Source organism: Rhinoderma darwinii, chromosome 4 (genome assembly GCF_050947455.1).
Source record: "Rhinoderma darwinii isolate aRhiDar2 chromosome 4, aRhiDar2.hap1, whole genome shotgun sequence".
Lineage (NCBI taxonomy): Eukaryota > Metazoa > Chordata > Amphibia > Anura > Rhinodermatidae > Rhinoderma > Rhinoderma darwinii.
The window spans coordinates 210,946,153-211,050,096 of NC_134690.1; the positions used below are offsets into that span (position 1 = coordinate 210,946,153).

Consider the following 103,944-nt stretch of genomic DNA (forward strand, 5'->3'; position numbering starts at 1 on the left):
ATGGGCTTCAAGGCGAGTGACATCTTGGCCTTGATACATCCTTATGGTACGGCCGAGTTCGACATAAGCTTTGTTCACCCGGGCGGCCTTGAGGTCTTCTGGGGGAATTATGAGCTGGTGAAGAGCGAGCCCGGCTGGCGGGATTTTGCTGTACAAGCGATATCCCGCCAGAATGGTCTCAAGAAAGTGACCGTTCTCACCCGTAACGAGTCACTTTCTTGCGTTGATATCATGACCTGGTTGAGCAGATATGGCGAGGTGGCGGAGATGCCAAGGAAGAACTTGGACGAGTTTGGCATCTGGTCAGGGGCCTGAACGTTTATGGTCAAACTTAAACGTCTGGGGCAAACTGTGTCCCACATTCCATCCTCCGCTTTTCTCGGGAGGGATCGAATCCTGGTCTTCTACCAGGGGCAACCGAAGCTGTGTCACCGGTGTGGCGACCCTTCGCACCTGAGCGCCAGCTGCACTGTGCAGAAGTGCGCTCATTGCGGAGGGGTAGGCCATCTAGCCGCAACGTGTGGCCAGATTAGGTGCCACCTGTGTGGTGACTTAGGTCACCCTTTCAGTCATTATCCACGCTCCGTGGTCAACACTGTCTCTAAACCTGTGGAAGAGGAAAGTGGGGTGGCTTCTGCAGGTGAGGAGGCATGTGGCGATGGCGGAGCCCAAGGGCAGGTGAAGAACGCTAATCAACGAAGGCAGGAGAAAAGGCGAAAGGAAAGGGAGCAGAGAGAAGCCCAGGCAACTGGGGTGATCTCTGGCCCTGACCTGGACCCTGGCCCAGAAACAGATGCCCTTGAGGAGGCCGATTTGAATGAGGAGATCAGGAGGATCCAGAGAGAGCAGGTGGCTGAAGACTCTCAGTCCTCCCATTATGAAAGTGTTGGTGAGGAGGAGAGGGTTCAGCCTAAAGAAAAAGGGACACAGGGAAAGAACTTCAAAGCGCCAAGAACATCTGGCTCTACCCTGACCAAGGAAGGCAGGACCTGCACCCCCCTGGGTCTCTCCCCCAACCGCTACCAAGGCCTCATGGATATTCCAACTTCTCAAGGCGAGGAGGAGGGCGAGGTAGGGGTCTCCAGGGATGCTGAACCTCCTCCCTTGCGAGGTGCACTGGCTTCGGGGGCGGAGGTTGCCCTGGAGTCGGAGGATAAAGAAGGGAAAGGAAAAAATTTGGAAGAAATGGATTCTTCTATTTCTAAAAAAAGAGCTAAGGGGAGGAATTCCTCAGATAAGGAAGCACAGAGTGGAAAGAGGAAAGCCGTCTAACTCAATCATCTTAGATGGCGGCACCCGCACCGTTGACGCTGGCATCGATTAACGTTGCCAGCATTAAGTCTGATACGGCTAGATTTGCAGCCTTTGATTTTCTTGGCCGAGTTGAAGCCGACATTTTGTTTTTGCAGGAGACCAGGCTGGCGCTTTTGGCAGACGTCGTTAAAGCTAGGAGGGAGTGGCGACGCGGGCCCTCCTACTGGTCTCTTGCTGCTGAGCCGTATAGCGGTGTGGCGGTCCTTTTCACCGCACCGGTAACATGCCGACGGATGATTGAGTTAGAAATGGGGAGGTGCTTGATCTTAGATGTTCTCATTAGGAGGCAAGAACTACGACTAATTAACATCTATGGTCCCCAGACTGAGTGGGACAGAAAAAGCCTCTTCATGAGAATTAAACCTTTCCTTTTTACGAGCCGACAAGTCATCTTTGGAGGAGATTTTAATACTGTCGTTAGACTCCAAGACAGAGGAAGTTCCAGAGATAGGTTGGCTTATGATAGTGTGACATTAAATAGCATAGTTAGCGATGCTCGCCTGGTGGATATCCACATCAGGCATACCCCAGGTCACTCAGGGTTCACCTATCATAGAGGTAATTGTAGGTCTAGGATAGACAGGTTTTTTTTGAAGGAGGAAGCCATCTCTTCAGCAGTGTCCGTTGTTGAGGTGGAGTTCTCCGACCACTGTCTAATTATTTTCTCTTTGAATATTGCAGAGTCCCTCCAGATGGGAAGAGGTATATGGAGAATGAATTCAACTCTCTTGGAAGAAACGGAGATAAGACAGGCCTTTGAGGATTTTCTTCAGAGCCAGGTACCTTTGTTGGATCTTAGTGGTACTAAGTCAGAGTGGTGGAAGATGTTCAAAAAACGGGTAGCAGAGTTTTTCCGCCAGCTTTCGTGCCTCAGGTCCCTGAATAGGTACCGCCTATATCAGGAACTGAGGAGGAAACTCGAGCATCTAGTCTCCACCGGAGGTAGCCGTGAGGAAATCTCCGGGGTGAAAGCTTTGCTTAAGAGGTGTCCGTATGATAGGCACGCATCTTTGGTTCTTGAGAGGGATTTCGGGAGGTACCGCTCGCCCGACCCCTACAGGAACTGTAAAATGTCAGTGAATCGTAAGATCATTACAGGACTGGCTGATAGTACAGGCTCCCTGAAGAGATCCAAGTCAGGGATCCTGGAGGTTGTCAGATCCTTCTACTCACACCTCTTGAGAAAGCAGGATCTAAACAGAGATGAGATGTCGGCTTTCCTGGCCAAAACCATTCACGAACCAGGGGTAGACCCCGCTCTTGGTGTTTTGATAGAATCGATCAAGGAAGAGGAAGTGGGACTGGCGATTGTCGGGCTTGCCGTCAAAAAATCGCCAGGTCCGGATGGCTTAACATCCGAGTTTTATAAGACCTTTAAAGGAACCCTTGTTCCCCTCTTCACCGCGGTTTTTAATGAGTGCCTTTCCTCGGGTACTTTGCCAAATTCAATGAGGAGGTCGACCTTGATCATTTTATCGAAGGGTAAAGACTCGACCCGTATTGAGAATTGGCGTCCCATACTGCTTCTCAATACGGACAGAAAGGTTCTCGCAAAGGTGCTGTTTAATCGGCTGGTGAAGTTCGCAGCCCCGCTCCTTTCGCCGGTCCAGCACTGCTCTGTTCCAGGCCGCAGCACGTTTAGTGCTGTTCTCAGTGTCAGAGAGGCAGTGGAGCAGGAAAATGCTGGTCGATGGAAGGGGTACATCCTGTCCTTGGACCAGGCCAAGGCTTTTGACCGGGTGGACCACGAGTACCTCTGGTCGGTCCTTCTGAGGTACGGCCTACCGGGGAGGTTTGTCAATTGGCTTCAGACCTTATATACTGGGGCTGAGACTTTTGCGCTGGTGAACGGTTGGGTTGGAACCCCCTTTGAGGTTGGGTCTGGTGTCCGCCAGGGTTGTCCCTTGAGCCCTTTGCTATATGTGTTTGCAATTGATCCTTTTCTTAAAAGGATTGATTGTGGGCCATTGGCGGGGGTCGGGCCGGCCTGGAGGGGCCGGAAGCCACTCAGAGGGTGGTTGCGTACGCAGACGACGTCTCTATTTTCGTCTCCTCGAGAGGGGAGGCGGAGTGGGTGATGTCGGAAGTGGAACGTTACTCGTTGGCATCTGGGTCCAAGATCAACCGGGATAAGTGCGAGAGTCTCTGGCTGGGAGGGGGAGATCCTGGTTTTGATCTCCCGGAGCCTCAGGGGTCTGCTAAGATCTTAGGAGTCGAATTCGGCCCGGGTGATTATCCCATGAAAAACTGAGAGGGTAGGCTGAATCTAGTTGCCCAGAAGGTCGGCCAATGGAAGGGTTGGTCCTTAACCCTGAGGGAAAGAGTTCACCTGGCCAAGGCCTACCTGTTGCCCATGTTGCTCTACCTAGGCAGTGTATGCATTTTGCCAGAACCTCTCTGGACTCGGGTCTATTGCCTGTTCTTCCAGCTGTTATGGGGGAACAGGCTTAACCTAATCAAGAGGGAGGTTACTTACCTACCAAGGAGACTAGGCGGGTTAGATATGGTTAACCCGGTGGTGTTTCTAGTAAACACCTTTGTTAAGATCAACCTGGCAAACCTCTGGCAAGAGAGGGCTCCTTGGTGGATATCCTCCTGCAGGGGGTGGTTTCTGCCTTTCTTCCAGGAATGGGAGAGAGGAGGGCAAGTGAAAGACCTGCGTACGCCTCACGGACATCTTCCGGCTTATGCCACCCTGGTGCTGAAGATTGTTCGCCGGTGGGGTCTGGAAGTGCGGGAGATCAGGACCATGTCGAGAAAATTTCTTGACAGCAGGGTTCTGTTGACCCACTTTCAGAAGCCCCTGGCGCTCAAAGACTGCCCAAGTAGTGACCTCGGGGTGGGATTAAAACTTTTAAATTCAGCGAGGATTCCCCAGAAGTTTTGGCATCTGGCTTGGCGTTGCTTCCATGGGAGACTGTATGTAAGAGGCAACTTGAAGTACAGAAACTCTGATGATAGGGGTTGTCCCCGGGAGGAGTGTGGCGGCGTGCTGTAAAGCATGGAGCATTTCCTGCTTCATTGCCCCTTCAATACAGAGGTATACAAAAGGGTGGGAGCCTCCATTGGTTGGCCAGGTCTAGCCAACCTCTCCTATGCTTGGTGGGCCTATGGAGTGTTCGGAGACCTTGGTGGTAGGGACCATTGCACCTTGTTTCTAGTCAGTATAGTGGTTAGGCACTTTACATGGAATACACGAAGCCTAGTTTCTACTCATAAGAAAATCCTCCTAGTCGATGAGGTTGTTAGCAATATCATGGGTGACCTGGTGAAGGTGCATTCTTTGGAGGTTGACAGATTGGGGGCATCCAAAGCCTCTCGCCTTTGGAGGGGCTTTTCCTTTCGGGTACCTTAATGTGTCAGCCTCCATGAGGGAGAGGGGAGGGTTTTCGCCGGTGCTCCACTGGAGGTGGGGGTCTGCGTTCCACTGAGGCACCAAAAGAATATTAGCGATAGGGCTAGGAATAGGGAAAGGTGAGGGTCAGCATAGGGTCAGTTTTTAGTAGGGTCAGGAGAAGGGCTAGTAATAGGGTAAGGAGATAAGGCAAGCGATAGGAATGGGTGAGGCGGTGGACGTGGAGTTTGGCCTCTGGGGGGGTGCTGGGGGCCTTTCCCTTCTCTCTCTCTCTGGTGATGGGCTGGGTAAGCACAAGAAGTGTTTTGTTTTGTTTTTGGTAAAGGCAGAAAAAGGGTTTACAAGCGACCGAACTTGGTGCTTTCGGGAATGTTTTGGTTTTGTATTTGTATGGTTTTTGTAAGATTAGTTGTGTATATATTGTATATCATTTTGTATATTGTTAGACTAGGGTCATTTTTTAGGGGGGTAATAGTTAGGTTGGGAGGAGGGTTGGGGTTGTGGTGGGGGTGTGCCTAGCCCAGCCCTGGACTATGCGGACATGGGAGGACATGGGGCGGGGGGCTGGGCTGGGGTGTTGGGTGTGGTAGTAGGGGCCAGCATCTGGACTACGCGGACATGAGAGGACATGAGGCGAGATGCCGGCTGGGGGTGGTGAAGGTTAGGATAGGGAAGGATAGGATATGTGTGTGTGACATTTATTATGGTGAAGGGAAAAAAAAAAAAAATAATGTAAAAAAAATATGAAGAATTGTAAAAAAAAAAAAAAAAAGCCTGTTTTGTTGTTTGGGGTGTTAGTTGTTTATTTGTTTTATTGTTATTGTTTCTGTGCACTTTGGTTGGCATGGTGGGGGTAGGTTCTTTTTTGCTATTGTTTTGTTCTGTAGTTTGTCTGTTTTTTTTGGAGAATTTACTTGTTGTTCTGGATAAGGTGTGAATGTGGCTGTATGAGTGGAGTATGTGGGGCCAGGTCAGGTGTTATATATACAGCAATGTATTTTTAGTTAAGATTTTGTTTTTAGTTTCTGTTATGAATTTTGTGGTAATGTTTTGTATTTTTCTATAAAATAAAAAAGAGTTCCAGCCCCTAGCCATGCAGTCGCCTTTACTAACATTTGTGAGAGAGTGGATTCCAGCGTGGTACTGTAATAGGATGCCACCATAGCAACAAGTCAGTGTGTTCCCTCCTAGATATTCCACAATCAACTGTGAGTGGTATTATTGTAAAGTGGAAGCGTTTAGAAACCACAGCAATGAAGTGGCAGACCACGTAAAGTCACAGAGCGGGGTCGCCGGGAGTTCCAAACCTCCTCTGGCATTAACATCCGCACAATAACTGTGCACTGGGAGCTTCATGGCATGGGTTTCCATAGCCGAGCAGCTGCAATTCAAGCCTTACATTACGAAGCACGATGCCAAGCATCAGATCGAGTGGTGTAAGGCACACCGCCACTGGGCTCGAGCAGTGAAACCACGTTCCGTGGAGTGACGAAGCACGCTGCTTTATCTGGAAGTCTGATGGATGAGTCTGGGTTTGCCGAATGCCAGGAAAACGTTACCTACCTACACTACCGTTCAAAAGTTTAGGGTCACTTAGAAATTTCCTTATTTTTGAAAGAAAAGCACAGTTTTTTTCAATGAAGATAACATTAAATTAATCAGAAATACACTATGCATTGTTAATGTGCTAAATGACTATTCTAGCTGCAAACATCTGGTTTTTAATGCAATATCTACATGGGTGTATAGAGGCCCATTTCTAGCAACCATCACTCCAGTGTTCTAATGGTACATTGTGTTTGCTAACTGTGTTAGAAGGCTAATGAATGATTAGAAAACACTTGAAAACCCTTGTGCAATTATGTTAGCACCGCTGTAAACAGTTTTGCTGTTTAGAAGAGCTATAAAACTGACCTTCTTTTGAGCTAGTTGAGAATCTGGAGCATTACATTTGTGGGTTCGATTAAACTCTCAAAATGGCTAGAAAAAGAGAGCTTTCATGTGAAACTCGACAGTCTATTCTTGTTCTTAGAAATGAAGGCTATTGCATGCGAGAAATTGCCAAGAAACTGAAGATTTCCTACAACGGTGTGTACTGCTCCCTTCAGAGGACAGCACAAACAGGATCTAACCAGAGTAGAAAGAGAAGTGGGAGGCCCCGCTGCACAACTGAGCAACAAGACAAGTACATTTGAGTCTCTAGTTTGAGAAATAGACGCCTCACAGGTCCTCAACTGGCAGCTTCATTAAATAGTACCCGCAAAACGCCAGTGTCAACGTCTACAGTGAAGAGGCGACTCCGGGATGCTGGCCTTCAGGGCAGAGTGGCAAAGAAAAAGCCATATCTGAGACTGGCTAATAAAAGGAAAAGATTAATATGGGCAAAAGCACACAGACTTTGGACAGAGGAAGATTGGAAAAAAGTGTTATGGACAGACGAATCTAAGTTTGAGGTGTTTGGATCACACAGAAGAACATTTGTGAGACGCAGAACAACTGAAAAGATGCTGGAAGAGTGCCTGACGCCATCTGTCAAGCATGGTGGATGTAATGTGATGGTCTGGGGTTGCTTTGGTGCTGGTAAAGTTGGAGATTTGTACAAGGTAAAAGGGATTTTGAATAATGAAGGCTATCACTCCATTTTGCAATGCCATGCCGTACCCTGTGGACCGCGCTTGATTGGAGCCAATTTCATCCTACAACAGGACAATGACCAAAATCACACCTTCAAATTATGCAAGAACTATTTAGGGAAGAAGCAGGCAGCTGGTATTCTATCTGTAATGGAGTGGCCAGCGCAGTTACCAGATCTCAACCCCATAGAGCTGTTGTGGGAGCAGCTTGACCGTATGGTACGCAAGAAGTGCCCATCAAGCCAATCCAACTTGTGGGAGGGGCTTCTGGAAGCATGGGGTGAAATTTCTCCCGATTACCTAAGCAAATGAACAGCTAGAATGCCAAAGGTCTGCAATGCTGTAATTGCTGCAAATGGAGCATTCTTTGACGAAAGCAAAGTTTGAAGGAGAAAATTATTATTTCAAATAAAAATCATTATTTCTAACCTTGTCAATGTCTTGACTATATTTTCTAGTCATTTTGCAACTCATTTGATAAATATAAGTGTGAGTTTTCATGGAAAACACAAATTGTCTGGGTGACCCCAAACTTTTGAACGCTAGTGTAACTGTATTGTGCCAACTGTAAAGTTTGGTGGAGGATGGATAATGCTATGGGATTGATTTTTAGGTGTTGGCCTAGGCCCCTTAGTGGAAGATGTTTTAGCTGAAAAGGGGGAACAACTCCATATTAATGCCTATGGATTTAGAATGGGATTTGCGCCCCAAATAAGTGTCTGCTATTATCCCCTTGAGTGCCAGTCATGGTTCCCCCGCAGTGCCTATATAAAAGCCAGCAACAGTGTCTGACACTTTATTGCCAGGCAACATGTCCCTGTTACATGGACATCCCCAGTGCCTCCCATAAAAGTAAAAAAAAGAGAAAGCAAGGATACATGGAATGAGTGAGCGACCCTAAATCATATATCACAAAACTTTAATAGAAAATTCATAGACCAAACTTAAAAACAATTACAAACGTATACAAGATCAGGGACCATTACATTATCCCATAAAAGTGACAGCATCAGTCCCCTTAACAGCAGGAACACATTTTCTTATTAAATTATTCTATACTTCCTACTGTGTGAGGTTCTGATGCCTGAAGTTCAGATGATGGGATCAATTGATGAAAGCGGTAAAAGAGGAACCACTTGATTTGAGAGGTACAGACCCGTCATAAAAGTTATTGTACCACCTACATAACTAGAAGGGTCTGCAAATACCTGTCCTAATCCTAACCAACTCCTGCTCATGCAGTGCACGGCTTGTTGCGAAAGAGAACTAGAGTTCTCCGACGGGCACATCTCTATTCACTTATATTTGCCCCCACAGGAGATTATGTTATATCATGCAGCAAAAACGCCATCAGGACCTGAAGGGTATGTGCACATGAGAACTGGCTTTTACGTATGAAAACACAGACTGTTTTCAGGAGAAAACAGCTGCGTCGTTTCAGACGTAAAAGCTCCTCCTTGCATTTTGCGAGGCGTCTTTGACGCCCGTAATCTTGAGCTGCTCTTCATTGACTTCAATGAAGAACGGCTCAAATTACGTTGCAAAGAAGTGTCCTGCACTTCTTTGCCGAGGCAGTCAATTTACGCGTCGTCGTTTGACAGCTGTCAAACGACGATGCGTAAATGACAGGTTTTCGGCAAACCGATTCAAATGAATGGGCAGATGTTTGCCGACGTATTGTAGCCCTATTTTCAGACGTAAAACGAGGCATAATACGCCTCGTTTACGTCTGAAAATAGGTCGTGTGAACCCAGCTGAAGGAATAAGACAACGGCAGCCAGAGGATCTTGGGTTTAGGATGGTACAGTATGTGCTGCGGTCTTAGGAGAATCCAAAATGCTGTCTGTGATGAAACCTCTGATTCCTGCGGTCTGGGTCACCTTTGGAGTAGTACTCGCAAAATAATTGAATGAGTTTATAACAAGTTAGGCTTATTTGCAATATCGTTCACTACTTTTCTTGATTAAGGCCTTATTCACACGAACGCGTTTTACGGCCGTGCTACGTGCGTTATTTTCACGCGCGTCGCACGGACCTATGTTAATGAATGGGGCCGTTCAGACTGTCAGTGAATTTCACACAGCGTATGTGCGCTGCGTGAAACTCACGACGTCCTATATTTGCCTGTGTTTCGCGCTGCACGCACCCATTGAAGTCAATGGGTGCGAGCAAATCGCGCTCGGCACACGGAAGCACTTCCGGGTGCCGCGTGTGATTCGCGCAACAGTAGTACAAACAATGAATGAAAACAGAAAAGCACCACGTGCTTTTCTGTTTGTAAACATAAAACCAGAGTGTCATCATGATGCCGGCTGCTTGAAAATGACGCAGCCGCGCACCATATGCTGATGCCACACGGACCTTTTGCGCGCGCAAAACGCAGCGTTTTTTGTGCACGCAAAATGGACATGTCCATGTGAATAAGGCCTTACTGCACTTCTATCAGGATAAATATGCATTTTGTTGCGCAATTTTTCTAGACTTCGGAATGGCAAGTCCGTCTTGGTTGTGCATCATTGAGATTTTTGCATTCAATAGTTCAGTAAAGCTGGGTGACTGGGAGATGTGATAACCATTAGGGCTTTGCTGGGCGTTGCTGAGCTTTCTTAATAACAAAAAAAAAAAACAATAACTGAGAACTGTACAGCTATTGAGTTTCCTCTGTATCGATATTTGCACTGATCTGTATTATCAGTGCAGGGTAGGAAGGTGAAGCTGAATTGGATGAGCATCGCTGGAGCATGAGAAAGTGAGTAAACCACAGGGCACCAGGTATTCGCCCCTTTAATACACTAAACCACAATATAAGCTGAATTAACCCCAAGACCACCAGGTATTAACCTGTCCACCACCCTTGACAACCAGGGAAGCATGAATTAACCGTTCTACTACCCTAGACCACCAGGGAAGCAAACATTAATGACCTAGAATACCAGGGAATTTGGCAATAACTACTTCACTACCCTAGATTACCAGGGATCTTGGTATTATCCTCTTTACTGCCCTTTACTACTAGGGATGATGGTATTAACCACTTCACTAACCTAGACCTCTAGCGATGTTGGTATTAACCCCTTCACTACCAAAGACCACCAGTGTTGTTACCATCAACTACTTAACTGTATGGCCATTTTATCCAGTCACTGTATGGTAGTACAGGGCTGGTTTCACCCAATGTTTAGGAGATCTGCTCTCCCATACACCTTTTTTAACCCCTTCCCGACCACGCCACGTAGATTCACGGGCTGCAGCACTGGTCCTTGTGCCTTTAGCCCGTTAATCTACGTGTGCTCCTAACAGAGCACACAGGCATTCCCTGCAGCCTGGCATCTCACAGTAGAGGCTGCTACTGACAGCCTTAGTACTGGGGGAAAACATCGGGTCGGATCACAGAGGTGATCCCCGCCGATTATCCCCTTAAATGCGGCGGTCAATAGCGACCGCCGCATTTAAGTTGTTATAACAACATCGGCACCACGCAGCGCGATTGCGGGGGCCGATGGTTGCTATGGCAACCAAAGGCCTCCGGTCTGCCATCTATGGAAGGCAATTAGTCCTGCCAGAGGCAGAACCTAATATGCCCCTGTCAGTGTGAAACTGACAGGTATAATACCCTGCAATACATAAGTATTGCAGGGTATTATAACAACGATTCAACAATTGGATCTTCAATTCACTAAAAAAAAAGTTACAAAAAAATGAACAAAAATAAAAAAGTAAAAGTTTAAAATAATAAAATGAAAAATCGCCCTTCTTCCCTTATAACGTCCTTTATTATTAGAAAAAAATGAAAAATAGAAATAATCTATGCATAATTGGTATCGCCGTTTTCGTAACGGCCTGCTCTATAAAAATATAATGTAATTTATCCCGCACGGTGACCGCGATAAAAAAAATGGGGTCACTTCTGGGGGGTATCCACTGTTTTGGTCCCTTAGGGGCTTTGCAAATAGCGCTCCTTCGCTTCTGAGCCCTGCCGTGTGTCCAAACAGACGTTTATTACCACATATGGGGTATTGCCATAATCAGGAGAAATTGCTTTACAAATCTTGGGTGCTTTTTCTTCTTTATTTCTTGTAAAAATTTAAAATGTCCAAGTTTTATCAGAAAAAATTTAGCTTTTCAATTTCATGGCCTAATTTTTACAGACTAATTCCACTAAATTCAGCAAAAAAACTGTGGTGTTAAAATGTTCACTATGGCCCTTGATAAATTCCTTGAGGGGTGTAGTTTGCCAAATGGTGTCTTTTTGGGGGTGTTTCCACTGTTTTGGCCCTACAAGACCTCTTCAAACCTGACATGGTGCCTAAAATATATTCTAATAAGGTCTTATTCACACAAACGTGTCAGTTTTGCGCGCGTAAAAAACGCAGCATTTTTCTTGCGTTGCAGTTCCGTGTGACATCCGTGTACAGTGCGTATCTGCGTTTTTTACGCGTGCATGTCATCCATGTGTCACGCGCTTTTTTTATTACCACATAAAGTGACACGTCAGATTTGAAGAAATCGGCTGCGTCCACAAGGCCAAAACAGGCTCAGTCCTGAAAGGGTTAATGAAAGCAGGAATGGATCACAGAACATGGTAACAAGAAAACATTCCCTTACCTATCAAGTTACTGTAAGGTGTAATTGTTCAATTAGGGCATGTTCACATGGCACTCAAAAAAAACAACGTGTCAAATACACTAGCGTTTCTTGTGAAGCGCTTTTTAAAATATAGAAATTTTTTACATTTGGCACATTTTCGGCGCGTTTTACGCATCATAGAATTGACCTGACGCTTTTTTACACTACACGTTTTTAAATACGCTTGCATAAAAAAAAGGATGTACTTACTGCGCACTTTCCCATTGATTTGAATGGGAATCTTAATCGTTTTTTGATGCGTATTTCAATGCGTAAAACGTGCCAAAATACACGCCGTGTGAACAGGGCCTTACTGTGTGGTGGTACAAGGCTGGCTTTACACAATGTTTGGGAAATTCACTCTCCATACATCTTTTTAAATTCAAAAGTAGGAACGGATTCCTAGGGAGTGTTTCCTTTCACCTTGTGCTTGGGTCTTTTCCTACTTTGGATTTAAAAAAAAGAGAATAGATCTCCCTAATGTGGTGTGAAACCTACCTTATTCAGTCACTGTATGGCAGTGTTATTTGTCACCATATTATTCACTTATTGTATAGTGGTGTCATTCAGTCAGTGTGGCGGCATTGTATGGTAAATGTTAAAAAATAAAATAATGGAGGTTGGGGGAGGGTCGCTGTTTGGATTTCTGCCTAAATTCTTTTGAAACGGCTCTCAATTCTACTTATGTTTATATTCCAAAGTTACTTTAACAGAGGTGACAGGGAGCACCACTGTTCAAATGAAACTATGAAGGGGCCACGTGTTTAAGCCAGAGCTAAACTACAATTTTGGGATCACCGATCAGATCAGTATACAATTACTTTATGTAATGGGATTAAGGCCTCAGGCCACATGCTTTTGTGGCCACAATTACCCCGAAAATCCACGGGAGAATTGCGGCCCCATTCATTCCTATGGGGCCATGCACAAGACCGTGGTTTTCACGATCCGTGCATGGCCCAGGAGCCCGCACCGCAGAAAGAATGGACATGTCTTATTACGGCCGTGTTCTGCGGTCCGGGCTTGTTGAAAATAACGGCTGCGGCCATGTGCATGGCTCGCGATTTTCGGGCGGCTCGCGGCTGTCACTCCGTGGCCGGCCGACCCGGAAATCACGGCCGTGCAAATGGCTAAGGTCGTGTGCATGAGGCCTAACTCTTTAATAATAAAATTTATGTATTGAGCTTTTTCTTCTGGACAGTGAATTTCTTTCATCTTCTAAAAACACATTTATTTGTGCATAAATAAAACCTTTATTTTTACTGTTATGCACTTTTTTTTTAATATTCAATCAGACAGTATTAACCCCTTACTGACATTTGGAGTAAATGTTCGCCAGAGTCATTAGGGGGGTAGTATGGAGCGGGTTGCTACTTTTATAATAGAACATTTGTACACAGTTTTTTTTTTAATGTAAAGGAAAGTTAACTCAATTGATACATGTGCCCATTGTATTACATTATGCACACTTTATTTCAAGATTCAATATATATTCTCAGTCTATTGGAACAGGCAATGCATTTATATATATATATATATGTATATATATATATATATATGTACATTTTAAAGGGGTTGTCTGGTTTCAGCAAGTTAAAGTTATTTTTTGTATAGAATTAAAAGTTATACCATTTTCCAATATACTTTCTCTATTAATTCTTCACGGTTTTCAAGATCTCTGCTTGTTCTTATTCAGTAGGCATATTCATTGTTTACTTCCAGTGGATACAATTCTATCCATGGTCATGTGATGTACACACAGGTGTTGGGATCGTTAGAGTATGTGTATCAGAGCTGTGTCTTCTGATAATCCCAGCACCAGTGTGTCCATCACATGACCATGGACAGACTTTTATCCACTGGAAGTAAACAATGAATGAATAAACACAAGCAGAAATTTTAAAAACCATGATAAATTAATACAGAAGTTATACTAAAACGTTTCATAACTTTTAATTATACAAAAATTATATTAATTTGCTGAAGAAAATATGGACTGCGACTTCTATTTTACTGACAGATCATGCAGGGTAAGTATAATCATGGAGACATTCCCAATTTAATGTGGCTCCAAACTAACTTTTTTTATATATATAATGTTTCACCTACTAATGCACCATACTTCCTAGGCAGTATGATGAACACAACTTTACCCTGTAAATCCGACTTTCTCTAATTTAAAGGCTATGTACACTTTTGCAGGCATTTTTTCTTTTAAATAAATCAATGTTTTATTACATTTTGGACAACTTGTGAATTGTTTTTTATTTAAAACATTTTTGAGATATAGCTTCTATGTATCCTTTATACATAGAAGCTGTATCTTGCGGTCAAAGTCGAATCCGTCTGGCCAGCAAGACTGACGGCTTCGGTGAACACTGGTCCTGCATGTCTCTAATATGCAGGATCCAGCTATTATCGATCACATCTAAGTTTATGTCAGATACAGGCAGAACCAGCATTCACCGAAGCTGTCAGTCCTGCTGACCAGACGAATTCGACTTTGACTGCAAGATACAGCTTCTATGTATACAGGATACATAGAAGCTGTAGCTCTAAAAGTAGGAAATCTTTTTTTTTAAAATTAATTGAAAAGTGGTTAAAAATTTGATAAAATATTGGTTTTATTTAAAAAAAATTCACTTCAAAAGTGTACATACACTTTACGTAGTATTTTCAGGCGAGAAATGAAAATTAAAAATATAAAGTGTAAATTAATAAAGTGGTTTTCCCACTACAGACATTTATTGCATAGTGCCCTTGCCGACCCTGAGAACTTGTGTGTACTTATGGTCCCCCATTTCCAGCTCTTTTCAGTTCTTTCTTTTGCTGTTAAAATGTATTATGGTCCAAAGCTAGATACCTTATACAGTAATCTATATGCAGTGTTTGTATTCCTGGGAACTGCTATTTTTTAATCTCCCTTAGGCTACATTCAGACGAGCATGTCCGATTTGCACGCGTAAAAACCACACTTTTTTTCCTACATTTCTTGTCCATGTGCGTTGCGTATTGGCATCAGTGTGCTCTGCGCGTGGCATGCGTTTTTCATGTCTGTGCAAGCACTTATTTTTTTTTACATTTCTTTCTCTGCTTTTGAATGTATTTGATGCGAGAAACACAGACAGCACACGGATATCGTCCGTGTGCTGCCCATGGTTTTCACGCACCCATAGAGTTCAATAGGCGTGAAAATGCACCAATATAGGACATGCAGTGAGTTTCACGCAACGGACACACACTGCGTGAAAAACATTTTACGCAGTGAATGGCCCCATTGAATTGCATGGGTCCGTGTGCTGTGAGTGATTTCAACGCACAGCACACAGACGGGTATTACGCTCGTCTGAATGAGCCCTCAGACTTCACTGGAAAGTAAACACGGAGATACTGGTTCCCTTGTTCCCAGGATTATTGAGTGTACAAAGGGTTAGGACCGCCACTGATCAAACGTTTATGCAATATCTTGTCAATATGCCATTCATGTCCCCAATGGGAAAACCTTTTACTAATTATTAATTTAGCAACAAAAGAAAATCCCTTTTAATATGTAAGTAAATATTTAGTGAAATGTACATTTTATCTGAGATTTTTATAAAGCAATTTAAGGCCCGGTTCATACAGTTTTTTTCACACAGGTGCTGATTTTGATGCGGAAACTTAGTCGGAATCAGCACCAAAAATCGCCCCCTATTGATTTCAATAGGAGGCAGAGGCTTTCTTTTTTTTTTTTTTTCAATGGGAGGCAGAAAAAACCTGCAGCGCTCATTTCTGAGTGTTTTTCTCAGGGTTTTTTGCCTGCGGTCCTTGCATTAGTTGCAATGGCCGCAGGCGAAAAAGTTACGAAAAACGCAGCAAAAAAGCGCAGGCAGGTCAAAATCTGCCTCAAAATTTCTGGAGGAATTTTGAGGCTGCTAAACTTTAAATAGTAACTGCACGTTCAAAAAAAACTGTAGAGGATCTGCCAGACACAGCTTCTGTGTCGACGCCCGTGGTTAATCAGTCTGCACCTGCTCCTAAGTCTGATAGAGTGACTCGATCATCTACCACTCGGGCTGGGAGGCTGAGAAGTGGGAGAGCCTATCACAGCCTGGCCAGACGGAACTAGCTCCCGCCTTCTGTCTATTTATACCTTCATTTCCTGCTCCTCCTTTGCCTGTGATTCTGCCTGTTTCCTGGCTCTGCTGCTGCTGCTTGTACTATTGTCCTCTGCTTCATATTGAACCTGGCTTTACTGACTACTCTCCTGCTCTGCGTTTGGTACCTCGTACACTCCTGGTTTGACTCGGCTTGTTCACTACTCTTGTTGCTCACGGTGTTGCTGTGGGCAACTGCCCCATTTCCCTTAGCTTCTGTGTACCCTTGTCTGTTTGTCTGTCGTGCACATATTGAGCGTATGGACCGTCGCCCAGTTGTACGCCGTCGCCTAGGACGGGCCGTGCAAGTAGGCAGGGACTGAGTGGCGGGTAGATTAGAGCTCACCTGTCTGTCTCCCTACCCCGTCATTACAAAAACGTTGATATGTCATAGAGACATATGATAAATTTTGGCGGTGGGGGTCCGGGTGCTGAGACGCTCACCATCGTTAAAACGAAGGTGCAATAAGGCTCAGCTGAGAGTTTTCTGAAAGTACAAGCAAGCCCCATGCTCAAGACCGTAATTACAGTCCGCAATTATGGACCCATACACTTTTATTGAACACGGACACCGTCTCGTATATTTGCGGGAAGGTGTCCGGGCCATAGAAATGTACCGCAAATTATGGAACATGTCCATTCTTTTGCTTTTTACAGGCCTTGCTCCCATACTTTATATGGGAGCAGGGGCCGAAAATGCCCGTAATCGCTGGCCGTGATTACGGACACGACCGTGTTCATATGGGGCCTTACTTTTTAGGTTGAAAGCTTATAAATGTAACGTTTATAGAAAGAGCTGATGTTCACATATATTTATATAATTCCGGAGGATCTCAGAACCAGTGATATGTGAGATAAAGTAGTGATCACTGGGGCAGACATTTTTCTGGACTTCTAATCAGTAGTCCTATTGATGAACGCTACAGTCAGTCTCTTTTCTGATGCTACACAGAAGATATACAGTATATAAAGTAGGCCATAGGTTTAGTTCATCATTAAAATATCCCAATCTTGTCAGATTGATTTTAGCATAATTCAGATAATTCATAATTCGTAACATACAATCTATCATTTTCATTAGCTGTATAAAATGTGCATTATAATGCTCACTGTGCAAAAATATCTTTTAACATTTTTATAAAAATCAGAAAACCTAAAAAAATATTTATTATACTATCTTATTATGTTTTATAGTCATACCATGTACAGTACATTGTGCAAGTGTTTAGAAGTTTGTTTCAACACAGGAAAATACTATATTGGATTAGACCTGTTAAAACTATGACAGACATTACTGCATGCACCATAAATAATATGGTATGTGTAGATGATTTTAGTGTTTAATGTTTCCTTTATTCTACATGACAGCATAGTGCAGTCTCCCTGGTGTGCTGATCAGGTGATATACTATTAGTACACCACTTGTGTGATGTATTCATGATCGGACAGAAGACCACGATTGACTATAAAGTAAAGTGTTTTATGATGAATCTCCAGGTTTCCAATAATCCTTTACTCTGGCAAGCACGATCTGTAAAGGAAAATAGTCAAATTCCAATAGATGTTGCAGCCTTTTCAAACTCTTCATCTCTAGATTGGAACTCTTGGGGTGCCATTGGGGGCGGCTCTTCTGCTCTTTCGGATTTGACTTAGGTGTTTGCGAGATCTGAGCACTTTTACCCTTACCTCAAACACTTCCTGAATCGCCTTACGAAAGCAATAAAAATTGTAATCTATCAAACCTGTAAACAAAAGAAAAACACAATTTTCAAAAAACGATGTCAAATTATATGGTTAAACCCCCATTTAACCATTTCCCTGCCAAGGACGTAATCCTGGCAGGAATGCACTTCGGTTTGCCGCTGTAGAGTCTGTGTAATCCTGTACATAGTTGGCTGTGCTTTTGTTTCTAACATAGATCTGACAGAACTCTGCTCCTGGCTGTGTGGGCTATCTCTGGTCTTGTCTCTCAGTTATACACATCAGATGAGATTGTGGAGAGAGGGGAAAGCATTTCATGTGTTCAGGAAATGCATATCACACAGGCTAAACTGTATCAGAGTATAGATACATGCTGTGTATTTGTATAAAAAAAAGACAACAGCACCCAGGGCAGACTTTGCAGGGGAAAGGGGGACTCCACACACTCCTCGGCCTTAGTGCTTGTCAGCACAAGGAAGAACGGGTTTCTTATGTGCTGTAAAAGGAGAAAGCAGTACAGAAATGAAGCTGTGCTAATACATGAGAGCTAGTGAAGGCAGCAACAAAGGTGTCCACTTTTATCTTTGGACTCATTTGCATTCCCCACAGTAAGCCCACAAATGGTCTGTATGTTGTATGCTTAAAGAGGTTCTGTCACCAGATTCTCCAATCCATATCTCCTATTGCATGTGATCGGCGCTGCAATGTAGATAACGGCAACGTTTTTTTTTTTTTTAAAAACGTTCATTTTTGGCCAAGTTATGAGCTATTTTATATTTATGCAAATGAGCTTTGAAATGGACAACTGGGCGTTTTTTTTTCGTTATGTCCAACTGGGCGTGTATTGTGTTTTTAACTGGACGTGTTTATGTGTATGACGCTGACCAATCAGTGACCAGTCAGCGTCATACACTCCTCAACATCTGCACGCTCCTCTCCTGAAATATTCTGTGCTGCTGTGAACTCTGCTCTTACCATTACGTAGCTCTCAGTCTGTTACCTCTCCTCCACTGCAGGGTAATGAACATACAGACAAGCAGTAGAAGACTGACTAAGGGCTGAGCATTTCATTGAATTCAGTCTTCTACTGCTTGTCTGTATGTTCATTACCCTGCACATAAACCAATCACGTTCTCTGAATATTCACAGCGCAACAAATCTGAAAGTTTACAGTGCTTGGGAATAAGTGACTGGGGCAGAAGAGGATGGAGGCGCAGCCTTATATAGTGGATCGAGCGGGTTCCCCAGCAGCATTGAAAAAAAACAGGATCCTGACCTGTCCACAGAGTTTAAGGCAGCACAGAGTATTTCAGGAGCCGCGTTCTGCTCCCGTAGGTAAACGGGGTAGCAGCACTGCGAAGACCGTACGGAGAATTCACCGGCGGTCAGGATAGAACGTAGCAGCTAGATGAGGGGAACACACCCAGCTGCTAAGTGAGACACAGCAGGGCGCGCTTCCAACACAACCGTGCTGTTAGCTATACAGCTGACGGCTGTCAGCCGTGCAGTAGGATCTTGTGCGGGGTGGTGACTTGCCAATCATGTGAAGGTGTCATTGAGGACAGGAGTGGAGGAGAGGTAACAGACTGAGAGCCACGTAATGGTAAGAGCAGAGTTCACAGCAGCACAGAATATTTCAGGAGAGGAGCGTGCAGATGTAGAGGAGTGTATGATGCTGACGGGTCACTGATTGGTCAGCGTCATACACATAAACACGCCCAGTTAAAAACACAATACACGCCCGGTTGGACATAACGAAAAAAAAACGCCCAGTTGTCCATTTCAAAGCTCATTTGCATATATATATATATAAAATTGCTCATAACTTGGCCAAAAATGAACGTTTAAAAAAAAAAAAAAAAACACGTTGCTGTTATCTACATTGCAGCGCCGATCACATGCAATAGGAGATAGGGGTTTGAGAATCTGGTGACAGAGCATCTTTAAGTATACCCTGGCTGGTACAGGGGACTCCTAGATGCTTCATTGGCATGCAGTATGGGCCATTTGCGGGCTTACTTCTGTGTGAATGCAAATGAGTACTGTAACAACTTCGCCTGTTTCTGCTTCAGAAGCCAGCCGCAAATAGGCAGGAGGGGGCGTGGTCTGAGAACTGTGGCAAATTCACCTGCTCCAACTCTAAGATTTGACAGAAAGGCTGGAGGGGGTTTGGCGTGAGAGCCAATGAGTTAGAGCTATGCTCTACTTAATTCCTGCCGAGCTGCTGCCTAACGGCAGTTATTTCTTTCACCCTTGTTGTCTGCATTTAGTGAATATTCTTGTGGGTTTTTTTTTTTACCAAGCTTGTTTACCCGACTACTGATTGTTTTCAAACAATGTATCAGTGTGTTTTGTGCGAATTTCTAAATACAGAGCAGCTGTATCTAGCGCTGAAACTTGTATCCATCAGGTCAGCGGGACTGACGAGTTCAGTGACAGCTGTTACCGATCACATCTAAGTTCATAACTTAGATGTGATCGATAACAGGTGGATCCCGCGTGTCTCTCTTTCACTGAACCCGTCATTGCCGCTGACCTGACGGATTCCGGTCTCAGCGCACAATACAGCTGCTCTGTATACAGGATGCAAAGCAGCTGTATCTCAAAAAGTTAAAATACGTTTTATTAAAAAGAATTTACAAAGTTGCACAAAACACACTGATAGACATTTTTATAAAAAATAAAAATAAACTATTTCAAAGGTGTACATAGCCTTTAGTCAATAAAATTATATGTACCCCAAAATGGTACTTTTAAAAAATACAACTTGTCCCTCAAAAAAGAAGTCTTCACATGGCTATGTCTATGGAAAAATAAAAAACTTATGGCTATTGAAATGCGACTATTAAAAAACGGAATAAATTGCTCCGTCATTAAGTCACAAGATAGGCTGGTCACTGGAGGGTCGCATGATTTTGGAGGTAAACAGTAGTTTTACCTGCAGCACCGAGCGGCTATTAAGAAATTTAACAACCATGCCAAACAGCATGCCAGGGATGTTCTTACCCACAACCGCGTCAATGCTTGCCTGTGTGGCCTCACCCTAAGGGTTTAAACAGCCAATATCAGTGTTTTCTTCAATCTCAGCCATTGTTGTAGGAGCGCAGCTGTCAATGATAGAAGTGATCTGCAGGTGTTGTGCCTGCTTTAACAAACTGCTTGCTTTGACAGACGTGTTTGGTTCAGGGCTGAAAGGGGTTACTATGCAGTGCTTGTAGACACTTAGCCACCTTCTCCAGATTTTCACTATAATATTTCATTAAATGTTTCTTAAAAATTATTTTTATTTTACATGTGAAAAGCTATAGAGTAAAAAAATAAAAAAGATATGCTGACGCATACCGCCCGGCTGGTTAAAAAGGACACTCTTTCGGCCTGTGTTAGGTGGATGGGGTCTATGGCTATATTCGGCGTATACGCTGGGAAATATGCTACACATGTTTACTTAACGAGATGTGCATAGTTCCTAGAATTTGTCAATCATTTTACAAATAATATTACTAAACTTGAATATTAAACTCTAGAAAATGCTGATACATTAGATAGAGATGTATTGTACTAATAGAAGAAAACAGAAACATCTTCATGTATTTTAGGAATTAGAAAAAAAAAACACTTTAGTTCTAAGTTTTATCCCAGAGCTTCTAACAGCTCACATAATGCTTTGATCTGGATTAGCTCACACAATGTGCTAACATGAAATACAGATTATGTATTTCCTCAAATGGACTCCTCTGGCTTTTAGTATCATTTTTGTATAGTGTATTTCCAGATTTTTTTTACGAAAACACTAAACTTCAGGAATGCCAAGTTTAAGTGGCTAAGAAATTACCTTAATGGCATAAACTGGGACAATTTACTCAAAAGTAAAAGTGTACAATCTAAATGGGACATTTTTAAAAGCATCTTAAATCCTGTGAAAGTTATATACTAGTTGTCAAGATCTGTGGGTGTGTGGACCCACTAGGCCGCACCGCCATAGCGGGATGGCAGCTGGCCAAACCACAGTGTACCCAATAATACAAAGTCCAGCACAAGAGTACCTGAATAGTCCAGACAGTCACAGTGGCTAGGCACAGATGATGCAAAGCGTGGCATATGACACCAGGCACTGTGTAACACAGCAGGCGTGACTGGAGGCACAACATGACTCCAACTTCTAGGCACAAGAACAACGGTAGCAGAGAATACAGGTAGCAGGGAACAGGTAACAACGGGAACAGGATAACCCTAAGGGACCATTTGCAAGACTAACATGGGAATACTAACAAAGCTCAGACAATAAGCAAGGGGGCAGGGCCCTTCTTATGGTCCAGGGTGATCATGGGCTAATTACTAAGTCTAAACATGTGTGCACCCTGGCCCACATGTTGGCACCCAAGGCGGGAATGAGCTCGTGCGCACACCCTAGTGGTCAATGCAGGACAGGACGTCCGCATATGCTGGATTCTTCGGGGGAGAAGACGTTGGCAGGATGGAAGGGGTCTGCGGTCTGCTAAAGCGGCCGTTACAGCGAGAGAAGAATTTCTTAATGACGGTAGGGTCACTGAGGATCTCCTCTGGCTCCCAGGACCTTTCCTCTGGACCAAACCCCTTCCAATCCTCCAAATAAAAAGTCCTTCCTACCCTCTTGAGGTCCAGGATCTCCTTTACCTCGAACACATCAAAATAACCGCTGGGAGCAACTGCAGGGCTAGGAGTTTTAGTGTAGCGGTTCAGGACCACAGGCTTCAGGAGGGACACATGAAAGGAGTTGGGGATTTTGAGGGTAGGAGGCAGCCGAAGTTTATAGGAGACAGGGTTAATCTGTTGCAGGATATTAAAAACAGAATTACACTACGACTTTAAAGGAATCCACAAGCCTACAGGAAGAAATAGGACAACTCGCTGTGTTGCCCACCTCCGGACGAGGGCTGTTAGAGCCAAAATGCATGTTGGGGTGGACGCTCCCTGTTTTTATGTTCCTGTATTCATGATGGTTATGTAATGCCTCTCTTTATTTGCACAATATTTCATTTGCTGCTACATTTATCTATGTACTCAGGGCCAATTCTAGCTTTTCTGCTGCCTGAGGCAAAAATTGAAATCGCGCCCCCCTAGATCTTGATTGACATTCCTATGGCTGTTCTACATAACTAGCAGCCTCCTCTAACTCTTGTAGATGTGCCGGTGCCTTGTGCTCACCGGGCACGCGCGGTGCAGCAATGATGCCGGGCAGGGTACACCTCACTGCACGGTGCAGGCCCATGAAGTACAAGGCAATGGCGCATCCGAGAAAGGAGGTGGAGACTGGTAATGATATAGAACAGCCAGGGGGATGTCAATCAAGTATGGAAAGGTGGGTTTGGAGGCAGGACTATGTGACATTTTAGGATAGCGGCATGGCCCGGTGACCCTTTAAAGAGTAATTAGCATATAGTGTGCGTTATGTTAAAAGTTGATTTTATAGATTTTGCTGCATCTGAAAAAAACATACAGGGGAATGTTTGGAAATATTGTCAAGGTCATGTATTACTGCATGGTGGTGGTTCAAGGGGTTAAAATTATCTGACAGGTTCTCATTAAATAGATAATGAATTGCAACAATTCCATCTGCCCTGCAATTTTGTTTTTTAAAAGTATCCTATATAATTACAGCACCAAAACCAAGCTCTGATGTATATATGGCACCAGAACCAAGATCAGTACATAAGTACTGTACCAGAACCAAGCTCAGTACATAAATACAACACTGGAACCAAGCTCAGTACCTATATAAGGCAACAGAACCAAGCTTAGTACATATATACAGCCCCAGAACCAAGCTCAGTACATATATACAGCACCAGAACCAAGCTCAGTACATTAATACAACACCAGAACAAAGCTCGGTACATAAATACAGTACCAGCACAAATACAGCTTAGTACGGAGATCATTTGCAAATTTAGTGCAACCCCTGCCGTACAGGTTTGTACAGCGTAAAAATACAGCTTCCAGCATGGCCGAATAATGGTAAGGTTATGTCTTCTCAGATGCTAGTCGTTCTTTTTCTCTTGTCTTCTTCATCCGGTCCAGACCTCTATGATGACTTCTCTCGGCCACGGCCCATTTCTGCAGTTTGCCGCTAAGATGCCTCCAGCTTCTCACTTTTCAAACATTTCCGCACCTATAAACGAAGATAAAATTCTCATGGTGCCACACACTACGCCCCTAAACATAATTGCGCCATACACTGCACCGCTAAATATAATAGCGCCATACACTGTGTCCCTTATTACATAGAGCACCATACGCTGTGTCCCTGATTATGATAGCACTATACACTGTGTCACACACACACTGTGCCCCCTGTAATTCGTGCCCCTGTAGATAGTGCCCCCATAGAGCACCCTGTAGATAGTGCCCATCACAGAACCGCCTGTAAATAGAACCCCTCATAGAGCCCCCTGTAGCTAGTGCCCCACGTAGAGCCCCCTGTAGACAGTCCCCCACATAGAGCCCCCTGTAGACAGTGCCCCATACATAGTTCCTCCTATAGAGCCTCCTGTAGATATTGCTCCCCATAGAGTCCCCTGTAGATATTGCCCCCAATAGAGCCCACTGTAAATAGTGCCCCCGGAGATAGTGCCCTACATAAATCCTCCTGCAGATAGTGGCCCCCATAGATCCCACTGTAGATAGGGGCCCCTATAGATCCCACTGTAGATAGTGGGCCCCATAGATTTCCTTGTAGATAGTGGCCACCATAGACCCCCATGTAGTTAGTGGTACACATAGATCCCCCTGTAGATAGTGCCCCACATACAGTCCCCTGTAGATAGTGCCCTACATATAGCCCCCTATATATAGAGCACCCCTAAATATAGAGCCCCCTGTAGATAAAGTCACTCACACTGTTGACTGAAAAAAAAACTTTATATACTCACCTGATCCTGTTCCTGCGGCATCCTCTAGCAGGCCTTGTCTCTTCTGACAATGTCTGCTGGAGCTTAACGACGCAAGCAGCGAGAAGACCTCATCGTGCCGCTTACATCATTGAACGGCGCTGAATGGCAGGGCAAGACACATCTTTTCCCTGCCAATTAGCACCTTTCAATGGCGCAAGCTGAGCAATGACGTCATTGCGACGCTTGCATCATTGAAAGGCACTGAATGGCAGGGCAAGGAGCTACTCTTTGCCCTGCCAGCACTAGTTATCCATGTAACGGATATGTATGCACTGAATATCCTTGTACTGTATATTCTTTTACTCATGCCATTTGGCATGTATAGGCCCTGTTCACACAGTGTTTTTTGCAAGCAGAAAAAAATCTGCCTCAGAATTCCTTCAGGGACCGCGCATGCACATTACTGGCTGTATAACAGAACAGCTCATACACGGTACATCACTAGTGACGTGTCGTATACCAGGAAGAAAATTTGAATTACTAGACCACGTAACAGGTATACGGATGATAAAAACAGCAGGCAGAGAGTGACGTCACCAGTCATAAGCCCCACGGCAGCATCGGGAAACGGAGCCAATTTTGAAACTCTAAGTACATTACAAATGTATTGACATTCCCAAGTTAAAAGCATTAACACATACAAGTTTTAACTCCGAAAAAAAACCTTTAACCCTGGGATCATCCCCTGCAGGAACCTCATTATTGGCTTATTTTTGAGCTTGCAGTCAGGGCATTTGATCTTTGCTGTTTTGGGTATTTTTTAAATAACACAATGTGCACGGGTCCCATAAACCGTTTTTATATTTTTTTAAATAAGTTATATTTATTTTTCGGACGGTAAGACGCAGTTTTTAGCAAGAATAAATCTTGATAAAAAGTCCCTGCGTCTTATAGTCCACAGTCAATGGACCCGGCATCGCCGGGCCCCATGACCGCTTCATTACTTAACCCCTTCCCACCCATGGCGGGCCGGCACATCATGGAGCTTGGGGGGGGGGGGGGGCGATGATGTATGGAGCGGGCTCACGAGCTGAGCCCGCTCCATACACTGCAGATGTCAGCTTCTGACACGCTGCTCTAACGGCCAGGAACAGCAATTTTGCTGTTCCTCACAGTTTAAAGGCTTGTGCCATAAAACACATGTATCCCCTATCCGCAGGGTAGGGGATACATGTGTGATCGATAAGGAGAACGGGGACCGAAAGTTACCAAGAGCGCTGCATGAGAAGCTGTGACTTCCGCTTTCTGTGTCCGGCAGCTTCATAGAGATCAATGGGATTCTTCTGCGCATGCACGAGCGGCTCTCCATTGATCTCTATGAAGCTGCAGAACAGAACCCGGAAGTCCAGGCTTCTCATTAAGTGCTTTTGGTGACTTTTGGTCTCCTGTTTTCCTTATCTTACATGTAGCCCCTATCCTGTGGATAGGGGATACATGTGTTTTATGGCAAACCCCTTTAACTAGTTAAATGCCACGGTCAATAGCGACAGCGGCATTTATAGGGGTTTTTCTATGAAGGACATTTATGACATATCAACAGGATATGTCATAAATGTCCAGTAGATGCAGGTCCCACCTCTAGAACGGGGCCCCCTAATCTGTGTTCTAGCTTTCTGCACTCTCCCAGCCACTTGATTGTATGTGGAGTTACTGAAACAGCGTAACTCGCTGAGCTACGCTGTTTCCGCAACTCCCATAGAACTAAACAGTACTTATGGAAACAGCGTAGCTCGCATGCTACACTGCTTCCGTAACTGCCATTCACTACTATGGGAGTTAGGGAGACAGCGTAGCTCAGCGAGTTACACTGTTTCAGTGACTCCACATGTAACCAAGTGGCTGCTAGTTCAAGTCCCCTAAGGGAACTAATAAAATGTGTAAAAAAAAAAAAAATGTTAGATACATTTTCAGGAGTGTAAAAAAAATATTAAAAGTAAAAAAAAACAAAACCTTTTCCCAATTTTCCCCGAGCACAATGTAAAAAATAAAATAATTTGGTATCGCTGCGTCCGTAAAAGTCTGATCTATTACAATATACCATTATTTAACCCGCACGGTGTGTTTAAAAATGTAAAGCATCAAAATAGTTTTTTGGCCACCTTAGCGCTTAAAAAATGAAATAAAAAAAAAAGTGATCCAAAAAATCGTATGTACCAAAAAATGGTGCTAATAAAACTACAGCTCGTCCCATAAAAAATAAGCCCTCACACCGCTCAATCGATGTTAAAAATTTATAAAAAATGTTGACTCAGAATGTGGTGAAACGGAATAAATTATTTTTTAACTAATTATTTTTGTCCTATTTTCTGTTGTCTAAAACCTGGGTGCGTCTTATGGTCAGGTGCGTGTTATAGTCCGAAAAATACGGTAGTTATTTATTTTTATGGGGCTAACAATTTATCTATTAAAACACATAACCTTATCCAGGTGATAGGTCCTCTTTAACCTCTCTTAAAGGGTAAATAAACTTTAAAAAAAACTCAGAGCACTGAGACCCCCACAAATCGCTAAAACAAAGCGGCAGAAGCCCTGTGCTGCTTCGTTTCTGATCGGCTTTTCTCAGAAAGCCAAGAAAGGGGCACGTCTATGAGCTCGTTCACCGCTCATTTGGCTTTCCAAGGAAAGACGTTCAGAAACGAATCGGCACAGTGCTCACCTGAGATTCTGCCACATTGTTTTAGCAATCTGTGGGTGTTCTAGCACTGTTTCACTATGACACGTCAAAAGTTTTTAGAAAGTTTAGCTACCCTTTAACCACTTAAGGACCAGGTCTAGTTCGGCCTTAAGGACCAAGCATTCTTTTTCGTTTTATCCTCCCCGCCTTCCAAGAATGGTAACTTTTTTATTTTTATGTCGATATATTTAAAAAAATATGTTATTAGTCCCACTAGGGGACTTTACCATGCGATCTTCTGATCGCTTATATAATGCTTTGGTATACTTGCCTGTCAGTGTAAATAGGCAACCTATTAGCCTAATAGGCATACTGCCAGGGCAGGCCTGGGGGCACCTGTTGGGCCCCCGGTTGCCATGGCAAAACGTCGGCGATTGCATTCGCGGGCCGCTGATCGGTGACAGAGAGAGCTCCCTCTGTCAAACAACTTAAATGTCGCTGTCGCTATTGTTTGCGGCATTTAAGGTTTTAAACCGCCGATATTGGAAGTTTCTCCAATCCTTGCCTTTGCAGTGGGAGCCCGGCTGTCAGTCACAGCCGGGCTCCCGCGGCAATCATGTGGGTACAGCTTCTGCGCCCGCACGATCTCCTTCACGTACATGCACGGTGGAATGCGCTAATGGCTGCATTCTGTGCCGTGCATGTACATGATTCTGCGCCAATGGGTTAAGTACCAGCCTATTTTAAGCTTTCAAGACCAAGCTATTTTTATTTTCGCTCTTGCATATTCGCATTCCTAAAGCCATATTTTTGCTTCAATGATACTGTATGATGGCTCGTTTTTTTGGAACCAGTGGTAGTTTTTATTGGAGCCATTTTGAAAAAATATAATTTATTGATTAACATTTATTCATTTATTTGAGGGGATAATGTAGAAAAACAGCAATTCCATCATTGTTTTTTGCAAATTATTATATGTTATATATAAAACGTTAACTTTATTTTTTTATGTTTTAGTACTTTTACACAATGAAAGCAAGTTTTATGGGAATGTTTTTTTTTTTTTTTTAGAAAACTTGCTTATATTGTGCTAAAGTACTAAAACATAAAGAACTATATAAATTTTGTATTGTCCTATTCGTATGGACCCCTAAAATAAAGTTAGCATGTGATTTATACCACATGGTAAACATAAAATCAAATACCACCCCTTCCCCAACAAGTTTTGTCATAACCCCGCAAAGATGCAATTTTTTTGGGGAAAAATGTTCGGGGGCTTTGATTTCATGTTTTAATCCCAACGAGTGGTCCTTCTTATTTAGTAAAATAATTTTGATGTGGACTGCAGCTGCATCTCTTCTGACAATATTGTATTAGAGGAGTGCACATGGAATCAGTATTTCTACTGCCATATAGCAGAGCATTACCCATTTATATATGGATAACATAGTTGTAGAACCATTGTTTGGTTTTTAACTCATTTATTATGGTTCTTTATTATAATATTAATATTACGTTTTACTCAATACAATCATTTCTCACAAACTTTTGTTATAGTAGTGACGGAATTGGTTATTGCTTGCCTTAGTGGCAATAATAATGTTCTACAGGACTGGCGAATACTCACAAAGGAGTCAAAAAGTGAGCCACGAAAACTATAGGCCTGTAAATTTACCCTCTTGGTAAGATATTTGAAAGTTTTCTAAGGAATACTATTCTGGAGTATCATAATGAAAATAACCTTATAACACAATATCAGCATGGGTTTATAAGGCATTGGTCCTGTTAAACTAATCTAATCAGCTTTTATGAGGAGGTAAGTTCTAGACTGGACCAGGGTGAGGTTGTGGATATTCTGTATTAAGGACTTATGCACACGACCATAGCTGTCACGGACCTTGCACACACAAGATGTGCATTGACGCCAATGAGTCCTGGTTTTTTTTGCGGTCGGGTTTGGGCAATGCACGGACCGTGGACACCACGGTCGTGTGCTTTGGCCCATAGGATAGCATGTGTTCTATACTATCCGCAATTGCGGATAGTAAGCGGCCGCAAATGCACGCTCGTGTGCATGAGGCCTTAGACTTTTCAATTGCATTTGATACTGTGACACATAAAAGGTTGGTACATAAAATGAAAGTGCTGGAACTGGGGGAAAATTTGTGTAATTGGGTTAACAACTGGCTCAGTGATAGAAAACAGAGGGTGATTATTGATAGAACATTCCTTGCATCAAAGTTACCAGTGGGGTGCCCCAAATGGTCAATATTGAGCCATCTTTTTCAAAATTGTTTACTAATGACTATGTAGAGGGATTACACAGTATAATTTCAATATTTACTCTAAAAAGCTTATTGTAATCATCACAGAGGAGGATAATAAATTATAACGGAAGGATTTGGGAAGCTGGAGGCGTGGGTGGACAAATGGCAAATTAAGTTTAATGTGGATAAATGTAAGATTATATACTTGGGCCGGGGTAACAAATTATACATTACTGCCACTTAAAAGGGCTTAAGGATATTGGTGAACAGTGAACTTACCTTTAGCAACCAGTGCCAGGCAGCTGCTGCCAAGGCAAATAAAATCATGGGATACTTCAAAAAAGGCATAGATGCACATGACAAGGATATAGTTTTGCCTATCTACAAATCACTTGTCAAACCACACATAAAATATATTTATTGTGTGCAATTTTGGACACCTGTCTATAAGAAGGACATAGGTGAATTTAAGTTGGTGCAGAGGAGGGCAAGCAAGGTAATTAAGGGATAGGGTGGATTGCTGTACCAACATAGATTATCAGACTTGCCCCAGAGGAAGCCAGAAGGGCGAAACCCAGGGTTGGGTTGCAATATTTGGCGTGTTACAAGAGCTTAGTTTATGCTTTTATCTATATCTGTTTTTGTAAGTATGGAGTAAACTCGTGGAATTTGTAGTTTCCAAAAGGTAGTGCACTATCTCCTTTTTCTCCCTTGTTGGAGATTTAGAACATCAAGTACGAGGATATACACAGCAAGCAGTTGCATTTCTGCAGTTTCATTTCTGTGTGGAACCACAAGTACCAGCGAGATACACACACCAGTGGAAATTTGGATCGTCCTTTCTGCATGCTAGCTGGGGGAAGGTCAAACCCTTGATGGACACTTCACACTTTATATCCACAACCGTCTGAGCGGTAAAAAACTATAAATTTGTCTCTGTTTTTCGTGGTGTTCAGGATTTCACCTCTTTTTTACCTGCTCCGGTTGTTCATCTCATTGTTGAGATATTTCAGTGAGTAGAGAGCTGAGTTGTATATTTGGAGATTATCAGACTTGGGGTTTATTTAGTTTGTAAAAAAGACGCCTTAAAGAGGCTCTGTCACCACATTATAAGTGCCCTATCTCTTACATAATGAGATCGGCGCTGTAATGTAGGTAACAGCAGTTTTTTTATTTAGAAAAACGATTTTCACCAAGTTATGAGCGATTTTAGCTTTATGCTATTGACTTTCTTAATGCCCAGCTGGGCGTGTTTTTAATTTTGACCAAGTGGGCGTTGTGGAGAGACGTGTATGACGCTGACCAATCAGCGTCATACACTTCTCTCCATTCATGTAATCAGCACATAGTGATCCTGCGTTGTTCACTATGTGCTGTCACATACTCAGACATTAATGTTACTGAAGTGTCTTGACATAGACATCACCTCCAGCCAGGACGCGATGTTTATTCACAAATCCGACACTTCACGAGATCACGCTTGCTGTGCTGTAAGTCCCACACAAACGTTACCGAAGTGCCGGGATTGTGAATAGACATCCCGTCCTGGCTGGAGCTGATGTCTATTCACTGTCAAGACACTTCAGTAACATTGATGTGTGAGTATTTGACAGCACATAGTGAACAATGCAGGATCACTATGTGCTGATTGCATGAATGGAGAGAAGTGTATGATGCTGATTGGTCAACGTCATACACTTCTCTCCACAACGCCCACTTGGTCAAAAGTAAAAACACGCCCAGTTTGGCATTAAAAAAGTCATTAGCATAAAGCTAAAATCGCTCATAACTTGGTGAAAATAGATCGTTTTTCTAAATAAAAAAAATACAGCTGTTACCTACATTGCAGCGCCAATCTCATTATGTAAGAGATAGGGCACTTATAATGTGGTGACAGAGCCTCTTTAAGGGCGATCTAATTATATTGTAACAATAAATGAATGGACAGTATAAAGATCTGTCTAATGATCTTTTATATATCTAGGCCTGTAACCATGACAAGGGGCATCCTCTACGTCCAGAAGAAGGAAGGTATCACCATTATCATAAACACGGCTTTAATAGGTCCTAATAATAATATTACTTTATATATTGGTATTAGCATTATGTATTGAACTGTTTTAAAAAATGTCATCCACTGTTACTCTTTTACATCTTTTCTTGATTCTTTACTATAACATTTTAACATTAACAGTCAACATTATTTCTGATGCAACAAGTCCTAGTTACTAGATGGGAAAATTGTTAATGTCATAAGGAGGAGAAATTATACAGTCCCTTTTACACTGTGTTTTAGCAACATGTTTGACGTATGCGTCAGAAAAACTCCCTGCGCATGTGCCAAACGTACACATAGGCTCCCATTGAACCAACGGGAACCAAAAGATTGCAATTTTGGCTTTCGCCAGGCGGTATACTTCAGGGTTACAATTTTTTTAGCTGCATAGAATAACGTAGTTGTCTGAAGAGTGTCCTTTTTTACTTCGTCCTGCTGGTATAGGTCAGTATATCTTTTTTTTGAAGTGTGAAATAGCATAGTAGACTACACTAGTCCATCCTGTGGAATCCAGCAAAAGAAAAACGTATTCCACGCAGTATACTTTTTGTTAACATGGGAGCCTATGGGTGACGGATGCCACTGTATAGCATTTGTCATAGATATATGTTAAACGTATACGTTGGGAACCTACCTACATCACTGTCTATTTTTGGACAGTTTAGTCAAGAGCTTTCCAATGCCGGAGTTCCTATGCAAAGCATCGGACACGCTCTGCCTGTGGACTTTTTGCCTTGGGGAAGCTCCATATATGGACAGTGATGTAAGGAACTTCACAAGGGCCGGAGTACCTTACCAGAGCACTTCCGATGCTCTGGCCAGGGACTCCACTAGTGTAGCTCCTGTTGTGTAGCACTATATACAAGGGGGGGTGCTATGTGGCACTATATACAAGGGAGGGGGAGTTGTGTGGCACCATATAAAAGGGAGGGGGCTGTGTGGCACTATATACAAGGGGGAGCTGTGTGGCACTGTATACAAGGGAGGGGGCTGTGTGGCACTATATACAAGGGAGGGGGAGCTGTGTGGCACTATATAAGAGGGGGCTGTATGGCACTACATACAAGGGGAAGTTGTGTGGCACTGTATACAAGAAAGGGGGGCTGTGTGGCACTGTATACAATGGTGGGGATCTGCCTTGCACTATATAAAGTGGAGGGGGCTCAATGCCACTATACAAGGGGGAGCTGTGTGGCACTGTATACCAGGGAGGGGGGCTGTGTGGCACTATATACAAGGGGGGAGCTGTGTGGCACTATATAAAAGGGAGGGGGCTGTATGACACTATATACAAGGGGGGAGCTGTGTGGCACTATATAAAAGGCAGGGGGATGTATGGCACTATATACAAGGGGGAGCTGTGTGGCACTGTATAGAAGGGAGGGGGCTGTGTGGCACTATATACAAGGGGGCTGTGTGGTACTATATAAAAGGGAGGGGGGCTGCATGGCACTATATACAAGGGGGGCTGTGTGGCACTATCTACAAGGGGTTTGTGTGGCACTATATAAATGGGAGGGGGCTGTATGGCACTATATACAAGAGGGGGCTGTGTGGCACTATATGCAAGGGGGGCTGTGTGGCACTATATACAATGGAGAGGGCTGTGTGACACTATACAAGGGGGGCTGTGTAGCACTATTATAACGGTTCTCACCGGTTTGTTCATGGATCCTCGGTGTCGTCTGGGACATGGTGCTTGGAACCCAGGCAACACTTGGCACAGCAGGTAGAGGCAGCCGGATGGAGAGGCAGAAGTCAGAACAGGCGGCAGACGTCGTAACGGGTATGGCAGCAATAGGTCAAGGCAGGCGGCAGACGTCGTAACGGGTATGGCAGCAATAGGTCAAGGCAGGCGGCAGACGTCGTAACGGGTATGGCAGCAATAGGTCAAGGCAGGCGGCAGACAAGGATAGTCAAGTTCAAACAGAGGTCAGTAACGGGAAATCCAGACAAAGGCAGAAGGAACGGAAAACAGGGAACCAGGGCACAGGGAACTCACGGGGAACTTGGTTGAACAAGCAGAGATGCAAGGGAGGAGGAACCTTAAATAGGAAGTTCTTAGGAACTAAGGCGCACGCGCGCCCTCTAGTGACTGCAGCCGCACATCGAGGATGACGACCGCGGAGGGAGGTAAGGGATGCACTCACCTGACGCTGTCCAGGGTCAGCAGAGCGTCCGGACCGGGTAAGTGGAGCTCGGGATGAGCAGCTGGAGATGGAGGACGCTGGAACCGGAGCAGAGGCCGTGGGGACGGCGGGGAACGGCGCGGCAGCCTTTACAGTATCCACCCTCCCCTTTACGCCCCCTCTTTTTAGGCTTGCTTGGAAACCTTCACTCAAAGTCCTTGATGAGAGCTGGGGCGTTGATATTCTCCACGGGCTCCCATGATCTCTCCTCAGGACCATAATCTTTCCAGTCCACCAGGTACCATAATCACCCCCGTGATCGTTTGTCATCCAGGATCTCTTGAATTTCAAATTCGGCATCAGCCGCTGGCGCAGGATGGACAGGAATTTTCTTAGAAAACCGGTTGATTATAGTGGGTTTCAGCAGAGAAATGTGGAATGAATTAGAGATTTTTATAGACTAAGGAAGGCGAAGTTTGAAAGTTACAAGATTAATTTGTTTAGTTATTTCATAGGGGCCCAGAAACCGAGGAGCGAGCTTGTAACAAGGGGTCTTCAGACGTATGTACCGGGTGGATAGCCAGACTTTATCCCCAGGAAGGAGCTGTGGCGGTATCCTGCGTCTTTTATCCACGTCTCTTTTAAACCTGGCTATGGCTCTGTGGATGGAGTCCTTGGCCGTTTGCCAAATCTGTACAATGTCGCGGTGGACCGTGTTAGCAGCTGGAACCTCAGAAGGCACAGAGACTGGTAGGGGAATTCCTGGGTGCTGGCCATACACCAAGAAGAAGGGAGAAGAGCGGGTAGTTTCCCCCGTATGGTTGTTGTAGGCAAATTCGGCCCATGGAAGCAGACCTGCCCAGTTGTCTTGTCGCAGAGACACGAAATTCCTGAGGAAAGCTTCAAGTATTTGGTTTATCCGCTCCACTTGACCATTGGATTGGGGATTGTACGTGGAAGAGAAGTCTAGTTTGACCTCCAGCATTTTGCACAAGGCTCTCCAGAACTTGGATGTGAACTGAACTCCTCTGTCAGAAACAATATGCTTAGGGAGACCATGCAGGCGATAGATGTGCTCGACAAACAGCGTTGCCAGTCGGGAAGATGACGGAAGGCCTGGGAGAGGTACAAAGTGTGCCATCTTGGAAAAGCGATCCACCACAACCCAGATCACGGTACACCCAGCAGAACTAGGCAGATCGGTGATGAAGTCCATGTTAATGTGTGACCAGGGAGAGTCAGGCACGGGCAGGGGGTGCAAAAGGCCAGCAGGTCTTGAATGGGAGACTTTATTTTGAGAGCAAGTGGAGCAGACAGAAACAAAGTCTTTAGTGTCTTGGGACATGGACGGCCACCAGTACTGACGACCAATCAAATTGAGAGTTTTTTTGATGCCTGGGTGCCCAGAAACCCTGGATGCATTACCCCAACGAAGAACACAATCCCTCTGTTTCGGGGATACGTAGGTCTTTCTTCAGGGAATGTGTACCACTTCAGCAGGAGCAGCGATCACAATACGTTTCGGATCTATAATAAACTGTGGGCTGGGCTCTTGGTCTGTGGGATCAAAACAGTGAGATAAGGCGTCAGCCTTGGTATTCTTTCCAGCAGGTCTGTAATGAAGCTGAAAATCGAATCTGGAGAAGAATAATGCCCACCGAGCTTGGCGAGAGTTTAGGCGTTGAGCAGTTTGTAAGTGTAGGAGCTCTTTATGATCTGTGTAAATGATGATGGAGTGCCGTGCACCCTCAAGCAAATGTCTCCATTCCTCCAGGGCCAATTTAATTGCTAAAAGTTCTTTATCTCCAATTCCATAATTTTTTTCAGCAGATGTGAACGATTTGGAGTAAAAAAACGCAGGCCAGCAGTCTCCCTCTACAAGTCTTTTGTGACAGAATAGCTCCAACTCCCACAGAAGAAGCATCGACCTCCAGAACAAAGGGTTTGGTGGAATCCGGTCTACGTAGGACTGAGGCAGAAGAGAAGGCAGCTTTTAGAGCTTGGAATGCGGCTCCGGCCTCCTTGGTCCAGTCTTTAGCATTAACCCCTTTTTTGGTCAGAGCAGAAATAGGAGCTGTCATAGAGGAGAAATGAGGAATAAACTGGCGGTAATAATTTGCGAATCCTAGCAGGCGTTGGACCGCTTTGAGTCCTTGCGGACGAGGCCAGTTGAGAATTGAGGACAGCTTGGCTGGATCCATTTGAAGACCCTGGTCAGAAATGACATACCCCAAGAAAGGCAGGCTGGTTCTCTCGGAGAGGCATTTCTCTAGCTTGGCAAACAGAGAGTTCTCTCGCAGACGTTGTAACACTTGGCGCACATGCACACGATGAGTTTGAATATTGGGAGAAAAGATTAAAATGTCATCTAGGTATATCACCACACAGCTGTACAACAGATCTCAAAAAATGTCATTAACAAAGGCCTGGAAAACCGCAGGAGCATTACAAAGTCCAAAGGGCATGACAAGGTATTCAAAATGCCCATCACGAGTATTGAAGGCGGTTTTCCATTCGTCTCCCTCGCGGATACGGATGAGATTAAAAGCTCCATGAAGGTCTAGTTTGGTGAAGATTGTTACCCCCTGTAGACGGTCAAAGAGTTCTGAGATCAATGGTAACGGGTGCTTGTTCTTTAACGTGATATTATTTAATCCTCTGTAATCAATACAAGGACGCAGGGAGCCGTCTTTTTTTCCCACAAAGAAAAACCCTGCGCCAGCAGGAGAGGAGGACTTACGGATGAATCCTCTTTCCAGATTCTCCTGGACATACCGAGACATGGTCTCAGTCTCGGGCAAAGACAAAGAGTAGACTCTACCTCTGGGAGGCGTGGCGTTGGGGACCAGGTCTATGGCACAGTTGTATGGCCTGTGAGGAGGCAGCGATTCAGCTTGTTGTTTGCAGAAGACATCCGAGAAGCTTTTGTATGGAGTAGGAAGTCCTGCTGAGTTAGGTTCTGTAGACTGAGGCATAGGTGGGCGAATAGATTGTAGACAATGTTGGTGACAGAAGTCACTCCAGCAAGTAATTTGGCGTCCAGTCAATAACAGGAGAGTGCTTCTGCAACCACGGTAGACCTAGAAGCAAAGAGTTCAGAGAGTTCTTTAACACATAGAAGGAGATACATTCCTGGTGCAGCGCCCCAGTTAACAGGAGAATGGGCTCGGTGACGAGATAGATAGTTTCCTGTAGGAGCCTCCCATCTACAGAAGCAATGGACAATGGTTTGGTTAGTCTTTGCACTGGGATTTGGTAGCGATTTACCAAGGACCGGCACAGAAAATTCCCAGCAGATCCGGAATCTAGGAAGGCTTGAATGCCGAAAGTGGTTCCTGCAAAGGACCGCTTCGCTGGTATGGTCATCTTCTGAGAGGAAGGTATTCCACCTAGGGTAGCCTCTCCTACTTGCCCTAGGCGTTGGAGTTTTCCGGCCTCACTGGACAGTCTCTGAGGAAGTGCGTTTTTCCACCACAATACAGACATAAATACAACTTGCGTCTATTCTGGTGCTCCTCAGGCGTGAGTCTTGTTCTCTTAACCTGCATGGGTTCGTCCGACCGGGAGGAAGATGAGGCCAGAAGAGGTCTTTGTAAGGTTGGTGCCAATTGTGAGGTCCGATTGCCTCGAGCAGATTCTCTCACGGATGTCTCTCACGGAAACGTATATCTATACGGTTAGCTAGAGTGATCAAGTCATCCAAGGACGGTGGAAGGTCTCGGCCAGCAAGTTCATCCTTGATTCGGCCCACCAGACCCTCCCAGAAGGTCGATACCAAAGCCTCATTATTCCACTGGAGTTTAGTAGCCAGGGTGCGGAATTGAATGGCGTATTGGCCTACAGTGGAGGTTCCTTGTCGGAGCTTGAGTAGAGAGGAAGCTGCAGAAGAGGCTCGGCCCGGTTCTTCAAACACCCTTTTAAATGTGGAGAGAAAGTTCTGAATGTTGTACATGATCGGGTCGTTTCTCTCCCAAAAGGGTGATGCCCAAGCCAGCGCTTCACCAGACAGCAGGGACAGGATATAGGCCACCTTAGCCCGGTCTGATGAAAACTGATGTGCCATGACTTCAAAGTGGATGGTGCATTGGTTAACAAATCCCCTGCAGGTCTTGGGGTCTCCCTCATAGCGGGCAGGCGTAGGTAGGTGTAGTCCAGGACTGTAGACAGGAGCTTGCTGTGGTGGTGGTGGTAACGGAGGCACCGGAGGTGCTAGTTCGTTCAAACGAGTGGACACATTCTGCAGTAGCTGAAACAGGTGATCTTGGCGGACTCGTTGTCTAGAGAGCTCCTGAGCCATATCAGCCGTGTCAGGCAGGGCTGTGTCAAGGGGATCCATGGCTTGTTCAAGCTATAACGGTTCTCACCGGTTTGTTCGTGGATCCTCTGTGTCGTCTGGGAGATGGTGCTTGGAACCCAGGCAACGCTTGTCACAGCGGGTAGAGGCAGTCCGATGGATAGGCAGAAGTCAGAACAGGCGGCAGACGTCGTAACGGGTATGGCAGCAATAGGTCAAGGCAGGCGGCAGACAAGGATAGTCAAGTTCAAGCAGAGGTCAGTAACGGGAAATCCAGACAAAGGCAGAAGGAACGGAAAACAGGGAACCAGGGCACAGGGAACTCACGGGGAACTTGGTTGAACAAGCAGGGATGCAAGGGAGGAGGGACCTTAAATAGGAAGTTCTTAGGAATTAAGGCGCGCTGGCCCTTTCAGACAGGACAAGTCAGCGCGCGCCCTCTAGTGACTGCAGCCGCACATCGAGAATGACGACCGCAGAGGGAGGTAAGGGATGCACTCACCTGACGCCGCCGTCCAGGGCCAGCAGAGAGTCTGGACCGGGTAAGTGGAGCTCGGGATGAGCAGCTGGAGATGGAGGACGCTGGAACCGGAGCAGAGGCCGTGGGGACGGTGGGGAACGGAGCGGCAGCCGTTACAACTATATATAAGGGGGGTAATGTGGCACTATATATAGGGGGCTGTGCGGCACTATTTACAAGAGGGAGAGGACTGTGTGGCGCTATCTACAGGGGGCTGTGTGTGGTGCTGTCTACAGGGAGCTGTCTCTGATGCTATCTACAGGGGGTCTGTGTGGCGCTTTCTACAGCGGGGTGTGATGCTATTTACAGGGGCAGTTTGTGTTGCTATCTACAGGGGCTGTGTGTGGCACTACGTACAGTGAGCACTGTGTATGTGGTGTTTTACAGTGTTTGACCCCATTTTATTCAGGGGCGCAGTGTATGGGGCTATTATATTTAGGGGCACAGTGTGCGGCACCAGGATAATTCTTCGTTTATAGGTGTGGAAATGTTGGAAAAGTGAGGAGCTGAAGACATCTGAGTGGTAAATTCTGCATAAATGGATCTTGGCCGGGAAAAGAAAAGAGGAAAAAAACTACTAGAATCTGAGAAGTCGTCACCTAAAAGTCACTGGATTTATAGAGAATCTGTCACCTCTCCTGACATGTTTATTATAGGAAATCCTTGTATTTCACAAAAAGTCTTTGTGCAGTCCAGGACTGATAGAAAAATTGGTGTTACCATTTCCCGGGTCAGGAGGATGTGTCCCTGCACAGTGTGATACGGTCATTATGTAGGGCCCACAGCCCTTTGACAAGGGGAATCGTAACACACATTTATTAATGCTTGCACAAAAAGGTAGTGTTAACAATAGTTACGGCACGGTAGGGCGGCAGTGGAGAAGGCGGGCCCAAGTTTGGATAACAGCCCAGGGCCTATGGTCTACTTAATCCGCCACTGTCTCCATGGATCCTGTATCCAGAATGGCCTCCATCGTTGAAGAATGTAATGTGATCCTACAGCAATGGCAGCCGTTCTGGATCTATAATTGTTTTTCTATATAATGTCAGTATAAGTAGAGTTACTCCTTAAATATTTGCCTTCAGTTTGTCTTGTTCAGTAAAGCTTTTACCTTTTCTTTCAAAACTCTCTTCTCTCACAAAACATACAAGAGCTAGGAATTTTGTCACTTCCTTTAAATACAAGACTGTGGTATTGTTTAATTTTATAATTGCCAGCGATTCTTTGTCATAAGGTGTGCCTGCTTCTTTCAACCTGGTAATAGAAAAGGGAATAGAGTAAAGCAAGTAAGCATAAAAATAATCCAGGAAAAATATAAGCAATTCCAGAAGTTACAGGTGTACTGGAGTAAAAACAACTGGTACAAAAGGAAATTGTTAGCAACTGTACCCAATCAGATTGTTGCTTTATTTTTCTAACCTGTACTAGAAAAATGGCAGCTAGTATCTGATTGGTTGCTATGAGCAAAACCACTGCTTTTCTCTGCAATAATTTTTTTATATTCGATTCACTGATGCATTACCTCAGAACATTTGTGATACACATGATACACTTCACAAAAGGATAGCAGAATATCCATATATGCTTAACTTTATATAGCTGGTTTTGAGCAGAACTCAATTAAAGGGTACCGAACTTTTCAGGTGACTTTTCAGAATAAGCTATCATTTGTGTGTACATGAGGAATTAACACTATTTCTGGCCATTATATGACTTGTATATGTCATTTTTTAAGCCGTTTTTTTAACCCTCTGTAGGCTCTCTTATTCTCAGTTTTCGCTGAGCTAGTGGATGGAGTCTAACTACTATCATATCTGCTCCTATATCTCTCTGTAGAACATCCTTAGAAGCAGAAGCAACATGGATGACATCATACAGCAGTACTAATCAGTGTAGCTGAGAATCTAGCTACACTGTCTGGGGTGACATATAATTCTTACCAGCAGTCTGTCTCCTCTCTGCTCCTGCTGCCCCCTCCCGTCTCTATTGACTTCTGTGGGCAGTAGCACCTGTGGCTGTCTCTCACTGCTCTTTCTTGTTACTATTTAATACGTACTCACAAAAGAATAATGAATGCATGTTGTTGTGGTCCCGTACATACATGGTGATTAAAAGGTCTCCATACATAGGGAATAATAGCCTTCCAAATTTTTGGGCTCCTGGATTGGTCCCTGTGGTCCTGGGAAATTGCTTCTGAGGTCGGTCCCCAAACCTCTACTATTCGATTTTTGCATGTGGGAAGGTCATAATGTACCAAGAAAAGATATGAAAAGGAGAAATGCATCCATATGTGCCTTCAAAGGATTGGCACACATGTAGAGCATGTTTATGAATAAAGGACAGAGTAAAACATGGACATTTTAAACTATACGTTGTATTAACCCATTAGGGAAGCTGCCAGTTTTTTTTTTGTATATGTTTCAATGCATTCTGGCAACCACAACTTTTAAATAAATTTTTTATTTATCCTGACAACGCAGTTAAGGGCTTTGGTTTTTTTTTCTTACATGACGAGTTGAATTTTTCCATTGTATTTCAAAGTACATATACTGTACGTTATGATTTATTATTATGCCATTTACTGTGCAGTATAGATAAAATATCACCATTATACCATGAGGCATTACGATTACGGAAATAACAAATATGCATTATTTTTATGTTTGATAAGTTTTTTTAATGAAAACTATTTTTCTTTTTGTACGGTTTTTCTCAAAAACTTTATTGAGCAATATTTATTTATTTTTGTCTTACTAGGGGAATTTCAAGTTTTAACCCCTTCTCTCTTTGGCCACTTTTGACATTCCTGACAGAGCCTCATTTTTCAAATCTGACAAGTTTCAATTTATGTGGTAATAACTTCGGAATGCTTTTATCTATCCTAGCGATTCTGAGATCATTTTCTCGTGACACATTGGACTTTATGTTACTGGCAAAATTTGCTCGATACATTCAGTATTTAATTGTGAAAAACACCAAAATTTTGCGAAAAATTGCAAAACTGTTCATTTTTCGAAATTTAAATGTATCTGCTTGTAAGACAAATAGTAATACTACACAAAATTGTTGCCAATTAACATCCCCCATATGTCTACTTTAGATTGGCATGGTTTTTTGAACATCCTTTTATTTTTCTAGGATGTTACAAGGCTTAGAACTTCAGTAGCAATTTCTCACATTTTCAAGAAAATTTCAAAAAGATATTTTTACAGGGGCCAGTTCAGTTGTGAAGTGACTTTGAGGGTCTTATATATTAGAAACCCCCAATAAGTCACCCCATTTTAAAAACTTCACTCCTCAAAGTATTCAAAACAGCATTTAGAAAGTTTCTTAACCCTTAAGAAGTTTCACAGGAATTATAGCAAAGTAGAGGTGAAATTGACAAATTTTTTATTTTTTTTTGCAGAAATTCATTTTTAATCCATTGTTTTTGTAATACAGAAAGTTTTACCAGAGAAATGCAACTCAATATTTATTGCCCTGATTCTGCAGTTTTAGGAAATATACCACATGTGGCCCTAGCGTGCTAATGGACTGAATCAAAGGAGCACCTAGTGGATTTTGGGGCCTTCTTTTTATTAGAATATTTTGGGCACCATGTCAAGTTTGAAGGACTCTTGTGGTGCCAAAACAGTGGAAATCCCCCAAAAGTGACCCATTTTGGGAAACTACACCCCTCAAGGAAATTATCTAAAGTTATAGGGAGCATTTTGACCCCACAGGTTTATTGCAGAAATTATTGAAAGTAGGCCATAAAAATTAAAATCTACATTTTTTTCAAAGAAAATGTTGGTTTGCGGAGGCCATGTCACATTTGCAAAGCCCCTGAGGGGACAAAACAGTGAAAACCCCCCACAAGTGACCCCATTTTGGAAACTACACCCATTGAGGAAATTATCTAGAGGTATAGTGAGCATTTTGACCGCACAGGTTTTTTGCAGAAATTGAAATTGGAATTAGGCCGTGAAAATGAAAATCTTTTCCATACATTATTGCACTGCGGATGGTGCAGAGTAAAATTCTAAATTTTTCCCCAGATATGCCATTTCAATGGCAAATATATAGTGCCCAGCTTGTGCCACTGGAGACACACCCCCGAAAAATTGTTAAAATGGTTCTCCCGGGTATGGCGATGCCATATATTTGGAAGTAAACTGCTGTTTGTGCACACTGTAGGGTTCAGAGGGGAGCGATCGCCATTTGGCTTTTGGAGTGTGGATTTTGCTTGGTAGTAGTTTTGTTTGGAGTATTACTGGTATTTCAATTTATAATGTGAGGGCATATGTAATGAGGGGCATAGTCAGATGGTATAATAATGGGGTAAAAAAAAATAATAATCCAAAGATATTTTGCTGTGAAGCAATCCTTTATGCACTGGTCAGTGTCGCACTAATAAATGGTGTCGATTCTTATCCCCCTTTTGGTCCACACTCCGCACCTTTGCAGTTTGGGGAATTTTGCTGGGAAAGTGTTGTCCTGGTATAATACGGGCACCCTCCCTTCCAGCCGATATGTTTGGGCCCTACCGTTCCTGGTTCCCTAATTTTAGGGCCTTGATAATTCACCTCTTGAAACAGAATTAATGTTCCCCTCGGCCCTGTACAGTTGCATATTTTTTCTTTCCTAGCTTATTGGAGCCTTAAATAGTCTTATTTTTTGATAGATGTAGTGGTATGAGGACAATATGATTCCGGCGATACTTCACTTATAGCACTTTTTACAATTTACAACTTTTTACACAATAAAATTACTTTTGTAAAAAGAATGTATTTTTTCTGTCGCCAAGTTGTGAGAACCTTAACGTTTTCATTTTTTAGTCGACAAATCTGTATGAGGGCTTGTTTTTTATCAGACGAGCTATATTTTTTATAGGTACCATTTTTGGATACATTCAACTTTTTGATCACTTTTTATTACAATATTTGTAGGGCAACATGACCAACAAACAGAAATCCTGGTATAGTTTTTTTAGGGTTTTTTTTTTACGCCGTTCACCGCGCGGAATAAATAACAATATTTTTATCGTTCAGGCCATTACGGTTACGGCGATACCAAATATGTATGGTTTACTTATTTTTTTCAATGATAAAGGACTTGATAAGGGAAAAGGGCGATTGTGTTTTATTTTATTGCATGAAACTTTTATTATGTTTTAAAACTTTTTTTTACACTTTTTATACTATTTTTTAAGTCCCACTAGGGGACTTGAAGGTCCAACTGTCTGAGTTTTTTTTTCTAATACATTGCACTACCTGTGTAGTGCAATGTATTAGATCTGTCAGTCATTCTCTGACAGCAAGTCGACTAGGCTTCGCCTCCTAGCAGGGCCTAATCGGCACCCGAAATGGCAGAGCAGGAGGCCATTGTTACGCCTCCTGTTGCCATAGCACCATTTGGCAGCCCTGATTGCATGGCAGGGCTGCCGATCTGCTAACAACCTCTAAGATGCAGTGGGGGGGCCCACGGCTGCCGGGTACTTTACGCTGCCATCATGGCTCCTCCAGGAGCGGAACCCCTGGCCAGAGTGTTGCCGACACTCTGGCCGGAGATTCCGCTCCTAGAGGGAGCCCATAATCTCCATGTCCATATATGGACAGTGACATCAGGGGTTTCTTCTGGACTGGAATCCCTAACCAGACCCTTACTGATGCTCTGAATGTTGATTCCGCTCCTGAAGAAGCCCCTGACCACACTATCCATATATGGGCAAAGACGTCAGGGGCTCCTCCAGGTGCCGAATCCCTGGCCAGAGTGTTTTCGACACTCTTGCCGGAGATTCCGCTCCTAAAGGGAGACCCTGTCTAGGAGCAGAATCCATATATGTCGACTGCCCTATTGGTTGCGTCAAGAACAACGGAACCCTGTCACAACAGTGACAAACGGAAACCTTTAGCAACCTTTCCGTCACCATGGAGATCAATGGGGAGGGAAACGGAAGCCGAGGTTTCTGTTTGCCACTCCGTTGCGGGGTTACCCGACAGAAACCTCCGACAGAACCCCTCAACAGAAGGGCAACGCTGATGTGTATACAGCCTAACACATATGGTAGGCTTAGACACAGGGCCCAAGAGCATGTGTTATACTGTTTGTTGGACCCTGTATCGAAGGTAGGCTTAGATACAGGGTCCAGCAGGCAGTAATCCTATACAGTATAAGATTACTGTCTGATGGGGCCTTGTATCTAAGCCTACCACATGGTAGGCTTAAAAGGGGTTGTCCAGTCCCTAAACATTGATGGACTAGCGTTGTGACGTCATGCGCTGCGCACAGCGATGTGACGTCAGGACCGCCGCTGCGCTCCGGAAGGAGAAATGTAAGTACTGTCAGTTACTATAGTAACGGGGCCCATGTAGTTTATTACATAGGTATTACCCAGTTACTATAGTAACTCTTCATTGATGTGCGGGGGGCCGCGGGCCCCCCTGCCTTTGGGGCCCAGTCGCAATTGCCACCGCTGTGACCCCTATAGTTCGCCACTGTGTGTGTGGCACTATCTACAGAGGGCACTGTAGCACTATCTACAGAGGGCACTGTGGCACTATCTACAGAGGGCACTGTGGCATTATCTACAGATTCAATATACTAGTCCTTCTCAATGGATTAGAATATCATCAAAAAGTTAATTTATTTCAGTAATTCAATTCAAAAAGTGAAACTTACATATTATATAGATTCATCACACACAGAGTTATCTATTTCCAGCATTTTTTTTTCTTTTAATGTTGATGATTATTGCTAACAGTTAATGAAAATCCAAAATTAAGTCTCTTAGAAAATTAGAATATTATATAAGCCCATTTTCAAAAAAGATTTTTAATACGGGAAATGTTGGCCCACTGAAAAGTATGTACAGTATATGCACTCAATACTTGGTCAGGGCTCCTTTTTCATGAATTACTGCATCAATGCGGCGTGGCATGGAGGAAATCAGTCTTTGGCACTGCTGAGGTGTTATCGAAGCCAAAAGTACCAATACCTGGTTTAATAACCACAGTATCACTGTGCTTGATTGGCCAGCAAACTCGCCCGACCTAAACCCCATAGAGAATCTATGGGGTATTGTCAAGAGGAAGATGAGAGACACCAGACCCAACAATGCAAAAGAGCTGAAGGCCACTATCCAAGCAACCTGGGCTTCCATATCTCCTCAGCAGTGCCACAGGCTGATCGCCTCCATGACACCCCGCATTGATGCAGTAATTCATGCAAAAGAAGCCTGACCAAGTATTGAGTGCATATACTGTACATACTTTTCAGTAGGCCAACATTTCGGTATTTAAAAATCATTTTTGAAATTGGGTGTAAAGGATCTGCCAGGCACAGCTTCTGTGTCAACGCCCATAGGTAATCAGTCTGCACCTGCTTCTATGTCTGTGAGACCGACTCCATCTTCCACCACTCAGGATGGCAGGCTTAGGAGTGGGAGAGCCTATCACAGCCTGGCCAGACGGAGCTAGCTCCCGCCCTCTGTCTATTTATACCTGCCTTTCCTGTTCCTCCTTGCTTGTGATTCTTCTCGTTTGGTTTCCTGGCCCTTCTGCAGCTTCTGAACTATTTGACCTTGCTTCATATTGACCCTGGCTTACTGACTACTCTCCTGCTCTGCGTTTGGTACCTTGTACACTCCTGGTTTGACTCGGCTTGTTCACTACTCTCCTGCTCTGCGTTTGGTACCTCGTACACTCCTGGTTTGACTCGGCTCGTTCACCACTCTTGTTGCTCACGGTTTTGCCGTGGGCAACTGCCCCATTTCCCTTAGCTTCTGTGTACCCTTGTCTGTTTGTCTGTCGTGCACTTATTGAGCGTAGGGACCGTCGCCCAGTTGTACCCCATCGCCTAGGGCGGGTCGTTGCAAGTAGGCAGGGACTGAGTGGCGGGTAGATTAGGGCTCACTTGTCTGTTTCCCTACCCCCATCATTACATAATCACAAGCCCATATACCTAGTCTACCCTGGTCCCTCACACTACTATGGACACCCTTGAGAACCTGGCTCAGCAAATGCAGGGTCTCTCCCTACAGGTCCAGGCCCTGGCTTAGAGGGTCAACCAGCCTGATGCTACCATGGTAGTGCCCCTCACCTCACCTCTTGAACCCCACCTCAAGTTGCCTGACCGGTTCTCAGGGGACCGGAAGACTTTTCTCTCCTTTCGGGAGAGTTGTAGGCTCTATTTTCGCTTAAAGCCCCACTCCTCAGGTTCTGAGAGCCAGCGGGTGGGTATAATTATGTCCCGGCTCCAGGAAGGGCCCCAAGAATGGGCCTTCTCCTTGGCTCCTGATGCCCCTGAACTTTCCTCCGTTGATCTTTTCTTTTCTGCTCTCGGACTCATTTATGACGAAACTGACAGGACTGCCTTTGCCGAGAGTCAGCTGGTGACCTTACGTCAGGGTAAGAGACCTGTTGAGGAGTATTTCTCTGACTTTAGGAAGTGGTGCGTAGCTTCTCGGTGGAATGACCCTGCCTTAAGGTGCCAGTTTAGGTTGGGTTTGTCGAGCGCCCTGAAAGACCTGCTAGTTAGCTATCCCTCTTTTGACTCCCTAGACCAGGTTATGGCTTTTGCGGTACGTCTTGACCGACGTCTCAGGGAACGACAACTTGAACGTTTTTGTGTTTTCCCCTCTGACTCCCCCATGATGCCTCCCGAGGTTCCGTTGCTTCGCTCTTCCACGGAAGACTCGGAGGTACCTATGCAACTCGGGGCCTCCGTGTCCCCCCGACAACGTAGAGAGTTCCGCAGGAAGAATGGTCTCTGCTTCTATTGTGGGGATGACAAGCATCAAGTGAACACCTGTAGTAGGCGTAAGAATAAGCAGCCGGAAAACTTCCGCGCCTAAGTGATCATCGGGGAGGTCACTTGGGCGCACAGGTATTTCCCGTAAATATGAAACGTAATAAAATCTTGCTTCCCTTTCAGGTCTCTTTTGGTGGTAGGTCTGCTACCGGCAGTGCCTTCGTGGATTCAGGGTCTTCTGCTAATATCATGTCTGTGGAATTTGCTATGTCTCTAGCTATGCCTTTGATTGATTTGCCTAAACCTGTCCCGGTAGTGGGTATCGACTCCACTCCTCTTGCTAATGGTTATTTTACACAGCATACCCCTGTTTTTGAACTCCTTGTTGGCTCCATGCATTTGGAGCAGTGCTCTGTACTGTTGATGCAGGGATTATCGTCCGATTTGGTTTTAGGCCTTCCCTGGTTGCAGTTGCATAATCCCACGTTTGACTGGAATACTGGGGATCTTACCAAATGGGGTAATGAATGCTTGACGTCATGTTTTTCTGTTAATTCTATTTCTCCCCCATAGGAGGTGAACACACTACCTGAGTTTGTTCAGGACTTCGCTGATGTTTTCTCTAAGGAGGCCTCCGAAGTGTTACCTCCTCATAGAGAATACGATTGCGCTATCGATTTGGTACCAGGAGCTAAGCTCCCTAAGGGTAGGATATTTAATCTCTCTTGTCCCGAACGTGAAGCCATGAGAGAGTATATCCAGGAATGCTTGGCCAAGGGTTACATTCGCCCCTCTACTTCTCCGTTATGTGCTGGCTTCTTCTTCGTAGGGAAGAAGGATGTGGTCTTAGGCCATGCATTGACTACCGTAACTTGAATAAGGTCACTGTAAGGAACCAGTATCCCCTTCCTTTGATTCCTGATCTCTTTAATCAGGTTCAGGGGGCCCAATGGTTCTCTAAGTTTGATCTACGGGGCGCGTATAACCTTATCCGTATCAAAGAGGGGAATGAGTGGAAGACTGCGTTTAACACGCCCGAAGGTCATTTCGAATACCTCGTCATGCCCTTTGGGTTGTGTAATGCTCCCGCGGTCTTCCAGAATTTCATAAATGAGATTTTAAGAGATTACCTGGGGGTATTTCTTGTAGTGTACCTTGATGACATACTTGTGTTTTCCAAGGACTGGTTCTCCCACATTGAGCATGTCAGGAAGGTGCTCCAGGTCCTTCGGGAAAACAAACTGTTTGCGAAGACCAAAAAATGTGTGTTTGGGGTGCAGGAGATACCATTTTTGGGTCAAATCCTCACTCCTCATGAATTCCGCATGGACCCCGCCAAGGTCCAGGCTGTGGCGGAATGGGTCCAACCTGCCTCCCTAAAGGCGTTACAGTGCTTCTTGGGGTTCGCTAATTATTACAGGAGATTTATTGCTAACTTCTCGGTCATTGCTAAGCCTCTTACGGACCTCACTCGCAAAGGTGCTGATCTCCTCCACTGGCCTCCTGAGGCTGTCCAGGCTTTTGAGGTCCTTAAGAAGTGCTTTATCTCGGCCCCGGTGCTGGTTCAGCCCAACGAAATGGAGCCATTTATCGTGGAGGTTGACGCGTCCGAGGTGGGAGTGGGGGCTGTCTTGTCCCAGGGTACCAGGTCCCTCGCCCATCTCCGTCCCTGTGCCTACTTCTCCAGGAAGTTTTCGCCCACTGAGAGTAACTATGATATTGGCAACCGCAAACTCTTAGCCACTAAATGGGCATTTGAAGAGTGGCGCCACTTCCTGGAGGGGGCTAGGCACCAGGTAACGGTCCTTACCGACCACAAGAATCTGGTTTTCCTAGAATCTGCCCGGAGGCTAAACCCGAGACAAGCTCGATGGGCGTTATTTTTTACCAGATTCAACTTTTTGGTTACCTATAGGGCTGGGTCTAAAAATATTAAGGCTGATGCACTGTCGCGTAGCTTCATGGCCAGCCCTCCTTCGGAGGAAGATCCTGCTTGTATTTTGCCTCCAGGTATAATCATTTCCTCTATTGATTCTGATTTAGTCTCTGAAATTGCGGCTGATCAAGGTTCAGCTCCCGGGAACCTTCCTGAGAACAAGCTGTTTGTTCCCCTGCAATTCCGGCTAAGGGTACTTAGGGAAAATCATGACTCCGCACTATCTGGTCATCCAGGCATCCTGGGTACCAAGCACCTCTTTGCCAGAAACTATTGGTGGCCTGGGTTGCCTAAAGACGTTAAGGCCTACGTCGCCGCTTGTGAGGTTTGTGCTAGGTCCAAGACTCCCAGGTCCCGACCAGCGGGCTTACTACGTTCTTTGCCCATTCCCCAGAGACCTTGGACCCATATCTCTATGGATTTTGTCACCGATTTGCCTCCATCTCAAGGCAAGTCGGTGGTGTGGGTTGTAGTAGACCGCTTCAGTAAGATGTGCCACTTTGTGCCCCACAAGAAACTACCCAATGCTAAGACGTTAGCTACCTTGTTTGTCAAACACATCCTGCGTTTCCATGGGGTCCCTGTCAATATTGTTTCTGACAGAGGGGTACAATTTGTTTCATTCTTTTGGAGAGCCTTCTGTAAAAAGTTGGAGATTGATTTGTCCTTCTCCTCTGCCTTCCATCCTGAAACTAATGGCCAAACTGAGAGGACTAATCAGTCTCTAGAACAATATTTAAGGTGTTTTATCTCTGACTGTCAATATGATTGGGTCTCATTCATTCCCCTCGCCGAATTTTCCCTTAATAACCGGGTCAGTAACTCGTCAGGGGTCTCCCCCTTTTTCTGTAATTTTGGGTTTAATCCACGGTTCTCCTCCGTTCCAACAATCCCGAGGTAGAGGTCGTTCATCGGGAACTGTGCACAGTCTGGGCCCAGGTTCAGAAGAACCTAGAGGCTTCCCAGAGCATACAAAAAACTCAGGCAGATAGAAGACGTTCTGCTAACCCCTTGTTTATGGTCGGGGATCTGGTGTGGCTATCGTCTAAGAACTTGCGCCTTAAAGTCCCGTCCAAGAAGTTTGCTCCCCGGTTTATTGGGCCGTACAAGGTCATTGAAGTCCTCAATCCTGTTTCCTTCCGACTGGAGTTGCCCCGATCTTTTCGAGTGCACGACGTGTTTCATGCCTCCCTCCTTAAACGCTGCTCCCCGTCCTTGGCTCCCTCGAGGAAACCTCCTGTCCCCGTTCTCACCCCTGAGGGGGTGGAATTCGAGGTGGCCAAGATTGTGGACAGCAAGATGGTCCAAGGCTCCCTCCAGTACCTGGTCCATTGGAGAGGATACGGGCCTGAGGAGAGGACTTGGGTACCCGCCCGCGATGTTCACGCTGGGGTATTGGTCAGGAGGTTCCACCTTCGTTTCCCCAATAAACCAGGTCCACCTAGAAAGGGTCCGGTGGCCCCTCATAAAGGGGGGGGTACTGTAAAGGATCTGCCAGGCACAGATTCTGTGTCAACGCCCATAGGTAATCAGTCTGCACCTGCTTCTATGTCTGTGAGACTGATTCCATCTTCCACAACTCAGGATGGCAGGCTTAGGAGTGGGAGAGCCTATCACAGCCTGGCCAGACGGAGCTAGCTCCCGCCCTCTGTCTATTTATACCTGCCTTTCCTGTTCCTCCTTGCTTGTGATTCTTCTCGTTTGGTTTCCTGGCCCTTCTGCAGCTTCTGAACTATTTGACCTTGCTTCATATTGACCCTGGCTTACTGACTACTCTCCTGCTCTGCGTTTGGTACCTCGTACACTCCTGGTTTGACTCGGCTTGTTCACTACTCTCCTTCTCTGCGTTTGGTACCTCGTACACTCCTGGTTTGACTTGGCTCGTTCACCACTCTTGTTGCTCACGGTTTTGCCGTGGGCAACTGCCCCATTTCCCTTTGCTTCTGTGTACACTTGTCTGTTTGTCTGTCGTGCACTTATTGAGCGTAGGGACCGTCGCCCAGTTGTACCCCATCGCCTAGGGCGGGTCGTTGCAAGTAGGCAGGGACTGAGTGGCGGGTAGATTAGGGCTCACTTGTCTGTTTCCCTACCCCCATCATTACATTTGGCTTATATAATATTCTAATTTTCTGAGACACTAAATTTTGGATTTTCACTAACTGTTACCCATAATCATCAACATTAAAAGAGAATAATTTGCTGGAAATAGATCACTCTGTGTGTGTAATGAATCTATATAATATATGAGTGTCACTTTTTGAATTAAATGACTGAAATAAATTAACTTTTTGATGATATTCTAATTCATTGAGAAGGACTAGTATATATGGGGCACAAACTGGGGGCCTAACTTCTATATAGGGGCATAAACAGGTCCCAACTTCTATATGGGGGGGCACAAACTGGGGGCCTAACTTCTATATGGGGCATAAATAGGGCCTAACTTCTACATGGATGGGGGCACAAACTGCCATGTCCTGCCATTTTACCGCCGCCGTGAGTTTTCCTGCAAAGGGGCTTGCTAAGTCTGTATCACCCAAGGGCCAACATAAACCTAAAGTCGGCCCTGCTTCTAACTATTCAGTCCAGGGGTTTCAGCCACACCTATTACAAACAGATGCAATCTACACAGACAAACATTGCTATGTATGTAGTATGGGTCGTATTAAAGAGCTCAGTAACTTTAAAAGTTGCATAGGATACCACCTTTGCTATAAAAATCGCCTATCCTCTGCTGCACTACTCACTTCAGAGTTACAAACTGCCTATGGATGTGACATCAGCACAAGAACTGTGCATCAGGAGCTTCATGACAAAGACAAGTTTCTATGGTCAAGCCTAAGATCACCATGTGCAACCTCAAGCATTAGCTTGAATAGTGTAAAGTGCACCCCCAGAAAAAGCAATATGCGGTCCGGAGCCAGGCACTTGATATTAGGGAAACCGCTCTCCTTATCTAGATGGTGCTTAGATTTTAGTGCGTTGATTCAGTAACCGGTAATGCAGTCAAGAAAGAGTAGCATCCGGCACTCGTCCCAAGGTATGAAAGCTTAGGCCTACCGTTTGAAAAAGCGTCTTTCCTAGGAATGTTTTTGCTTGTTTTTAACCAGATTAAATAAAGGATTTTGTTTTTAACCTTGGGACGAGTGCAAGATTATACTTTTTCTTATACAAGTGTAAAGCACACCACCACTGGACCCTGGAGGAGTGAAAACATGTTCTTTGGAGTGATGAATCACGTTTCACTATATGATGGATGAATATGGGTTCGCAGTTGTCAGAAGAACGCTACCTACTGGAATACATACTGCCTACAGTAAAATTTGAAGGAGGGCTAATGGTCTGGGGCTGTTTTTCAGGGTTTGGGCTAGGCGTTTATTTCCAGAGAAGGGTAATATTAATGCTATAAAATACAAAGACATTTTAGACAATTGTATGTTTTCAACTTTGTCGCCCTTTCCTCTTCCAGCATAAAGACATGGTTTGACAAGTTTGGTGTGGAGGAACTCGAGTGGTATGCACAGAGCCCTGACCTCAACCCCACCTAACACTTTTGAGATGAATTAGAATGGCGATTGCGAGACAAACCTTCTTAGACAATATCAGTTCCTAATCTCTCAAAATGCTCTTTTTTCTGAATGAGCAAAAAGTTCCATATACACACTCCAAAATCTCGTGGAAAGCCATCCCAAAAGAGTGGAGGCTGTTATAGCTGCAAAAAGGGACCAATCCATATTAACGCCCATGTTTTTTTAAATAGGATGTCTAACAAGTTCATAAATGTTTGATGGTCAGATGTTCAGATACTTTTGGCCATACAGTGTACTTTTGGCTATATAGTGTATATAAAATGTCTGGCTGTCATCTTTAGCATGCTTTCTTCATGTCAGACAATTTTCATTTTAGAGATATTGTCTTATTTGTCACAAACACACACCAAATTTATAAAGTACATACAACATTTTCTATGCCAGAAAAGTGTCCGATTGCCTATCCAAGGTCAGAATCTCTATCTCCTACATAATGCGATCGGTGCTGTAATGTAGATCACAGCAGTGGTTTTTATTTAGAAAACAATGAATTTTGACGGAGTTATGACCTATTTTGGATTTATGCTATTGACTTTGGTCGTTGTGGAGAGAAGTGTATGACGCTGACCAATCGGCCTCATACACTCCTCTCAATTCATGTACTCAGCACATATTGATCTTGTGGGTTGTAAGTCCCAGACAAACGTTACCGAAGTGTCGGAATTGTGAATAGACAGCGCGTCCTGGCTGGAGGTGATGTCTATTAAGAAAGTCAATAGCATAAATCCAAAATAGGTCATAACTCCGTCAAAATTCATCGTTTTTCTAAATAAAAAACACTGCTGTAATCTACATTACAGCGCCGATCACATTATGTAGGAGATAGGGAACTTATAATGTGGTGACAGAGCCTCTTTAAATTCACAAACCTACGTGCAACATTTTTTACGAACTGGTGCATGTCAGAAACTAATTTTTGGCAACAAAAACCGGTTTGTAAAATGACACTTATAAAAGTGCCCCATTGTCTTCCTCCTGAAAGTTGGAAAAATGACACAAATAATTGGATACTTTTACATAAACAGCGAACAAAATAGCACGCAAAAAAATGCAGTGCATCACAAATATTGAAGAAATATAATTTCAAATAAGTCAGAGTAGAAAAGACGTACCCATAGATACAAGAGATATCAATGACTACATCAATCATGTCACAGCACAATTCATATGTCTGCATATCCACAGGAGTACTGTCTGTTGCTATGTAGATTTTGCTAACTACATCAAACAGGAATGCTTTCTCAATACCAGAATTCTGTAACAAAGAAAAACAAGTAGGAGTAATGCAAAGAATTATAGGCATCTCATACAGTACAACTATTGTATGTAAGTACAAGCATAAATTCTAGCCTACAATGTACTAACAAACTACAGAAGGTAAAATTATATGGCAGCATTTGCGTTGGAATGGCTACTATAATTAAATACATATGTATAGTTATTTGTGTATCTATAAAAGCCTAGGCACTGTTAGGTTTCTTATATACATATGGTATGGTATTAATCCATCACCTATGAGAAATATACCATACTTAAATAAACACACAGGCATTACTGGCAGACTTCACACAGTGCAAAAGTCTGTCTGCACAGAAGTCTGAAGGTTTAAAAAGGTTTCCTCATCATAGCCTTTTCTTATCGATCAGACAGGTATCTGGGACCCAGAATGTACTGTACATAGATAAAGTGTATCGCCATTTATCTAAAAGGGAGATAATGTCACTCTTCATTATAATTAATTGGTGTTCAACTTGCTGCAATATGGGTGCCAGCCATACCTTCTTCCATACCGCCATCACAGAGCCTTCTACACTACGGCTACATTCACACGTAGCAAAATTGCTGCAGATTTTCCGTCCGAGTTTGTAGGTGGAAAATCCGTAGCCTATTAAAGAAGCAGCAAAGTGGGCGAGTGTGTGGAAATACACCTGCAGAGTTTTAAATCTGCAGCAAGTCAAATTCTGCTGCGGAATGTTTGCGTATTTGTTGCAGATATTTCCTGTTGAGTTCAATGGGGAAATCAAAATCTGCAACAAATGAATGTTTCAGATTTTGCTATGGATTAGCTGGGTATCCGGAACCAAAACTAAAAAAAACAACACACTATTTCAACTTTTAAATTAAAAAAAGACTGTACTGATCTCCCCTGGTGCTCCCTTAGCAATGCGTCCCAGCTCGCCCGGCTGCTCTCTGTACAGGCAGCCTCCTGTGATGACGATTGATCACATGTGACCCCTGCAGGCAATCATAGGCTGCAGCGGTCTCATCTTGCGAAACTTCATCACAGAATGCCGCCTGCACAGAAGACAGACGGGGAGTCAGGATGTGTTGCAGTATAGTTTTTGGGGGTTTTTTTCTGCAGATTTCTGCAGCGGTAAATCCACCAGAAAATCTACACCAAAATAAGCAGGATTTGGTGCAGACATTTAGGGGGAATTCCCTGTTGGAATTAGGGTCAAATTTCCTGCAGAATTTCCTGCAGCAAATCCGACCCATGTAAACATAACCTAACAGTGGCAGCCACACAGAGCTCTCCGATCTGGCATGGAAGGAGTAAAAGAATCTGTGAGGAGCATGCACTTTTATTTTGTGCATGCTTCGCACAGTCAGTCCTCCAAAACCACATCTGTTCACTATAAATATAATAAATGCCACAGAGGCATACAGCTTAAATAACAGAGCCATATGGGGAGCAAACCACAAGCAATGATGCCACAGTTCTTCATTAACCTCTGCCCCTTCCCCATAGCAATAAAATCGCAGCTCGGGTCCTGCCCATCTCCTCCTGCCAACGGACTGCAAATTGGAGCATGCCTATCGGTGCTGGTAGAGGGACCAGAGGTAGCGAAGAGGATGACCCTGCAATCTTATCCTCAGTTGGGTGTAGAGGACTAAAGGAGAGGTTGGAACGTTGCCCTGAACAAAAAAAAAATACAAACATTTTATTTTAGGACATTTTAATTCCTTGGTTCTGATCTTTTTTGGAGCCCTAGTTCTTGGGTGCCAACTGCTGTGACGTTTCTGATTTATTAGATTGACATTTCAGGAAGTGCTATGATTAGAAATTTTCTTTCGCTTATAACCATTTTTTTCCTAGGGATGCCTGCCAGTCTTTAGAATTCTATCCCCTGTTCAGATACATTATAGAAGTTTTGTGAGATGAGTCAATCCTGTTGTAGTGTTCAGCCCACCATTACAGTGGATTTACTATCACACCACTATTGCTGAGAATAAGACATCGGATCCATGGTACTGTATAGATACATCACAGCATTAAGATCTCGAGCTCCTGCAATCTCAATGAGCTTCCATGGTCATCTAAACCTAACCTTCAAGGGTATGTACATCTTTTAAGAAAATTTTTTAGCACTCCAGTGCATCTAAAAATTACACAGCTTTGCAAATAGTCTGTGTGTACAGCTCCTATGTAAACCTATGTATCACCATGGTTACAGACAAACCTTGCATAGCCTAACTCTGCAGTCATACTTGTATCTTTCCCCTATTTCTTGCTTACCTACCGAATGTATGTTACCATCTATTGGGCTAATTGAGCTGAGTATGACTGCACAGTTTGTAGGTCGTGTGTAACTTTGGATACACATAGGTTTGCAAAGGAGCTCAAGACACAAAACAACAAGAATTGCAAAATTGCTTCATTTTTGCTAGATGCACTTCTGTAATCGAAAGGTATACAACATTTTAACAGCAGATATTTTAGGGCTATGTACTGTAATTTACAGTTACTCACAGATATAAATATGTTCAACAAGTTCTCTAATGTTGGAAGTTGTGGAATTAGTTTTTGTACAACTTTGCTGAAAGCCTCAAAGATTGAATGGTCATATATACTGGTAAGATAAAAGCTGAAAAAAATAAAAAATAAATCATTTATAATGAAAATATTTACTTATGCTTAAAGGCTATGTAAACCTTTGAAAGGGATTTATTTATTTTTTTTATATAAAAAAAAAGGTCAAGCAGTGTGATTGGTGCAACTTTATAATTAGATTTTATTAAAAATTATTTATACTTTTTGAGACATAGCTCCTCTGTATTCTGCATACAGAGCAGCTGTATCATTCGCTAAAACCTGTTCGCATCAGGTCCGGGGTCCTTACGGGTTCAGTGACAGCGGGTCGTGCGTGTCTCTGACACGCAGGATTCATCTGTAATCTATCACATCTAATACCATAATTTAGATGTGGACCCTGCGTGTCAGAGACACGCAGGACCTGCTGACACTGAACCCGTCAGGTCCGCGGGATTGACGGATTCAGGTCTTAGTGAACGATACAGCTGCTATGTATACAGAATACGGAGCAGTTGTACCTCAAAGAGTAAAACGAATTTTCAATAAAAACTAATTATAGAGTTTAACCAAACACACTGATCGACCTTCTATTAAAAAAAAATCCCTTTCAAAGGTTTAGATAGCCTTTAATCTACATGCAGCTCTGCAGACACAGCCTCTAAGTCCTCCAATAGCTTGATAGTTTAGTTACTCTTACATACAGTGTGCAATATTTATATCAGGTACATGGGGCACATTACAGTTAGGGCATGTTCACACGCAGTGGTTTCAGACGTAATTCGGGCCGTTTACGCCTCGAATTACGCCCTTGAAAAATGGCACCATTATGTCTCCAAACATCTGCCCATTGCTTGCAATGGGATTTACGGTGTTCTGTTCCCACGAGGCTTCATTTTATGCGTTGCTGTAAAAATACGGCGCGTAAATAGATGCCCGAGAAAAAGAAGTGCAGGACACTTCTTGGGAAGTTTTTGGAGCCGTTTTTCATTGACCCCATTGAAAAACAGCTCCAATAACGTCTGTAAAATACGCAGCGAAAAACGCGAGTTGTTACAAAAACTTCTGAAAATCAGGAGCTGTTTTCGCTTGGGAGCCGTCTGGCCGTGAAAACGGCCAAAAATAAGATATGTCCTATTTTTTGACGCCCAGTATTCACGGACCATAAAAAAACGGCTGTGTGAATATACACATAGAACTTCTATGTTTCAGTCCTGGTTTCAGCGAATACAAAATACTGACCAAAATACTGCCATGCGAAAGTGGCCTTTTATATTAGAAAGCTCCTGCAGTTAAAGGGAACAATACCGATCATTTTGATTAATGAATGTACTATTTAAGCAATTTCTTAATTTATATGAGTATATGAATATATAAGTGTATGCTCAAAGTTAAGTCTAAGCTATGCTAATAATAGTATAGCATAATAAAACTGGATTGTTCTCCAGTTCTTGATATCGATGTGCCTTTTAGCAAATATTTGACATTCAACTAACACACTGTCTCACCTGAGGTGGATTTTCTCAAGTCCGGCATCAGAGAGATCATCGTTTGCCCTCTGATGTATATCTCTCTGAGTTTCTATTTTGTGATCATCTGACAGACCATCTACTTTGTGGATAAAAACCTCAAAGTTAATGTCAGGATTTACTTTGTATGCGCTGGTCACAGTAAGATGCAATCTAGCGAGAGCTTCCATGTAATCATCCTGGAAAAAGATAAAACACATGCTTAGAAAATATACAGCACTCCTCTATCACATATGTAAATTTTTCCTTTATGTCCCTGTTGCGCTTACGGTGCAATTTTTTTTTCGTTCCACTGAACACATTTATAATTCAATGTAATATGAATATTGTAATGACAGTAATAGCGATGTTTCGGTCCTCCCGAACCTTGATCACACTGTCACGAGCAAAAGGAATACATTTTAGGATTTGGAGGTTGCATATAGTGCCATCTTTGTGTGGAGTAAAGTTGCCCCACATGAACAGGGCGCTATATGCACTACAGCAGGGGTCTCAAGCACGCGGCCCGCTAGTATCGGCTGTGCTCCGAGACTCTGGAATTCCCTGACATCGCTGTCCACATATGAACAGCGATGTCTGGGGCTTTCCCAGAGCCGGAGTCCCAGGCAGAGCGCTAGTACAGGCTCTGCTCCGGGACTCTGTGGAATTCCCTGACATCGCTGTCAACATATGGACAGTGTGTCCGGGTCTTCCCCAGAGCGGAGTCCCGGGCAGAGCGCTAGTATCCGCTCTGCTCCGGGACTCTGTGGAATTCCCTGACATCGCTGCCCATATATGGACAGTGTGTCAGGGTCTTCTCCAGAGTGGAGTCCCGGGCAGAGCGCTAGTATCGGCTCTGCTCCGGGACTCTGTGGAATTCCCTGACATATCTGCCCATATATGGACAGTGTGTCAGGGTCTTCCCCAGAGCGGAGTCCCGGGCAGAGCGCTAGTATCGGCTCTGCTCCGGGACTCTGGGGAAGCCTCTTACATCGCTGTCCATACATCGACAATGATGTCAGGGGCTTCCCCAGAGCAGGAGTCCCAGTGATCTCAGGAGCACAGCTGGAGTCCCAGGAAGAGCCTACAAGCGCTCTGCCCGGGACTCCAGCTCTGGGGTTGCCCCTGACATCTCTGTCCATATATGAACAGTGATGTCAGGAGCAGAGCTGGAAACCCAGGCAGAGTGCCAGAAGCGGCTGTGCTCTGGGACTCCAGCTCTGGGCAAGCCCCTGACATCACTGTGGTACAATCTGCGGAGGGCACTGTGGCAGCATCTGCGGAGGGCACTGTGGCAGCATCTGCGGAGGGCACTGTGGCAGCATATACAGAGGGCACTGTGGCAGCATATAGAGGGCACTGTGGCAGCATATACAGAGGGCACTGTGGCAGCATATACAGAGGGCACTGTGGCAGCATCTACAGAGGGCACTGTGGCAGCATCAACAGAGGGCACTGTGGCAGCATCAACAGAGGGCACTGTGGCAGCATCAACAAGGGGCACTGTGGCAGCATCTACAGAGGGCACTGTGGCAGAATCTACAGAGGGCACTGTGGCAGCATCAACAGAGGGCACTGTGGCAGCATCTACAGAGGGCACTGTGGCAGCATCAACAGAGGGCACTGTGGCAGCATCTACAGAGGGCACTGTGGCAGAATCTACAGAGGGCACTGTGGCAGCATCAACAGAGGGCACTGTGGCAGCATCAACAGAGGGCACTGGCAGCATCTACAGAGGGCACTGTGGCAGAATCTACAGAGGGCACTGTGGCAGCATCAACAGAGGGCACTGTGGCAGCATCAACAGAGGGCACTGTGGCAGCATCAACAGAGGGCACTGTGGCAGCATCTACAGAGGGCACTGTGGCAGCATCTACAGAGGGCACTGTGGCAGAATCTACAGAGGGCACTGTGGCAGCATCAACAGAGGGCACTGTGGCAGCATCAACAGAGGGCACTGTGGCAGCATCAACAGAGGGCACAGTGGCAGCATCAACAGAGGGCACTGTGGCAGCATCAACAGAGGGCACTGTGGCAGCATCTACAGAGGGCACTGTGGCAGCATCTACAGAGGGCACTGTGGCATTATCTACAAGTGGGTGTGGGGCAGTATCTGCAGAGGACACTGGCATTATCTAGGGGTGTGTTGCATTATCTACAGAGGGCACTGTGGCATTATCTACAGAGGGCACTGTGGCCTTATCTAGGGGTGTGTTGCATTATCTACAGAGGACTCTGCGGCAGCATCTACAGAGGACTCTGCGGCAGCATCCACAGAGGACTCTGCGGCAGCATCCACAGGGGGCACTGCGGCAGCATCCACAGAGGGCACTGCGGCAGCATCCACAGAGGGCACTGCGGCAGCATCCACAGAGGGCACTGCGGCAGCATCCACAGAGGGCACTGCGACAGCATCCACCGAGGGCACTGTGGCACTATCTAAAAAGGGGCTGCCCAATCTTGACATGTGTGCTAACTGAGCCGCCGGGCTGCCTGCATTTAGCGACACTTAAACTGCAAAGCTGGATTGTTGAAATAAGCACGTGGAGAAATATCTCAAATTTTAAACCTAGCGGTATTATTATAGTAATGTAGTATTATTATTATAGTAATATAGTGTTATAGTAGTTCAAATAACTAATTGATTAACAATAATTTTGTATTGTATAAAATTTGAAAGTAATGCGGCCCGTCAACGTCCCATTTTTTCTATATGCGGCCCACTTACCCGGCCGAGTTTGAGACCCCTGCACTACAGTATATCCCCCTTCACAAGAACCTCCTCCTTCCCCCATAGTGCAGCCCATTACTATGGATCCTGTGTAAAGGGACGCTGTCATCAGAGAGTAAAATATCTTTTATATATTTTTTGTGAAACAATATACTGTATATCTTTAGAGAGACTCTGTCGCCTCTGAAAACGCCTCTAAACTACAATAATCGGTATATAGCTTAAAAGACGCTCATTCCGCTCATCTGTAATTTTTATCTTTGTAGTCAATTGCATTTCCCCACTGCAAGCCCACTAACGGGCCGTGCTCTGCATGCTGACGCATAGAGAAGACTCCTAACCTTAGCGATTTAATGGAGAGGAGTCCTAGGACTCAGTACACAGCCAGCTTGCAGGCTACTAGAGATGTAATGCAAGTAGGTAGAAAGATGAAACGTATAGATTCAGAATCCGCTATTGACGCATTATTGTAATTTTAGGGGGGTGGTTGTAAAGGACAGAGTTCCCTTAAATATGGCCAGACAAACAGGTTACAATGTAGATTAGTCCAAAAAACGAAAAAAAATCCAGAAATTATACGAGCATCCAAAGGATTAATAACAGAATGACAGGTTCTGCCAGATCTGGGATAGTATCTGTAATCGTAAAGCATCCCGTTCAAGCTGTGTGAAGGGCCAGTAAGGGTACAGTTCCATTGAAGACTGCCTGCAGAAAGTAAACAAAACGTAATAAAAAATAAAATATAATGATAGCGAAAGGAATTGCTAAAAGTTAATCAATAAATTATATGTATGTACCCCTGAAATGTGCTACGTAACCCCTTCCACCATATATATACGGCGCACGCCGGGTGGGGGAGTATGGAGCGGGCTCTCCGACTGAGCCCGCTCCATCCCGCTTGTTTAAGCTGTTAAATGCATTTAAATGACTAAAAACAGGGGGGAGACCCCCTGTAACGTTCCAACGCCCCCCTCCCCCCCCCGCCGAGAGATCGGGGGGGGGGGGGTGCAGTTGGTTGGCATGGCAGCCTGGAGGCCTGATGAAGACCCCCAGGTCCACCATCTTTGTACTCCTATGAAGGGCTTCATAGGAGGCTATCAGAATCACTATATACTGCAATACATTAGTATTGCAGTATATCGTGCAAGCGATCTAACAATTGCTGGTTAAAGTCCCCTAGGGGGACAAGTAAAAAACAGTGAATAACGTTTTTTTAATAAATATATATATTTTTTTTAATTTAACATTTTAATTTCCCTCAAGCACAATGTAAAAAAAATAAAAAGCTAACATAACTAGTATAGACGCATCTGTAAATTTCGGAACTATTACAATATAGAATTATTTAGTCCACACGGTGAACGTCGTAAAAAATTCAAAACATCAGAATTGCTGTTTTTTTTGGTTACTTCATCTCCCAGAAAAAGTGATAAAAAAGGCTCATATACCGCAAAAGGGTACCAATATACAGCTCACCCGCAAACAATAAGCCCTCATACCGCTAAATCGACAGAAAAATAAAAAAGTTATGACTCTCAGAATATGGCGAGAAAACTCGTTATTTTTAACAATCAGTTTTTTCCTTGTAAAAGTAATAAAACATAAAGAAAATTATATAAATTTGGTATCACTGTAATCGTATTGACCCGCAGAATAAAAGTTAACATGCAGTTTTTACCGTACGGTGAACGCCGTAAAAACAGAAATCACACACAAACCATTTCTAGCGAAAAATAGACAATATTTTATTAAGAGACAAAATAGTTAAAAACAAGTACATTGTCGGAAACATTACCCATGAAAAAAAGATCCCCACATAGGTCGGGTCCCACAGCCTTATATAGTAAAGTGCACATAGTGCATATAAGAACTGGTACATACTGTATATAATGAAGTAAAAATGTATAGGAAACCATCCAAACATGCTGAGAACCAGATAACAAAGAATATAATTTAACCCCTTAATGACCGCCTATACGTGTTTTCACGGCGGACATTAAGGTTACTTATGCCAGAGTGCCGCCTTTTCACGGCGGCGCTTTGGCATAAGATAGTACCCCCGGGAGGCGCTTAAACTCCGTGTACTCAGCTACAGAGGTAGCTGAGGCCTCGGAGCACAGACCGAGGACCGTTTTGTCCGGTCCCAGGTCACGTGATCGCCGTTATTCAACTAATAACGGCGATAGCTTAAAAACAGCAGCAGCTAGTTCTCTCTCTTCTCTCACAGAATATATTCCGTGAGAGAAGAGAGAAATGGTCAAAATAAGGGCCAGCACCCCCCTATCAGACCCTCGATCACCCCCTCCCATCCGTCCCCGCGATCACAGTTGCAAGTCTTTAGTCCCCTAGTGGGACAAGTAAAAAAAAGATAATAAAAATGTTTTAAAAAAGTGTAAAAATAGAAGTTATAAGTGTAATGTATTATAGCAGCTATCAGTGCTGCAGGTCTTCAAGTAAAACAAGTAAAAAGTAAAAAAAAAGTAATAAAAATGTTTTATAAAAGTGTAAAAACAAGTTCTAAAAGTTACAAAAACAAAAAATGTTTTTTTCCTATAATAAGTCTTTTATTATAGGAAAAAAATGAACACGTTAAATAAAGTACACATATTTGGTATCACCGCGTTCGTAACGACCCAAACTATAAAACTATAATATTATTTTTCCTGCACGATGAACACCACAAAAAAATAAGTAAAAAAACAATGCTAGAATCACTATTTTTTGGTCACCACCCCTCCCAAAATATACAATAAAAAGTGATCAAAAAGTCGCATGTACGTCAAAATAGTATCAATAAAAACTACAACCCGTCCCGCAAAAAAACAAGCCATAACTCAGCTTTTTTGACTGAAAAATAAAAAGGTTATGGCTCTCAGAATATAGTGACACAAAAAATAAATGATCTTATAAATGAGAGATTTTATTGCGCAAACGCTGCAAAACATAAAAAAACGATATACATATGGTATCACCATAATCGGACCGACCCGCAGAATAAAGTAAAATGGTCATTTATAGCGCACGGTGAACGCCATAAAAAAAAGAATAAAAAACATTGTCAAAATTGATGGTTTTTGGTCACCTTGCTTGCCAAAAAATTTAATAAAAAGTGATCAAAAAAATCGCATGTACCCCAAAATGGTACCAATGAAAACTACAGATTGTCCCGCAACAAAAAAGCCTTCACACAGCTCCGGTGAATAAAAAATAAAAAAGTTCTGCCTCTCAGAATATGGCGATGCAAAATGTGAAGTGTTCCAAAAGCGGATAACATCTGGAACCGTTTATCAGTGCGACAATGGCCACATATCTGCAGATTATTATTTATTTACTCCATTATTATACCCTCTTATTATGCCCTGATGTTCTCCGCATAGATTATATATGCCCCCACATTATAACCTGAAATACCAGCAAAACGCCAAACAGAACAACTACCAAGAAAAATCTGCGCTCCAAATGCCGCTACCTCCCTTCTGAGCCCCACAGCGTGCCCAAACAGCAGTTTACATTCACAAATATGGCATCGCCATACTCGGGAGAAACCGGTTAATATTTTATGAGGTATTTGTCTTCAGTGGCACAAACTGGGCATAACATATAGTGCACTAAAATGGCATATCAGTGGAAAATTGCAATTTTCACTCCACACCTTCCGTTGCGCATTAACCCCTTCGCGCACCACGACTTAATAGCATGTCGTGGTGTGGGGGGTGATGTATGGAGTGGGTTCACGCGCTGAGCCCGCGCCATACGCTGCAGGTGTCAGCTGCGTATTACTGTTGACACCCGTGACTAACGGACAGGTACAGCGATTGCACTGTTACAGGAGCCTGTAAAAATGACAATACACTGCAATATATTCGTTTTCAAAATGTGTATTCAAAATGCTAACTATACCCCTAGATAAATTCCTTGAGGGGTGTAGTTTCCAAAATGCGGTCACTTTTGGGGGGTCTTTACTGTTTTTGCACAAGACCTCTTCAAACCTGACATGGTGCCTAAAATATATTCTAAAAAAAGGAGGCCCCAAAATCCAGTGGGTACTCCTTTGCTTCTGAAGCCTGGGTTTCAGTCCAGTAACGCACTAGGGCCACATGTGGGATATTTCTAAAAACGACAGAATCTGAGCAATAAATATTGAGTTGCAATTCTCGGGTAAAAACTGCTGTGGTACAGAAAAAAATGGATTACAAATGAATTTTTGGCAAAAAAAAAAGAAATTTCTAAATTTCACCTCTATTTTGATTTAATTCCTATGAAACGCCTAAAGGTTTTAAACTGAATTTTTCTGAATACTGTTTTGAATACTTTGAGGGGTGCAGTTTTCAAAATGGGGTGATTTATGGGGACTTTCTAATATATAAGGCCCTCAAAGCCACTTCAGAACTGAACTGGTCCCTGAAAAAATAGCCTTTTAAAATTTTCTTGAAAATATGAGAAATTGCTGCTAAAGTTCTAAAACTTGTAACGTCTTAGAAAAATAAAAGAATGTTCAAAAAACGATGCAAACATAAAGTAGACATATGGGAAATGTAAACTAGTAACTATTTTGTGTGATATTACTATCTGTTTTACAAGCAGATACACTTAAATTTAGAAAAATGCAAATTTTTTTACAAATAAATATAGAATTTTTCGACCAAATTTTTTCACTAACATAAAGTACAATATGTCATGAGAAAACAGTCTCAGAATCACTTGGATAGGTAAAATAATTCCAAAGCTATTACCACATAAAGTGACACATGTCAGATTTGAAAAATCGGCTTCATCATGAAGGCCAAAACAGGCTCAGTCCTGAAGGGGTTAAGGAGGCATACAGACCAAAGCTATGAGGAGATCAATCTCAACACGTGTTTCGCACGTAGCTTCTTCCGGGGATTGACCAAAGAGCACAAATGTATGGGTATATAAAGCACAACCCACCAATGAACAGCTAAACATACAGTTGTTAGCATAAGCAACAATTTACCTTAAAAGCCTACACGATGCAGACCCATTGACAAATTCCTCCTCAGTGTCACCGTATTGGAATAATAAGGGCGTGAATCTATGAGATTACACAGCAAAACGTAAACCCAGGTGCAGCTAACCGTAATCACACAGGCAGGTCCGTCCCCCAGTACGAGAGGGGCGGGCGAGTGGGAGCACAGTCAGCCGCCCGGGACGCGCCAACCATAAACACCATACCATTGCATGCATGCTAACCTGTGGAACGCAGACAAGATGGCCCAGCATAGCACAGCATAGTTAACCCATGATTACTATTATTATATAATTATTACACTATATTATCACGTTTGGGCTTTGCGTTCCGCAGACATGTTTGAAGTATGACACCAAAGGTATGACGCATCTGTCATTAACCTTTGTTGTAAAAAAAATATTCTACACGGTATACTTTTTTGCGACATTCACTTGTATTAAAAAGCGTGGTTGACTCAATTTTTCAATACAGTTGAAAAAAAGCTATACTCATGTATACTAGCCAAACAAATGCCAAAAGGACATATTCATCTGGCCAATAGAACTCTATGGGAATCTCAGACATAGGTAGGCTTAGACACAGGGCCCATATGTGATCCTGTCTGCTGGGCCCTGTATCTAAGCCTACCACATGGTAGGCTTAGATACATGGCCCATGTGTGATCCCCTCTGATGGGCACTGTATCTAAGCCTACCACATGGTAGGCTTAGATACTGGGCCCTAGCAGACAGTAATCTAATATTGTATAAGATTACTGTCTGCTGGGGCCCTGTATCTAAGCCTACCATGTGGTAGGCTTAGATACATAGTCCATGTGTGATCCTGTCTGATATGCCCTGCATCTAAGCCTACCACATGGTAGGCTAAGATACAAGGCTCCAGCAGACAGTAATCTTATACTTATAAGATTACTGTCTACTGGGCACGGTATCTAAGCCTACCTTGTGATAGGCTTAGATACAGGGTCCAACAGACAGCATCATACATGGCCGCTGTATCCAAGCCTACCATGTGATACTAATGTTTTTTTTTGTGTTTGTTCTTTTTTTACAGGTTCGGCTGTTGGACTACGTCGGATTCGAGAACTACTTCGGTGATGGATTTTTTTATTTTCAATAAAATGGATAACGAGGGTTGTGTGTGTTTTTTTATTCCAATTAAATATTTTGTCTATGTCTTTGTATTTTTTTTAAACATAATTTCTACCGCCTCAGTAATGGCCCCTGGCTGATTGGCAGCGTCCATTACTAATGCTAGGCTTAGTTTTAGCCGGTGCAGAGGCTAACATTAACCCCCATTATTACCCCAGTACCGACCGCCACCAGGGGTACCGGGAAGAACCAGGTGTGATACAGTACCCGAGCAATGGTCTGGCTCTAGGGCGGCCACAGGCTGGTATTATTAGTCTGGGAAAGCCCAAAAACAGTGGGTCATCTCATTCTGGTAATGTTAGCCTGCTGCTGCTATGTTGTATCTGGCTGGTTATGAAAAAAGGGGGGTACCCCACGTCATTTAAAAAAAATTAAATAAATAAATTGGACAAAACTATGTGGGGTCCCCCTATTTTTTATATTTAGCCAGATACAACATAGCAGCAGCAGGCTAGCATTACCAGGGTGGGAAGGGCCAAGGCTTCTGGGCTTTCCCAGTATTGTGATACCAGCCTGCGGCCGCCCCAGTACACGTCCATTGCTACAGATGGTCAATCAGCCAATGGCCATTACTACGGTGGTAGTAATAAAGTTTAAAAAAATACAAGGACATAGAAAAAATATTTTATTTAAAAAAAAAACATTCACACAATCCTCGTTAACCATTTTATTGAGAATAAAAAAACGCTATCATCAAAGTAGTCCTCAAATCCGAAGTTGTCCAACAACTGAACCTGTAAAAAAATACAAACACACAAAAAAATTTGTAACATAAAAAAAGCAAAGCAATTATTATACTTACTTTTCCACGGTCCAGCGCTGAAGCCGCAATGTCAGCAAGCTGGGCCTTAAATCTAAGGCTTGGTTCACACTACCTATTTTCAGGCGTAAACAAGGCATATTATGCCTCGATTTACGCCTGAAAATACGGCTCCAATACGTCGGCAAACATCTGCCCATTCATTTGCATGGGTTTGCCGACGTACTGTGCCGACGACCTGTAATTTTACGCGTTGCTGTCAAAAGACGGTGCGTAAAATAACAGCCTCGGCAAAGAAGTGCAGGACACTTGTTTGGACGTAATTTGAGCCGTTTTTCATTGAATCCAATGAAGAACAGCTCCAAATTACGAGCAATTACGTCTGAAATGATGGAGCTGTTTTCTCCTGAAAACAGCTCCGTAATTTCAGCCGTAATGGTCGTTATCGTGTGCACATACCCTAAGACTATCATATCTGATACTGTCTGCTGAGCCAATGTATCTAATCCTATCATGTGTAATACTGTCTGCTGAGTCACTGTATCTAATCCTATCATATGTGATACTGTCTGCTGAGCCACCATATCTAATTCTGTCATGTGTGATAGTGTCTGCTGAGCCACTGTTTCTAATCCTATCCATATCTATAGGGTCGTAGTGCTATAGATATGCTGTCTCCTAGATATATATACACATATATATTTACACACACATACATTTTTTTGCGGGGACACATATATATTGGCGCTTTTGACCCTGGCGTTTTAAGACTTCAGCGACGACCCTCGCTTAGGAGACCCAGCAATGCAGCTAAAAGCTGCGGGCCATCAGCCACGAGAAGAAGTTGGGGAGGGGGCCTAAGAACGACTTTTGCACCGGGGCCCGTGGGCCTTTTGCTACGCCCCTGGCCACCAAACTTACAGAAGCCTACTGTTTTGGATTCATTTTGTGGCGTTTTCGTTCTCTAAAGTTGCTCTCATCAGTGGCGTAACTACCGCGGTAGCAGCAGTAGCGGCTGCTACGGGGCCCGGGGCTTGAGGGGGCCCGTGCCGCCAGCCGACACGCCCTCCCAAATGCCCGGTGGCGCCGCTAGCAGCCGTTATGGCTGCTACAGGGGTAGCACCGCTACTGTGGGGCCCGCGCCGACGAGCCTTACACAGGCACTCTCATGCCTGTAGGTGTCGCTAGCACCGGAGGGGGCCCCGGTGCTAGCGGCAGCCAAATACATGTATTAGCACTGAATGGCCGGGCATGTTCCGTGCCTGACCATCCAGTGCCTTACAATGACACTGATTGGCTAGCGGCGCGATGACATCATCGCGCCGCTTCCATGCTTGGAAGGTGCTGATTGGCGGGGCAAGTCATTCTGCCCCGCCAATCAGCGTCATTGGAGGACGCTCGTTCAGCTCCTGCAGACATGCTCAGAAGAGAGCATGTCTGCATCGCCAGTGAACAGCGTGGGAACCGGAGAATGTGAGTATGTCAACTTTATATATTTTTTCCTCATAAAAATGTGAATGGCATTATCTATAGTGGGGGGGGTCTATCTACAGGGGGGGTCGTCTTTATGTGGGCTATTATATATAGGGGGGTCTATATGTGGGGCAGTAGCTACAGGGGGGTCTATATGTGGGGGTGGGGGCCACTATATACAGGGGGGTCTATATGTGGGCCACTATATACAGGGGGGGGTCTATATGTGGGGCACTAGCTACAGGGGAGGTCTGTATGTGGGGATGTGGGCCACTATCTACAGGGGGGTCTATATGTGGGGCAGTATATGTGAGACACTATACAGGGGTGGGCTATATGTAGAGCACTATCTATAGGGGAGCTATTTTTTAGGGTACTTTCTATAGGGGTGGGCTATGTGTGGGACACTATATACAGGGGTGGGTTACCTGTGGGGCACTAGCAACAGGGTGGCTATATGTAGTGCGCAGTCTACAGGGGTGGGCTATATGTGGGACAATATCTACAGAGGTGGGCTATACGTGGAGCACTAACTATAGGGGAAGCTATATGTAGGGCAGCACGGTGGCTCAGTGGTTAGCACTATTGCCTTGCAGCTCTGGAGTCCATATGTGGGCACTATCTACAGGGGCTTCTATGTAGGTCACTATCTACAGGGGGCACGGTGTGTGTGTGTGTGACAGTTATATTTAGATGTGTTGAGAATTTTAACTTTGTTTACAGGTGCATAAATGTTTTAAAAGTGAGAAGCTGAAGACATCTAAACGGAAAACTGCAGAAATGGGTCATGGCCGGGAGAAATCCATCATAGATGTCTGAACCGGAGTGAGAAGAAAAGAACTAGAATCTGAGACGTCACCGGTGAGTCACTTAATGTAAATGTTTATTCTGCCTCTAATCAGTATTGTAGTCACTGTATGATCTGCAGCGAGATGATGGTGGTATGATTTTTTTTTGTGAAACCGCATCTCCCAGCATATCCTTATCATTGTTTCGGCCATGCTGGGAGCTGTAGTTTTACGCCGTACAAACCTATGCGCAGTGGCGTAACTACCGCTATAGCAGCCGTAGCGACTTCTACGGGGCCTGCAGCATGAGGGGGCCCGTGCCACCCGCCGGCACGGCCCCTCCCATGGCCGCAGGCTCCGCTAGCAGCCGCTATGGCTGCTACAGCGCGACGCCACTGAAGGGGTTGTTCCTACAAAAGACATGCATCCCCTAACCACAGGATAGGGATACATGTGGGATCGCTGGGACGCCCAGCGATGAGGAGAACGGGGGACCGAAAGTCCCCCCTAAGTTCTCCATGGCAAACCTCGGACTTCCGTAGTCTGTCTGCAGCTCCATGGAAATGACTTGCGCACCGGTCGTGCTTGTGCGCATGCGTGACCAGCGCTCCTTTCATTTTTATTGAACTGCGCAGACGCCAGAAGTCCGAGGTTAGTCATGGAGAACTTCGGGGAACTTTCGGTCTCCTTATCGCTGCCAGCGATCACACATGTATCCCCTATCCTGTGGATAGGGGATGCATGTCTTTTGTAGGACAAACTATAGGCCGCTTTTTTTTTTGGGGGGGGGCTGTATGGCGTAATCTACAGAGGGGGCTGTATGGCGTTATCTACAGAGGGGGTCTGTATGGCGTTATCTACAGAGGGGGCTGTATGGCGTTATCTACAGGGGGCTGTGTATGGTGCTATCTATAGGGGGGCTTTGTGTGGTGGAATCTATAGGGAGGCACTATCTACAAGGGGGGGGGGGTTGTGTGATACCCAGCAGAGGGGGGGGGGGCCCAGTCAAAAGTTTGCTATGGGGCCCAGTCTTTCCTAGTTACGCCCCTGGCTCTCATGCAGTAGAAAACCACCTCGCTGTATTTGTTGCCCTATCTTATACTTCCAGGGGTAAGTGTTCAATACAATTTTTCAATCTGCAACTGTGAGCAACATCTCAGGGTAGCAAAGTGGTTAATAAACTCAACCCACATTCCACTGTGCTTAGGCGGCTGCAGCTCGGTGAGCAGCTATTTAGTAGTATCTGTAAACAAATGGTTTCAGTTAGCTGCCAAACGTATCCCCTCTGGTTTTATTCTTATGTTTAGCTCCTTCTGGCAATCCGATTCATAATGTGGCCCATTAAATGTGTTTACAATATGCAGTTTTATTGATTTCTATTATACATAACAAAATAACACATCCTACCATAAAGAAAGAGACAGCATGCAGCAAAGCAGAAGAATCTCTGCATTCACATTATCCTTACAGTTTTCAAGAATGATTCTTTAGGTTCCCACGTAGCGTAAGTGCTGCAGAATTCTGTGCGGAAATTCCGCAGCATTTACAGTAGCAGCAAAGTGAGTGAGATTTAAAAAATCTGATGCCCACAATGCGGAAAAAAACCGCAGCGTAAACATTAATAAACTGACCTGCGGTGTGGAATTTAACCCGTTAGTGACCGCCCCATAGTGTTTTTACGTCGGTCACTAACGGGCTTTATTCCGATGCAATAGACTTTTTACGTCGCTGCATCGGAATAAGTAAAAAGAGCAGGGAGCTGTCAAATCTCCTTGCTCTCAGCTACCAGAGGTAGTTGGGGGCTGTCCCTGCTCGAACGTGTGAGATCGATATTAGTATCGATCTCACCCATTTAACCCTTCAGATGCGGTGCTCAATAGTGTGCACCGCATCTGAGTGGTTTTGGAGAGAGGGAGGGAGCTCCCTCTCTCTCCCACCGATACCCGGCGATAAAATCGCAGAGTTTCTGTGTCTCCGATGGCAGCCGGGGGCCTAGTAAAAGGCCCCCAGGTCTGCCTGTAGCAAATACCTGCTAGGTCATGCCTCTGGCATGACCTAGCAGATGCCTGTCCGTTTTACACGGACAGGCATAATACACTGCAATACAGTAATAGCAGCAGTCTGTCCATAACCAAAATTTCACCATTGACTTCTATTGAAAAATGACTTGCTGTGGTTTAAAAACGCAACATAAACGCAACATGACCACACCGTTTGGCCTTACCCTTAGGGTTTCCTATGCAGATTTGTGTCTGCACAAGCACATTAAAATTTGAAATCAGCCATTGCAAATGGGTGTTTTCCCATGAGAGACATTTATGACATATCCACAGGATATCCTCAGAAAAAGCATGGTTGAACAGCAGCACACGTCTCTATTATATGCTGTGCAAGCTTTCCTAGTGCATTTGTGAACTTGAATAAAAACGATTTGTGGACAGAGCTATATGCTGTAGCCGTAATTTGCGCCGTCATTTCTAATTTGTAATCATTCACATTCTTTTTCTCTGTTTTGCCAACTCCAAATAAAGTACCTTTTGTGCTCACTAAATACACCTTTGTGTTTACTGTAAAAGTCCCATGCAAGATGTAATGTGTAACAAATTAGCGGACAAAAAATAAATAAATATATATATATATATATATATATATATGACTTTCTAAGAGTGCTCACCTGTGAGTCAATGACAAATATCAGTGCTCCTGTTCCTCTGAATATCATTTCATAGTCAAATGTCGGATCAAAGAAGTCAATCTGGCCTGGAAAATCCCAAATTTGGAAGTTTACAAATGAGCTGTTTGAGACATCTTCCCGACAAATCTTGTTAGTACTTTCCAGAAAAAGAGTTTCATTTGGGGACATCTTATGAAACACTACTTTCTGGATGGAGGACTTCCCACTTCTTCGTAATCCCATTAAAAGGATTCTTGGCTTCACCTCTGTGCTGAAGGGATCATTAAAATCTAAAACTAAAGTAAAAAATAACTGATGATCAGCATAATGAATGAGTTAGCATAGTCAATATGCAAAATACTAAAGCCTTCTACACAAAGTCTTGAAAAGTTAAGAAACTTCTGTAAAATACATCCTGTAAGGCCAGTGTTCCCAATTAGTGGCTCAGAAGCCACATGTGGCTCTTGGGACCTCTGCATGTGACAGTCCAGCTGTTGGAAATTCTAGCAAACTATTGTTATTGTGTGTAGGCACTAAGAGGGCATCCTTACTGTGTGGGGGCACTAAGGGGGCGAGGGTGCATACTAACTAGGCATCATTACTGTGAAAGGGTACTAAGGGGGCATCACTACTCTTTGGGGGCATTAAGGGGCATTGTTACTGTGTGTGGGCACTAAGAAAGCATCCTTTCTGTGAGGAGGCTCTTAGGGGGCATCCTTACTGTGTGGGGGCACTAAGGAGCATCTTTACTATGTTTGGACACTAAGGGGGCATTCCTACTGTGTGGGGGGCACTAAGGGAGCTTACTTTCTGTGTGGGGGCACTAAGGGGGGATCATTACTGTGAGGGTGTGTGCTAAATGGACATCATTACTGTGAAGGGGCACTAACGGGACATCATTAATAGGTGGGAGCACTAAGGGAGCATTATTTCTGGGTACTATTACTGTGTGCCACACAAAGAGGGCACATAGGGACACTTTTACTATGTGGGGACACTAAGGGACACCAATACTTTGAGGGGTTACTAAGAGGGCATACTCATTGTGTTTGGGAGCACTAAGGGGCATCATCACTGTGTGGGGGTACTATTACTGTATGCCACACAACAAGGGCTGTATAAAAATGTGTGTGCCACAAAGGGTCATCACTACTGTGTGCGGGGCACTAATACTCTACTGCACAAAGGGAACACTAGTATGTTTGGGGGGACTATTAATATATAGGAGCAGTATTACAGTGTGGGAGCACTAATATTGTGCAGGGCACAAATGGGCGCACTATTACTGTATGGGGCACTATTATTATGTGTGACACAATTGGGGGCACTATTACTGTACGGGGACACTTACTGTTTCTGGCACAAGGGGGCATTAATAATCTGTGGGGCACCATGTGGATTACCATCATTATAAAAGAAAAAACTGTATGTCTTCAATTCTAAAAATGAAGGTGCAGCAGCTCTGCTTTAGTGTTTCCCTGCACTGTGACACTAGACTGCGCAGAATGGGGCGTCAACAGAATGAAATTGGACAGGGTTAGGAGCATGGCTTCATGTAAAAACATTAACCTAGATTGTCCCTCTTTACATTCTTTGAAAGTTGGGAGGTTTGCATCACTGCATTAATTATCCCCTGTACTGTGAAGTCACTGTGTTCATTACCTCTGTACTGTGACATTACTTTGTGCATTATCCTTGTATCAGGATGCTGTGTTTATTATAACTGTGATGTGACATCAATGTAGTCCATAGCCATTTGCTGTGACATCATTATGTCTATCTATCTGAGAGCAGCATATGATAGAGGGAGAAAAGCTAAACTCTGTGATATATCGATTTCCAAGATATGAAGCAGGATTTCTGAGTAACTCCTGATATTACTCCTAGAACAGACAGTAAGAGGCCTGCTTTCCCAAACCACAAAGGCTAACAAAAACTACACACTGATACAAGGAAAGCTGTCAATCACTTTGTGTGGGCGGGGTTAGCAGAACTCTCCTAGAACCTCTCCTAGGATTTACTCTTCTTATTCCTCAGAAATCCAGCTTCAAATCATTTAAACCTATATATCACAGAGCCCAGCTTCTCTCCCTCGACCACATGCTGCCCTCAGCTAGATCAGCATAATTCACCTGACAGGTTTACTTTAAATAAAATACTCTTTTTGCAACTTGGATGCTGTCGATCTTCATATTGTTAGACTATTTTTTGGGAGCAAACCACCCTTTTAGATAGATTTTGCATCAATTGGATTAAGTGGAGCAGGTAGTGTTACTAACTATCTCTGCATAGCATAGGTACAATAGTAACATCACTGTGACTATTGTACCTATGCTGTTACTTCACTTTTGTCACGTGGTGTTACATATCACTCTTTGTTATCTGTGTAATGAGACATGACTTGGATAAGTAGAGTCGAGTGATCTGTAATACTTCCTTACCCTTTTAGGAATAAACACATGACACCAAGGTTGGATTTTAATGGCCACAGCAGCCGTTTATTAATACAAATTTTATGAAAATAAAATTTTATAACCAAACTTTAAATAACCAAGAATTCCCCAAAATTGGAATTCTTCCGAAATACACATAAAAATCCTGAGATCGGGTAATAGTTTTGTAAAAAACTGTTTTAATTGCAACGCGTTTCAGCACCGAACCGGCGCTTTCATCAGGCATAGGTTTACAGAAGAAAAGAGGCAGGTTTATATAGCGCCAGTTCAGACTGGATAATTGCTCAGAAAAAACCGCGAAAAACACAACATCAGGTCAAAGTTCAAAAAACAAAAAAAAAAAAAAAATTTGTATATACAATCAATAGACGAATCATAATATAAATACATGGATGATAAAAATAAAGATAATAACAATAAAAAATAATAAAAGAGGCTGTGTACTCAACAAAAGGATCGTAGCAAGTTAAAAACTAAATTGTGTAAATAAATGTCATCGTTTTATTCATATTTTTATTAACAGGGAAAATGCATAAGGTGTCATGGGAAAAATGGGGTGGGTAAACGCTGTTTGACTAAGGGTTTGTATGTATTGTTAGGAAGTGATACTGTATGTTATGTTTAGTTTACATGTCGCCACGGAGACCAGAAGGGTAACGGAAGCCGAAGCGCTCCAAAACCAAGTGGAACGCAAGATGGAACGCAAAGCGCGAGAGGAGGAAGGGAGGCTCAGGAGGGACCGTCGGAGGCTGACAGACCGGGACAGAGTGTGAGCATCAGACGGTGGGTGAGTGAAAGATGATTACCAGATATCAATGTGTAGCAGGGACTAAGATTAATAGGTAGACCTACCTATTAATCTTAGTCCCTGCTACACATTGATATCTGGTAATCATCTTTCACTCACCCACCGTCTGATGCTCACACTCTGTCCCGGTCTGTCAGCCTCCGACGGTCCCTCCTGAGCCTCCCTTCCTCCTCTCGCGCTTTGCGTTCCATCTTGCGTTCCACTTGGTTTTGGAGCGCTTCGGCTTCCGTTACCCTTCTGGTCTCCGTGGCGACATGTAAACTAAACATAACATACAGTATCACTTCCTAACAATACATACAAACCCTTAGTCAAACAGCGTTTACCCACCCCATTTTTCCCATGACACCTTATGCATTTTCCCTGTTAATAAAAATATGAATAAAACGATGACATTTATTTACACAATTTAGTTTTTAACTTGCTACGATCCTTTTGTTGAGTACACAGCCTCTTTTATTATTTTTTATTGTTATTATCTTTATTTTTATCATCCATGTATTTATATTATGATTCGTCTATTGATTGTATATACAAATTTTTTATTTTTTTTTGTTTTTTGAACTTTGACCTGATGTTGTGTTTTTCGCGGTTTTTTCTGAGCAATTATCCAGTCTGAACTGGCGCTATATAAACCTGCCTCTTTTCTTCTGTAAACCTATGCCTGATGAAAGCGCCGGTTCGGTGCTGAAACGCGTTGCAATTAAAACAGTTTTTTACAAAACTATTACCCGATCTCAGGATTTCCATGTGTCCACTACAAACCAGCAGCGCCGTATAGATCCTTGTTTTTATCTGCAAATTTCGTACCCAAGCGGTCTCCTTTGGCGACCGGCCCGGATCTGGCAGCAGCTACCTCGTGGACCCCAGTGCTCAACTCTTCTAACCTACACGGTGAGCATTTATATTTCTTCACCACCTTACACCACCTTCTTGATCCATACCAAGTGGCGCCGTGGCTTTTTCTCTCCCCGTTCTGAAATACACATAACAAACTCTTAACAGGGTCAATATAAATAACATCAATAACATGACCAGGGGAAGCCCTTGAGGTTACCGCCAATTAGAAAAAATAGCCAATAATAACCAATGCAGGACAGCATCATCCTGCGGAATCCTCAGTTGGCGGCCATCAGGGCGAACATCCGCCCTCAGTGCGCCCCAATACACAAAGGAGTGCCCCAAGATCCAAACCTGACAAGGGCGTGATCCTGCAAAGAGAAAAACACACACCGCTTACCAATCCCATTCACACTCCATCAGACACAGGCATAACGTACACCCCAGCCATATTTGAACAGATTTAAAGCAGCTGAGGCCGAACGTAAGAGCGGAAACGGTTAGACTCCCATCTCCCAATACGCCTAACCCCTGCCTCATCCAACCCCCATCTCACCGCTTCAGTCGCCGCGCCAATCCGAAAAGAATGGGAAGAATAATCAGTCGCCCGTATCCCGATTGCCAGCAAACAGCGCTTAAACACCGCACCAAACTGGAACCTAGATAAAAAGGACCCATCCTCGTGCCGTAATAACGGAACCGCCGGTAACCCCACCTGTACACCCAAGGCAGCAACGCAATGTACTGGACACATCACCGAACCCTCAATAGCAAACAACACTATCTGCCTACCCCTGCCTGTCGGGTCAGTTTTTGACCTGCGCAGCACGATCTCCACCCTATCAGCAAACAGCTCCACATCATCCTGACATATGACACACTCGGCGACACCAATTCACCCACTCTAAATGTAAAGGATTTGCCAGACACAGGTTCTGTGTCGACGCCCGTGGGCAATCAGTCTGCACCTGCTCCTATGTCTGTGAGACTGACTCCATCTTCCACCACTCAGGATGGCAGGCTTAGGAGTGGGAGAGCCTATCACAGCCTGGCCAGACGGAGCTAGTTCCCGCCTACTGTCTATTTATACCTGCCTTTCCTGTTCCTCCTTTGCCTGTGATTCTTCTATGCTTGTTTCCTGGCTTGCTGCTGCTGCTTGTGCTACTGATCCTCTGCTTGTTATTGACCTTGGCTTTCTGACCACTCTCCTGCTCAGTGTTTTGTACCTCGCTCTCTCCTGGTTTGACTTCGCTCGTTCACCACTCTTGTTGCTCACGGTGTTCCGTAGGCAGCTGCCCTGTTTCCCTAGCTTCTGTGTACCCCTGTCTGTTTTGTCTGTCTTGCACTTACTGAGTGTAGGGACCGTCGCCCAGTTGTACCCTGTCGCTTAGGACAGGTCGTTGCAAGTAGGCAGGGACTGAGTGGCGGGTAGATTAGGGCTCACCTGTCTGTCTCCCTACCCTGTCATTACACTAAAAGCCCCAAAAAATGCTAACGAAAAAGCCAAGCGAAACAATCGGACTTCGAAGCCCGAACTACACACCCCCTCCACCGCCGTACCCAACAAGCAAAGAATCCGGAACGAAACTGGCCGCCGCCTATCAACCAACACTCTTCCCCTGCGAATCCCTTTCAAAGCTTGCACCGCTAAAAATTCCTTAGTCACATCCGAGACTCCATTCAACTTCAGACCGAACGCCACAGCAGACACAAACTTGTTCACTTTGGACACTGACACACACGACTCATACGCGTCCCCCAGCCAATACAACAGGGCCACTAATCTGTCCCGGTCAGAACGGCTTTCACCTAGTGCTCCCAACCAAAGCTCCCATTGAGCCCAGCCAGCCCTATATGCTGCCCACGTAGAACTCGCCAAAGATCGCTCAATCAACGCTTCTGCTGCAGAGAAAGCAACTCCCAAAGATGACCCGGGCACACCTTGCCGATCCGATCTGCAGCCGGTGCCAGCTGACGAAAACGATCCCACTGCGAGCGAGAAAGGGCATCAGCAACACAATTGTCAACCCCCGGCACATGCACCGCCACCACCCAAGCATTCAATGATAAACAAACTAGCACTAAATGCCGCAACAGTTGAACCACCGGAGGAGACGACGCAAGATATTATTAATAGCCAAGACCACCCCCAGGTTGTCGCAGTGAAAACAAATCTTCTTGTCCCTGAGCCTATCCCCCCAAATGGTCACAGCGACCACGATAGGAAATAGCTCACCACTGGTCCCCACAATAAGCACCAAAACCGCCCCCTCCAGCGGCATCTGTAAACAAGTCCAAGTCCACTGAATCAAAAGCCCCCGCCATCAAAGGGACCGACTGTTGTACTGCCCCAAAAACCGATGCCACACTTCCAAGTCGGCCTGATGCTCACCGCTCAATCTCACAAATTGATGCGGTGCCAACACACCAGCAGTTGCCGCCGCCAAACGTTTACTAAACACCCTGCCCATGGGCATGATCCGGCACGCGAAGTTCAACGTCCCTAATACAGACTGCAAACTGCGTAACGTAACCTTTTTAAGCCGAGACAACGCCTGAACCTCCGCCCGCAGAGCCGTCATTTTGTCCTCCGGGAGCCTGCATTCCATCCAAACCGAGTCAATTTCAATGCCTAAAAAACGAATAACCGTAACCGGCCCCTCCATTTTTTCAGGAGCCAACGGGACTCCAAACTCTCGCATGACACCTTGCAAAGCATACAAAACATTGGTGCACACCCCCGAACCACCTGGGCCAACACACAGAAAATCATCAAGGTAATGAATGACAGACCTTACACCTGCGACTTCCCGAATCACCTATTCCAAAAAAGAACTAAAAGCCTCAAAATATGCGCATGACAGGGAACAACCCATAGGCAAACAGCGGTCCACAAAAAATTCCCCTTCCCAAAAACAACCCAACCACCTGTGACTCTCGGGATGAACCGGCAGTAGCCTAAAAGCTGCCTCAATATCTGTTTTTGCTAACAAGGCACTTTCACCCGCCTCCCGAACCAAAACCACCGCCTTATCAAACGACGCGTACACCACTGAATTCAACACCGGATCAATCCCATCATTCACCGATGCCCCCTGGGGAAAAGAAAGATGATGTATCAAACGAAACTTGTTCGGCTCACGCTTAGGCACCACACCCAACGGGAAAACAACAAGATCAGCCACCGGTGGTTCCACAAAAGATCCCGCCATGCGGCCCAAGGTCACTTCTTTACGCAGTTTATCCGACACCACCCTAGAGTGTTGATAAGCGGACCAGAGATTCCGACGAGTGACCGGAACAACAAAAGGGGCGGAGGAATCACAAAACCCACGCTAAAACCATCTGCAAGCAACTGCGCCCAGCCCTATCCGGATACCTACTTAGAAAGGGGGCCATCCTTTCCAACTTCACCGGCGTCACCCAATTGACCAGCTGTACCCCCTGTTCCACCTCCCTTTTTTCCTTTTCGCAGATATTTTGACGCGCCACGGGACGACCCGCTGCAATGGGAACACACGTGCTTGAACGTGCACGTTGCCTCAAATTTACATTGGCCGTCGTTAAACTGCCTTCAAAAACCGAGCTTGGAACCAGAACCCTGGCCGGACTGGCCGACCTGCCCTGCAGACCCCCCGCTCCCTGGAAAGGACTGTCCCGGCTTAACCGGAGCCGTCACCCTCAACCACAACGCGATGTCTTTCTGATCCCATCTAATGCTGGGCCGCACCGCCTTCCGCTGCCGAAATTGCTCATCATACCGCAGCCAAGCCACCCCGCCGTACACCCGATGCGCCTCGCCGATTGCATCCATGTAACAAAAAAGAGCGGAACAATGCTCCGGAGCCTTCTCCCCAACAACGCTAGCCAATATCGCGAAAGCTTGCAGCCAGTTCACAAACGTTTGCGGAATGAGCCGATAACGCCGACGTTCCTCCTCTTCTTTCTTACTCTCATCCCTTTTCTCTTTATCCAAATAAAATTTTGCCAAAGGAAGAAGGGAAAATATCTCCACATACTCATCCTTCCAAATGCGCTTGCGCACCTCCTGTTTCAAATGCGCCCCCAACGGGCCCTCAAAGCACACATAGACCTCACCCCGCGCTCTATCATCCAACCGCACCATGTCACCCTCCTGAGCCCCATCCATCTGCACCGACACCGCCACAGCCCCCCCGGAGCCGCCTACCGGCGCCCTATCTTGAGGCTGCCCTACCACTGCCGGCGCCGCCATCCCCCCCCCAAACCGCAACCGCCGATACCGGGGCCCGCGACCCATCCAATTTGTTGACCAGCTTGCGCAAGCATCCCACTAGTTCAGCGAAACCACTACAGCTCCCCCCGGAAGACCCGCCGACGTCCGCATTGCCAGATGCAACCCCCGAACCCCCCGACATGTAAGTAGTAGGAAAAGAGACAGAAGAGAAACACCCACCTGGCTGCTCAGGCGCTGTGATCCCGCCAGCCGGACGAACTTGAACACGCTGAGGCTCCTCAACCGCTCCTTCTTCAAACGCAACCCCCATCCGTGACCGCTGCCCACACACACATGCGAGCACGGAGATCCTTGACCCGATTGTCCTGAAGGGCCGGCCTCCCTAGAAGCCCCGATGCTGATAGGGCCAGCCGTCTGCTGCCCGGTCCGCGGTATCCAGATTTTGGATTGTACGCCACGGCTCACCCGACTCATCTTCCCCCTGTGAAGAAGGCCATGAAGCAGCCAGCCCCCTGATTGGCGCATCACTAGGCGGGGCTGCCAACGTCCCTGTCTTGCACCACACCAGACGGTGGGGGGGTATTTGGGAAGCCAGGAGCCAACCCCCCCTAACCGCCAAGCACCGCCGCGGCTGGGGATTTCTGCCAGGCCGGGGGCCCCGAGGGGTTGCAGCTCTCCCTGGAGACCGGCCTGCAGCGACCCTGGAGGGGCTTCCCCTGCGGCGCCGTGCCCGCAGGATTTCTTCTGGGCTTAATCTCGCTGGAGGGCGGGCACGCCGTGACCTGCGAGCAGGCACGGCATCAGAGGAACCGGCATCAGGGATGATCCCTCCACTAGCCGGAGGGCTGAGCAGCAGAGGGCTGCCCAGAGCTAAATCCAGCACTACAGGGGATGACAGGGAACAAAATGCCCCACCCCCCTCCCCGGACACCGCACGATGTGAGCGCCGGAGCCCAGCTGTCGGCGGCATGGGCAGCCCCACTAATCTCGTCTCCTCCGCTTCCAACCAGCCTGCATCCTGGAATTCAGCCGCCGCCCGGAGCCGCTCCACGAGTCCCTCAAACGATGTCATCACTATCAGGTAAGCCACAACGCTGCCGACCGCTCACAACTTCTGCTGCTGTTGCTTCTCTCGCTGTCTCCCTCGAACTGAGGAAAACAGCGGGAAGCCGCGATACACACCACCTCCTTCCCTCCTAACCACTCCCCTTCACTCCCCTAACCATTGCTATGCATTTTCTTAACTCCTTCCTACCCACTCCCTCCTATCCTGTCATGGCGGCCTCCCCTTATTCTTGCAGGGCAGCAGTGCGGCCGCTCCTTCACTGTGTGTCTATCCTGGTACTGTGTCTTCACTGTGTTTACTTTGCCTCTAGTGAGATATCACTATGTGTATTAATTATTCTGGTGCAATGACATCACTATGTGCATTTTGAGGGGTATAAGTAAATAAGGTGCAGAGATTGCAGTTGCACCTTGAAACTGGTGCTTGAGGTGGCACTTCACGCAAACTGCTAATAGTAGATAAGACCCATCCCCTGCCACTACATTTAACCGCTTCCCGACCGCCCACAGTAAATTTACGTCGACACTTGCTGGGCTCTGTGCAGTGCCAACGTGAATTCACGGTGGGTGTTAAAAGCGTGATCCGGGTGTCTCAGAGTAGCGCTGACACCCGGATCGCGCTGTTATCCCCACCTCTGGTCCCGGAGACATGATCGGGACCTAATTGGTTCAGGTCCCGGTTATGTGATCGCAGGGAAAGTTTGTTGTAGCAACGAACTGGAAAGTTTGTCGCTACAACAAACTTTCCCGGGGACCGATTGCGGGTGCTGCAGTCGGTTATAAGGCAAAACCGGAGGCCATACAACAGCCCCCGGGTCTGCCATACACGGCAGCCTATGAGAACCAGCCGGATGCTGGTTCTCATAAGCTTCCTGTCAGTGTGACACTCAGCGTCACACTGACAGTTTATAATATGTTACACTACCTATGTAGTGTCATGTATTATAGCAGCTATCAGTGCTGCAGGTCTTCAAGTAAAACAAGTAAAAAGTAAAAAAAAAGTAATAAAAATGTTTTATAAAAGTGTAAAAACAAGTTCTAAAAGTTACAAAAACAAAAAATGTTTTTTTCCTATAATAAGCCTTTTATTATAGGAAAAAAATGAAAATGTTAAAAAAAAGTACACATATTTGGTATCACCGCGTTCGTAACGACCCAAACTATAAAACTATAATATTATTTTTCCCACATGATGAACACCACAAAAAAATAATTAAAAAACAATGTCAGAATCATTCTTTTTTGGTCATCAACCCTCCCAAAATATAGCATAAAAAGTGATCAAAAAGTCGCATGTACCCCAAAATAGTACCAATAAAAACTACAACCCGTCCCGCAAAAAACAAGCCCTTACACAGCTTTTTTGACTGAAAAATAAAAATGTTATGGCTCTCAGAATATGGTGACACAAAAAATTAATTATTTTATCGAAAAGTGATTTTATTGCGCAAACGCCACAAAACATAAAAAAACGATATACATATGATATCGCCGTAATCGTATCGACCCGCAGAATAAAGTAAAATGTAATTTATAGCGCACGGCGAACACTGTAAAAAAAAAAGACAAAAAACATTGTCGGACTTTATGTTTTTTTTGTCACTTTGCTTGCCAAAAAAATCTAATAAAAAGTGATAAAAAAACATGTACCCTAAAATGGTACCAATGAAAACTAAAGATTGTCCCGCAACAAATAAGCCCTCGCACGGCTCCGGTGAAGAAAAAATTAAAAAAGTTCTGGCTCTCAGAATATAGCGACAGAAATTGTGCAGTGTCCAAAAGCGGATAAGATCGGGCGCTATTTATCAGTGTGACATCGGCCACATATCTGCGTATTATTTATTTACCAAATTATTATACCCTCTATTATGTCCTGATTTACTCCGCACAGTTTACATATGCCCCCCACATTATAAACCGAAATACCAGCAAAACCCCAAACAGAACTGTTACCAAGCAAAATCTGCGCTCCAAAAGCCAAATGGTGTTCCCTCCCTTCTGAGCCCCACAGCATGCCCAAACACCTGCTTACATCCACATATATGATATTTTATATCCGGGAGAGCCCGCTCAACATTGTATGAGGTATTTGTCTTCAGTGTCACAAACTGGGCACAACATATTGTGCATTAAATTGGCATATCAGTGAAAAATTTTAATTTTCACTTTGCACCATACGCTGTGCATTAACGCCTTCGCGCACCACGACTTAATAGCATGTCGTGGTGCGGGTGGTTATATATGGAGCGGGCTCATGCGCTGCGCCCGCTCCATATTCTGCAGGTGTCAGCTGTGTATTACAGCTGACACCCGGGACTAATGGACAGGATCGCGCTGTTAAAAATGATATCATACTAGTGTATTGTACCAGAGACCTATGATCGCTCGTTCCAGTACCCTAAAGGGACTTTTAGGGGGTTTCCACTGTTTTGGTACCTCAGGGGCTTTGCAAATGCGACATGACACCCGAAAACTATTCCAGCTAAATTTGAGCTCCAAAAGCCATATAGCGCTCCTTCCCTTCAGAGTCCTGCCGTGGGTCCAAACAGCAGTTTATTACCACATATGGGGTATTGCTGTAATCAGGACAAATTACTTTACAAATTTTGGGGTGATTTTTCTCCTTTATTCATTGTAAAAATTAAACATTTCTATGTTTTTTCAGAAAAAAAGTAGATTTTCATTTTCACTGCCTAATTCCACTAAATTCAGCAAAAGAACTGTGGGGTCAAAATGCTAACTATACCCTTAGAAAAATTCCTTGAGGCGTCTTCAAAATGGGGTCACTTTTAAGGGGGTTTCCACTGTCTTGCTCCCTCTAGGGCATTGCAAACGCGACATGGCGCTAAAAAACAATCCAGCAAAATCTGCGCTTCAAAATCCAAATGGCGCTTGTTCCCTTCTGAGCTTTGCCGTGGGTCCAAACAGCAGTTTAGTACCACATATGGGGTATTGCCGTAATCGGGAGAAGTAACGTTACAAGTTTTGGGGTGCTTTTTATTTTAGTAGATTTTCACTTTCACAGACAAACTCCAATAAATATAGCAAAAGACCTGTGGGGTCAAGATGCTAACTGTACCCCTAGATAAATTCCTTGAGGTGTGTAGTTTCCAAAACCGTGTCACTTTTGGGGGATTTCTACTGTTTTGGCACTACAAGACCTCTTCAAACCTGACATGATGCCTAAAATATATTCTAAAAAAAGGAGGCCTCAAAATCCACTAGGTGCTCCTTTGCTTCGGAGGCCGGTGCTTCAGTCCATTAGCACACTTGGGCCACATGTGGGATATTTCTAAAAACTGCAGAATCTGGGCAATAAATATTGAGTTGCATTTCTCTGGTAAAACCTTCTGTGTTACAGAAAAAAATGTATTACAAATGAATTTCAGCAAAAAAAATAAAATTTGTCTATTTCCCCTTTACTCTGCTTTTATTCCTGTGAAGCGCCTAAAGGGTTAAGAAACTTTCTGAATGCTGTTTTGAATACTTTGAGGGGTGCAGTTTTAAATATGGGGTAATTTATGGGGTCTATCTAGTACATAAGGCCCTCAGACCCGCTTCAGAACTGAACTGGTCCCTGTAATAATCGCCTTTTAAAATTTTCATGAAAATGTGAGAAATTGCTACTAAAGTTCTAAGCCTTGTAACGTCCTAGAAAAATAAAATAATGTTCAAGAAACTATGCAAATATAAAGTAGCGTCCTCAGGGGTACACGGGGCCATGTACCCCTGAGGACGCTACTTCGTAGCGAAACATGTCGGGGGGGCTGTCAATATTTTAATACCTACCGCCGACCGGACCTACTGTCTACCTATTAGCCAATTTAACAATCTAACTTTCTAATGATAGGAATCTACGCTCCTAATCTATCACTATTACATGCCTGTACCTGCACAGGTAAATTACCTTTATGTCCGGTCTTAGGTAGTGACAATTTTAATACAACTCTATGTGGCCTGTCTTGCTATACGTAGCTTAATAAAGTTTGTTCTAATATTAATTGGTAGTTGGGAAATTGGGCTTGGTTGCCTGCAGGCAACTCTCCCCCCCTTTGTAAAACTCATATAAAAGTTGGGCCTTGTTTATGCCCACATAAAGAGGTTAGGCTGACAGTTTATGCCCCCATATATACAGTGCCCTCTGTGATAATGCCACTATGCTACCCCTGTAGATAATGAAGCCCCCTGTAGATAAAGCCACACACACCTCCTTGTAAATAGTGCCACACACACCCGACCCTGTAGATAGCGCCACAGCCCCCTCTCTGTAGATAGCGCCATTGGGGCTCTCTCTAGCAGTGGAATTCCCAGCCAGAGCGTTGCCAATGCTCTGGCCGTAAATTCTGGTCCCGGAGGAGCACTTGACGTCACTGTTCATATATGGAATAGCAACACTCTAGGGGGATTCTGCTCCTGAAGGAGCCATGATGGAAGCATAGGTAAGCGCCCGGCAGCCAAGTGAGCTCCCAAAGGGCAGCGGGTGCTGACGCCGGCCATTGGTCGGAGCATTTGACTGACTGCTGAAGGCTATATGGGGAGGAATTATACTGCAAGGGCGGGGGGTGTGACTCTGACTGCTGAGAGCTCTGAACCCTGAGCAGTCATAGATGCTCAGAGACCCCCCCTCGCAATATAATAACTACCGAGGGCCCTATGGGGGGTACGTCTCTCCCCATAGAGCCCTTTAAAGGCAGTGATATGCTTAGACCACCCCCCTTGCACACAGCCAAAATGCTTAGACCCCCCCAATCCCTAACGTTGGGGCAGAGGGGCATTTTTTACCTACCCTTCCCTGCCGCACTATGTCTTTAAGATCCCTTATCTAGCAGACGTGCGGCAAAAGGCACGTCTGCTAGATAAGGGATCTTTAAGGCATAGCGTGGTAGGGAAGGGTAGGTAAAAAATGCCCCTCTGCCCAGCCCGCCCCTGAAGGCAGTGTCAGCACCCGGCGACCGAGTGGGCCCCGACACTTGCCCGGGTTTGCCGGGTGCCGACGCCGGCCCTGGATAACAGCACGATCCTGTGTGTCAGAGACAAGCAGGACTGTCACTGAACCCTTCAATCCCGCTGACCTGAACGATACAGGTTTCAGTGTAGATACAGCTGCTCTGTATGCAGGATACAAAGCAGCTGTATCTGAAAAAGTAAAAATAATTTGTAATAAAAAATAATTACAAAGTTGCACCAAATACACTGTTTGTTTTTTAATCATTTTCAAAGGCGTACATAGCCTAACTCTCTAATTGGATTACAATATTGTATACCCTATTTGAATGAGTACTACTCTTTCTTCTGGTTTATAATAATTGAGTCATAAACTTGCTGAATTACTCATTCACTATGTTTCATTCTTGATGAGTTTTGCTGTACTTGAACTGTTTTTGTTTTAACCAGTGTTTTCCGGACTGTCGACGTTAATACAAGCTGAAGTTAATTATGAGGTTCAGCCAATCTGCTGGCTGTGTCTCTAATCTAGACTTAGACCACAACCTTGTTAATGGTTTCTTACAAATTATATCACACAAGTTTAAAACATGATACAAACCACAGTAAACATTATGCATAATTAAAACAGGTCCTATAATAACTAGTTTCTAAACACTGTTGCTCAGTATTCTGGTCTCCCCCCGGCTGTAAAGGAATAAGAAATCTGGACTGACCTTCCGCCCTTGTTAGACTAATCTCTGCAGCAAACACCTGCTACAGCTTTTCACCAGGCCAAATAAGGAGCATGAGCAAAGGAGTAAGAAAGCAGCTAGACAAGAGTAGGGACATCTCCACAAAGGAGACATAGAGCACTCAAGTGCATCAATTGCAACATGAGTGTAGTTAACCAGAATATACAATGATAAAAACTACAAGGAAAGTAGTAAGTAAACTTTAAATCTTAGAAAATCGTTATAAAAAGCAACGTGCTCGGTCCTGAACATCGGCCCATGTAAAAGGTCACAGTGATCAGCCTACAAACTAGAAAACTCTCATTTGTCGGCTTATCGCATCTTTTATATGGCGCAAAAAATCATAATTGTCGGCAGCACATCTCCATGAGTAAACAGGGGATGGGCTGCCAACGATGATGCAAACTGATGGGGAAGAATGATCTCGCTCATCACCATACAGTAGAATGATTGCTCCATGTATATGGAACTAAACGAGCGCCGATTGACGTGCTGTGTCATTGATCAGCGCTTGTTTACTGACATACAGTATATCTGCCGGTGTAAAAGGAACTTGACAGACAGCAACTGCCAAAGCTCAGCAGATGAAGGGTTTCTGCCTCCACTGATAAAGGAGCCTCAGAGGTGAGGAGTAGCAAGGCCCCATACACATGGCCGTGCCCGTAATCACAGGCCGCAATTGCGGGCACGGCCGGCCGCCAACGGCAGCAGACAGCCGTTCGCATTCTTGGCCCCGTGCTCCTATACAAATGGGAGCATGGCCCATAAAACGCATAAAATAGGACATGTTGTATCTTTTACGGTACACTTCTACGTCCCGTAAATAAACAGGAAGGTGTCCATGGACAATAGAAGTGAATGGGTCCGTAATTGCGGACCGTAATTACGGATGATTTTTAAGGCCGTGTGCATGGGTGGGACCTTAGGCCTGATTCACACGGAAGTGTCCAGTCTGTGATATACAGAACATATGTCGGCTGTATTTTCCGGACCGACCGCAGTTCAGGGAGTCCCTGCCTCTCCATGGAAATACTGTCCCGTACTGCATACCTCCCAACTTTCAAGTATCGCTAAGAGGGACAACCAATGCGGCGTACGTAGCGAGTCACATTTTTCCTTTTAAGCCACGCCTCCAGCCCCGCCCATACACACCCAGTTCAGTCCACACATTATCATGCTCCCATAGTGCCTCCCCACAATATAATGCCTCATAGAACCCCCACACTGTATAATGCCCCTATAGCTGCCCCCCCATACAGTATAATACCCCATAGCTGCCCCCACACAGTATGATGCCAAATAGCTGCCTCACAAAGTATAATACCCCATAGTGCCTCCCACACAGTATAGACATATTAATAGGATCACCTCTAAAGGTGTATTTTTTCCAAGGTAAACAAGCCTAATTTGTTTAATTTGTTCCAGCCTTTCCCCACAAGAAAGACTACCCCATGTATTAATCTAGAAAGAAAGTGAAGTCAGGGGCTTCTCCTAGGAGCAAAGATTTGGTCAAGGATTTCTCTCCAGGAGGAGCCCCTGACGTCACTTTCTTTCTAGATTGATACATGGGGTAGTCTTTCTTGTGGGGAAAGGCTGGAACAAATAAGGCTTGTTTACCTTGGAAAAAATACACCTTAGAGGTGATCCTATTAATATGTCTAATTATGTGTGGTCAATATATAGAGCTGTGCAGCGGAATAGGGAACATCATGTACATGTGGAGGAAAAACAATTCCATCATCAGTATTGGAAAGGGTTCTTTAGTCTATGTTTATACAATGGATTGTCACACAGATTTTGTAGCGGAATCTGCACTAATTTACGCATCTATTTGCACTTGAAATCCGCCCACAAACCGCGTCCCAAGTCTTAATGTGTACAAATTACTATGTACAGTCCTGGCCAAAAGTTTTGAGACTGACACAAATTTTGGTTTTCACAAAGTTTGCTGCTTCAGTCTTTTTAGGTCTTTTAGTCAGATGTTTCTATGGTATACTGAAGTACAATTATAAGAAAGTTTTTAAACTTTTATTAACAAATACATGAAGTTTATGCAAAGACTCAATATTTACAGTGTTGACCCTTCCTTTTAAATACTTGTACAATTCGCCCTAGCATGCTGGATAGATGCTTCTGGGCCAAATTCTGACTGGTGGCTTCCCATTCTTGCCTAATCAGTGCTTGGAGTTTATCACAATTTCTGGGTTTTTGTTTGTCTATACACTTTTTAAGGATTGACCACAGGTTCTAATGGGATTGAGATCTGGGGAGTTTCTTGGCCAACGACTCAAAATGTCAGTGTTTTGTTCACCAAGCCACTTAGTTATCACTATTGCCTTGTGACATGGTGCTTCATCTTGCTGGAAAAATTATTGTTCATCACCAAGCTCCTGGATCGTTGGGAGAAGGTACTCTTGGTGGATGTATAGATACCATTCTTTATTCATGGAAGTGTTCTTAGGCAAAATTGTGAGTGACCCCACTCCCTTGGATGACAAGCAACTCCACACATGAATGATGTTGTGCACGCGGTCGCTGACCCTCGGCACGCTATACTCACCGGCAGCCACGGGACACTGAAGGCTTACCGGTGTCTCCCTCCCAGGAGTCACCAGCACACGTGGCTGCACTCTGCTATTCCTGCCTCTAGGGTGCGCACACGCTCGTCCCCGATCTTCAAGGGCCAGCGCGCACACCAGAAAATTGTTCCCCAAGCTTTCCCCTTACACCCTGGACTATATAAAGGGCTCTGCCATTCCACTCCTTGCCTGAGCATTGTTGTTGCCTTCCCATGTTAGTTAAGCAAATGGTCCCTTAGTTGTATCCTGTTCCCGTATCCTGTATCCCGTAACCGTGTTTGTTCCTCAGCTGAAGTCTAGTGTTGGAGTCATGTCTGTTCCATCTGCCACGTCCAGTGTCACATACCACTCCCAGTGTCATCTGCCACGCCAAGCATCATCTGCCACGCCAAGCATCATCTGCCATGCCTAGCCTCATCTGTACCACGTACCATCTGTGCCAAAGCGCCTGCTACATCTCTTGTCTGCCTGGACTCTCATACAGGCACTCTTGCGCTAAGACTTTTGCATTGACTGTTTGGCCAGCTGCCACTCTGCTATGGCAGAGCGGCCTAGTGGGTCCACATACCCCAGAATCGTGACAGCATGCTCAGGCCATAGATCCTGCTGGTAAACCTAAAAGTACGATCCTAATAATGCAAGCAGACATGCGTGACCTCCGGGCACGCCAGGATCAACTACTACAGGTGGTAAACTCCGTAATTAACTGTTTGGATCGTCCTGTTCCTCCTCTGGCTCTTACCGCTGCTCCACTACCTGCTTTCCCACTTGCCTGTCCTGTGTCTGCAGTTTCGTTGCCTCTACCTCCTACCTCCGGAGGGGATCCTAGGACCTGGAAAGGTTACGTTAACCAGTCTACAATTCACTAAGTTACATGCTTATCTCTTCCCCTCCAATGAGACCAAGGTTGCGTTTATTATTTCTATCCTCGCTGCCAAAGCCCTGGCATGGGCAAACCCTATCTTGGAACGAGAGGGCCCGCAATTCTCTGGCCTACCACTGTTTCTAGAGATATTTCGTACAGTGTTCGAGGAACCGGGTCTAAAATCCTCTGCAGCTGCCTCTCTGCTGACCCTCAAACAAGGGGTGTCAACTGTAGGGGAGTACGTCATCTCCTTCCATACGCTGGCGGCGGAGCTGGCTTGGAATAATGAGGCCATGCTGGTTACTTTCTGGCAAGGACTGTCTCCACACATCAAGGATGAGCTTGCTGCTCATGACATCGAATCCACCCTGGATGCCCTTATCCTGTTTGCAAACCGGATCGACATGAGGGTTCAGGAACGTGTTAAGGAGGCCCTATAGACTGGCACCCAAGTTCCAGAGGCCCCTACTGCCTTCTTCAGTTGTTCCACCTGAAGAGCCAATGCAAGTGAATGGACTCAAATTGTCCGATCAGGAAAAATAGCGCAGACGCTCTTCAGGTCTGTGTCTGTATTGTGGTGACAACTCCAGGTGAATCTAACCCTTCTACTAATTTCTCTTACAAACTGTCCATTCCTGTATTGATCGTCACCAGTGAAGGATCACACGGTGTGCATGCTTACTTGGATTCCGGAGCGGCTGCAAATTTTATCCAGCAGAATTTAGTTAATCGTCTCCACTTAGCCACAGTTCCTCTGGAGAAACCTCTGGTGGTCGTCTCTGTAGATGGACAGCCTCTATCCTGTCTATCACCAAACCTCTGAGACTACAGATAGGAGTTCTTCATTCAGAGCTGAGAGCTTTCTATGTCTTTTCCAAAGCTATCAACCCCATCTTGATAGGATTGCCATGACTTCGCCAACATGCCCCAGTCCTTGATTGGAATTCCGGAGGGGCCCTCCAGTGGGGACCTCGATGTCTGCACTTCTGCCTGAGTCAGGTTCGTCCCGTTCTTTCCCCACTACCTAAGTCACTCTTAGGATTGTCTCCACAGTATGCGAGCTACACTGATGTCTGCAGCAAGAAAGAGGCAGAGGTTCTTCCTCTGCATCGTCCATATGACTGCCCTATAGAGGTGCTCCCTGGAGCCTAACTCCCCCGCGGATGTGTCTACCCGCTTTCCTTATATAATGTACTGACATATGGTTTGCACTAATCTGTATTCAGTGGAGTGCCCAATTGCAGTGAATAAAGTCCTTCAATCCACTCAGAAATACATATATAAAAATTATATGCGATGGGGCTACACACTTTATAGTCCGGATAAAAATTCAACACACTGACTCCAGGAAAAGTTCCTCACCATCCCCAATATCAAGGAGGTTAGATGTGGTAGATGAAGTGTCAGAACTTGGTGTTTCTACTGCCGGGTCTCCCAGCCTTCACATAAAGTGGTTCTGCAAAGGATAAAAGCAGACAAACATAGCGTAGACTGCAGCATTGGATAAAATCTTTTGGTACTTTATTTCCTATACTCACAAGCTAATAGAATAAAAAGCGCTCATAAATGTATAAAATCTCTAACCCTGGGTTTCGCTTTGTCCAGCTTCTTCTGTGACATGGCTAAAGCGTGCTCTGATCTCTCATTAAGTACACATTGTGCAACACATCATTAGACACACCTGTATCTATACACATAGCATACCTATTCTAAACAGTCAGCATGTTTTACATTAGAAATGCAATATAAAATATTATTTACTCCACTCTTTTCATTAATTGCAGATTATATTGTGACATCTGTAAATATACTGTATATAGCAGAAAAAGTCCACTGCAATAAGACATTGTTCACACTTACCCGCTTTCCTTGCCTGAAACCCAGGCCATGTCGGAGTATATCAAGGAGAACCTGTTGAGAGTATTCACCAGAAAAACTGCTGGTCTGCTCCAACCTCTGCCGGTGCCTGATGCTCCTTAGCAACACATTGCTATGGACATTATCACTGACCTTCCCCCTTCTGCTGGATGTACTACGATCTGGGTAGTAGTGGATCATTTCTCTAAAGTGACACATTTTATTCCTTTAACGTGCGTCCCCTCAGCTCCTCGTTGGGCAGATCTGTTTGTCCAACACACCTTTCGTCTACATGGACTACCTCTTCATATTGTTTCTGACCGGGGTGTACAGTTCACATCTAAACTCTGGAGAGCCCTATGTAATCTTTTGGATGTAAAGCTGGACTTCTCTTCTGCCTATCACCCACAGTCTAACGGTCAAGTGGAGAGGATCAACCAAACAAAAGAGAATTATCTCTGTCATTATGTCTTTGTCCAACATGACAATTGGGTACAGCTCCTGCCTTGGGCGGAATTCTCATACAATAACCATACTAGTGAGTCTACTGCTTCCTCTCCATTCTATATTGTATACAGTCAGCACCCACGAGTTCCTCTTCCGGTGCCAACTATGTCTCAAGTGCCTGCAGCCAATTCTTCATTTGGGACTTTTCTTCACAACTGGCAGATCATGTCTGCGATTCTTCAGGCAGTGGATCGTATGAAAACATATGCCAATAAGAAGAGAAGGCCTGTGGTCCTGAACCGCTAAAGTAAATCTCCTTGTTCTGTAGTTGCTCCCAGCGATTCTTCTGACGTCTTCGAGGTGAAGGAGATTTTGGACTACAAGAGAGTAGGAGGAAATGTCACGGTCACAGGGTATGTGGACCCACTAGGCCGCTCCACCATGGCGGAGAGGCAGCTGACCAGGTCTCAGTCTATACAAAAGTCTATTGGCAGTTCGTAACACTTGGGTACCTGAACTAGTCCAGACAGTGGCTGTGGTTTCAGCACGGATGGTGGTCGGTGCAGCAGGTATCGCCAGACGTGGCGGGCAGTACAAGATGTGGCAGAAGACACTGGACGTGGCAGAAGACACTGGATGTGGCAAACAACACTGGACGTGGCAAACGACACTGGACGTGGCAAACGACAGCAGGTGCAGTAGGACATGACTCCAACACTAGTAGGCACAGGAACAAGAACAAGCACGGGATACAGGAACAGGTAACAGGGCACGGTAACAACTGGAACGGGAAACACTAAGGGACCATTTACAAGACAGACTTGGGATAAACTAACAATGCTCAGGCAAGGATCAGAAGGACTGGGGCCTTCTTATAGGCCAGGAAATCATGTGGATTGATGATGATGATTGTTTTCATGTGCGCGCGCTGGCCCTTTAAGAGCGGGCACAAGCGTGCGCGCGCACCCTACGAGACACAGCGGGCCGGAGCAAAAGTGAGCGCTAGCGTCTCTTAGGAAGGAGATGGGGACCAGCACTCACAGATCCATGGCTGCGGGCGTCGGGAGGTGAGTAAACCCTGTGGCCCGCGGCCATGGACGCTACAGGAAAGACTTCCTATCTGGTGGACTGGCAAGGGTTTGGTCCTGAGGAGAGGACCTGGGAGCCAGAAGAGAACATCAATGCTCCAACTCTCGTCAAAAGTTTCCTCCTACACTCTAGACCTAAAAAGCAGGGGCGTAAAGGGGTCGTACTCTTGTGCCCGTGGTCGCTGACCGCCAACACGCTGCCGCGACCGCAGGACACTGAAAGCTTGACGCCAGCACGCGCAGCTGCACTTTACTACTCCTGCCACTAGGGTGCGCGTGCTCGTCCCTGGCCTTAAAGGGCCAGCGCGCACACCAGCAAATTGTTCCCCAATCTATCCCCTTACACCCTGGACTATATAAAGGACTCTGCCCTTCCACTCCTTGCCTGAGCGTTGTTGTCTTCTCATGTTAGTTAAGCAAATGGTCCTTAGTTGTATCCTGTTCCCAGTGTTCCAGTATCCTATATCCTGTAACTGTGTTTGTTCCTGAGCTGGTCTAGTGTTGGAGTCGTGTCTGTTCCATCTGCCACGTCCAGTGTCATCTGCCACGTCCAGTGTCACCTACCACATCCAGTGTCATTTGCCATGCCTAGCCTCATCTGTGCCACGTATCATCTGTGCCAAAGCGTCTGCTACATTTTGTGCCAACCTGGACTCTCATACAGGTACTCTAGTGCTAAGACTTTTGCATTGACCGTTGTGTGGCCAACTGCCACTCCGCTACGGCGGAGCAACCTAGTGGGTCCACATACCCCAGAATCGTGACAAATGGTCTCAGGATGCTTTACTGTTGGCGTGACATAGGACTCATGGTAGCGCTCGCTTTTTCTTCTCCGGACAATTATTCTTCCAGATGTCCCAAACAGTCTGAAGGTGGCTTCATCAGAGAAAACAACTTTACCCCAGTTCTCTGCAGTCCAATCCCTGTACTTCCTGCAGAATGTAAGTCTGTCCTTGATGTTTTTCTTGGAGAGAAGTGGCTTCTTTGCTGCCCTTCTTGCCACCAGGCCAGCCTCCAAAAGTCTTCGCCTCACTGTGCATGCAGATGCACGGACACCTGCCTGCTGCCAGTCCTGAGCAAGCTCTGCACTGGTGAACCTGTACCTGAATCCTCTTTAAGAAACGGTCCTGGCACTTGTTGGACTTTATTCGGCGCCCTGAAACCTTCTTCAAAGCAATGATGACTACACGTGTTTCCATGGAGGTAACCATGGTTAACAGAAGAAGACATTGATTTCAAGCACCATTCCCCTTTTAAAGAAACCAGTCTTCTTTATAATTCAATCAGCATGGCAGAGTGATATCAGCTGTCTTGTCCGCGTTAACACTTTCTCCTGAGCTAACTAAAAGATCACAGAAATGATGTTAGCAGGTCATTTTGTAACAGGGCTGAAATGCAGTGGAAATAGGGTTTTTGTAATTAAGTTAATTTTCATGGCAAGGAATGACTTTGCAATTAATTGCAATTCATCTTATCACTCTTCATAACAATCTAGCGTTAATGCAAATTGCAACTATAAAAACTGAAACAGCAAACTTTATGAAAAACTAAATTTGTGTCAGTCTCAAAACTTATATCCAGGACTGTAGATCATGACATTATTCTGTATAAGAACTGAGAGCATCATGCTATGGAGACAGCAGGCCAGAAGTATTCTACCTCTACATGGCAGCCCTGGTAATGAAGGATTTTGGGGGTGAGAGGAATTGGAGAACTTAAAGCCAGACAAAAATGGATTAAGACGTTTATTCATCTAAAACAAGTTTTTTTTCTGTCAGTAATTTCTAGCTCTTTTCACTGCTCAGGACTTATGTATTATGTCATGACTTTAAACAATTGCAGCAACTAGGTGCAATATTTGGGGTACAGCAATCATTTAAAGATTTGGAGTAGGATGAAAAGTTTTACTTCCTGTATCTGTGCCTGGGCAGGTGGGTGAGGAGGGTGGAGCAGCAAGTGAAAGCAGGCGCAAAGGACACAGCCAGAAACTGATCTCTCCCCCTGAACGGCCTTCCAGAGACCCAGGGGGTGTTGTTATCAAACCCCTTAACAATCAGAGAGTATATGTGCTCTTTCATTGTCACATACAGGGCTCTATATACCTTCTATTACTGGTTGAGAATATCACTATCGCACATTTAATCGCCCCTATATTGGCTTTTTGACTCAAATGTTTGCTGGCATCTGGATCACAGAGACTTTTGGTCTTTTCAGTTTTGATGATTTAGGCCAGGATCACACACACATTTTTTTTATGCCATTTTCTAAGCCAAACACAGGAGTGGACCCAAAATAAATATCTTTATAACTTTCCTCTTGGATCCACTTCTGGCTTTGGCTAAAAAAAACCTGAGCTAAGAACTGCAACAAAACTGTCTGTGTGATCCTGGCCTTATGAAGATATAGAACTATTGCCATAGGCATAAGTGACATTTATAAACTCTGCACATCTTAAACATTTACTTTTGGGTGCCTACACACACGGAATTCTTAGAAAAATGGCAAGTTTTTAATAACATCTTTTAATCAGCAAATAATCCTGCGACTAGATGTTAGCTGGAAGTCAATATGGCACTTTTAAACACACCACAAACAGTGCGGGTATTTTTGTGGCAGTTTTTTCTTTTGTCTTGCGTCTTTTGGCTCAGTGGCATTTGTTTCTATATTGCAGCAAGGGTTGGTTTGGAATTTTTTTAGTTAGTGGTGTTTTTCTCGCATAGACCTCCATTGATTCTCTTGCCTGATGCATGTGTCAATGTGTGTTGCGTTTTTTCAGAATAAATCATGTGTTGCAAAGAGAAATCTTTGAATCATATGATCTTTGAATCACAGAATTTTTACTGTAAAAAAAGGCCACAAAACAAAAGATCCGAAAAAATCTAAAAATGCAGATATTAAAACTCACTATTTTAAAAAAATACCACAAAAAAATAAAAAATGTATAAATAAAGCTAACTTTTTTTACACAAATGCCCCGTTTTTAGCCACAAACTTTTATGCATTTTTAAAAACACATTACGCTGTCATGCAAAATTGCATGAAGGCGCTCATGAGTGTAAAGTGCTGCGTGGCATTTTCACAATGGGCCAGGACCTTCAGAAAATATATGGGATGGGTATGGTTGTATAATATGATTTCTTTATTTTATCATTCAGTTTTTATTCGTGTATGTCAAAAGTGTAAAAATAGTTCCAAAACGCCTAGAAGCGTTAATATGTATTCACAATAGAGAACTATGATTAGTATAAAGATGTCATTCTTAGGCCAGATTCACACGAGCGTTGCGCATCTCGGACGTGAAAATCGTCAGTTTTTCACGTCCAAGGTGCATCCGTGCTCTGCGCTGCCAGACTCGAGTCTATGGAGGGATGCATGAAGCGTGAAAAAATAGGACTTGTCCTATATTCTCACGGACCCATTGAATTACATAGGCCCCTGTGACGGCCGTTGTTTTAACGGCCATCACACGGATGTATAATACATTCGTGTGAATTAGGCCTGCTTCACACGAGTGTATTTTACGTCCGTGTTAGGGAGGTTAAAACAACAGCCGTCACACGTGCCTATGTAATTCATTGGAGCTATTCAGACATGTGTTGTTTTTCAAACAGCGTGTGTCTGCTGCGTGAAACTTACTGCAGGTCCTATTTTTGTGCGTTTTTGCGCACCATGCATCCCATATAAGTCAATGGGTGCGTGAAAACAACAGACAGCACATGGACGTCATCCGTGTGCTGTCCCAGTTGCTAAAGAAATGATGAGGGGAAAGAAAACCATCTCCTTCAGTTTTTTATGCTCACGTAAAAAAACGTATGACATACGCATGTAAAAAATGCAGCCGCGCACCGTACACGGATGCCACGTGGAACTGCAATGCAAGAAAAATGCTGCATTTTTTACATGCGCAAAACGGAAACGCTCGTGTGAATCTAGCTTAAACTGAATGGTAGATGCAAATCTGCTGTGGAAGGGAAAAATATGGATAGTGATTTTTTAGTGCTGTCAAATCTTATATCGTACCAGAAGACTGAAATGACTGGTGCTATGTTTGAATGACAAAAAATTGTCACTTCAAAGAAACAATTAATCAGAGCCTACAACTGGCACCATGCCAACTGCATACTTGCAATGAAGACAAGAACTTTAAACACTTCCCTAAATGAACTCTAGAAGCACAAGTATTCCAGCCATCCATACATAGAGATACTTACAGCAAGGAAACCGTAGCCAGCAGCCACTCAAAACCACACAATACCCAACATTGGAAGATTGGGAAAAGCAGCTGTTCTTGACAGCTCCACGCCCAGCACTGTTCTACAGGGCAAATCCTTACGCAAAGTGCCCCAATTGAGGCAGAAATCACAACTCTGGAACAAATTGCCTCTCACACATCAGTCAAGTTAGGGTTACAGTCATGCTAAAATATTTATCTGGTATAATAAAATGTTCCAACATCAAATTTGCAAATGGAAAAACGGTGCCGGAATGTCTCAACCATATAACATATCCAAAAGATAAATGTCCCGCAATGTATGAGTAACATGTCGTTCATGAGAACACATACTATGTCTATATACTGTTTCACATATGTCTACGTATATACTGTAACACCATTTACACATATGATACAAGAGCTAGGGTATCCATATGAACACAATTGTCCTTTGCCTTATTTGTAATTCTTTCTGTAAATTTGACATTACCATATTAATTGTTCATGACCTGCAAATTTACATCTCTGATGATTTACATACTCAAGTATATTCAACCTGCATATATAAATCCAGTGCACCTGTCTCATTATCTCTATAAAACCATTATGAACTATTCATACCCTCTTCTTCTTCGCTGCCAATGTCTCCTTCCATGAACGTGTCTCCATCCTCATAATCTGATACTCCTGCTATACCATCCTCCTCGTCATCCTCCTCTTCATCTTGTTTCTGCTGGCTTTTCATGTGCAGACCCTGGCTCATTTTCTCAGGCCTCCCTGTGCTTCCTTCCTCCTATGAAAAGTTGTGCCAGCAGAGCTGTTTCTTGTTGGTATTATGGTGCAGCTCAGCTGCTCTCCCCCTACACAGCCCTCTGAATGCAGAGACTGCGTGACCCAGTCACCTGACACCCAGCACAGAAATACAGCGCACTTCACTGCAGAACTCAGGGTGCGCTCAGCACGACAAAACAGCTCTACACAACTTCATAGCACCAGAGCTTTGCAACTATGTCATTATGTATTCTCCCCTTATCATCGGAGTAATAGTCACTGTTCCTGTGTAATGTTTAGCAGTAATGAAATCTGACTGGTAATCTGCACTAAAAATGTTCTTAAGAAAGTAGTGTCGGCCAGTTGCTAAGTTGGTATTGAGTAGATTGTTCCCAGCAGTCTTATGGGACAACTACTGGCCGATGCAGCCATTTTTTAGTTTTTCATTTTTCGTTTTTTTCTCCCTACCTTCCAAAAGCAATTAGTTTTTTATTTTTCTGTCGATATAGCCTCTGGCCGAGCTTAAATAGGAGCAGAAGGATGACAGACATAGGGGCCTTCATTAGGCCCCCAGACTGACATGACAATTATTGGCACCCTGCGATCGCATCGTGGAGGGAAAGCAATGGGCTGTTGGAGGGGGCCATCCCCACTTTCTAATGGCTTAGATACTGCACTTGCTTTTGATCATGGTATGTAAGTGGTTAAGCGGCCAGGATCAGAGTTATCTCAGAACCCGGCGGTGCAGTGATGTGTCTGCTGTAACATACAGCCGACACGTGCTAAGTACGGAGTGGGCTCAGCTTGCTCCAAATTTCCCTTGTTCGGCTACGACGTAACCCTACATCAAATTTCGGCAAAAAGTTAAACCAGTGCATTTCTTCCTTCCCTTCATTTATCCCCACTCCCCCATGTTTTCTTGCTATGTTCTGTTCTATTTATGAGTGGGTATTGTCAAGCTCCTGTTTCAGCCCACTCTGTGTTGTGTTCATAATTACACTCATAAAAATTTCAATAAAAATAATCTAGGAAACAGAACATGCAAAGACGATTCTAGCTTTTCTGATGCCTGAGGCGAAAATTGAAGTGGCACCCCCCCTAACCGCAAAACAAATCATAAGAAATCCAAGTAGCCAACCTCTATTGGATCATTCACACTTTTAAATTGAAACGCAAAAATTAAAACTATGTAAAAAAGATTAAAAAATGTCATACTGATAACTAAGTCGTAGATTCGTTGGACTGCTTTGATGATCTACGTTTTAAAAAAATAAATAAAATGGTGAAAGAGAGTTGCATGAGGGCGTTTTTATATATGTATATATATATATATATATATATATATATATATATATATATAGTGAAGGAAATAAGTATTTGTTCCCTTGCTGATTTTGTAAGTTTGCCCACTGTCAAAGACATGAACAGTCTAGAATTTTTAGGCTAGGTTAATTTTACCAGTGAGAGATAGATTATATATAAAAATAAACAAAACAGAAAATCACATTGTCAAAATTATATATATTTATTTGCATTGTGCACAGAGAAATAAGTATTTGATCCCTTTGGCAGACAAGACTTAATACTTGGTGGCAAAACCCTTGTTGGCAAGCACAGCAGTCAGACGGTTTTTGTAGTTGATGATGAGGTTTGCACACGTTAGATGGAATTTTGGCCCACTCCTCTTTGCAGATCATCTGTAAATCATTACGATTTCGAGGCTGTCGCTTGGCAACTCGGATCTTCAGCTCCCTCCATAAGTTTTCGATGGGATTAAGGTCTGGAGAGTGGCTAGGCCACTCCATGACCTTAATGTGCTTCTTTTTGAGCCACTCCTTTGTTGCCTTTGCTGTATGTTTCGGGTCATTGTCGTGCTGGAAGACCCAGCCACGAGCCATTTTTAATGTCCTGGTGGAGGGAAGGAGGTCGTCACTCAGGATTTGACGGTACATGGCTCCATCCATTCTCCCATTGATGCGGTGAAGTAGTCCTGTGCCCTTAGCAGAGAAACACCCCCAAAACATAATGTTTCCACCTCCATGCTTGACAGTGGGGACGGTGTTCTTTGGGTCATAGGCAGCATTTCTCTTCCTCCAAACACGGCGAGTAGAGTTAATGCCAAAGAGCTCAATTTTAGTCTCATCTGACCACAGCACCTTCTCCCAATCACTCTCAGAATCATCCAGATGTTCATTTGCAAACTTCAGACGGGCCTGTACATGTGCCTTCTTGAGCAGGGGGACCTTGCGGCCACTGCAGGATTTTAATCCATTACGGCGTAGTGTGTTACCAATGATTTTCTTGGTGACTGTGGTCCCAGCTGCCTTGAGATCATTAACAAGTTCCCCCCATGTAGTTTTCGGCTGAGCTCTCACCTTCCTCAGGATCAAGGATACCCCACGAGATGAGATTTTGCATGGAGCCCCAGATCGATGTCGATTGACAGTCATTTTGTATGTCTTCCATTTTCTTACTATTGCACCAACAGTTGTCTCCTTCTCACCCAGCGTCTTACTTATGGTTTTGTAGCCCATTCCAGCCTTGTGCAGGTCTATGATCTTGTCTCTGACATCCTTAGAAAGCTCTTTGGTCTTGCCCATGTTGTAGAGGTTAGAGTCAGACTGATTCATTGAGTCTGTGGACAAGAGTCTTTTATACAGGTGACCATGTAAGACAGCTGTCTTTAATGCAGGCACCAAGTTGATTTGGAGCGTGTAACTGGTCTGGAGGAGGCTGAACTCTTAATGGTTGGTAGGGGATCAAATACTTATTTCTCTGTGCAAATAAATATATATCATTTTGACAATGTGATTTTCTTTTTTTTTTTTTATATAATCTATCTCTCACTGGTAAAATTAACCTAGCCTAAAAATTCTAGACTGTTCATGTCTTTGACAGTGTGCAAACGTACAAAATCAGCAAGGGATCAAATACTTATTTCCTTCACTGTATATACATATATATATATATATATATATATATATATATATATATATATATATATATATATATATATCTTCTTACGGCTCTGTTTTTTTGATACTTTATTAACACCTTAGTAGTGGCTGCTGTCTTATTGACAGCGTTCAATTACTAAGGCTGGGGCTTAGTGTTGGCCAGTAAAAAGGCTATCACTAACCCCCCATTATTACCCCGGCACCCATCGCCACCAGGAGTACCGGGAAGAGCCGGGTACGATCTAGTACCCGACTATCTGTAGTGATAGTCAGGTACTGGGGCTGCCGCAGGCTGATATTATCAGGCTAGGAATGGACAAAAAACTTGACCCTTCCCACCCTGGTAATGCTAGCTTTCTGCTGCTGCTATGTTGTATTTGGCTGGAAATGAAAAATGGGTGGAAACCCAAGTCATTTTTTTTTTTCCATTATTTAAAAAAAACAAAAACATTACATGGTGTCCCCCCTATTTTTCATATCCAGCCAGATACAATAAAGCAGCAGCAGGCTAGCATTATCAGGGTGGGAAGGGCCACGGTTTTTGTCCATTCCCAGCCTGATAATACCAGTACCGTAGTAATAATGGGGGTTAGTATTAACCTTTTTAGTGGCCAACACTAAGCCCCACCTTAGTAATTGACGTAGTCAAATAGATAACTGCCATTACTAAGGTGGTAATAAAGTATAAAAAAACAGAGGCATAAGAATTTGTTTTTGATTGAAATAAAAACTCCCCCCCCCCCACAACCCTCCTGTAACCATTTTATTTTTTTTTTAAAAAGTGTAAGGCCCCATGCACACGACCGTAAAAAAAATTCTGTAATTGCGGACCGCAATATGGTCCGCAATTACGGATCCGCCCAGTTCTATTAGCCGCATACTTGGTATGGGCGCACGGCATGAAAATGCGGCCCGCGGGTGTCGGCGGCCGTTCGTGCCCGGGTTGTGATTACGGGTACGGCCGTGTGCATGAGGCCTTAATCATTGGGGTAGTCCAACAAATCTTCGACGTAGTCCAAACGGTCCAGCGGAACCTGCAAAACAAAAATGAGCAATATGAATAAAAAAAGTTATATGAATTTATATGAATAAAAAATAAAAAAAAGTTATATTCACCTACAGCAGTCTTCTGTCTTCTTTCTTCTCCCCTGTGCCGCAATAGAAACTAGACGTCAATGAACTCTCATTTCTATTGTGGCACACAGGACCTAGGGATGCGCCAGAAATAGTAATAGATATTAATAATTCGGGCGCATCTGGGACGTCCTGTGCGCCAGAAAAAGCTAAAGCAGGGACTCCTAATAAAAATTATAACATCTTTCCTTTAAAGTATAACTAAACTTTTAAAAAACTTCTGAGATGTCATAGTGACATGTCACAAGTTTCGGTCG

General features: G+C 44.5%; 1 protein-coding gene across 1 annotated transcript; it reads right to left on the reverse strand.

The window, feature by feature from the left end:
• Positions 1–14,529: 14,529 nt before the first annotated feature.
• RRAGD (Ras related GTP binding D) lies at positions 14,530–99,734 on the reverse strand. The gene is made up of 7 exons (XM_075862143.1): positions 99,447–99,734; positions 72,717–73,012; positions 58,150–58,349; positions 56,582–56,696; positions 53,943–54,085; positions 39,686–39,828; positions 14,530–17,806 (listed from the first exon to the last, which is right to left on the reverse strand). Exons 1-7 carry the CDS (start codon positions 99,586–99,588, stop codon positions 17,655–17,657), a joined length of 1,191 nt encoding a protein of 396 aa, XP_075718258.1. The 5' UTR covers positions 99,589–99,734; the 3' UTR covers positions 14,530–17,654.
• Between the last annotated feature and the right edge of the window lie 4,210 nt (positions 99,735–103,944).

Bases quoted from the DNA above. Each gene is read 5' to 3' on its own strand.
- RRAGD (XM_075862143.1), bottom strand. From the start codon at position 99,588: ATGAGCCAGGGTCTGCACATGAAAAGCCAGCAGAAACAAGATGAAGAG. The intron at 73,013-99,446 runs GTATGAATAGTT...TTTTTACTTTAG, and splicing joins TGGCAGCGAAGAAGAAGAGG to TTTTAGATTTTAATGATCCC. The intron at 17,807-39,685 runs GTAAAAGCTTTA...TTTTGTTTACAG, and splicing joins AGAGAGTTTTGAAAGAAAAG to GTTTGATAGATTACAATTTT.